The 113,638-nt window shown below is 35.9% G+C and overlaps 2 protein-coding genes across 2 annotated transcripts; both read right to left on the minus strand.

Moving 5' to 3' along the window:
• Positions 1 to 9,553: 9,553 nt before the first annotated feature.
• LOC140166636 (polyubiquitin-A-like) lies at positions 9,554 to 63,106 on the minus strand. The gene is made up of 25 exons (XM_072190136.1): positions 62,954 to 63,106; positions 61,857 to 62,084; positions 60,502 to 60,726; positions 58,051 to 58,284; positions 57,094 to 57,309; positions 54,795 to 55,037; positions 53,123 to 53,350; positions 48,449 to 48,670; positions 45,859 to 46,086; positions 42,674 to 42,859; positions 41,998 to 42,087; positions 41,568 to 41,858; positions 39,935 to 40,024; positions 39,487 to 39,786; positions 37,322 to 37,535; positions 36,619 to 36,663; positions 23,033 to 23,091; positions 22,508 to 22,582; positions 21,153 to 21,380; positions 19,521 to 19,730; positions 17,373 to 17,597; positions 16,891 to 17,115; positions 16,122 to 16,217; positions 12,205 to 12,510; positions 9,554 to 11,602 (listed from the first exon to the last, which is right to left on the minus strand). Exons 1-25 carry the CDS (start codon positions 63,063 to 63,065, stop codon positions 11,391 to 11,393), a joined length of 4,788 nt encoding a protein of 1,595 aa, XP_072046237.1. The 5' UTR covers positions 63,066 to 63,106; the 3' UTR covers positions 9,554 to 11,390.
• An 18,158-nt stretch (positions 63,107 to 81,264) lies between these two features.
• Positions 81,265 to 112,580, minus strand: LOC140165815 (very-long-chain 3-oxoacyl-CoA reductase-B-like). Its single transcript, XM_072189138.1, has 10 exons — positions 112,322 to 112,580; positions 93,701 to 93,747; positions 92,170 to 92,245; positions 90,643 to 90,818; positions 89,951 to 89,995; positions 89,311 to 89,345; positions 87,593 to 87,674; positions 84,672 to 84,737; positions 83,339 to 83,488; positions 81,265 to 82,597 (listed from the first exon to the last, which is right to left on the minus strand). Exons 1-10 carry the CDS (start codon positions 112,497 to 112,499, stop codon positions 82,484 to 82,486), a joined length of 969 nt encoding a protein of 322 aa, XP_072045239.1. The 5' UTR covers positions 112,500 to 112,580; the 3' UTR covers positions 81,265 to 82,483.
• Between the last annotated feature and the right edge of the window lie 1,058 nt (positions 112,581 to 113,638).

A 113,638-nucleotide genomic window follows, 5' to 3' on the forward strand; every position in this document is an offset into this window, starting at 1 on the left:
CAACTTAAAGGTACATGGTCCAATTGTAACAGGTTGTGTTTACTACCTCACATTGAGGCAATATTTGAGTTCAATTGTTGCTGCAGTGATTTGGATTCTTGCTGCAAAGCTGTATCCTAGTGGCTAACTTTCAGGGTGGTTACCACCAAACTGCCATATTGTTGTTGGGCGGGAAAACCTCCTATGTGTCATTGGCCCCTGAACATGTTTAAGCAAAACCTCCTATGTAACCTGCTGGCAGTTTCGTTTTAAACATGTTCAGGGGCCAAAAGCACATAGGAGGGTTTTCCTGCCCAATGACGATAATCGCCTGAACGAGATATATTCCAGGCTGAAAATGTCACAATCAGCTGATATCAAAATCTGTTTGAAGGGGGACGAGGCTGTCAATCTGATGAAACATGTTTAACTGTTTGTGGTGCCATCAAGTTGCTCATATATGACATGATCTGCTCCACGGGGGCCAAAGGAGGCATTTTTGAAAACAACAAAGGTCTAGCTTACTTGGTTCTAGAGTTCTCAAGTTTTGTGATGTGTATTTTCTTATGTATTTTATTGTTTTTTACTGTATATTTTTGCCTTTATCTTAATTTCAAATTTGCCGCCTTTGGCCCCCATGGACCAGATCGTATTACATATTATTATAATATTAGTTTTAAAACTTTAGCACATACACGCAAACACGGAAGTGGGTTTCTGATTAGCCTATTGAATCATGTCATGAGATATTGGCTGGGGGTATATAACGTGTGATCCTGGTGTGACCCCGTTCTTTTACGCAACTAACAGGGTGTGTGCGTTTTGTAGTGCTGAACTTTCCTGGTGGCAACTTAAATGTAAAGCTACCATCAAGATGTTAATTATTATCAATGTCAACATTTCACATGTGTGGCAGAACTTTTGTTAGAAGAGCACAGAAGCACATTTCTTATTGCATGAGAAAACATTTTTAGCAAAAATGTCAATGAAATAAGCTATTTCAAACTTTAAACAGCTTTATTCATACACATTTGTTCAACACTAGTAACTAGGATAACAATGAATTTAGCTGTAAAAAATTATCGGAAGACAATCTTTACAATCATTAAAGATTTGTTTTATAGGGGCAATAACAATTATGAGATGTAACCCTAAAGCTGAATGCATTGGGTGAGATTTCAGAAGTCTACCAAAAAATTGAAGAAATTGGATGTAGATAGTATCCATCATTCCCAATTTTGAACGAAAAGTAAATATTTTAATTGTATAGCATTGTTTTATTATTTGATCAACTGTGATTTGTTAACCATTCAATGCTTAATTTGCTGGACAGAAGTATTATATAGGGATCAGTTGCAAAATCCAGTAAGAAGCTGCCTCTTGTAGTTTTGCTCATATTTTATGTTTAGGCTACGGGCTGGGCTAGCTAAATGGACATCAATTTTGCCTTAAGCTATGAAAAAAAATCTGTTCTGCAGTTCTGAATGACCCAGATTTTTCATTTTAGCTGTATGTAAATAAAACCAGCCATTTTTTGGCCAAAGTAGATTGATTTTGAATATACAATTTTGAAAAAAAACATTCAAAAAATTGTCAAAATTTTTGCAAAAATTGTTCAGATTTTACAAACGCAAGCTTTCAGTAAGGTTCTTATGGTCGCTTTTTTTTTATAGTTTTGTCTAGAATTTTTTTTATATCCTCACTGACCGACCCTCCTTTGTAAGTCCATGTCCCCCTGTAGAACAAGTTGGGTTTTTTATCACCTTATAAATAAAGGTGAGAATCCTGTTGAGTATTTAATGCTTTACCACAAACCCCTAGTAGCCCACTAGATGCACTGAATAATTCACAGTCCACTGACATAAGCAAAACTTAGCTATGCAGAACATTTAATTCATCACAAAAATGAGCCAGAGATTACTCAAACTGTTAGCCATAATATCATTAACATTAACTAATTGAGTAATTAGTTGTTTTTGCTCATTGATGTTTAAGTGGACAAACTATAACGAGATACCATTGTCATCACTATAATTTGGGAGAGGCACAAGTTATGATGAATTAAGTATTAAAAGCTCATGTTTATTCCCCAAAATATGTACTGTACCTAAACTCTTCTAAGTTTTCTGTTTTGAACACATGCTTATTAAAACATTTTGTACAAGATACCAAATATTGCTAAATGTGAAAATCTTGCCAAAAGGTTAGGTGCTTTTGATAAATTGTAATGATATACTATACACATATAACTTTCAATTTGTAATCACCATATTATTATATAATTGGTAATATTAGCACCATTTAATGGTTATTAATATTATACATCTTTGCACATAGTTATGTCACAATAGTGAACCTATAGTCCTATAGTGTTTTCTGTCACAAAAATGAGCGAAGTTTTACAATTGTCTTCAGATGCTTGAAACTTAACTTTGATGGTAATCTCCAGGGTTACCACTACTACTATGTAGAATTTAGAAAAACATTGAGACTAATAGTAAACTTCTGTAGCTTACTGTATAAGACACAAGTTCTAGCAAATTTGAGGAATCATCAACATGCATGTACCTGTACAATGCTTCAGGAGCATGATCTTGCATATATCTGCTCATGGGAGTACATGTAGAAATATTCAAGCATCTTTGTATTTATTAAATCTTTCTTTAGGTACAATGTCAAGGTACTGTTTTCCAAGGAGGCCTTATGCCTGCCTTATTAAATATTGATTTTAGGCAATTTTAGGAACACGTACTGAATGTATTTTCAAACACAAGCATTTTGGATGGACAATTTGCTCTTGAGACAGGCAAAATTAATGCATGTGACATGCTAAATTCTAGCAAAAATGCTTCTAATAAGTTCTATGAACTCAAAACAAGACCAAATTCATAAATCAAACCTGAGAGCCATTTGAACTGACTGAACCTTCAGAAGGTGCCTAGATCTGGTTTATGCATGTTTTCAGGGTCAAAATTTGTGGAGGCAGTTTTGGAAAAAATGACAAGCACTTACCAAATCCTAGCCAAGACCCTGAATCAATGCATCAATTTACAGGATAACATTTCCCCCTGAAAAGAAGCGGGGTGAGAGAATGAAGAACATAGCTAAGACCCTGAACATCAATGCATCAATTTAGCCTACAGGTTAGTTTCCCCCTGAAAAGAAATGAGGGCGAGAGATGGCTTTGGCCCACATATCTTCCTTGTATCAATATGCTGGCGAAGTTATGTAATAATCAGATTAACTACCATAGCAATAGGTGAAAACAATTTTTGAATATACCGCGCTGCACTGGTACGTTTACACGGTACCTCTGCATTGAACCATATCATGCTGATCACTGGCACCTGTAGGATAAGTATCTTTAAAAGACCGGTATTGTATTCAATCTATGATTGCAGACATACACAGGTGATGAGTGCAACCTGCTTGTAGTGCAGCTTGATATATTCAAAATTGTTTTCACGGTCACCTATTGCTATGGTAGTTAATCCTATTTATTACGTCACTTAGCCAGCGTATGTTTTAATATTCTTTTGAACTAATCCAATACAGAGGTTGCCTACAATGTGGTGTTTTTGAGTGACCAAATCCCACTCATTGTCTCCTGCCAGTGATGCCAACGCCGCGCCTTAGGCGCACAATTGGGCTACTTGGCGATCACTTGCCGCTACTCAAAAAAGCATGCCGCTACTTGTCTAAAATTGGGCTACTTTTGCCAGTCTCAGGTCATGCACTAATTTGATGTATTTTCCTTTCAATTTAGCCGATTTATAAAGGTTTTGAGTCTTTGAAGCTCCAAATTGAAATTACAATGGGTTTTGTGACCATTTATTGATCGGTCAGTAACCTCCCAGGAAGTACCGGAAGTTTCAAAGTCAAGTGCTTGTCCGCCCAATTGGGTGTTTTGCGCTCTAAATTAGGGTAAATCCGCCCAAATATCCGGTAAGGGGCGCTTTTTTTTAAAGCTTAAAATTGGGCTACTTGAGATTCCTTTATCATGACCTGGCGAGTCAATGCGCGCGCCTTGACGCTGAAAAGTTTTGGCAACACTGTCTCCTGCTTCCAGTTGGAGGTTGACATTGATTGTACTGTTCTGTAGCTTCTTACCAACAAACAGTGTTCTCAATATCAAGCTGCAAGAGAAAGCGGAATGGGATTTGTCTATTCCAATTGGAGAGAGGGCAGTCTTGTCACAAAATTTGTCATTTTAGATATGTATACATACCATCTTTAATCGACTAATGCAAGTGGGCAATTTAGAATTGAATGGCCCTTGGCCAGATGGCTGAGCGCTTGTGTACAGCACCCAACATTTATGGAAGCTTGTCTGGGGAATAGGCTATGGGGTATCATCTCAAATGTTGGGTGCTGTACACAAGCGCTCAGCCATCTGGCCATGGGCCATTCAATTCTAAATTGCCCATAAGCATAAAATGTAGGGTTTTCAAATGTCTGCTGTGCTGTGATAACATAAGAGGGAGGGAGGAATAATCAGGGAGTAAAACCTCAAATATGGCATGGCATTATGTGATGCGATCAAGCAAAATCAGTCGGAACTCTGACATTTTGATTTTGATATATAGCCATATAAAGGAAATATTATTTTTTGTTTCCTATTGTTTTGGAAACTCTTTGCTCATATCTTTGGAAGTAGTTGATCGATTTCAATGGGGTTTTCTGCAAAATGCAGCTTTGTAAATGGTTTCTACTATCCTATAAGAAACTGAAAATTTAATATTTCCGAGTTCCGACTGATTTTGCTTGATCGCATCACACATGTGATGTCATAAAGCAAACAGTAATTACTGTTTACTTTATGACATCACATATGCCATAATGTTTATTTTAATACTATCCTGTTTTTTTGTTATTTTTATGATGAAATATCATCATCCAATTCCGGAAATGTAAACAAAAGTGTTTGATTTCTTTTGCATTAATTTGTATATATTTTAAATCATATTTTGTTATTATCATATTAAGAATGGAAAGTCCTATTTAATTTTGATGGGATTTCCAGCATGTTATAGCCCATGAGTACCTTTAACCTGTGACGTCACTTTATAAATATTGGTTAATCTGTGACATTCGGGGAAAAGGTCTTTTGCATAAAAAAATGAACATTGGATTTGCTTGTTAAATGACTCATTTTGTGATTTTGTGTAAATGTATCACAGGTTATAGTTACTTGTCGAGATATTCCAAAGGGTCATTAGTCCAAAAACCCAATAACTTTATTATAAACCTAACCCTTGCCCTAACCTTAAACTTCTTCTAACCTATAACCTAAGCCATTATTGTGACCCTAAACATAACTCTCTAACCCAAAGCCTAACCATAACCACAACACTAATCCTAACACTTACCCTAACCCTATCCATAACCTTATCCCTAACCCTAAAATAAAATGACCTAAACCCTAACCCTTTTTAGACTAATGACCTTTCAGACTAATGGGCTGTTCCCAAGTTATATAGAGGCTAGATATGCAAAGATTGTACATAAATACATATGTATATAAAACAAATTTTATTTAGGTATATGGTATGATATGTATGAAGTAGGCTAGAAATAATAGGTTAAATTATTGCTACATGAAGTATAAACCAAGAAAGTATTTGGGTATTGAAAAAATGACTACCGTAACCACTCGGGTATAAGCCCACCCCCTAGACGGCAGATTTCACTTCGAAAATGGGGGTGGGCTTATAACCGGGGAAGGGCTAGTGCTTGAATTTAAAAACAAGAACAATCACCCCCCATTTGTATATGTCGAATGTGCCAGTAATTTCTATCATCTATGTCAATTTCTTAAAATAATAAGTGTGGAATGTTAATTATCAACTGACACTTTTTTGTATTTGTTCTTAAGGGGCTGTGCAATAATTATGAGCCGGGGGTAAAATTTCCAAATGGCTCGCCAAAAATCGCCCCCCCCCTCTCGGCCCGCCAAAAATCGCTTGCCCCCTCTCGGCCCGCCAAAAATTCTTTGCCCCCCCCCTTGCACATGCCACATTTTTGAGATCCCAATTTCCAAATTTTAATGGTCTATACATGTTGCGAGCGCAGAGAGCAAGAAAATTTGCATATTTAAGCGTTTCTGTAGCGTTTTCCTAAGCCTTTTAGCATGTTTTATTTAAAAGCGCCCCATGAATGTGTGCCAAAATTGCTTGCCACCCCTCGGCTTGCCATAAATTGCTCCCCCCTTGACTTGCCAACAATTTCTTGCCCCCCCAATTTTACCCTCCCCAGGGCTCATAATTATTGCACAGCCCCTAAATATGAAAATATGAGAGCAAAGCATTGATTTGATTTAAGAACTTGGCCAAAATTTAGTACTGGGCTTTAATATACTTGAGTGCACCCTTGTTCCCAGAATGTTTTGAAAAATAGGGGGTGGGCTTAAAGCCGAAGGTTTGCTTATACCCGGGTGGTTACGGTAATTGGTGAAAGTGCAAGTACTGGCTATAATCTACACACATAATTCAAGCAATATTGTAAGGGAACAAACCAAAAGATCGATGACATCCTATAAACGAAACTAGTTTCGTTTAGGGGGGAGGGGGTAAAAATACTCGATTACGTTTGTACAAAAACATCGGTCTGAAGAATGTGTCATTATTATTATTACGTCAAAATTGTCAACATTTCATTATTACGTTTCTGGCAGGGAGGGAGGGGGTCGGCTGAGAAACGAAACTAGTTACGTTTATAGGACGTCATCGATCTTTTGGTTTGTTCCCTAAGATTACAGGGATCTCGATGCATAGATATAGGGTCCACAACTTCCCCCCTAAATACTCTTGGAAATAAATTGACAAATATTTGACGAAATGCAAACACATAAAAAGGTATGGGCAGCTTTATTAGTTTTACACATATGGACCAAATTATAGCGTCACACGTCATTGCATTTAGTCACAATGGTTCATTATGTAAAAACAAGAGACCGTTTTAAACAGTGTTAAAAGTTTCATCTGAGTCAACTCTCAAGCAATACAGTAGACCAGGTCTATTCATGTGTCTGTTAAAAAAACCCTGACTGCTATGGACTCTGGTGCAACTTTTAAAATGGCCTCTTTTACACAATTAATTATTGTGACAGAACGCAATGTGTGACGCTATAAATTGGTCACCATGTGTAAAATAAATAGGATATACATACCTGTTTACATTTTGTAAAATATTTTTCAACTTATTTTAAAAAGTTGTGGACCATATATAATACATGTGATGGGGTCATTCATGTTGGCGGAGTGTTTTGATGGAGATCAACCCTCACATATGCAGCAGGCAACGTCAAGGACAATAGTCATCCAAAATAGTACAATTATGAAGTTTATCATCCAAAATAGTGTTTTATTTTGCTTCTTTCACTGAACAGATTACATCATTTTGTAAGTTGTTTAAAATTACAATGTACATGTATCATTTGATAATCTTTCATGAGCTGTATAAGGATACCAGTAAATTATGCATTCTGTATGAATATCTGATATTTTACAAAACCAACACATTTCTGCTAATTAGTATACTTGGCTCAAGTTATTATCATGATAAAATAGGCATTTCATTTCGTTATGAATTCGGCAGATGGCAGAATCCGGAAATTCATGTTTGAGAACAAGGGATCAATGCTATACCTATCGAGGGCAGCATATTGATTTCTTAACGGTTACCGTTGGTTACCGTACTGCGATGCACCGTCAGCTAACCCTGTATGCCCCCTCTTTTATTTACTTATTGCTGTTATCTTATTATCTGGTTATCTATTATGTACAGCATTGATCCCTTGTTCTCTAATTCAAAAGTAATGCACACATTAAAGGAATTTACCAAAAGGCGAATCCGGATTCTGCAGTCTGCCGAATTCATAACAATTTGTTGTAAAAGTGGACATTTTTGCAAAAATTATTTTTTCATGTGCTTTTTGCACTCAACATAGCTGCCTTGAAAATAAAAATGTGTGACTATGTTCTTTATGCATAGTTCAATACGTATGAAAACTCAAATTCATGCATTTGAGAACAAGGGAAGTGGTCACAAGTCAACAGTGCACGAAATATTACATGCGCGCAGTGCAAAAATACCACTTTTACGGTAATGCTTTTTATTTCCCGCAATTCTATACCATATATCGTCGCTGTTTTGGCATAGTGTCGTATGATGATTTTCGGGCAAAATGAGTTAAAATCTATGAATGAAACTCTATATATTCACAAAGTTTTGAGACCTAAATGTAATTAGTTAATGAGATATGGCACTAATTAGTATGATACGACATGGTTTTTATGTAAACCCCACCCTAAATCTTCATTCTGTGTATTGGCATATATTCGTATCATAGTCGTATCATCATGCGTCGCCATAGGCCACCATGTAACTGCAGTTTCCTATTGTTTTGGCATACTGTCGTATCACATGGCGTATCATATATTTTTACATAGGTTGTCAAATTGTGCATATTTTGGCATACTGCCGTATGAGTTTGCAGATTAATTACTTCTAATTAGTGAATGAATAAAAAGTTTGTATTAAGTTGAGAACAAAGACAAATATATTATTGATTATATTCTTTGATAATAATAAACATATTTTACTTTGGTGCTCTCCAGTGGGTCTTCGAAAATTGGAAAAACTTTAAATGCGATTTTCTCAAAACAGCATTTTTCGTCATACGACAGTATGCCAAAACAGCGACGATATACTTAAAAGTTGCTAGCAAACCAGTAGAGTAAATTAATACATGTTATCATTTTATTTCTTAACAATTGCAAGTATTATTATTTGAATGAAATTTGTGTTTTAATTATGTTTTTTAATTATATAATGGGCATAAATTATTGGAAGAACAGATTCTTTGTGGTGTAATCATTTCTGATTCTTGGTGGTGTAATCATTTCTGTTTGTGGATGGTTGTCCGACACTGGGGAGTCAATCATTCAAATTTATGTTATCCATTCATCATACAACAAATCCAATATACAATGAGTTACAATGAAAATAGCAAATATAAATATATTTTTATGTACAATATACAATGAGAAAAGCAATTATTTTTTAGGTATGGGGTATGAACATTTTTACAGTATTTATTGTGGGACATTAGTGCACATCAGACATCAAATTGCATTCTGAATTCGAAGAATGTCCTTCTGATATCAAATAATTTAGATTTTTTGAAATTTGCAATGTAATACACATTTTATGGCAAATCATTAAAAATTGATATTTTTGATATTTAACAGTACTTGAAGTAAACTTTATAAATCTGATGATTTATACTTAAAGTGTATGTAGGTGGAATGAAAAGCAGACGATCAATTGAAAATTTTGACCTTTCAATTGAAGATATGGATTTTTTCCCAAAACACCCAAAAAAAAATAGGTCTTTTTGGTGAAAAAATCCATATCTTCAATAAGAAAGGTCAAAATTTTCAATTGATCGTCGGCTTTTCCTCCCAGCTACATACACTTTAAGAATATATCAAAAATGTGAAAAATATCAAATTTTAACAATTTGCCTAAAGTTAAACATTTACTACAGAGAACAAACAAAATAGTATATGCAAGTTATAAGAAAACCAAAATGAAATAAGCTTACACTAAAAATTGTGCACTCAGTGAACATGGATGCAATAGTGAAGAGCTAAAATGCTATGGCCAAAATGCTGTCCATGTCCACTGGGCATACAATGGGCTATTCCAGAAATTAACAGCACCCCCCTAAAGATGACATGGGATTCCCATTTTTTTTGGATAAAATTTTGGTCTGGGAATTCCCAAAAATTTATGGTACAAACTTTAATATGTGTCTTCTTTAGGGGGGGGGGGGAGGGGCATTAATTTCTGGAATAGCCCAATTACAGTGGAATGACACATGATAAGAAATAAAAAACACGTAACATAATATTTTGCAGTAAACCTTTGACGAGAATGTATTTTAAGCGAACATCGCATATTTACTGAGTTGAAACACACTTGTCTCTGATTAGTTGCTGTGGCGATCTGCTGTTGCTGAGTGAAAATTTATGAATGAACTTTGTGCCGTACGCGCTGTTAGCTCTGACTTTGCAACATCACAGTAGTACGCGCTCGTCAAAGGTTTACTCTAAAATATTATAGTATAATGTATCAGAAAAATTATGGTGTCAACATCAACAAGTGCTGACATTACAGCAAAATATGATGGAGACCATTAGTACCAATGAAACATGATGGAAATTACAAATCACTTGGCAGATATTTTCCAAGGAGTTGTTTTTTCATGTCGTCACTCTGCTACGATTTTACTCATTTCTTGTAGTTTTGAGAAAAAGTACAAAATATGGTTCAAGTATGCATATAAACATTTATTCACCAATCTTTGGATAAGAACAAATGATAATGAGACAAATTAAAAGGAATTATCAGAAATGATTAGGGTGATTACATAACTTATACATGTGACATTCAGTGACTTTTACCTGTGACTTCGGCAAAAATCAGAGCAAAATCTTCAGACAAAAATCTGAGATAGTAATTTTAACACCAGAATTAATGTCTAACTCACCATTTGTCACCTGTCAAATTTGCCTAACTCACCCCAAAATCTTCATGGTCAATATCTATGGCATTATTACAGCAGGTGCACATGCTAATAGAGACATTATTTAGGCAAAAATTTTGCTGAAAAGTGAGTTAGGCAATTACCATAGCAGGGTGATGATATTCAGTTTAAGGTGCTTCCTTTGGATATAGGATCACTAACTACACTTCTAAATTTAGGGTCTCTTGGAGTTTCTTGGTGAAATGGATTGAAAATATACACCAATCCAAGAAGCGTTTACTGTATTTGGCCCTCTATTGACGGAACCACATTGCAGGAGATTTATTTGTTCAATCAATTCATGATCGTGTATTGAAAATCACTGTTGTGTACAATTCTGTATAGCACACAAACAAGTAATCGGTGGAACCCCCGACCTTGGAGACTCAACGTTTCGAAATCTTCTTGTCTGGTTTCCTAATCATGAGTGATGACTTGATCCAGCAACACTGGTGGTGTTTCTAGAAGATGTAGTGTTTCTAGAATTGTTCTGGATCAAATGGTCATAACTGTGACTGATGTTGAATGCTGCGCCCCTTGGTTGTTCATTGCTTTGTCTCCCCTGCGAGATTCCCTTATCCATCTTGGATTAGGAAACCAGACAAGAAGGTTTCGAAGCGTCGAGTCTCCATAAAATGCGAGTACTTTGTACATGGATATGCTTTATAGAACTTAGCTACAAATTGAAGATTGAACTATCCAAATGAACCTCTTCCAGAGTACAATTAATGTTTAAGTGAGCATCTCCTGTGGAAATTACACTTCCCAGCAGTTTGGTCATGCTACAAAATAATAAGGCATATAAAGTCCTGATGCATGGCTATGTATTCTTATCATTGTTATGTTGGTTGTTCTGCTGGCGCTTGCTTAGAAACTGTCTCCAAAGTTCAGGCATCTGCCTTCCTAATTCATCAATAAACTCTGTACTTAGACCAACTCCAGGCATATATGCATTTCCTCTTGTTCCAGATGGGTTGTCTTGGTGAGTATAGTCTTCCCTGCTACCATCTGTCAATGGCAACAGCTTGTCCACTGCAAAAATGAATAAATAGGATTATTTTGTATTATGTTGAAGAAGTATTGTAGTACTGATGCTATAATGTATGATATTTTTAACTAATTTGGTTAATTTCTTTTAAACCTGATTTTTTTTGGGCATATGTGTAATGTTTACACATCAGTCAAAGTGAGTTTTGGCCCACCACTAACTGCAACAGTATTGTTTTCAGAGATGTCCCCTGAACAGTATACAAAAAGTATACTAAAATATACTTGGTGGAAAGGTAGTTTTTGACAGGAAAAGGTCATACAGGGGTCAAATTTTAAAATTGCTCCAGTCATTTTAAAAACAATACGGTACTAAATTATTCCTCTCAAATTGTACACAATAAATAGTGGGTTCACAATGGTGTACCAAATGTCTTCAATTGGGGCCTTCATTTCGCAAAACTTCTGAGGGGGCACATCCCCTTCAGACACCCCCTGCATTGCACAAGCGCGACATGATGGCCACTCCGTTGCCATATATTTCCACATTTCACAATCCTTTCATAGCTCGACAAGAAATTCTCACCCCCTGATTGCTGGAATTCTGTACATTCTGTGTATACATGCCTGAATGTTGTTTTACATACCTTTGAGTCTCAGCTCAATTCTTTTGAACTCTCTATACAAATCAATGTTGATCTTTTCCACAGCTTTCATGAAGGACCTGAAACATGTCCTATCTTTTCTTTGTAGCATCTCAATCAGCCTTCCAATTCTATCATCATTTCTAGGTTGATTCATCACATCTCTGACATCATCAGCACTGAGTACACCCATAAATCTCAGTTCTCTTAGGACATCAGTTGAATCAAGCCGTTTACACAGGAGTTCGCAAGATGCATCCAAAATGTCACTGTTTAGCTGAAGTTCTTCACTTACAGTTACACAGGGACCTGTTGATAAAAATTGAGATTTTGGTTTATGAATTTTATCATATCCAAGCGACAGATATCCTGTGAAATATGAATGCCACTTTCTATTATCCCCTTGTATATTTTCTACCAGTCCAGTGGCGTAGCATCATAGGCCCCCCCATCAATCTGAAATTTTTAAAAATCCCATAGGAAAATTGCTGAAAAACGGCTTGTGCCCCCAATCAGACCGGGTGCTCCCCCAATCATGGTCGGTACCCCCAATGTGATGCCCCACCAGGGCTCTCAACTCTCACGCATTGGGCGTGAGTCTCACATATTGGGTCACTTTCTCACGGTCTCACGGCAAGGTAGAATAATCTCATGCCTACAATCCCCGAAATATGTCTTGAAACGTTAAAGCGTCTTTAGGGGAAAATAAGTCCCCCCCCCCACTCCCCCGTGCAATGTTGAAGCGTGCAAATGTGTTCAGCGTGTCTCCAAAGTGTCGCAACATTGAATGATGGGGGGTGGGGAAGGAAAAAAGTGTTAATTGATGGCCCAGCTTTCTTCTAATTCCAAATATTGAACATTTTTATGCACATTAAAAATACACTTTTGATTTCATTCAAGATGCCTAAAGCGTTTCAAGGACATTTTTCGGGGATTGTCTGATGCAATCGCAAAAATTAACATCTGATTTTAATCTTTTGGCTATAACTTTAAAACTACTTGATAGAATCACTCCAAATTTTCAATGAATATTAGTTAGTGCATAAGCTATGATGTGGGTATAAAACAAAACACCTAATTGTATCAATTTTGACTATATCGCCCTGCACTACAAGCAGGTTGCACCCATCACCTGTGTATGTCTACAATCATAGATTGAATACAATAGTCAATAGGGCTCTACAGAATCACTCCAAATTTTCAATGAATATTAGTTAGTGCATAAGCTATGATGTGGGTATAAAACAAAACAACTACTTGTATTAATTTTGACTATATCGCCCTGCACTACAAGCAGGTTGCACCCATCACCTGTGTATGTCTACAATCATAGATTGAATTCAATAGCGCTCTACTGAATCACTCCAAATTTTCAATGAATATTAGTTAGTGCATAAGCTATGATGTGGGTATAAAATAAAACAACTTATTGTATCAATTTTGACTATATCGCCATGCACTAACAAGCAGGTTGCACACATCACCTGTGTATGTCTACAATCATAGATTGAATACAATAGCGCTCTTTTCAAACATACTAATCTTACAGATGTGAGTGATCAGCATGATATAGTTCAATGCATAGGTACCGCGTGAAAAATTTCCATGACTATTTATTAATAGATTGGCTATGATGTGGGCACAAAATAAAACAACTCATCTTTTATTTAGGTAGTGGTCAAATAATTCTTTTGTACTCCATCCATTTGCATATCTTCTGGAGCGTGCCTATAGACCACTTGACATGTGACGTCATTGCCCGGCACTTTCCATTGTTCTTTGCCCTGCAGTGTGCGTGCGCATCGTAGTTTGCTCAGGGCATGTGTATTTTAAATCTCCCACCACATTTCAGATAGCACAAAAAGCCATTGAACAGTGAAGCAGTTCGTTCGAGCATATCGAAAGACCAATCCCTCGCCTTTGTTGATAAACATTCATGTCAAGTGGTCTATAGAGGAGATGATTTGAACTAATTACCTTATGTGCAAGCACTCTATAAGTAAATACTTATGAAACGTATGAAACTTGAACGTGGGTGGGTGTGTGGGTGTGGTTATCTTACAATTGCTATAGTGCCCATATTCATGACCTTTAAAGATGTCCGGATCTATTTGTGTCTTTATTATTACAATTAAAAAACCAATCAATTATCATGTCATATATAGATAATTTAGGGTTTTAAAACTTATTTTCGTGTTTCACAATGTCAATTGTCATGAATACAGAAGAATAGTTTATCTTACAATCGCTATAGTGCCCATATTCATAACCTTTAAAGATGTCCGGATCTATTTGTGTCTTTATTACAATTTTTAAAAAAATCAATTATCATGCCATAGATAAATTAGGGTTTTAAAACTTATTTTTGTGTTTCACAATGTCAATTGTCATGAATACAGAAGAATAGTTTACTGGTTTGAATAAGTCACACACAAAAAAAAAAAAAAAGAAAAAAAGGGGAAACTGTTGGGGCTCGAACCACTAGCCTTTCGTTTCACAGTCTGAAGTATTGTCCATTACACCACGCTGTCATTTTGAAATAATTACGGGATTCCGTGATATATGGGTGCGCACTGCATTCTCGTGATTATGAAAATGGTAAATCTCGACAGACGATTTACATTGCTAAAATCAGTAAAATGTAAATAATGTTAGAGCTAACAAAACGTAAAATAGTAAAATTAGATGTAGTTTTTAACAAGCTTTCAAACAAAACACTTCACAAATAAAAGTTGACACCAAATTGGCCTAAATTATGAATTTTGTCAACGGTTTACCATTTCTAAATTAAAGAAACTCCTTGTATTAATATTCAGTATTAGACTATGGTAAACCGTCAAATCACGATGTGATTCAATGGGACGATTTACAATCGCACTTTACCATTTCACGCAAATAAAATGATCAATTTTAAAGATATCTCTGCATGAGTAGGCCTACTTCATGAGCGTACTAATGCGATTTTTTATTGGTTCGTTTTGTTTTGTTTTTTGCTTTGGGGAGGGCGTTGGTCTGAAAAAGGTGAAAAAGGTCGTTTTTTGACTATATTGCCCTGCACTGCAGCGTTCACACGATACCTCTGCATTGAACTATATCATGCTGATCACTCACATCTGTAAGATTAGTATGTTTGAAAAGAGCGCTATTGTATTCAATCTATGATTGTAGACATACACAGGTGATGGGTGCAACCTGCTTGTAGTGCAGGGCGATATAGTCAAAATTGATACAATTATTTGTTTTATTTTATATCCACATCATAGCTTATGCATTAACTAATATTCATTGAAAATTTGGAGTAATTCTATCAAGTAGTTTTAAAGTTACAGCCAAAAGTTTAAAATCAGATGTTAATTTTAGCGATTGCCTCAGACAATCCCGAAATATGTCTTGAAACGTTAAAAGCGTCTTTAGGGAAAATAAGTCCCCCCACTCCCCGTGCAATGTTGAAACGTGCAAATGTGTTCAGCGTGTCTCCAAAGTGTCGCAACATTGAATGATGGGGGTGGGGAAGGAAAAGTGTTAATTGATGGCCCAGCTTTCTTCTAATTCCAAATATTGAACATTTTTATGCACATTAAAAATACACTTTTGATTTCATTCAAGATGCCTAAAGCGTTTCAAGGACATTTTTCGGGGATTGTAGGTAGTAAATCTCACGCAAAAAGATGGAAAATGAGTAAAATCTCACGCATTCATTAAAATAATTTGTTGTCCATACATTTCAGATTCTCGCCGTGGCTCAAATAATCATGGTCAAAATGAACATTGTAGTTTAGTCGATAAATCCCAGTATGCCTCTCACGCCAAGCAATTCAAAAAGTTGACAGCACAGGTGACCCACGCTACGCCACTGTACCAGTCTGTATGAGATGTTAATTTTTTTCAAAGCAAATTATTATACATTGATGTGAACCTACCTGATCTAATACCCGATGCTGCCTCCATGATACACAGATCCTTGTGGGTTTCACTGCTTCTTTCAATTACAGCACAACTTGCTGATGGTGGTTCAGCTGTGTGGAAACAACATAATATTGACAAATAACAAAGTATATGAATATGATGAATAAAGGGCTGAAATTTTATTTGTTAGCCTGTGTGTGTGTGATGTGTGTGTTTTCTTGGCTAAAGGAACTTTTTTGTGTTTTTCACATACAAAGAGACACGTACCCTACGTGCAATCGAATCCAAACATGGATGCTGTTTATAGGACTATGCAAATGTGGGCGTCTGAATCCATACTCAATCGACATACCGAGGACGCTTCCCGCCACGAAATTCCACGAAGTAGGCATACCTTGAGGTCAATGGATAGGCCTCTGCTTTTCCATATGCTTGACATGCCCTGCACAGTTGTCCTTGCAATAGCCAGTCTTCTCTTAATTTCAGTTGTGCTGTCACCACTGTTGTTAATCATTGAACCCAGATATTCAAATTGCTTCACCTCCTCAATCTGCTGTCCATCTATCACAATCTCATCACTTTTCCGCTCTCTGTCTACAACCATTATTTTTGTCTTCTAATCTTTGTGTTCAGGAGAAGGTGTTTTTCTTCGCTGGCCTCTTTGATGTGCTTCAAAAGAACAGCTCTACTCTGCTGCTACAAATAGAGTGATATCATCGGCGTACCTCAGGTTAGTTTTTAGGATATTATTAAATTTATTATTGTCATTGTATATTATCTTACCATCCTTTGATCCTATGGTATTTTCGCTCGGTTTAAGTTCTAACTGTGAATTCTCTTGTAAACCATAATCAGACATAGTATACTGACCATCCAGCTCTTCATTGCCGTAAAACAAAGCATGTTGACTGTCTGATGGCAGGCCAACCTCATCCGCTGTAACTCTGTTCAAGACTGACTCAGCTGTTTCCATTTGGTGAGAATTTAATTGTATGGGAATGCCAAGATCTGTTTAAGTAAATACCATTTGCAAATTAGTTTTACTATAAAAATGCTTTTATATCCAATCAGATTAATTGCTAAAAGGTTTTATTCTTATTTTCTTAAAAGAAGATTTAATTGATACAAACTCACACTAAATTTTCCAAACACATACTTAACTGAAAAATATATAGTGAGCACTCCTGTGATTCACTGAAGTTGGATCCTTCAATTTATTTAAAATATATCTTAACATGCTTAACAAAAGTTTGTTATGATCATACCTTCTGATGTTTTTACACATATTGTTATCTGACTTGCTTTGAGTTCTAGTTGAGATCCTGCCTTAATGCCATAATAAGCAAGAGTGTACTGCTCATCCAGTTCTTGACAACCATAGTACAAAATTTGCTGAGTGTAATTACATGCTGAAAGTTGCTGAACTTTTTTCATTACCATTGCAACAGTTTCTTCTTTTGGGTCAGCAATTCCACAGACAAATATATCACCTAGAGCACAAAAAAGGGACAAAAATGGTCAAAATGGGCTAAAAAGTACAAAAAAAAGGCCTAACCATCTTGAATATCAGGGCAGCCAGTATATTCCACAGGGGGCAAGACTTCTCACAGGGAGGAAGCTTTGATCCCCCATTGCTCTCTCTCTTTGCAAGCCAGGGGGATAAAAATAAGAATTATGTGATGGAAAATAAATGTGAACAGAACTATAATCTGCAAAGCACCACAGAGTAAGCACCTAGCTAGCTTGGGAAGATTCAAAATGGAGCAATGGGGTTTTCCCATTTTGTTTTTCAATTTAGTTTGTATACACAGGGGTATACGCTAACCTTTTTTGACCCCCGGGTTTTGACCACTAGCCAGTCGGGCAGGTAACTCATAAAAGTTCCAGCCCGGCAGAAATGTTTCCAGACCAACATTTGCGCGAGTTAGAGTACTATTAAAAAAGCACAATTTAAACGAAAAAATATAACTTGCTCTGACCATATTGATACCATTTGATTTTCACATTGAAAACATATCAGTGATATACACATTGTTGTTTTCATTATGTGATCTCAGCTCACATCTCAGAGCTAGCTTGGGCGGTTCAGCTCAGGGTTGCCATATTACCAGTTCATCATCCTCAATTTCTTACCCGCCAGGTGGGCGGATACTTGTGAATATTTACCTTCCTGACAGCAAGGTCACCCGCCCCTGGTGTTCAGGTGAACTTCAGGCAATGTTAAAGTACATAGTCAAAAAATATTGTTTAGCCTTAGAAAAGGAAGATATATGAAACATAGCTAAATCCTAATACTTTGGCAATAATAGTCAAATTCTAATATTTGACCAATTTTTGAAAATAAGGGCCAAAAACATGCATTTTATAGTATTTTTGTAACTGTGACAATCAAGCCCAAAGACTTAATTTGGTATCAAGACTAAAATTTCAGGGTATGCATTTTAATTTTTGGAAAACATAGCTTTTAAACCAATTATCAAAATTAACAGCAAACTTATGAGCGAAATACTCAAAATTTTGAATGGTTAGACTTGTGCCAAGTCTGAATTTTGTGACTTCAATTGTAAGAAAATATGCACTCAAAATGGCATGTTTTGGCTCATTCCCCCTAAAATTGCAAAGAATATTACAATTTGACTTACTTTTATTACCAGTTGGAACCAACTTAACCCTAACCCCCTCAGGGCTTTTTCACGACGGGTAGGGAAAGAAGGAAGGAATAAAGAGAGAAAAGAAAGAAATAAGTTGTTTGCTCTGGGATTTGTACCAAAGACCCCTCACAGCCAAGCACTGGGTCGGTGACTCCTTGCCACGGGTCTTGGGCTTCACTGGCCAGCAAACCGCACCTATATATCACTTAGGGTGATTGCTTCATCACACCACGTGGGATGCACGCACGAGCAGCGCATATATCAACTTATTTGTAGTACTTGGTCCTGTTAGGGTTAATTGAGCCTATACTGAGTTTTGATAGTGGTAACCTAACCCTAACCCCCCTCAGGGCTTTTTCGCGACGGGAAGGGAAAGAAGGAAGGAATAAAGAGAGAAAAGAAAGAAAGTAGTTGTTTGCTCTGGGTGGGATTCAAACCTGAGACCCCTAGCATGCCAAGCACTGGGTCAGCGACACCTTGCCACGGGTCTTGGGCTTCGCTGGCCAGCGAAAATGTGCCTATATATCACTTAGGGCGATTGCGTCATCACACCACGTGGGATGCACGCACGAGCAGCGCATATATCAAGTAGTATTTTGTAGTACTTGGTCCTGTTAGGGTTAAGGATTAAGATTAAGTTATGTTTCATTTGGCAAAACAAGATATATCAATATATATAAAAATATCAGTCATACTTTTTTGGAATCGGAAGTAGAGTATATGCTCCATACATACATTTCAGAAGATTATTTGTGACTTCACCTTTAAGGTTTATGAAAATTCGACGGAGGAATATATGAATTGTATCCTCTTTCCCAATGTTATAATATGCAAGAGTTCTGCCATTTTCAAGCTGTTTACCAGCAAAGATAAGTCGCTGCTGATCTGGAGGAAAACCTTCTTTGTCCTGAATCTTGGCTTTCACATTTTCAATAGTGTCTGATGGTTCAACCTCAAGAGTAATTGTCTTTCCTGCAGAAAAAAGGAATTAAACAAAAAATTATTTTATTTGCAATAAGTGATTTAAAAAAAAAATTTTTTGTCTTTATGAAGTTAGAACAGCTTTTTTATTCCAAGAAAGAACCAGAATGGGAAGTTAAGAGGAGTCCAGCTATAATAATTCATCTTGGCCCAGAGGGGCCTAAATGTAAGGCCCGGTCCACACGAGTGTGTTTTTTCCCGTCGATTACGATCGTGTCATAATCGTATTATAATATTAGTACCGTGTGTCCGCTCAATGTCGTCGGCATACTACAATCGTGTCATCATTCGCGAATTATTAAAATTTCCATCATTGGGCCGGTTTCTAACATGATCGTGTCGTAATTAATGATGAAAATTACCCGTGTGTACGCATTTTGTCATTGTATTTATGTTTACTCAATGGGCTTCGTAATTACCGTAGCGTGAATTTATTACGACACGATGTCGAGATGCTGACCGTGTGGACGCTCACATCATTTATTTATCATAATCGTGTCATAATCGGGTGATTACGACACGATGACGAAAATATACTTGTGTGGACTGGGCCTAAATTAGGTCCAAACTATTTTCTGTGCTATTACAGGAAAAAGCAACAGTGTCTAGGTTTTTTCATTTTAGTATCATACAGGAATCAGCATTGGAGTAAACATAAAGCAAATAATTCTGCTTTGTTACCTCTTCAACCTTTTTAAAAAAATTTTGGGGATTGAAATGCAAAGCACTGAAATTAAATAAAAGAGTTGAGGCAGCAAAACTGCCTTTTAATGACAATTATTTTTCAAAGACAAGTCCCTACAACACCCACAATTACAAATTTGAAAAAATTTTGCAACAAAACTGAGTAGTATTCAATGAAAATTGAACGCCTAGAGTTCTGAGAGAATTTTCTTACCACACCAGTCCTTCATCCTCAAAAAGTTTGAAATGGCATCCTTGTAAGTACCAATATGAATAGCCTTAGACTTGCACATATTAATCTTACAAACAGACAACCTAGCAAAATTATTTAAGAAACTAGAGAGGTTCTGAAAAGAATTCAAATCACCTTGTAAAAAATAAGTAGTATCATCAGCTAAAAAGGCTGCCATTTTTCTCAAATGTTACCCTGAATGGGCTCAATGGCATAGGAGAGGCATAAAAGAAGCCATTTGGGAGTGCATTGAGCAACCATCACTGAACAAGAAAGGGAGACTCAATCCGCTATAACTTATCTCTTATGCATGGGACCTGGCCATTGCGACGATACCTAGCTGTTTATCACATGACCAGCCCACCAGGTCAGTTGCCTGACAAAGATCTTACTGATATTTCATGACTTCTAAGTCTATCCGAGTAAAAGTGTTTTTGTCACACCTTAAAGCACACACATGACACACACAGACATTTAAGAATATTTGAATACTTCACCTGTAGTTGTTTTTGCAAAAATGTGCATCCCACCACGGAGGCGCAGAACAAGATGAACTGTGCTCTCTTTCTGAATGTTGTAATCACTGAGGGTAGGACCATCTTTAAGCTGTTTACCAGCAAAGATAATTCGCTGCTGATCTGGAGGAACACCTTCCTTGTCTTGAATCTTCACTTTCACATTTCCAATAGTGTCTGATGGTTCAACCTCAAGGGTTATTGTCTTTCCTGCAGAAAATAGAATGAAATAAGAATTTGTAATATGATCTGATTCAACCATGTACAGGTAGTTATTGTTAATCACTTGCACAGCTATCAGTAATCCCCATTAAAAGGGCATTTCGTGATCCACAGCCTCATCCCCCCACTTTTCTCAAAAAAAGTTGAGATTTTTATATCACTGGAAACCTCTGGCTACATAATGTTTATATACACAAAATTTCTTGCAGATTAATTCGTTTAGCAAAGATATCGTGAAATTTGAATTTCGTTCTAGTATACCAGAACGAAATTACAACATAGGATTAAGGATCAGTGTAATACACATATTCATGAATAACTTGCAAACGCAAAATCTGAATCAACTGTAGCTTTTTATCATGGATATCTACTGAAAAATATCATAAAAAGAGGTCGCTAGGATCACGAAATACTCCTTTAAGAGGTAAAATTTCATTTTCTCTGGCCATATGGATCTGATTTTCTTTTATTTGGATAAATGATTACAGATTAGTGTTGACTGGAAATAATTTGGTAAAATATTACAGGTACAATGATAGGAGTAAACTAATAATAATACCAAAATAAGTTTTGAAAACGTCACAGCTTGGTATAAAAATTACTAAATCTGCACATGTTGTGTGGCGATACCGACACTTTTTGGTTGGAGGCAGGCAGTACCAGATACGTGTCACAACACAGCCCTCTCGACCCTTTTTTTAAACTTTTCTTTTTGGGTTGGCCCTTTTATTGTTTTATATTTACTTGTAATTTACAATCTACTGCTCCTATAGGTGGTATTTGTGCAATAAGCATTTCAGCACCTTTCTACTTCTTTGCTTCGAGAAGTCAAAAACAATTCATGGATCTACGGGTAATACTGATAATAATCCTATGGACCTGCACCTATTATAATGGATTCCCGGTCTCTATCTCCCTTTGCCCCTCTCTATCCTCTTTCCGTTCCTCTCCCTCACTCCTCTCTCTTATTTTCACTGCACTAGGAGGGCAGGGCCCAAATAGGCAATTTTTGCAAGGGGTCAATTTCCCCCAGCAGCTATGCCACTGCCCACACATGCAGCTGGCCACCCGCCTCACATTCACAGACATTTAAAACTTTATTTGGGTGACTTTACCTGTAAGGGTTTTGATGAAAATTTTCATCTTGGCTTCGAAGCTGATGAATGGTTCAACATCAAGAGTCGTATTTCCTGCAGAAAATGGAATAAAATGAAAATAAAATGTGTATTCTTAATTCACATATAATTTGAAACATACATATTGCTTTTTACAAGTGATAAGTGGAGATAAGTAACACTATAAAACATGATAATTTGGGTTTGTTTCCCATTCAAATCAAATACATAAAACAGTGTATTATCAGTAAATGTTACATCTGTTGGTGCATTTTTAAGCAAGAATGTGATTTACTTACATCTTAAGAAATGTAATACTCTGAACATTTTTGAAATATATCAAAGAGCTGGGTATTTTCATGTATAAGTACAAGAAGGGTTTACTTCCGTCATCATTTGATCATGTTTTTACTGAATTAGGAAGCTTTCATGGATATGATACTAGATACAAAACAAATTTCCGACATGAAATTCATAAAATTAAAACTGTTTTTAACACAGGACCAAAATTATGGAACAGTTTACCTGAATCAGTTAAGGATGCAATAACTTTGAATTCTTTTAAGAAAGCTATCTCTTCCTTCCTAAGTAATACAAATGATCAAATGAGTAGCAGATATTCCAGTCTTGTGAGTCGGTAAATTTCTGATAAATTATCACCATAATTGTTTTTCCCTGGAAACGTTGCAGTTTGGCTGGATTATGGTGGAGGGTGGGGTGAAAGCTTTTTTTGTCCTTGAATATGGTGAAATTTTGGTGAAGTGGTGAAGTGTTTCGGCTTGGGGTTATGTTATCATTGAGTTGTTGTTGTTTTTTTGTTACAAGATTATCCTATACTTTAAATTTACATTATGTTAGGGGTTCATTCATGTATTTTCATGGCTGGGCGGTTGTTTGTGCCCGAGGGCATAAACGGCCGTTTAGTCGTTTGGATATATGAAGGAACCCCGATCATACATACCTGAATATTTTATGATTCTTATATCATCAAAAACAATATAAAAAAAATTCATTACAAATACATTATTAAAAAACGTGATTTTCCTTACCCGACGATATCACGTCCGGGACGACCAATCACGCGCGCTGTTATATAGCGTGTATGTATGAACGTAAATTAATGCTTATTTACCGGTTGATTAACCGTCTTTTTTTTAATTTGCCGGTAAATTAACAACACTGACTTGTTTATTTTTGTTTATCCTTATTTGTTAGGCCTACGCACTTGTCTTGTTTAGTTGTTATGTGTGTTTAATTTTTTTGTAAGGTGGTGCAACACTTTTGCAGGCATTTGCCTTTTGTTGCATCTCCTCCATCTTGTGTTTTTTAATCATTTTGGTGTTAATTAAGTATTCTTTGTATTTTTGATGGAAATAAATTGAATTGAATTGAAAAAAAAAATATTCTATTATAATTTGTGACACAACCTGGGCCATGGGGGCCATAAGGCAGCAAATTTGAAACTGAGATAAAGGCAAAAAAATGAAGTAAAAAAACAATAAAATACATAAGAAAATACACATCACAAAACCTCATAACTTTAGAACCAAATATGCTAGAACTTTGGTGTTTTCAGTTTATGATAGCCTATTCATACACTCTAAGATAGCATGAACCAATAAGAGCAATCATTAGAAAAATCAAAACCATGCATTGATTGTGTATATTGTGCACACCGCGTACTACGCCCAGTGCTTGACACGCGTTCGCGTAGGCTTGATTCATTTTTGGGCGGGTTGTTGCACTTATATTTGGTTCTGTTTTCCAATATTTTTAGTGATAATTTTGTTTAAAAAAACAGCAAAAATCATGTGTTTTTTCTTCTCGTGTATGAAATAGGGGTTCGGGGCTCGTGCATTAGACGCATCAACATCCGCGCATGTGCATTATTTTGTCTAATTTATCTCCCAACAAGTAATACGCGTTCATTAACCTATAAATGTTACTACAAGGTAATAATTATAGTAACTCAATTGTCAAAAATGTCTCCTTTGGCCCCCATGGAGCAGATCGTGTCACATTTGTAAAGTGTCTTACTCCGGGGTCTTACTGGGATAATTCCTGATTATTTTTGTTCTAGATTCAGCTTTATACCCATTCTATTCATAGCTAATAATAGTACAAGAGGAAATTCTTTTAATTCACTTCTTGTTCCTCATTACAAGAGCAACTCAGTAGTGGTGATGTGGTGTATTGTGCCACGATACACCACTATGTTATACACTTTTTATGAAAAAAGTACATCACAGTGGCGTATCGTGGTACAATATGCCACTATGTGATGTGGTTTTTTTCTATTTACAAAAAGGTGCATCATATAGCGGCATATCGTACAATACGCCACTATGTGATACACTTTTTTCTACATTCTTTAACATTTTCTTACCATACACCCACACTGAAAACATTAATTCATCAAAAAAGTGGTCTAATTTAACAAATTAAAAGTTAGTCATTGTATGAAATATTTTGTCATTCAAGATTTAAAAAAATGTTGAAAATGTGCTTGGAATGTTGAGGAAACAATTTACAGCATTTTAAATTTTAAATTAATCATTATAAATATTTTCAAGACTTATAAATATTCATTTTTTAATGACGAATTAATGAATGATTTGTAAAATGACAAATTAATGAATGACAAATATGCAGTATGACAAATATTTTTAGTGCATGACAAATTAAATGACTAAGTAGCCATCATCAATTTGTCATTTATTAACCATTTTTAGTGCATGACAAATTGATGATGGATTGTGAATTAAAAATCATTTAATATTTGTCATAGAACATATTTGTCATTCATTAATTTGTCATTTTACAAATTATTCATTAATTCGTCATTAAAAAATGAATATGAGTCGTGAAAAGATTTACAATAATGATGAAAATTAATATAAAATGCTGTAAATTGTTTCGTCAACATCCCAAGCACATTTTCAACATTTTTATCTTGAATGACAAAATATTTCATACAATGACTAACTTTTAATTTGTCAAATTAGACCACTTTTTTGACGAATTAATGTTTTCAGTGCATTTAATAAATTAAATTCATTAATTTGTCATTTTACAAATTATTCATTAATTCGTCATTAAAAAATGAATATTTGGTCATGTGTCATATGGTGGGACCCCAAAATAGTGGGAGGTGTTATATTTTTCTTTCCTCTTCCAGATTTAACTGAGCTATTCTTTGTCCAATTGCATAAAGTTTGGGCTCATTATACAGCTTGATTATTCTACTCAAATATGTTGCCCAATTTGAAATTATCATTTGTTTAATTAGTGAAAAATATTAAAATGTTAACTAGGATAAACCTGGAGGATAAGCAGTAAAGGATAAGCGCTAGAGGAGTATGTGCAATCTCTATGAGAATTGCTGTAGAAACATGATATCTTTTTTAATTTTACGTATATTTTCACACCCTGTATCACCACTTTGGTCAATCATAACATAGCTAAAGTATATATTTTATATATACTTTTGCTAGTGTTACCTGCCACAACCTGATAGTGTTACCTGCCATAAAATTATATTACATTAGAGGTATTCCATATCAGTAGCAAATGCAATAAATTATCAATTTTCTAATAACATTTTTTTTTCATGATATCACCCTGTATATTTTCTTACACACCCTGTATACCAACATCAATTTTGCATTGTCATGATTGTTGGATTCCTTGGAACATAAGCTTTCCAAAAATATATAGTTTTGTTGGTGTGAGATGTATAGTTTTAGACATGTATCAATTTAAGTGAAAATGAGGACAAATGATCAAAATCAGTGCTTGTAACACAAATGTGCCCCACCATTATGACACATTACCATTTATGAGTCATGAAAATATTTACAATAATGATGAAAATTAATTTAAAATGCTGTAAATTGTTTCAACATCCCACGCACATTTTCAACATTTTTATCTTGAATTACAAAATATTTCATACAATGACTAGCTTTTAATTTGTCAAATTAGACCACTTTTTTGACGAATTAATGTTTTCAGTGCATTTAATTATTTTTTAAATTACTAATTAATTACCGGTACTTAATTTTCAGCTTTGGGACTTGTGGGGTGAATTCCCGAAATATCATCAGCAAATCAAAATTATTTATTGAGAGGACTCTTTAAATATTGAAAGGTAAAAGAAACTCCATACAATCTGCTAGTATACTTCACTATGGTACCTGCAGAAATAGCTGAACAGCAGTAGGCCTATTATATAAATACATCATGCTTTGGTTCCTTGTGTTTGTTGCCCGGGTTTGTTGCTGTACTGTTGATGTGTGTTAAAATACTAAATAATATAAGCTAATATATACAACAAAAATATATGAAATTGAATAAAGAGATTGTGTCCACAAAAAGGAAAAGTCATCAAATTGTTTAGTTTTTCATTATAGAATTAGATTTTTGAGTATTCCAAGCAGCATTTTCAGAGCTCAATATGTACCTGTCCTATTTGTACTATATGGAAATAGTATCTAAACTAATGCCATGCTGTTTACAAAGAGTCACACTCTATACTGTGTTTTAATTCACAGAGCCTTGTACATAATGTACATGTACATATGCTTTAACATGAAAAGATCAAAGTCAGTATTGACATTGTGTATTTGAACCTGACAGTGTATAAATTATACACAAAGCCAACACGCAACAGATACTGGTACTGGTGTACAGAATGCTGGAAATGACAGCTGAAATGAGGTTCCACATTTTCAATTAATAGTGGAGTTAATTAACACATGCATTTGTTTACATTTTCAATACCATACCTTAAAAAGAAACCAGTAAATAATAGGATACTATCAGCAAAAATCACAGAAGGATGTCACAAAATGGTGTTCTGTATGAGACTGGGAAAGCACCGTCTACAGCTGGGAAAGCCCCATATGGCCAAAAATTTAATTTGTTATGTTGCCCTCAAGTGGGAAAAATGGAAAACTTGGGTCCATCGGTTGATTATCTTTTTGTTAACCTTCAATTTTTAAAAATCCCCATTTATAAATAATGCTTCTTCCATTAGGGACATTTGTCAATTTTGACGACTGGATACTTATTAGATAATCAATTTAAGACTAGTCTTTAAATAAATATTAATTTGAAGTCAAAAACATTTTTTTAACATATCTGTAAAACCGTCATAAAAAAAATTGGGACCCTAATTTTTCAGGATTTAGGGTCGGTTGCTGAGGGCAACACAACAAAAATTTTGTGCCTTAATGTTGCACTATGTGCTATAGACCAGGGAAACCGAGATGAATTATGGGAATGAAAACTGAAACCATATCCTGGGTTAAGGGATCTGGAATGAGCATTTTGAGCATTTCAACAGTATTTTTTGTGGGACATGAGAGCACATCAGACATATCAAATTGCATTCTGAATACTGAAGAATGTCTTTCTGATATCAAATAATTTTCATTTTTGAAATTCACGATATAATACAAATTTTATGACAAATTATTAAAATTTGATATTTTCACATTTTTGATATAATAACAGTCCTCGAAGTAAATTTTATAAATCTAATGATATATTCTTAAAGTGTATGTAGCTGGGAGGAAAAGCCAACGATCAATTGAAAATGTTGTCCTTTCATATTGAAGATATGATTTTTTCCCCAAAAAGACCTAATTCTTTTTGGTGTTTTGGCAAAAAAATCCATATCTTCAATTTTTTCCCCAAAAAGACCTAATTCTTTTTTGGTGTTTTGGGAAAAAAATCCATATCTTCAATACAAAAGGTCAAAATTTTCAATTGATCGTCGGCTTTTCATCCCACCTACATACACTTTAATTATAAATCATCAGATTTATAAAGTTTACTTTGAGTACTGTTAAATATTAAAAATATCAATTTTCAATCATTTGCCATAAAATGTGTATTACATTGCGAATTTCAAAAAATCAAAATTATTTGACATCAGAAGGACATTCTTCGTATTCAGAATGCAATTCGATATGTCTGATGTGCTTTAATGTCCCACAATAAATACTGTCCAAACGTTCATACCCCATCCCTTAAAGGGGCATTTTGTGATCCACAGCCTCATCCCCCACTTTTCTCAAAAAAGTTGAGATTTTTATATCACTGGAAACCTCTGGCTACATAATGTTTATGTACAAAATATTTCTTGCAGATTAATTGCGTTTTGCACAGATATATCGTGAAATCTGAATTTCGTTCTGGTGCACCAGAACGAAATTACAACGCATTGTCTATGGAGCAGTGTAATACACATAATCATGCATTACTCGCAAACGCAAAATCGGAATCAACTGAAATTTTGGGAATAGGCTTTTTTCGTGGATATGTACTTAAAAATGTCATAAAAAGAGGATGCTAGGATCACAAAATCCTCCTTTAAGGGGGCGCAATACCAAATAAGTGTCTCATAGGATAATGTGAGATTTTGGCCTACTTCGAGCGCCATTCCTGGCGTCCCTGCAATACTTGGTAAAATAAATTTGGTATCAAATTAAAGCTCTGTTTCTGTAGATTCCAAAACTTTTGTCGGCATATATCGATGACCGTTGACTTTTTTCGCTATTTCACGATGCAAAAAATATGGCCTAAAAATATACTAAATTCACCACTCACATTTCAAAATCGGAAGTTGTCTTCATCTGCCACAGAGAATTGCTTTTGAGATAAAATGTCCGTTTTTTTCTGCATGTTATCATTGAAGACACTTGTCGAATTCATGAGCTGATATTGAGTGATTTAAAGAGTGAACATGTCGGTAGATATGGTCGCTACAATCTCATACTCACTATGGACTATATTAGCCGAATTTCGTTCTTACATAAAATGCGTAGTGATTTAGTGTTGCGCCCCTTAATTTGTTGGTACCTAATTGAATTTAATTTGGGCGGCGGGATATTGTAGACAAATTATTATTCTTTTGTTGATATACCTGATAAATTTGTTTTGTAGCTAGGGTGATGATCAATAATATCATAATTATACAGGGTGAGTAAAAAAATGCAATAAGGCAAAGATGACATATTATTTTGGAACCTTAAGTCCAATATTTCAGTTGCTGAAATTTTATAAAAATGTTATGTTCAATAGTCACTATCTGTAAAAAAATGAAGTGAATTGCATTTACCGTTTTATTTTTACTTTTTACTGCGACACCTACTTTCAATATTTGTCGTCCATGTGGCACCTGCATTCTGAATGAAAGACAGAAAGACTAGAAAGAGAAGAACATGAAAAAACATGAGAGAAGAGGGAGGGGGGTCTTTTTTTAAATGTCACATTAATATAGACCAGAGTGACATCAAATTTGAACAAGACTTACAAAAACTGGTAAGATAAAAATACCCCATGCACATGCACAACAAACACTGCAGATCCAACGTTAACACTGACTTAAAGTTATAATTAGATTATTATTAGATTATTATTTTCATCATATTCATATTCAAATAAGGTATCTCCAGAGAAGATGAATTTCTTCTCATCTTCTCTGGGTATCTCCCATTTCTTAAGTCCTTCATATATTAGGGAGCTGTCATTGTATTCAGAATGGGGGGGGGTCATGAATGTACTGGCAGGGTCATACATTTTTTATACCAAAAATAGGGGACAAAAACAGGGAGTTATATAATTATTAAGGGCTGGTGACTCTAAATTTTCACATGCAACCTACAATCTTTAGTTATAATGCAAAATTTTCCTGTGAGACCAAAAATAGGGTCTGGCAACTCTAAATTTTCGCACACATTCTTTTAATTTACATTAATGAATTGTGTCCACAATCTTTGGTTATAATGCAAAATCTGGGGGTTATTATTATTAAGGCCTGGCGAGTCTAAATTTTTGCACGCTATGTGCAAATTCTTTTAACTTACAATGAAAATGTGCTGTCCACAATCTTTAGTTCTTTATAAGCTTTTATACTTGCGATGCGATCAAAATTTTTGTGCACACCTCACTTACACTAAAAGTTTTCATTTAAGGAGGCTGTGTACTCTCAGACATGCATGTAGTAAAAGTGCAATAACTTTGTAATTATTCGCGCAAGACATATAACAGTATACATTTTTATGAAGGCAAGACATCAATAAATCTTAATATAAATACAGATTTGGGGTAAAAACAACAATTATGAAGAAAATCACAAAAAAGTGAGTTTTTGGCAATATTTGTTAGGTACATCAAAAAAAAAAAATACTCTTTCCAAAATATTTTATTTTGTTTTTAGCTCAATCTTGAGGCTCCATTCCAAAAACGGTTTTTTATTTTTTTGATATTGGCCTTATTTTTTGAGATGTTTACCATATAAGGCATCAAATTGACCTTTTAAAATTCACAAACGCCTATTTGCACAAAATGATGCCTAAAATCGGAAATAGACCAAAATATAAAAAAATGAGAAAACGTTTCTTGAGTCGATCATGCTTTTTACGATGATCATATTTGCTTACCTATAGATGCTGTATTTATTGAGTTATCGTGTACCTAAATCGTCATTTTACCGAGAAAATGAACATTGAAATAATGGCCGTTGAAGTTTAAAGTGGTCACATTTTGCACTTTCATCGAATCTCGCAGGAGAATGCGGCAGTTTTTATTTTTCTACCTTACATTACATAAACATCGGGTAAATCCATGGCCCCTTGAGAAGTTTGAGCGAAATCCATTCATAACTTGATATTTAAATCGAGGGAAAGAACTTGAAAAAACCCACATTTTATCAGCTAAAACGGAGCCATTTGATCACTAGGTTTTTGTGCTTCCGTGGTGTTTCCATAAGATGCGCCGCGCATGTAGATGAGCGTCGCGTATGCGTAGCATATTTGTGCGTTGTTGCGTGTGTGTACCCTGCTGGTACAACAAAGATTTTCTTTCCTTTTCAATTTCAAACACAAGTGGAATAGTGAAATAAAATCCTTAAAATATTGCAGTTGGAGTTTACAAATCTGGATTTTCATTCCTTGTATTTATAAAAAACATAACAAAGTATAAACATATCAAAAAACTCAATTTTGCAAAAGAAACAATGTCTAGAGTACACAGCTGCCTTTAAACATACCTATAATGACAATGTTAATGACTTATCCTTCACTTTTAAAGAATTTTATTTTTTTACAATTTTGCTGGGATCACTGAATGGGCCTTTAAAAAAAAAAAAATTGAATTTGAGTCTAAAGTCCAGATGTTAAAGGAAAATCTCTTCAATATAAAATGTAATGAAAAAAGAGAGTTACAATTTTCATGGCTAACAGGAAGATTTGGACCCCTTTCTCAGACCCTTAAATGGAGTCTCCGGCAATCATAGCATTATGCCTTATATATGTTAGAAAAATAATTATCAAGCATGAATCACATGGTTTTATTTAAAACAAACTCATATTGACCATAAAAACAAATAAAAACAGTTGGCTCTCAACACACGAAAACTATATTTTAACATTGTATCTAATTTAAGAGTACTGTTAATTTACTGCAAATTGTGAGCAACATAAAATATTAATTTTAATCCAAGGGGTGATGCAATAATTGTGTATATAAGGGTTGAGATTTGTTGCACAACTTGGAGGAACATTACACACATTTGTGGCCAGGTCAAAAAAGGGAGGGGGTAAGTAATTTCTGGCACAGATTTTTTGGACACCTCTATACAACTTTTATGATAATGGCACAGAAAAACAGGAAAACTTTTTTTAAATGGGGTCTTTGGGTGAGAGCCAAAAGAAGCCTCGAAAATTGAATTGCTAGTTCTAAATGGCTTTGTTATTTCAAAAGAAGTAACAAAAGGGCCAGGGATAGATGACCATGATGACTTTTTGCTGTTGAAATGGAAATGGAAGGGTCTTTAGGTGACAGATTGAAAAGGAAAATAAGGGGTCTTTGGGTGACACATGTGATCATAAAAAATATGGGGCCTTCAGGTGACAATAGTGCTGAAAAAGGGGGTCTTAACAGCCCTACATACGTACGCGTCATCTCCAAAGTGGGAGTGCTCCCTCCCCCCTCCGGGCATAGACCCTGTGTTCAGGGTCTATGATTTAGCGTAGTAATGTTTACACGCCTCCAGTCACATGACCACCTGATGGGAGGTTGAGTGACAGCAGATCATCATAGACGGCAGGCAAATGTGTTCAGGTAAAACATATTTGGCTCATAAAGCAATCAAATAGCTTTTTCTTAAACTTTTCTCATTTATAGAAATCAAATGTTCAACCCTAATGTACTCTACACATTTTAGAAAAACATTTGCTTAACTGTCTTGTTTGTGTGTGGAGAAGAGTTTTATTTAAATACACTCATGTTTCTGCTCCCTTGGCGCTAGGTTTGCACAACTTCAGCTTTTTATCATCTGACTAATCAGCACATAATTATAGTCACAACTACATAATGCTGGTCAAAATCTGAATAAATTGCCCAAATTGTAAAAAAATACACACAAAGAACTACCAATCATGTCCGCTACGTACTACAACTATAGTTGACTTAGTCATGCAATCCAAATTATGGCTGTAAACAGTTGAATTCAAACAGTTGATATGGTGTGCTGTGATAATTTTACTATACAATCTGAGACTAATATAGGTATGTTAGTCTCAGAAAAACTAATATAGGTATATTCACAGATATTGGAACAATATCTGTGGTATATTATACTAAAATGCAGTAAACCTTTGACGAGCGCGTATTGTAAGGATACATCGCGTATTTACTGTGTTGCACGCACTTGTCTCTGATTGGCTGCTAAGGCGATATGTTGTTGCTGAGTGGAAATTTATGAATGAACTGTGCGCCGTATGCGTTGTTAGCGCCGAATTTGCAACATCACGGTAGTCGCGCTCGTCAAATGTTTGCTGCATTTGAGTATAGTCTCAGATACAATCTACATGCTTTACTTCTTTTTTGTATATATAGTTTTGTAATTTTCACTGTTAAGTTATAAGCACAGGCATAGCTTTATGATATTGATTCAATTGGAATGAATTTAAAAAAACTTAAACTTTTAACATACAGTGTGGGCCAAAAACAACTTTACCCAAATTAAAAGGTTCATATCTCAAAATTGACAAGTCTGCTTCAAATTGTTTTCACATTTTCGTACAAAATATCTTCTTAAGGGGGTACTACACCCCTGCCCAATTTTGTGCCTATTTTTGTATTTTTCTCAAAAATTATAGCACATTGGTGACAAGTAAGATATGTATATTATAGGGCAAGGACTACAACTACTGCACTGGAAATTTTATTTCAGCACAGACAACAGTTGTGGAGTTACAGTCAAAAATGAGGAAAACCAATATTTGATCAATAAATCAATAACTACTTGCCTTGAGTTGCTGAATTTTCAGTGCAGTAGTTGTAGTCCTTGCCCCTATAATATAAATATCTTACTTGTGACCTATGCGCTATAATTTTTGAGAAAAATGCAAAAATAGGCACAAAATTGGCCAGGGGTGTAGTACCCCCTTAAAAGTATTTGGTGAAAAAACTATTCAAAAATGTATTAAAATAAAAATGTGACGCTAGTTTTAAATCAAAGGGTCAAAATTAACTTTGTCCACGCGAAGGCGTACTAGATGTCGCTTTGCATCACTCGCAATAACGCGTTCGATAGAGAATGAGAAAGACTCAGTATATGCACAAATTTGTTCAGCAATTTTATATAACACAATCGAATAAATCAAACATAAACAATTTAAATGTCAAGCTACGATATTTCGTCATGATATGCAGCTTTCACGCTGCAAAGATATAAAAACAATGCTCTTCAAATATGCACAAAGCAATTGTAACATCAGACCTCATTTTTTGTCATTACGAAATGTTATCTACAAGAAAGTTGGAAGTTATTGCACTTATTTCGTTCGTGGTATTTTCGGCAAATTGTTGCGTCGACAACATACTCTGGGGTTAGCTGCAAGTTCCCTTTGAACCGCTGCAATATTTGCAGCTGAACGGTCACTTCTTGGACGTCCGCTCCGTGCTTTGCATCTATTCATCACACTTCGAGGTTGTGAAAGTTGTTTGTAGTAGAGTTGTGGTAGGTTTCAGGCGGGACTCTTACGTTCGGAAACAAACCGAAATTGGCGCTGCAATTCCAAAAAGCTTTCTGTTCTTAAGTATACCTCTGCCATTTAAAAGTCCTCTGTTGTGTTGTATTGCCTTATCTTGACACATTGCAAACCTATTTAAAAATAAGCCACGCAGTCACAAAATGCACGAAGGCCTATTTAATATTCAAGGATTACGCCAGATGAAACCTTTATAATTGTGTAATTTTTATGCTTATTATTGGTCAATGACAGGAGTGAAGTTCGAGTACATGACAAGTAAATGGGGATTAAAATCGATTGTATTACTTTCATGCATGTAAAACAATCATCACTTTTCAAAGACAAGCCAAACGTGTTTACCAAGTACATGTATGCCTCACGCATATGTATGCCTATACTCTTAGCAAGCGAACACATCCCATTGAATTACGTGTGGACAAAGTCATTTTTGACCCTCGGACGTAAAATTAGCACCATTTTGTTAATTTGGCTTCTTTTGCTTTCATTTCTTCATCACATACATTTAGAAAGATATACATTTAGAATATGTAACAATATCATGAATAGCTCTTCTTCAATTCGAGCAACCGCCCTATGAAATTGGGTAAAGTTGTTTTTGGCCCACACTGTACTGTACTACATTGTACATACAAAAAATATTGAAATTAGTCAATCAATAATATGTCATCATCAAAGGAATATACAGTCATTTTGACAACAAAATAGATTTCAATTTTGCCATCCGTAAATGAAAACCAAACCTTACAGCTTTTCACAAAAGTTTTACAAGTTCAATTCAAGGAGAAAGGTGAGCAATACACACAAAATATCTTTAGAAATGTTGCCCATATTCTTTAATTAGACAAGAATTATTGCCTCACCCAAATCTGTTGATTTAAGGGATCTGGAATGAGCGTTTTGAGCGTTTCGACAGTATTTTTTGTGGGACATGAGAGCACATCAGACATATCGAATTTCATTCTGAATACGAAGAATGTCTTTCTGATATCAAATAATTTTCATTTTTTGAAATTCACGATGTAATACAAATTTTATGACAAATTATTAAAATTTTATATTTTTCACATTTTGATATATAACAGTCCTCAAGTAAATTTTATAAATCTAATGATATATTCTTAAAGTGTATGTAGCTGGGAGGAAAAGCCGACGATCAATTGAAAATTTTGACCTTTCATATTGAAGATATGGATTTTTTTCCCAAAAGACCTATTTTTTTTTCCTCCCACCTACATACACTTTAAGTTTACTTTGAGTACTGTTAAATATCAAAAATATCAATTTTTAATCATTTCAATTTGCCATAAAATGTGTATTACATTGCGAATTTCAAAAAATCAAAATGATTTGATATCAGAAGGACATTCTTCATATTCAGAATGCAATTCAATATGTCTGATGTGCTCTAATGTCCCATAATAAATAATGTCCAAACGTTCATACCCCATCCCTTAACAGTGACACAAACCATATCATGGTTCATATCAGGGGCATGGTTGGAAAAATGGAGTATTTTGTCTCCACCTGTTACCTATCAGAAATAACAATATCAACAATAGTATACAAATATTGAATGTTATGAGTACAATGGTAAGAATATTTCCATGAGGCTTTGCTGAGTTGAATGGAACAGTTCATATTTCACCGAATGAAAATATTCTTTCCATCGAACAAATAAAAACATTCAATTGTTTTATATAACTCATATATAAATTCTTTTTCTTCCACTTAATCTTATAAATCACCAGGAAAACAAAATAAATTAAAAAATATATAAACTATATAATATTTAAACTATATAAACTATGTTTATTTAAGCAGTGACACCCACACTTTTAATTGGCAAGTCGAACGAAGTGGTTACTACATTTGCTTTACGTATGTGTATGTCAGCATTGCCATGGTAGCTGCGCATTAGTGGAAAATTGACTATTGCACTCGCGCGGAGTGCAATAGTCTTTTTTTTTAAATAGCAAAAAACAATTGAAAAAACAATAGAAATTGACCAATCAAATGACAAGAATCTTTGTATATGATATATACTGAATGACCAGCACCTGTATATTCTGTCCTGGTATTTGTGGACAGCTATGAATGAAAATGATGTGTATGTTTTTTAACAGTCAACATAAAGCACTGTTATGATATAGGCTATACTCTATTATGATTTTACCCATTATATCCAAACAATTTACTAATTTATCTAACATTGTTACATATATTGCTAAATAAAAACAAGGTCCAGAGAATCTTGGAAGCATAAAATTTCCATGTATACATTCCTTCGCTTTTAAACACAATGTGACCATACCAATGTTAAAGAGACTGTCTCCTTTTATTATACATAGCATCTATTCAAATTGAATGCCCCATGGACAGACATATATACATTGATATGAGTCGCCACTAGTTCGGTAGTGACATAGTAGGTGCGTATTTCGATGGGCGCAGTATCAAATCGCTCACGTGAAGTTAATCACGCAGAGCATACATGCACATGTACAAGGGCATTTTGTTGACACGCTTGCAGCACAACTGCAATAAAGGCATTTACGTCACTACCAAACTTGAGTTGAACCAAGGAGGATCAGTAACTACACTTCTAAATTTGGGGTCTTTTGGTTTTGTGGATTGAAAATATGATACAATATTTAAGTTGGTACTTAATTGGCCCATTCCACATGCAGTACTATTGCAAGAATGCTACAATTGTACTGGTAAGGCAAATAAAGTCCCAAGACATGGCTATGTATGCTCCCCATTGTTATGTGGGTTGCTCTGTTGGTGCTTGTTTAGAAATTGTCTCCAAAGTTCAGGCATCTCCTTTCCTAATTGTTCAAAAAATTTGGTACATGAACTTAAATCAATTTCAGGCGTATCTGCATTTCCTGTTCCAGGTGGTTCTTCTTGATGAGTACATCCTTCTCTGCTGCCATCTGTTAATGGCAAAGGGTTGTCCACTACATAAAAAACAAAATAATAGGATTACTGCATTTTCATACACTCTCAAGATAGCGAGAACCAATCAGAGCAAACGTTGGAAAAATGTGAACCATGCATTGATTGTGTATAATGCACAGGCACGTACTACACGCAGTGCTTTCAGACGTGTTCATATTTCTTGCGGGTGGATGGAAAAATATTTCAAAAATAGCAAAAATCATGGACATTTTTTTTGTATATGTTGATGCGTCTAATGGACTCCTCCCTGTGGGGCCCATGCATTAGACGCATCAACATCTCAGTATGCATGCATTATTTTGTACATTTTTCCCCAACATTAAGTGCTATGCATTTATTAACCTAGTCAAAACAAGAAATATCAGAGTATTACCAGAATATTATTAAATTGCCTGTGACTTTTATAGTTGGCAAAATCGAAATGGTGTATGGGAGGTCAGCTAGCATCATGGTATTTTCCTGTGGTGGGGTAGCCAGGTTTTCGGAACAGGGGGGTGGTTAAACTTGAATATACCAACAACATGATATCACAGACAAGAGTTCTTGTCAAGCATGTCACATTTATAGTGAGACCCCACCCCATCCCTTCAGTTTAGCTTCCAGTGGAATACCAGCTAATATTTCAGAATGAGTTAACAGGGAGACAATGTGCTAAGTGCACTAACATTTGCAATATTAATACTTAAGGGAGGACAGCTTTTATGGTCTACTTAGCTCAGCAATGCTTTGCTGTCTTCAATAGCGCATTGTATCGACAGTGTTGCCAAAACTTTTCAGCGTCAAGGCGCGGCGCATTGACTCGCCAGGCCAATTAGCCCAATTTTTAAGCTTCCAAAAAAGCGCCCAATACCGGATATTTGGGCGGATTTACCCGAATTTAGAATGCAAAACACTTTGAAACTTCCGGTACTTACTGGGAAGTTACTGACCGATCAATAAATGGTCACAAAACCCATTGTAATTTCAATTTTGAGCTTCAAAGACTCAAAACCTTTATAAATCGGCTAAATTGAAAGGAAAATACATCAAATTAGTGCCGCGGCCTGAGACTGGCAAAAGTGGCCCAATTTTAGACAAGTAGCGGCATGCTTTTTTGAGTAGCGGCAAGTGATCGCCAAGTAGCCCAATTGTGCGCCTAAGGCGTTGGCATCACTGTGTATCGGAGAGGTACCTGGATTTTATCAAAGCCCAAACCCATAAAAGCCTGTAGCAAACTCTGTCAGGCTCCGCTCAATTGTACACTCTGCTCCGATACCATGCTTTGACTAAAATATCGATCAAATCAATTTTACGACCATGCTTGAATTAACAACCCCTTGAAACCTAATTACACATGCACTTTATGTAAACATAAACTTACACACATTATTGACTTTCTATTGACTGCAGACATTACCCCAGACATGCTTATTTAAGGACCACTTGAGTAGTTGATGAGTGGGTCGTTATGTACTTACTGAACACAAAGGAAATTAATTATGGTTTTACCTGCTGCTCTGCTGAACGCTCCGATAGATATCAGCAAATTAACTCGTATACTGTTCGCTTGTTCCTATCGAACGCTCTGGCGTACATGAACCATTATCGAAGACAGCAAAGCATTGCTGAGCTAAGTAGACCATAAAAGCTGTCCTCCCTAAATGGGCCAAAATGAGGCTAATTTTTTTTACTTTTTTTTACTGAAATCTGGCCAAAAGGAAGAAAGCAGTACATCACAGATATTAATGGTCAATTTGTTTAATATGGACAGTTGGTGCACACAGCCCCAGGACCATTGTGTACTAACAATCTGTGATGCACCAAAGGATCCTGATGACCAGGGGGCTACAGCCTCCTACCCCCTCCATGACACTGTTTTCCAGTAAACATGTTTCTCAATAGAAATTAACAGGCTAAGATTTAACAGAACATTTCTGAAAGGTCAAACAAAAACACTAATAGCATACAAACCTTTACATTTCAGCGTAATTCTTTTGACATCTCTATACAAATCCATGTTGATCTTTTCCAAAGCTTTCACGAAGAGCTTGAAACTTTTCCTATCTTTTCTTTGTATCATCTCAATCAGCCTTCCAATTCTATCATCATTTCTAGGTTGATCCATCACATCTCTGACATCATCAGCACTGAGTACACCCATCAATGTCAGTTCTCTGAGCATTTTAGCAACATCAAGTCGTTTGCACAGGATTTTGCAAGATGCATCCAATATATCACTGTTCGACTGAAGTTCTTCACTTATACTGTAACCTGTTGATAGTAATGGATGTATCAAATTAGAAATACACATGTACCTTGTCATCTCCAGGCCACACAAATCCTGTTAAATATGAAATCATCTCTTTCTATTCAGCATAAGTTGTTCAATGGAAATAATATACATTTGATGTGAACTTACCTGATCCAATACCAGATGTTGTCTCCATGAGACATAGATCCGTATCATTGCTTCTCTCAATGACAGCACAATGGCCAGAAGGTGGGTATGCTGTGTGGAAACAACATAATTGAAAAATAAATGAAATTTACAAATATGTTGAATAAAGCGATCCCAAATTAGAGCAGTAAATATTTGTTTTATATCCTTCATTAATATATTCTTTGTTCTTTGATTGGTTAAAATATTAGAAATGCAAGGCCTTTATCATAGACATAGGCCTATTATAGGTATAAATGTAGGCTAGGCTGCATTGAATGCATGTATGCCTACATGCACAAAGCACACACACAGTTCAGTGGCTAAAGCTTACCATGAAAATGTTGTAACCTCTACAATACCGCAGTGAAACAAGTAACCATACATGTTCTCTGTTATTTCACGTCAATATTAAGATACTGATCCTGATGTAACTCAGATTATGCTATCAAACCGACATATTTTAGCTGCACTTCTGTGCTACTTGTGTGCTTCGCAAGACAACATAACTTGCTACACATTAATCATGTAATACCCCGGAACGTGGCGAGTTGCACCGACCACTAGGAACTGCGACGCAGCTATGAGGTCATACGCACTCAGAGGGAGATAGTAAAACTATTTCCAGGGAAGACAGTACTTTGAATAGCACTCCTTTCCCTCATCAATTGGCTTTTTGACTGCTTTGCAAAATAGAAAAACTATTTTTGGTCACATTATACTCGTTTAACCAATAAATGATAGAAAATATATTAATGAAGGATATAATGTCCTATATGTCAATACTGAATAAACATAGGATGAGGAGGTAGGAAACAAATGTGGCATCCACTACTCCGCACCCTCGGCTCTCTGCTGGATCGCATATCATGCCCACCCTCCAATGTCAAATGCTGGCTGTGCATGGTCCAATTTCACACTACGAAATAATAAGGCCAGGCAGGCCAACAATCTATCGCTACGTTGGGACGGGCCAGGGGGGTTACTTCCTACTTCTGTCATGTCAGTTCAACAAAATAATAACAATTTTAATTCAAAATTGCGGAGGAAAACTTCAAAAATTCACTTTGTGAATATCTCATCAGTTTCCTTCGAGGGTCATTCTTCGTCATAAAATTGCTATAGTGCAATGTAACATTTTGTCATGCTTGGTCTGTGCAGTCTTGGAAGTGAGGGGATTCTGAGTTGAAAATGTATATACTGCCAAATTTCAACTGGGTTAATAATATACAATCAAGGCAAAGATTTTTGAGGGTCGTAATATTTTTGTACAACTTTACTGGAAAAAAAACACTACATGTTTTATGGAAGATATAAACTGAATTGCATTTTGAGCATGATTAATGACCCCATGGCCTTGTGGCGGATCCAGGCAAGGACACACAATGCATGTGCTTTCCTTACATGTTAAAACAAACTTTCACAAAAAAGATAATAGAAAAAAACTAGAATTTTGCGGTTCTCGACTTGCACGGTTCTCAACACAAAGTGTCGGCCACAATGCCTCCACCTTGACGTGCATCATTTTAACCCGTATAATTTCACTTGACCCCCATATGAGATTTAACAGAACATTTCTGGATGGTCAACAAAAATACTAATAGTGCATACAAACCTTTATGTGTTAGCGTAATTATTTTGAACAAATCGATGTTGATCTTTTCCACAGCTTTCATGAAGGACCTGAAACATGTCCTATCCCTCCTTTGTATCATCTCAATCAGCCTTCCAATTCTATCATCATTTCTAGGATGATCCATCACATCTCTGACATCATCAGCAGTAAGCACACCCATATATTTCAGTTCTCTTAGGACATCACCAGCATCAAGCCGTTTGCACAGGAGTTCGCAAGATGCATCCAATATGTCAGTGATCAAATTAAGTTCTTCACTTACACTGTAGCCTGCAAGTTGATAAAAATTGAGATTTTGGATTAGGAATTTTGTACCCGAGAGACAAACATCCTGTCAAATATGACAGCCATTTCTGCCAGTCTAAACCTGTATTTTGAAGGAAATATCATATACTTGATTTGAACTTACCTGATCCAATACCAGATGATATCTCCATGAGACATAGATCTGTATCATTGCTTCTTTCAATGACAACAGAATGGCCAGAAGGTGGTTCAGCTGTGAGGAAACAACAGAATTGAAAAATAACTACAAGGTGAAATTTACAAAAATGTTGACTAAGCACTAAATTGTGCTTGTTTGTGTGTGATATGTGTACATTCATGTGTGCAAGAGAGAGAGAGAGAAAGAGAGAGAGAGGGGGGGGGGGTGCATATTTGTGTTCTTTGAAATTGGTGGCATATGTGTTTAAGTGTGGGGTGGGTAGGTGCATACATGTTTGCCAGCAAACAAGGACACAAACATGACATTTCACATTGAAACTGTGGATCTCTGCAGCGGGGGAACCATCCTTGGTTCACGGTCTGCAAACATCCACAATTGTATAATGTATAACTCGCCAGATATGTCTTTTCTGTTTAAATATACCGTTGGCGTTGGTAGTTGCCAGGTAAAATTTCTTATTTATACACAACCCCACACAAAATTACGGGAAATGTCCTCCATACATTCACTGAGTACAGATTAAAGGAGTATTTTTGATTCTAGCATCCTCTTTTTATGACATATTTCAGTAGATATCCACGAAAAGCAAATTCCCAAACTTTCAGTTGATTCCGATTTTGCATTTTATATATATACTTACATACTACTAGCTGAAGAATTGAATGATGTTGAATGTCAAGTAAAAGCTTGTTATTGGCAAGTTCCATACCATCACACATGAGCTTGTGCTGGATACTTGAGTTTTCTTCTGCTTCCTCATCGATCATTAACTCTATGACATCGTTCACTGTGGCTAAACTTTGCACACCCACTTCGATTTTATTGCCTTCAAAAAATATGAAATACAATGAGATAAAGTCATATTGTAACTTTTGCCAAGGATCAATGTTTTTTCAAAATTCATTTTTTTACACAATTGTAATGGACTGAATAAATTTCTTTTGCACAAAACCAGAATTTTACTCATGATTAATGGTGTCATCTAATATAGTCAATAAACATCTTCAGAATGACAATGGTTGATCCTCACTCTGGTTTGCTGGATCCTCACTGTAGAGGTATACACCAGGCACAAAAAGAAACTCGTCAGTTATATTCATCCTTGCTGTTCAATAACTTGATAATTTTGGATTATTCTGAAATATACATTTTGTTAATTGGACTTTGCTTTCTCATTTGACACCCGTTAAGTGAAAAAGCGAACAAAAATTGACCAAGATATGCGCCTCCAAAGCCTCAAACCCCAAAATCAAAAGTTGCATTTTCAACGATTTTCACTGGGAACGCATCGTTGTATTGCACACAAGCACCACGGGCCAATCAATAAAGCACACAGTGTAACAGGCACAATTGAATCGTTAAGAGGCATTATTTTATGAGCTATACAAAGTTGGTATATTTTCATACTTTGAAAAATTGAAAAACACCCCTATTTCAAATAAATGGTATAACCCACCCTGACATCTGGTGATTATTTTTATACTTTCATTGCGGCATCTAAGGTTTGACCTATTCATACCTTATAAAGAAAAAAAATTTATATTGTGTACAGTGTTCACTCTCTCTAGAAATTGGGTGCGCCAAATGAAACATTTGCTTGACAAATTGGCCCAATTTTGGCTCAGTAATTCTCCAAATTGACTAATTGTAATACAGCACTGCAAATTTAAGTGCGCCAAAAATAATTATCACTGGGCCAAAATTGAGACATACGGCCTCTGAGTAAACACTGATTGTGTATATTAGTAACACTGGCTTCAAAACTTGACAATTTGACTGCTGAAAAATGCAAAAATTGTGAAAATAGGCCTAAAATTGAAATTTGCCTGTTACCATGGCAACGAGGGATATTTTTCGAAATTTATCCCATGTGTGTTAGTTTGAGGTCAAGGTCCATCAAATATGAAAGTATAAAGAAAATCTATTTTTGACCGTGGCAATTATATTCTCAAAAATAACAGATAGTTCCTCTTAAAATTGCAACTTTTCAATTTGGGGTTTGAGAGTTTGGAGGCGCATATCTTGGTCAATTCTTGCTCAATGTTCACGAACAGGGTGTCAAATGAGAAAGAAAAGTCCAATTAACAAAATGTATATTTCAGAATAATCCAAAATTATCAAGGTATTGAACAGCAAGGATGAATATAACTGACGAGTTCTTTTTGTGCCTGGTGTATTTCCAGTCATGGGGGATCATATATGTGACTTACAAAGTGTGCCCCTCGTCCCTATTCATGACGTTGGGTCCTCTTCTCCTGATTCAAATGGATTCTTTGATGTGTCTAGAGTTTGCATCACACTTATTACAAAGGATTTTTGCCTTGTTCCATTAATGACATAATTTTGTTGTACAGCGTGGTCTGCTATGGCCGACTTTAACTGTTCACTTGACGATTGTTTGCGAGTTTGACGAATAGAGGATCAACCATCCTCATTCTAAAGATGTCTATCAACTATGATAGACAAAATCCGTCAATTGTAACATTTTGGGTTTGTGTAAAAGAAATTTATTCAGTCTTTTAACCTACAAACCCGTACTAACATACACTGCAAAAATCTTCTTGCTGTATTTGTAACACAATTAGAGATTTTTTAATAAAACAATGTGTCCTGTTGTAATATTCATACAATCAAAATATTAGTGGAACGCATACGTGATGGGGCAGAGGGGGGGGGGGGCAGAGTGCAATTTTTCTTTCATTTTTTTTTTTGTCAGGGGGCACACTGCCCCCGACAAAAAAATGAAAGAAAGAGTGCCCTCTGACAAAAAATGAAAGAGAAAATCAGGAGGGCAAAGGAAAAGAAAAGGGCAAGGAGCCCTTTTCTAGCAAAATTCAGGGCCAAAATAGTGTAAAATACAAAATTTTTCAGCTATCGCATTACATTGTAACAATAAATCCTTTTTAGCCAGATAATGGGCGAAAATAGTGTAAAATACCATTTTTTTGGCGCTACGCGCGCACATCATCCCAATAAGGCCCTTTTTGGGAAGCTCAAAGACATACAGTCTTTATGTATTGTATGATGCAACTACAATTTTTTTCGTCTGTGCCCCCAAAATTTTATTTTGCCCTCCCTGACCAAGAAAGCTGGCTACGCCCCTGGCTGTGAATGTGGTCCAGGAAGTTGTTCCATATCAGTGCATTTTGCGGTTGTGTCAGTTGGCCAACTGATTGGTTACTGACATGTGTTTAGAGTAGAGTATTGAGGCAATCCTGTGTGTTATTTTAGTTAATTTTGATGGACAGGATTTTAAGATATGACCTTGTGAAAAATTATAAGTTTCTTTTTTGGCTTAGTGTATATCAACAAGACCAATCTCAATCATGATCAATGGAGTGACAAGCGTTGGCAAACCCTATATAGAATCAAATACCGATTTTCTTTGCTCAAAATTAAAAGAGGATATTTCTGAGAGTGAACTCTTGCAATCAGAAGTTATAATACTGGGAAATGAATAAATTATTGACATGAATATTAAATAAATAAAAAAAATAAATGTAGATATTTATATAGCGCTTTATGCCGTAAACAGCCTCAAAGCGCTTAACATTTATTCCGCCATCATTATAAAATATGACGGAACCACGTTTGTAGTCTACAAGTGGCGCAGGGTCCATCAGTACAACGACTGTGACTACCCCTAACAGCTTCCCATTACACCTGGGTGGTGTGAGGCAAGCGAGGCAAAGCGCCTTGCCCAAGGGTGCAACACGGTGGTGGGACGGGGAATCGAACCCACGCACGTCGAGCAAGCTCTCAGGTTATGAGTCCAAGGCCATAACCACTGAGCCACCGTGCCCTCTTAATATATTAATATCTTACCATCTGTTGTTTCAACAATTAAGATCTTTTCACATGGTTTGAGCTCTAACTGTACATTCTCCTGTAAGCCATAATCAGCAAGGGTAAACTGACCATCCAGCTGTTGATTACCATAAAACAAAGCATGTTGACAGTCTGATGGTAGGCAAACCTCATCCCGAACTTTGCTCATGACTGACTCAACCGTTTCCATTTGGTGAGCATTACAGTGTATGGGAATGCTAGCATCTGTTAAATAAAATATCATCTGTTAATATTTGTTTTATTATAACATAGACTATATGTATGCTGTGATACATTCAAATGAATTGCTAACATGATTTATGGAAATGCTAACATGATGGAAATCATGACATGACTTATGGAAATGCTAACATGATTTATGGAAATATTAACATGCTATAATTTTGTATGCCTTCCTTGAGTCAGTAATTAAGATATTATTTTTTGTTATATCTCTAAAAATAATTATGATAAGTACATAAAAGTATACATTTTCAGAAAGGAAATGATGCAGGGAATCCAACTAGCATAACAGATTCCTGCCAATACTGACTCGGGCAAGGCATACAGTCTTATGTTTTATTACTAAAATTGTTCACAGTTTTGTAACCTCCCGGCTTGATATGGGCAACTCCCTCTTGTTTGGACTTCCTCAAGATCAGATTGCACGTCTACAGCGTATTCAGAACACTGCTGCACGCTTGGTCACTTTAACTATAAAGTTAACTGCCGGTTGGTTACAGAATTGTGTACAAACTGTTGCTCATTGTTTTTGAAGCAGCGCCCCCGGGCGATGCTTCCCTATTTAATTTCACCGAAATGGCTTACATACGATTTTGGCTATGATCCCACAACACCATTGACAATGCACAGTGGCGAGCTTTTAGCACGACCTGGTACCTTATGCAGCGTAGGCGCATACCCACTCTCTATTTGTCATGGGTTTGTTTTACATGTCAGTAACTGACTGAGAAAGAGATTACATGAGAGTGAAACCCCCATAGTGCATTACGAGTCAAGCATACTAGTGACTATGCAACAGCTGTTACGTCATCATTTTAATTTTGGTCATCAGTTGATATAAACAGTCTTATCTCTCACAACACCCGTATTTTGCGTGTGAGTATAGCGGGGAGTAATCGGCCTGTTGTAGTTCACAGTATTCAGTGAAATAAACGAATTGGAGCCTGTTAGTGATTGAGCGCCAAATAAACTGTTCTGCATAAAATGTTGTCAAGTAGGCCTATAGGAAACGAATGCCTTGGTTATCGATTGGCAAAGCATATTCTTCAATCTTCGGATGATTGATGTATAGGGGTGCTCATGATAGATGGAGACGATGGGGTCAAAAACTAGGTTGAAAATGTTATTTTATCGTGCCGCCAGTCGATCATGTCATATGTCATGATTGTACTTTGATAGAGGACGCCGGGAGAGGACGGGAGTAAAAAAGTGTTATAAACACAAGGAAAAGCGAGGTTATTGGAAATATTCAATCATTCTCATGATCATACACGATACAAAATATACGTGGGGGAGTCTCCTGGTTCGAGGTATACGAGGATGTGCCACGGTTTTATGGTACCTTTTCAGCGATTTTGGTATATGGGTGGGTTTTGCATTGGACCAATATTTAAATGATAAATCCTTGGCGCTGCTTAACCCTTTTAAAGGTTTTTTTTTATTAAATCACTAAATGATCTTGCACCAGAATATATCAAATGTCTCCTCCAACCATATAACCCTCCTCCTATGCTCCGTTCCAGTGACAAATCGCTTCTCTGCAAACCCCGTTCAAAACATTCATGGGGGAGAGGGCTTTTTCAATTGCTTCAACACATCTCTGGAATACTCTGCCAACCCACATTAAACTAAGTACATCTTTAACTCAGTTTAAAAGTTCTTTAAAAACTCATTTAATGAAAGAAGCATTTCACTGATGTGCATCACCATATTTTGTTCACCTATTGATTGTTGTTCATGTGTAGATTAAGTTGTAATGTAAATTAATTTTTATTATGTAGTTTAAGTTAATCTCTGTATCGCGCCTTGAGCGCCATTGATTTGGTGGAGATGTGCGCATTAGAAATTCATATTATTATTATTATTATTTATTTATTTTTAACCCCAGGAACTGCTGGCCAAATTATCTTTTTCTATAAGAACTATTTTCATTGGTTACAAACAGGGCTATATTATGTATTGAGCCAATCAGAGATATGGTAAGAATAGTCAGTAGAGCTGAAGGGGATTATAACAAGGATTCTGGAGTATTAATACAGTATAAGATAAGCATCTTGTTTGCACAAATGAAGTCAGTCACATACTCAAGCGTGTGGATGTTATGTCTTGTGTAAGTAACCAATCAGGGGAACTGTAAGAAAGGATGTAGTGCCCATGGGGTTAAAGAAGCTTTAATTAATATAATCTCATGTTAAATTTTCCATTCTCATATAACTCATCTGAATTGCAATATTAGTGGCCACTCTTGTTATTCGCTGAAGTTGGATCCTTCTGATCCTTGAATTGTTTAGAAATGTTTATTGGAATCACTGAAAGTGAAAAGCTTTATGTTATATGATCATACCTTCAAAAGTTTTGACATATATTGTCATCTGACTTCTTCTGAGCTCTAGCTGAGATCCTGCCTTAATGCCATAATGAGCAAGAGTGCAATGCTCATTCAGTTCGTCACAACCATAGTACAAAGTTTGATGAGAGCTGCATGATGAATGGTCCTGAACTTTTCTCATTACCATTGCAACTGTTTCTTCTTCAGGGTCAGCAACTCTACATACAAATATGTCACCTGTGGGGGAAAAAAGCTACTTTTATTATTTTATTTTTGGTACACAGGGGGCAAGGAGGCAAGCAATATTTGGTACAACAATCATATTTATCAAGATATTTTACCCTCCCCCAACAGGGAGCCTATATAAGTATTGCACCATCCATTATTTTACAAACATATTTTACTTCCTTCTAATTACTAACACAACTACAGATTTATAAAGTGCAAAATGAAATAAGAGGAACAACATAAGGCAACACGATGGGTCTTCAGATTCTTTTGAAGATCTAGGAATACTGAGTGGAGGCACAGATAATGAGAGGCAGGCTATTCCATAAAAAGGAGTCTATGATGGAGAATGCCCAAGCCTGCATGTGAGACCTACTTAGATCAGTAAGAGAGATGCCCGCCATGGAAAACACAGAATAAATAGGTTGATGGGTGTGAAAAATTGAAATTCAAATGATGTGAACCTTGAATGTGTAAACAAGGGTGCAGAATTGGATTTGTTGAGGGAGAAATTAATCCTTTGGATGAGCGAGCATACTGCGGACGGCCCTCTACACGGTGTTTCCTGTTGTCCATAAAAGGAAACAATCTGATGTGATGAGTTGCCAGTCTTATGAAACCACTAGCGTAGTGGTGAAACATCACTAAAACCTTTAGTTCGAATTGTCCAAAACAAACAAAATTCACAGTTGATATCAACATTCCTAATGAACTTGTTCAAAGATTTGAAACTAAACCATTTAAAAATACACAATATAAAAGCAAGAAGCTACCAAATTTACTATTTGAATTTTTTAAATACAACAGAAATAATTTTAAAAATAGGGTCTATCTAATTATTTGAAAGGGACAATCAAGTAATTAAAAAGTGTCATTTTGGTTCACTTTTGTGGACAGATTTTTTTAAACAAGCATTTTTTAAATATTGAATATTTCTCCTAGTTTGCATTCACTTATTCACATCTCAAAGATACCTTCCTTCTGTTGACATGCTATTTGGGATCGCTGTCATAAAAAAATTTAAATTGGAAAAATAGGGACAGCGGTCCCAAATAGCATCACACAACTTTCATACACAAACACGACATGCTATATGTTGCATGCCTATTATGCTAACAAATCAATTTCAAAGCTCTACAACTTGAGTTTTGCGTATCTAGTCAAAGCTGTGCTTTTCTCATATGCTCCCGTTTTCTATGATGATGGTCAGTTTCCACACACATGTTTCAGACCATCAGAAGAGATGGAGGTTTTACTCCAGGTCAGAATCAGACACATAATTTCTGGTACTGTATAATATTTGTGTAATCTTAGTCCAAAGATAGGCGTAGTGAACATGAATATTACCATTTTCAAACCAAGAAAGACCCTTCATTTTTACCGTTCGCAGCTACGAACCCCCCCTTTTTTTTGGTATGCCGGAACATACCCACCAAATATTGATGATGTGCCCCCTGGGCCCGCCAAGTTGCCCACCCTGCCCACCCCTAGCTATGCTATTACTATACCTCATAAATATTTATTAGGTTATCCATACATCTTATTGGTTAATAACGCCAGCGTCCGAGTACGGTATTTTGACTACTTCCCGTGCCTGTGGGATTACGCGCACGCTGGGAAGTAGTAAAACTTCCGCACCTACTACCACACGGTGTCTCGACCCGCAGCGTCAACGTTCCTTCAGGCGTAGCATTATGCTACACAGCGGTGATTCTGCAGATGCGCTTATCGTGAAAATGGCGTCTGCTGCAGTTATTTTGCCGAGATTACCGATGGATAATAACACGCGAATTTGACGTTTTATGAAACAAAATGTTATTTATGGAATGTTAAAAAGAAAATTCAAATAATATAGGTCAAAATGTAGAGTGATCGAACAGAAATCCTCCAATAAAATCAGGTAAGCAAAATATTAAGCTTTTTAATACCATGCCGGCCAGCACGTTCACGTTGACTGGTGTGTAGCCTATTTTGACTTTTGTTTACGATTTTACCGTGATAGTGAAAATATTTATGAGGTATAGTAAAACAAATACAGCATGTTTATTTGGGAAAGTAGTCAAAACTACTGGTCCCTCGGTGTTGGATGATTTGACTACTTCCCTCCGCTGACGCGTCGGGAAGTAGTCAAATCATCCAACACCTCGGGACCAGTAGTTTTGACTACTTCCCCTCACAACATGTTGTATTTGTATACTACCCCCCCCCCCCAATCAATGTTTAGTTTAACTAGGATTGCATGACCAAATCAACAAACCTGCAACATTGAAGGGGACACATTTGAAATCCTATGTCAAAGTTTTCCAACAATGTTGTCTGGGATTGTAGATAAAAATTACACCAATCAAACAATTTTTTTTGCCTAAGTATACTCACAGCCCTGCACTTCTTAGATCGCCTTGATAAGAGTTCGAAGCCCTGTAGTCAACAGAGGGCAGTAAACTCGAGGTAAAGAATATCCCATATCGCGCTAATGAGCTGGGCAGTAACCGTAGAAATAGCTCGTTTCTGGCAAAAATTGACAAGTAACTTGCACAAATTTCTAGATAAAGTTACTATAAGGTCGTGCGATACATTCAAACCATTTGTTAACCATTTCTTTTTTAGGGAGCAATAATTATTTATCATGAATATTATTGTCATGTTGATGACATCATAGTTACTCGCATTTTGTTCATTTTTAAAATTTTGAAACATTTAACGCTCAAAAGTCACACAAAATCAATCACATATATTTTTCTTTATTTCACCAGAGTGTCCTTGCCAAGATTCTAGCATCAGACCACGTGCTTTCTCAAGATATAGCCTTCATAAGTGTTAGGTCACTTCTGTACAATTCTTATAATTTGTTTCATGCATACAAATAGCGATGCACGTTTTTGTTGTGTTTTTGATAGGTTTTCATGTCCGATTTTAATGATAAAACATTATTCCCTATAGAAAAACAATATGGCAAAAGATACAACAGTTTGTAACATTCTCCATGAACTTAACCATCTATGTTTGGATTGTGATGTAATTAATGTGTGTAATGAGATTTTCTCTTTCTGAATCTGACTTGTAAAATATTATTTTTCATCACAATTTCTCATCAAATTCATACATTTCTGGGTCAAAAGTCAGGTAAAACACTTGGTGGTTTTGAAATTTGGTTTAGAAATAACGCTAATAAAATCATTTGGGTTGATCAAGCAGTTGCTTTTTATGATTTTCAAGGCAATATGCATAAATGATGAATCTGCATGTACATAATTTTTCACTTCAGTAAGCTAAATCTTTTGACCAACGTTCATTATTGATCACGGGTTATATTGTATGCGATTGACATCAAAGAACCACATGTGTATGAGCTTGTGCATTGAATTGAATTACACAATGGTTATTCAGGTTATTGATCGCTAGATGGAAGCGAACATGATACATATTATGTAGGATTCCATGCCTGTGCGGGGATTTGAACCCTAGCGACCAGAACTATGAACACTTTGAAGTGTTAGCACTTTGCAGGGCCGTGTACTATAGTGACATCAACAACCCATCCAGAAGTACTTTTTAACCCTCTATCTGCTAGAAATTTTTTTTTGAAATGAGTATGATCACTTTCAGATCGTAATCGTACCAAATTGATCACACGAAACATGAAATATTGGAATCTGACGTAAATAATTTACTCTCACGGTCACCCCTTCACCTTCTGCAATATACCATACGAGTTTGCCCAATTTACATAATGCATTAAAAGTGCAAAGCTTGACATTAATTTTTGATTTCCTCCCAGGATACAAAAGTAATTCTAGGAAAGGGTCAGGGGATAACTTTAAATTTTGCCCCATGGAAATTGCGCTCGGTACACCTTTCATCTAACTTCGTCAAACATCAGAGCTGTTATTCTATCCTAATTTATGTAAATCATACAGTGTCAGATCAGCTGCTCTCCTGATGTATAAAAATCATCAATCTGCCCCGCCAGGGCTTTTGCCCCTGGAGCCCCACCAGGGGCCCTCTAAGGTGGAGCTAAATTGAGCCTGCGCTCTCAACATTATAAATACCAGCAATTTCTCTACACCCCCTGAGAAAACAGTCTAGCGATGGTATGCCTACTGACATCAAGGACATAGCCTGAGCCATTTTGGGGCAAAATTGGCCCAAAAATGTTATTTTGCCACTCAATGATACAAAATACAGCTTTTTAAAAGCCAAATTAGGTTTACGTGTGGACAAACATAATTGTAATCATTTGACTTAAAACTGGCACCATATTTGAAACATAAATTATTTTTTATTCATTTTTTCACCAAACACTCTTAGAAAGATCATCTTTAAGAATTTTAACAACTCTTAGAAACAACTTTGAGATATTAACCTTTGAAATTTGGGTAAAGTTGTTTTTGGACCACCCTTTACATTTGCCCAGCAACCCCTCTCCCCACACACACATATTAATGAAAATTTTGACTTTACCTCTGAGGGTTTTTATGAAAATCTCCATTCCATCACTGCTCTGCCGAATAAGATGGACTATGCTCTCTTGCCTTATGTTGTAATCACAGAGGGTATGATGATTTTCAAGCTGTTTATCAGCAAAGATAAGTCGCTGCTGATCCGTAGAAATACCTTCCTTGTCCTGAATCTTGGCTTTCACACTTTGAATTGTGTCTGTTGGTGCAACCTTAAGGGTAATTGTTTTACCTGCAGAAAATAGAATTTCAAATAAAATATTATTAAATGTGATCCAATTTGAAGGTGGCTAAAAAACAAAGAAAATACAGAATACAATAAATCATTGTAAAACATCACCAACTTTGCAACTTGCTATGCTAGGTAATACTAGTATGTAAAGATTACAGAAATAACATGCTTGGGTGCTGTGCAAGTTAATAATAATACCAACTCAATTGTCAAAATAACCTCCTTTGGCTTTAGTTTGATATCTAAATCTTTATAAAATAATAATAAAAAGCATTTACTATAGCACATTTCCAGAACCTGGTCAAAGCACTTTACAAAAAAAAAAAAAAAAAAAAACCCACAAAATATGATATACAAAACAGAATACTTGAAAAGGTGAAAGAACAAACAAAAAGGCCTAAAGATAGTAGCAATCAGTACAGGTGAGTTTTCAGGTTACTCTTGAAACTATGGGGGAAACTCTGATACTTGTAGCGATGTTGTTCCACAGTTTGGAACCCCAAAAGACCTATCACCAATTAATCTGCTGCTCCTGGGGACTACTAGACGAGTTACTCCTCACGCCGAGCGTTGGGATATATAGGTCTTCAAACAATCAGACAGGTAAATTGGTGACAGATCATTCAGTGACTTGTAGATGTATAAGAGGATTTTGAACAGGATACGTTTTTTTCGATGGGAAGTCAGTGGAGGCAGTCAAAAAGCTCGGATGACAAGTGGCAGCCAGGGACTTGAACAAAATTTGCAGGGAATTGAAATAAAACCACTTTTTACCAACTATCCTTCTAGTGAATAGATTCCTATGACAGCAAAGTCTTAAAATAAGGCCCAAAATCTGATCCATCCAATCCCATCAGTAAAATTATAAAGCTTAGCATTTGATAATTGGCCTGTCACATGCCTTCTGCTGTAATTTCTTTTCACAGGTTAAATGCAGGACTAACAATTTACTCTGTTACCACAGTAATCCACACAAGATGATCACATTTTTCATGCACACTGACTCGCAATGACAGATCATTTCGGATTGAGATCAATCGGTAAACAAACACACACATACATGTACACCCCATACTTGTGAATACCGGCAACTGCGGACATTGTGTATTGCTCTCAAACCGAGGACATCTGAATCAAAGTTTAATTAACATACCGAGGACCAAAATGGCAGATTTTTCGTGTGTATGTAGCTATGATATGCAGTATGAAAATACACTTAACAACCAATGTCGCTATATTTAATGCCCAATATTGGACATATCTAAAAAATGCATTTGTAATGCAATTGCTACCTAATGCAGACCTCCGCAAACCAAGGACGGTACTCATTTGCAGGTAGGTCAACCTGTGAGTGTGAAAAGTCTCATTTGTGTCCTCAGTTGCAAGTAAGCACAGATGCACACATGACCCCCATAGACATTTAAGAAAATTTTGAGTGACTCACCTGCAAAGGTATTGATATAAATTGACATTCCAGCAGGGACCAGGGCAGGGACGTACAGTAAAACAAGATAAATTGTGCTCTTTCCCCAAATGTGGTAATCATGAAGAGTTTTGCCATCTGCAAGCTGTCTATTAGCAAAGGTAAGTCGCTGCAGGCCTGTAGGAATACCTTCCTTGTTCTGAATCTTGGCTTTCACATTTTCAATAGTATCTGATGGCTCAACCTCAAGGGTAATTGTCTTTCCTGCAGAGGATTTAATTAAATACAAGATTATTTCCAAATATTCATCTTACTATAATTAGGTAATGTTGTTAGTGTGTGGATGTGCTGTGTTTGTGTGTGGATTTATTTATGTTTCTTGTCTGTTAGACTGTTTCTATTTTGATCTAAACATAACAAATCATACACAAGAAGAAAATTTGGGTAGTGTGTATTTACACTCAACTCAATTCGCAACTCACACTTAACATAAAAATTGCACACTGATAGCTGTAAGAAGAACAGCAATAGGTCACATAATGAGTCGGATGTCGGGAATATTGATTTTGAGATATAGCCAATAATATTACTCAACTTCCTTTGTATTTAACTGTTCTGAGCAACACTAAAATGGCCATATCTCTGGAACTGTATATCAAATTATGTTGGGGTTTTCAGCAAAATAAAGCTCTGAAAATGGCCCATGTAATAAAATTGAAAACTGAATTTTGACTTTGATCGACATCAGACTCATTTTGCTTGATCGCACATATTATGGTTTTAGTTTGATCTTTTCTTATTGAGGGTAATATCAGTTGATTAATACAAATTCATAAATTACATAGCTATAAACAGTGCCAAGTAAGTGAAAACATAGCACACTGAAACAGTTGTTTGTAAGTCATTGTGAAGGATATAAACATTATGCCTTTATAACCGGTTTTGTAGTTCCGAGTGATATTCCATGGTCTGAGGCAAATTGTTTAGATTATTTGCAATGCCTGAAATATAATTCATCACCATCTCATTTAAACTTCTCAATTTACAAAATAACTAGATTTTTTTCCCTGAAATTTGTACAAATTAAAGCCATAATGTACGATCTTATAATATGAAATTGGTTATTTTTTTTAAAACCTGATTTTTTTGCATATTTGTAATGTTTACACATGTCCCAACTTGCACCTAAATGGAATCTGCCAAATTTGTTGTCTTTGTAGGTCAACAGAACAAAGTTCAACAAATTATTATCATAATTTAAACAATTATGATAATATGTCCCCCATAGAACTGCATGTTAAATGGTCAAAATAACCAATGGGGTTTCTTTTACTTTACCTTGTTATTTCAACTTAAAATGGACAGCAACCCTTCCCGGCAGTTATTACTAATATTATTTCAACATTTTGAATAAAATAAAAAAATTGATATTCGATAGAAATCGTACATTAAGGCTTTAATTTTAATGATTTATCACAACTTGCAGTTTGCCCTTCACAAAATTGAACAGGCTGAAACAGTCTTACCGCTAACAATGAAATACAACAGCGAGAAATCACTCTACCATATTTGCTCTATTAAACGCTCTCCTTCTAATAAACATCTCAACAATTTTCACCAACCAAACTACTCCATAAATGCTGAAAATACCATCATTGACTCACCCATCATGCCCATTTTTTAAAACATGTGATCACCAGTTTGATGACTTGAAACTCAAAATCCATCCACAAATGATCCAGCAACTTGCAAAATTATAGTGGCAAAATGTTTTTGAGTGTTAAAAACTCATCATTTAACTTCAAAACAAACCATTTACCTAAAGTTTCATGAGTTTTCACATCAAAAACATTGATGTGGAAAGCCTTTTAGTGTGTTGACATTAATCTAATTTTCCCTGAAGTCAACTTTAATTTACTGTGAGTGTAAAACAAATTTGGCAAGAGTGAAAAATTAGAGTGCGCCAAAAGTCAGTGAAAATCACTGCAGACCTCTTGATACACATGACTTAGTCATCAAAAAAATAGAACTCAATGCCGACTTCAACATGCAATTAACCTTCCTTTCTATTAACATTATCTGTTGTTAATTTGCTAGTCTGAAGTTTCAGAGAAGTGTGATAAATGTAAACCAATGTATCTGATCATTTTTTTCCACACTCCTATAATTATGTGGATCTAAGGTTGCAAACGGTAGAACATGTTTTTGTCCATGTTTGGCCATGATTAACCAAACACATTTGTGCAGACACCCCACACCTGCATCCCACACACACACACCCACACATGTGATTATATAAGGATATATTAACTGACTTCACCTGTAAGGGTTTTGATATAAATTGGCATTCCATCACAAAGGTGAACCATGCTCCCTTTCCAAATATTGTAATCACAAAGTGTACAACCATCTTCAAGCTGTTTATCAGCAAAGATCAGTCGCTGCTGGTCTGCAGGAATACCTTCCTTGTGCTGAATCATGGCTTTCACCTTTTGAATGGTGTCTGATGGTTTAACCTCAAGAGTAATTGTCTTTCCTGCAGAAAATAAAATAAAATGAAAATGCAGCAGTTTGTAACTGTAAATACACAACCACAGGTAACTACTGAAGTAATGATTCATGTTTATAAAGTTACTTTTGAACATTTTAAACAAGCATATGCAAATAGATATTGAAACCAAGATGTCCCCTTTTAATTTTTACGTATCATCTCTCTTTATACGCAAAGATCCTTGAAAAGCAGTGATACCATTGAACAAGTTGACTGCATCTTTCTTGAATAATGACTCATGCACACACCCCCACATACAGAACAATTTGGAGCCATTTTGTAACATTTCCATAAAAAATAGATTAGTATTTCTTTTCCATAAAATATTAGCTTCTACTGTCAGATATGTCCCCTTTTAATTTTGAGCCGAACAAGTGAGATAAAGCATAGAAAATTGAATTTACTATCAGCAACGATGTCGCCAATGCATTCCAATCCGTCGGTTGTGCTACAGCACGATCCTTTGATGTCCCGCACACCATGTACGTACTGTATTAGGAACATTGCATGCCCATTCGACTAATATTTCCATCGTAATAATTAAACGATGGTTCCTGCGTTTTATTCAGAGAGCACCCAGAGTCTTGATTTTTGCAGGGTAGGCCTATGTTAGTTTAATTTAAGTACAATATAATTGTGTAAAAAACAGAATTTTCGAAAATATTGAGGACGTTCTCAGCAAATGTTACAATATGGCTTTAAGACTTTAAGAATTTCAGACTTTACCTGTACTGGTTTTGATAGAAATTGGCACAATCTCACCAAGGAGTTGTAGAGGAACAAGATAAATTGTGCTCTTTCTCTGAATGTTGTAATCATGAAGGGTTTTGTCATCTGCAAGCTGTCTATTAGCACAGCTAAGTCGCTGCCGGTCAGGAGGAATACCTTCCTTGTCCTGAATCTTGGCTTTCACATTTTCAATAGTATCTGATGGTTCAACCTCAAGGCTAATTGTCTTCCCTGCAGAGAATGGAATTAAATACAAGATTATTTCCAATTATTTATCAAAATTGTGATTTTGGTACCAGAAGAATTAAAGCTCATACTTTTCTCATTATCCCAACGAAATATTTTTCATTTAAATGGTGTGAACAAAAGCACAGTGATTTGTGATTTTCTCCTATCAAAACTGCAAAAATATAAGGCCAAAAATAAAGGTTTGTCTCAAAGCTTGGGCACGCATTTGTAAAATCGCACGATTTGAAAAACAAGAAATGTGGATGTTTTTTAAAAAAAAAAAAAAAATTTTTATAGTTTTTTCCAGAAAAATTCGGCGAAAGTCGGGAATAAAAGACAATTTTTTTTTGCCTAACAAAAAATTTGGAAACACATTGCATTGTTGTAATGGTATTAGCCTCAATCTAAGATAGAAAACAGAATGTGAAAATCAGACCGACTCTGTAATACATACTCCCCTTTTGGAAAATACAATGCCCCCAAGGTTTAAGAGAGCAAATACAGTATGTACAAATATGGTAATTGCGCTTGCATAAAATGTTCTGTCATATAAAATGTATTCACATGGAAGTCATTGTGCCATGTAATGTCACATGCGGAGGACAAGCCTGTAACTAGGGGTGGGTGAGGGGCAGACATTTCCCCCCCCATCACCAAAGGCCCAAAAAGTCCCATTTGAAAGCGTAGCGAACAAAAATATTATGCTTTTTTGGTCAAGAGGTCCAAACTCTGCCCCCAGTCCACTTTTTCAAAATCAGCCCCCCCCCCCCACCCCCAAATAAATCCTGGTTACGGGCCTGCCGGAGGACATTGTTGGATATCAATAACCTGCATTTGCTTCCGCACATTTCCAATTTATGAATTAAGATTGGATAAAACGCATCACATATATTCATGATATTATTGGAATTGATTACGACTTCCAAAGTTGCTCTCAAATGTTGTTTAGGATACGAGCTTATTTGTTTTCCATAAATGTCCAGTGAATACACCTTAAAGTTGACTTCAAATCTAATTTCCTTGAAGACAACTATACAAAGTGTAAAATTAATTGTATAAAAGTGCAAAAATAAGGCGAGTCAAAAGTCAGTGAAAATCACTGCGGATGTCGTATATGCTGCAGACACACAATAGGACTGTAAGGTGTTTCTTACCAAAGTCATAAAAAACCTCAATGCTGACTTCAACATCCACTACTTAGTTGACATAAACTGTTGTTAATTTGCAAGTCTGAAGTTTTAGAAAAGTTATAGTTATAGGTTAATAATAGCTAATAATTGCCTGTTACATGTACTTGTTGAAAGTGAAAATAGACCACATGTATTGAGATGTTAATGCGAGGGGCATTTATCAGACACATCAGCAATTCAGTACAAGGCTTCAAGTGCATTACTTTCTCCAATTTCTCGAGCAACAAGCAAAACACAGTTTTTAACCTATTTCACAGATGAGAAATGTTGTTATTTTCGTTGTTTGTTTACCTGGTTTGTAAGCAGTTACCATAGGGTATTAAATAAAAGGCACTAAATTTAATGCCCACGTGACCCATGGGCGCCGCCACACCAAGACCACCAAGTGATCAGTAGATGTGCTACAATGCTAAGCGATAGGAATTTTTCAGACAAATACCATCAAAATTGCTGAAAATTTAATAGGCAAAATAATTATACATGGGGGGATTCTGTTTTTTAGTATGTTTTCAAGAACTAAATTTTGAAAGTTTTGGTCGACGGAAAAAAAAAGTTATTGACGGAAACTCGTACAATAATACTACAAAGTTGCAAAAAAATGACAAATTTGATAGAAAATTTGGACATGCATCCCGCGTTTCCAATTGAAATACACAGGAAGACCACCCGCTGTGCCAAAGGTCAATTTTCCAGACATCCTGTCTAGACGCTGTAATATCAGCGCCCATCTGGTCACGTGGGCATTCAATTAAGTGCCTTTATTTAAATGCCCTAAGACGACTGGTAAGGGACATGTATACATGTACTTCAGTCCATAAAAAATCCATGGTTCAGACCTATGCATTGTAACGGATCATTTTTTATGCCTAAAATGTTATTCCACTCTCCTTTATAATGATGTGGATCAAAGGTTGCAAAAGCATGTTTTCATCCATGTTTAGCCATGATTAACTACACATGGGTGCAGACACCAACATCACCTTCACGTACCCCACAAAAATATATTTAAGAAAATTTTGATTGACTTCACCTGTAAAGGTTTTGATATAAATTGGCATCCCATCACGGAGGCAAAAAACAAGATGAACTATGCTGTCTTTCCTAATGTTGTAATCACTGAGGGTACGGTCATCTTCAAGCTGTTTATCAGCAAAGATAAGTCGCTGCTGATCCGCAGGAATACCTTTCTTGTCCTGAATCTTGGCTTTCACATTTTGAATAGTGTCTGATGGTTTAACCTCAAGGGTACTTGTTCCTGCAGAAAATAGAATTCAATAAAAATACAGCAGTTCATCAATGGAAATCCCTAGTCATTCTGTTGTACAAAAGTACAGAAAATACTGAACCAATGATTCATGTTTATTAAGTCTTTTAAACTTGGAAAACAATGTTGGGAAAAATTTAAAAAGCTTTTAAAAATACATATTGAACCAAGATTTCCCCTTTAATTAATTCTCTGCACTTTAACCTATAACCTGTGACATCCCCTTAAATATGTATCTTTCATTTCCTATCAGCTGTGTATCAACCTCCACGTTCTGTCTGGCCACATTGCTGTTGTGTGGAATAATACTTTACACCTGTGACCAACGCCACCCAGTAGAATACACGACAAGTTTATTACATCTACCTTGGTGCCGTAGAATTACATAGATTGAAAATCATCCAGAAACCCATCTCCATGTAGCCGCAACCAAAGCCCCAAAAAAGTAAAGGAGGCGAACTTGTATAAACAGTGAACGGAGTGCCCATCTCTCTTTCATTGGTGATTGGGCCAGACTCCTCCATGTAATGTTGCTGTAGGGGGATCGCTACACCTCCTCCACAGCAAGTCTGTTACCTTCCCAGCATTAAAGAATGCCGGTACCCATTTATACACCTGGCTAGAGAGGAGTAATCGAGATAAAGTACCTTACTCAAGGGCACAACATGTTGGCATCGCCGTGGGCTTGAACCTTCCGATTACGAGTTGGAGTCCGTTCTTTTTTGGCCACCGTGCTCCCATTAGATCCCGATGGTTTTACACAACGGCAAAGTAGCCTGTAGCAGTGCAGAATGTTGATCGGGATGTGACCCTTTTTCAGGATATTCTTGTTCACAAAATAATTTTGTCCGATCCATTCATATCTAATCAGAACTAGTTTGGGACAAATAGAAATTTAGATATCAATTGAGAGATGCGATCTCAACCAATCAAAATTGAGAGATCATGTGGGCTGAGATTTGCAAACCTGGGAGAGAGGAGAAAGCAAATTCATTCTCTTTTTTTAATTTAATTTTTCTTGAACAGTTCATTTAGAATTGACATTGGTGAACAAAAACACACATACCAGCACCACCCCCCCACACACACACATGATTTAAGAACAATTTAAGTGACATCACCTGTAAGAGTTTTGATAGAAATTGGCACAATCTCATCAAGCAGAGGAATAAGATCAATTGTGCTCTCTCTCCAAATATTGTAATCCCCAAGAGTTCTGCCATCTTCAAGCTGTTTACCGGCAAAGGTAAGTTGCTGTTGATCTGGAGGAACACCTTCCTTGTCCTGAATCTTGGCTTTCACATTTTGAATCGTGTCTGATGGTTTAACCTCAAGGGTAATTGTCTTTCCTGCAGCAAATGGAAAAAGTAACAGATTATTGCCAAATATGTTGCAATTAACCAAAATTGGACAAGGACAAAGTTACAATTTTATTTTGACTTATTTGCTATCAAACTCAATTCATTTGAATTGATGGTGTAAACAGGTAGTCGTTTGATTACGACTTTCAAAGTCGCTATCAAATTTAGTTGAATGTCAGTCAAATTGAAATTGCTTTTTGATCAGAAGAAAAGGAGGTAATGGAGTGAAGCTAAACCAATAGCCATAGACAGGAAGCACTGGAGTCGGAAACTTGCAACCATATGGGTCACAGGGCCTAAAGAGGATTGGGACGATGAGGAGTACAATTAATTACAGTTTGAAAGACTCCGTCATACATATGAGTGAGTGAATAATTTTCAATAGTGCTCATATAACAAGGCTTATAATATATTGTTTAAGGAAATGTTGAGGCTGAAATTCATATTCTAGCATGGGCTGCACACATGCTAAAATCACATCACATCTGATGCAGGTACACACCAGATTAACCAATCTACTCAATCACAGAAAATGACACACCCTGGGTGTGGGTACAACATTCAGCACCTCCAACCAAACTACCTCTGTGAGGTTAGAAATGTTAGAAATAAATTAAGATGGGCCAAAGTTTCAATGAATAATACTGCAGCCCCCCTGATATACTATCCTGCAGGTCCTACATTAATTTTTTTTAAACAAAAGCCATCAAAACAGTTACTGACTTCAACATGTACTCTTCCCTCTTATTTGCCAGTCAGAAATTTTAGAAAGTGTCACAAAAATGTGGACCAGTTTAACATAAAAATCAGAGCACACCCAAACCACATGTGTGAGGTTAGGGTTATCAATATCTCACCTGTTGTAAATTTGATGATTACATTCATAAGGGTTTTCTTGTTACAAATACAGTTATCAGCCTTTTTCATGACCACCTTGTCCATCCTGAATCTCTTCAGGATGTTGGCCATAGTTGCTCATAGTGTGTAATTGGTTCTAACTCAATGGAAAATGGTCTTCCTGTGGATAATAATAATACCATAATGGAAGTAAATAAGTAAATAATTCAAACATAAATAAATAAATAATACTCCTCAAGTCCATACTGTGATCTGGGATTGAGCATTGTGCTTGATATCATTATGCAAATTAAGATTTGAAATCTGTTATTTGTACAATGAGGATCGCAAATATGTGACACGATCTGGTCCATGGAGGCCAAAAGAGGCATTTTTGAAAATTGAGTTAATCAGGCTATCATATACTGAAAACACCAAAGGTCTAGCATACTTGTTTCTAAAGTTAAGTTTTTTTATGTATATTTTCTTTTGTATTTTATTGTTTTTACTCCATATTTTTGACTTTATCTTACAAGTTTACCACCTTTGGCCTCCATTTACTAGATTGTGTCACATTAGTGCAAGAAAGATGCATGAACCCTGTTTATAATAAAGTATGAATATTATTATCAATAATTGGAATGCTATTACTTAAAGTGACGGCATTCAAATATCATCACTGCCTAAAATACTTTTCGCACAATCTGTGCAAGAAAATAAAGTTTGAAAACCTTGCTCTACATACGGTATACCACTGCTATGATAGGGATGAGCTACAATAGTGGCAAAACAATTTTGAAAGTGGGAACCACTTTTGAAACCATTCAAGCAGGAGCAGCGCAGGCGGCGTAGTGGCATGATAGAGCCGGCAACTTGTGAAACCGCCCGGCCGTATGGCATTTTCCATATACTCGATTATTTTTGTGGGGTCCATTATCGAACCCCAACGGTTTTAGCTTGTATTTATATTATTTATTAACATAGGCCTATTTCTTTGTGATATTTCAAGCGTTTTAAAATTTCAAAATAATCCCATTCAATTACACGGTTGACGATGAAAATTTACTGAATTTAGTGGATGCACGGCGACCCCCACCTGGAGCAGCGGCAGGAAACGCCTCTCGCCGCATTTGTGTAACATAAGGGGTTTCCGAGGGAGGACTATCTTTACCATATTAAATGCCTTGTCTACTCGACCCCTCTGCCGTATTGTGCAAAGCATTTCATTGGGAGAGTCTTTCTGAAGTTTTGAGAAAGACCCATGCATCTGGGGACTGCCTCATTATTTCACCTTCAGCACAATATAGGTACATACACCAATCATTCCTGTATCTATAATCACTATGCCCCCTCCTTACAGATACAAATATTTTTATGAGAAAATGAGAAAAAGATTCTCTACTCCTATAAGTAGTAAATAAGTAAATAATTCAAACATAAATAAATAAATAATACTCCTCAAGTCCATACTGTGATCTGGGATTGAGCATTGTGCTTGATATCATTATGCAAATTAAGATTTGAAATCTGTTATTTGTACAATGAGGATCGCAAATATGTGACACGATCTGGTCCATGGAGGCCAAAAGAGGCATTTTGAAAATTGAGTTAATCAGGCTATCATATACTGAAAACACCAAAGGTCTAGCATACTTGTTTCTAAAGTTAAGTTTTTTTATGTATATTTTCTTTTGTATTTTATTGTTTTTACTCCATATTTTTGACTTTATCTTACAAGTTTACCACCTTTGGCCTCCATTTACTAGATTGTGTCACATTAGTGCAAGAAAGATGCATGAACCCTGTTTATAATAAAGTATGAATATTATTATCAATAATTGGAATGCTATTACTTAAAGTGACGGCATTCAAATATCATCACTGCCAAAATACTTTTCGCACAATCTGTGCAAGAAAATAAAGTTTGAAAACCTTGCTCTACATACGGTATACCACTGCTATGATAGGGATGAGCTACAATAGTGGCAAAACAATTTTGAAAGTGGGAACCACTTTTGAAACCATTCAAGCAGGAGCAGCGCAGGCGGCGAGTGGCATGATAGAGCCGGCAACTTGTGAAACCGCCCGGCCGTATGGCATTTTCCATATACTCGATTATTTTTGTGGGGTCCATTATCGAACCCCAACGGTTTTAGCTTGTATTTATATTATTTATTAACATAGGCCTATTTCTTTGTGATATTTCAAGCGTTTTAAAATTTCAAAATAATCCCATTCAATTACACGGTTGACGATGAAAATTTACTGAATTTAGTGGATGCACGGCGACCTCCACCTGGAGCAGCGGCAGGAAACGCCTCTCGCCGCATTTGTGTAACATAAGGGGTTTCCGAGGGAGGACTATCTTTACCATATTAAATGCCTTGTCTACTCGACCCCTCTGCCAGATTGTAAAGCATTTCATTGGGAGAGTCTTTCTGAAGTTTTGAGAAAGACCCATGCATCTGGGGACTGCCTCATTATTTCACCTTCAGCACAATATAGGTACATACACCAATCATTCCTGTATCTATAATCACTATGCCCCCTCCTTACAGATACAATATTTTTATGAGAAAATGAGAAAAAGATTCTCTACTCCTATAAGTAGTAAATAAGTAAATAATTCAAACATAAATAAATAAATAATACTCCTCAAGTCCATACTGTGATCTGGGATTGAGCATTGTGCTTGATATCATTATGCTAATTAAGATTTGAATTAAATTTTTTAAAGTTCCAACATCCAAAAATCTAGAGGTTTTCTATCTCTAACCCAAAATTGGTAACCATATTCTCAAATCCAAATTATACAAAAAGCTAAAAAAAGGTTCCCTAGTCCAATTTTTTTAAAAAGCTTAAGGACTGAATATGTTAGTACTAAAGTCAAGCAAAATAATAAGGGAAAGGTTCAGTTTTTATATATGACATCGGTTAATTACCATGGGGTTTCTGTAAAATTCAAACTATCTGGCTGGGGCACTCAAGAATTGCAGTGTACACATGTGTGTGTACTATTTAAGTGGTCTAACTAATTTATAAGCAAAATTAAGTCAATATAATTATTAAATCACTTACTAACAAACAGAATAGTTAACAGTAATAGCACATAGAAAGAAAGAAAAATGAAATAAAATAAAATAAAAATACATTTTGGATTTATAGGCCTATAGCTTTATTTTCCAGATCTTAGAGGATTCAAAGCACTGTAATTTCGCTGCACATGGTGAATCATCACAATCAGATTGCATCAACTAGGCCGCGGCAGATTGCAGCGCAAACCTATCCGCACTCAGATTGTAACATCTGGAAATCCCTGCCTCACTGCTTAGGTGCGATTCTGGGGGAGGGGGGGACAGGCCAGCAAACCCCAACCCAGCATAAAGGACCAAAATTCCATTGGGTGAAGGAAGTTTTTGATAACCAAACAACTAATCACAGATTTTTAACAGCAGGAGGAAACTGGAGATAGAAAAGAAGATAGAAAGAAAGAAAGAAAGAAAGAAAGAAAGAAAGAAAGAAAGAAAGAAAGAAAGAAAGAAAGGAAGATAGAAAGAAAGAAAGAAAGAAAGAAAGAAAGAAAGAAAGAAAGAAAGAAAGAAAGAAAGAAAGAAAGGAAGGAAGGAAGGAAGGAAGGAAGGAAGGAAGGAAGGAAGGAAGGAAGGAAGGAAAGAAAGAAAAAGAAAGAAAGAAAGAAAGAAAGAAAGAAAGAAAGAAAGAAAGAAATTGTCAAATTGTTCAGTTTTATATTACTGACAATTAGATTAGAATGTAGTCGACAGTGTTCCAAGCAGCAAAACTGAGATAAAGTCCTACATGTATTAAACATGTAGTGAATAATACATTTTAACAAAGAATTTTAACACTCAACTGTGTTTTTTACATTAATTCACAGATCTATTATTACATGCTTTTACTAGGCATGAAAAGGCCAAAGTATTAGAACTGCTACATGCTATTGACATTGCTTGTGTGTCTGAACATAGTACGACAGTGTAATACATATTTAAACAGCGAGTATAGTATTTAACAGAACAACAGAATATGCTAACAACAGGGTTCCATTTTTTCATATAGTGGAATTTCCACAATGTATTTTACATCAATATACCATACCTTAAAAAAATAAACCAGCTATAAATATGATATTCGTAAATATCAAAGTAGAATTATGCCAGGATCTGTTTTATTGTGAGTGGGAAAGTACCATCCACACTCAACAGCTACGTGCAGCTGGGGAAACCCCCATCTTGCACTGTATTGCATCAACTGTAGGGTATAAAAGTACATGTAGTCAGGAGACGGAGATACGTTATGGGAATGGAAACTGCATGAAATCATATGGATTAATTAAACTTGCATCATTGTAAATGATATGCAGTGGCAGCACAAGGATTTTTTCAGGGGGAAGGGATTTTTTGGGGGGCAAAATCAACCAATTTTGTACAAAATTGCTGCAAAAAGTGGGTTTTTTTTGTAATTTTGGTTAAAAGTAGGGAGAAGGGCAAGAAAAATATGTTATGTGAATGTTCTTAAAGATACTGAATATTATATTGCTAAGAGGAAAGGTAAATTATCTGTGCATTTTAAAAAATGGAGATTTGAATTGTAACTTTTCACTTGTACACTGTATAATGTTTTAGTTGTACCACCGTAATCTATTTTTGTATGCTGCTTTTTTTTTGCTTTTTACATGTGATTTCTATGTGATTTCTTTGTTTTGTTAATAAAAATACATGAAGATAAAAAAAAAAAAAAAAAAAAAATATGTTATGTGATAGTACTGAAATGTAAGCATATTTGTTGAAATAATGGAAGATAAAATATAAATTAGTTATCTACTTAAGAATGCTAATACATGCATGTATTTTGGGGGGTTTGGGGGCACGAGCCGTCGGTAAAAGCAGGCGGCAAAAACGAAGGAGCGGCGGGAGAAGGAGGGGGGGCAAAAAGAATTAGTAAGAAAAAAAAAAAAGGCGGGAAAAATTTGAAAAAGTATAAAAAATTGAAAAAATGGTACTATACATCAAAATGTGTTGCTTTTAGGGTGCTAGCGCCTATAATCCTTTTTTTTTTTAAATTTTTAAATTTTTTTTTTTGCTCTTCACTTTTTCAAACCATGGAAAAAAAAATTGGGTCAACCTTTTCGGGCCGTTGAGGAAGGGGCGGCAAAAGTGAATTTCCTTCAGCCCCTGGGTAGGAGTGGCCACGGTACGCCACTGTAATACTAATAGGCCTAATAATTATTGTACATTTGATAGAATTATTCAATCTAATAGGCCCTACACAGATCTACTCAGGGGCTGCATGTACAATTATTATCTGACCCCCACAGCCCCCTGCCACCCCCCTCTCCGGAGAGGGTACCCTTAGTAAAATGCTCTAAAAGGAAAACAAATTTCCTGCTTGCTATGCTGCATTATATTTCTAGACCATAACATGTTTGCAAATTGGGTTCCTAAAAATTTGACATGTGCAAAGGGGGGTAGAAGGGGAAGCACTTTTATTAAATTTAATGTTGACAAACTCCAGACTTTGTCTTTGATAAAATCAGGGATTTAATTTCATCCCTTCCCCGACCAATATTTAAGGTATATTAGCGAAGTGAATCACATCAGACAAAATGAAGGAAATGTTTTGTAACTTTATTCTCCCATCACTCCATGATGAGTGCCTCTCATTTACTAAGGCCTAAAAAGGGCAATTTTTCTGCTATCTTCAGTAGACAACAAGGGATTTTTCAAATGGTCTGATATTAAAAAAGGTGTAAAAATACCAATAAAATATTTCTCGATCATCCCCCATTCGAGAAACTGAAAGATATGCCCTTGCAATTGAATTTCTTTTTAGCTATCGTGAGTAGATAGCAAGCTTTTCCGAGTTTGATATAAAAAAAAGCTATAAAATGCCTAAAAAAACTTTCTTGGGTAACACACCACACATTCCACACACACACCCCCATTCTCCCTCACAACAAAAGACCATTTAATGGTTTCAATTCAAGACATTGGAGGAAACCATTTTATGCTTATTATCTTGTCTGCTATCTTCAGTAGACAGCCAAATCTTTGTTATCTGGGGTAGATAGCGACTTATATAAAAGGTATGAAAATACCAAAATCAACTTTATCTGGTCAGGACTTTATCTGTCAGGATGTCTGCGACCAACTCCAACTGAACAGCTTCCGGTTTTAGCAGGAATCCCTCCGCCGGACATCAGAAGGAAAGCAGCCTCCGTAGCTATAGCACTCCGGTCTGAAGAACCAGGACACCTCCTTCATGACACCCTGTCAAGAGCTAGGAACAGTGAGGGGGAAAGCAGGAGATTGGTATCCAGGAAGCTGTTTGCTCAGCAAGCAATAGTCCTGATGAAGACCACACAGCCTAACCAGACAGCCAAGGACTGGACAGCTAAGGCATGGATCTTTTTTCAATTCAAAAATTAAAAATGATCTTTACCCTTTTATATACAAGGGAACTTTATCCATTTTAGAACAGAACAAAGTTTAAAATAGCTTCATGTCATGCTGGAATAATGTGTTTTTTATTCTGGAAAGGAATAAAATCAGTACAAAATCGGCAGTTGTACCCTATACCTTTTCCTATACCAGAAAATATTGTAACACAGAGTAAATGCTATATTATTCACATAGATTTTTTTTCAAAGAAGCATTTTGTATAAAGGTAGCAGATAAGGTTACCTTTTATCCCTCCAAAAAAGGTATAAAAATAGCAATAAGACTCTTCTCCTTGGATCTTTTAGCAGGTTTTGTTCACTTTTGTCTTTTTTCCAAGAATTCCGGAATAAAGAGTAATTTTAAGGAATAAAGTTGGTACTATTAAATCAGCAGTAATCACAATCTCTTTTTTTCCTACACAAGAAATATTTTGTTCCCTATGATGAGAAATTTCAAAAAAACATTTTGTATTTAAAGGCAGGTGATAGGCCTACCTTTTACCCCCACTCCAAATAAGGTACAAAAATACCAAAATGATTCTATTCCCTGGATCTTTTAGCAGGTTCTGTTCATTCAAGTTCAAGTTTATTTCCATCTCTTGTTCCAAAACTTTTGCATCTATGACCCAAAAAATGGAAAGATGGGTACAATTTGGGTAGTATTTTCAAGCTCTTTCTAGGTTTAGATGCAGGTTGCACTATGGTTTGAGAATGGGTGCTTTTCAAAACTTCTCTCAAAAAATCTGCCAAAAAAGTGGTAGTTTTCATTGTTTTCAGCAAAATGTCAGAAAATTTAATTTTTGTCAGGCTATATCATATTTTTCTGCATTGAATATAAATTGAAAAGGACTATTATAAAGGTATATGTGACACAATCTGCACCATGGGGGCCAAAGGAGGCATTTTTGGAAAAAAAATGAGTTACAATATAATTATTACCTTACACAAACATTAGGCTATCACATCCTGAAAACACCAAAGGTCTAGCATACTTGGTTAAGGTTATTAAGTTTTGTGAGGACTATTTTCTTATGTATTTTATTGTTTTTACTCCATATTTTTGTCTTTATCTCAATTTCAAATTTGCCGCCTTTGGCCCCCATGGACCAGATCATGTCACATATATAAACGTTTGGTAATATTTTCACAAACCTGCAGTATATGTTCGTAGAGAGGGATAAGAAAAAAAACCCATGTAGGTTGGTCCTGTGGAGAAACGCATCCTTTTGATATGGATGCACACATGAAGGAATTTACAATTCAGCAGATAGCAATTCAGGAAAGACAGCCTTTTTTTCCCTGTTACACAACATTAATCAAACTGAAAATACTGGTACTCCACACTACACATAATACAATATTAACATCAGTAAACAATAACAAACTTGTCTGTTTAAAAACAAAATGAATTAAAAAAAATTTAAAAAAATAAAAAAACTGACTGGTACAAGTGAAACATTTACCAATAATTTATCTTATTTTATCATTAATACATACCTGGCTCAAAATACTGCAAAATAATGAGAATTCTCTGTAACAAATTCTTCCACGATATGATGCTCTCTGTATTTGATTTGGAAAGTCCTGTTGGTGGTATGATAAATATATATGTTAGAAGTAATAGTTGGGATACTGTTTACATAATAATTTGTTATCGTCTAAAGTTCAAATTTGCCATTATCCCACATTTATCACATTAAGTAAATACACCAAGTGGTTAGAAGGTTCATGTTATTCAATTAATTGAACTGAAAACAAAATGAATTAGAATACAATAAAAATGTGCTAGGATACGGGCTGGTGACAAGGGTATATAAAATTATAAATACCTGTATGGGCTTACCGACCTTTACCCTCAATTCGCAGTAGAAGTATTGATGCAACAGGATTAATTACCATAGCGATAGGTAAATACAATTTTTGAATGTATTGCCCTGCACTAGATGTACACTGTAACTCTGTATTGCACCATTGATTATCAAAGAATAGGCATAAAGACCTGGATCATATTCTATTCACATTATGCTGACATCACTCACACCTGTATGATTAATGTCTTTGAAAAGTATTGAATCTATGATTGCACACATACAGACATGACAAGTGATAAGAGTGGTAATTAATCCTGTTACATCACTACTTCTATGCAAAGTCATAAAAACAACCATCATTTAACCTTGATCTGCACCTACAAGCCCCCAGATGAGATGGTTCTGATACTGATAGGCTATTATTATTAAAGAAAAATATAATAATTATATTGTTTGGTTTCTCAGTGAACAAGTAACAATTAAATTTAAAATATAATGCTGTAGAAATTCCAATTGAATGAACACAGCATGACATGGCGTACACACACCACGCGATGTATGCCAGCGTGTTTGACTGTGTGTGAGTAACTGTGCGGAAGTGAACCCAACCATGCCAACGCACTCATGATTGGTTAGTATTGTATCCAAGGTCGGGCATTCGCATTGTAGTTTGAAATACACAATATACGATCGCGGTGGGATCGAGTACAACTGCAGAAAGCTGTGTTCATTCAATTGACGCGATTCCAAATACAGCGCGCCACCTACGATCACGCCTGGCTGATCTACTTCGCGCAGAGCATCATGGGTAAAGGTCGACATCCATGAGTCGTCGCGTCGACGATAAACCATCGACCCTGGAAACAGAAACGAGTGTTGCTATCGATTACTCAAATTTGCTTATTTACGTTCATGATGATCAGCTGTTGATTCAACCCTCCGACGGTTTTTTTTTCATTCCTGTCTCCTTTTTAAAGTTAATTTCGACAGTCATGGTTTAGGCCTATACCTCTGTTCAGAGTGTTATGCCTATTCCCACACAACCTTATTTTCAAACTTTTCCGAACTTTCCGAGGCGCTTGGGAAAATACTTTAGGCTCTCGTTTACAAGAAAAGAAAACACTTTCAGGTCTTTAAGTAAGTAGGCCTATAATAGACTTTATTAAAAAATATGATAGGGGATAGGCCCGGGGGATAGGCCTACTTCATGCATATATCCTTAAAAAAATTTAAACCTTGTTTGTTTTAAGTAAAGTAGGCCTAATTCTCAATATTTAGAATAACGAAATATTCAATACATATTTTAACAGCATGGACAGCGTAAAGCATTTATTTTTTAATACGATTAAAACGTTTTCGAATTTCAAATGTACTCTATGATTAACCATCTACGGTTAAAACTCGATGTCAAAAATGTTGATGTCTCTGATGCTGATCGACCATCTAGGCCTATAAACCCGATGTCAAAATGTCAATTTTCGAGTTTGGGTACATTGTAGGCCTATAATAGCAAATGCTTTTGATGCAAGACAATTTCAAACAGAAAATTTAATCTAAAACATAAATTGCGTGCCTTTTTATTTCTTGTTTGGATAACTTTTCCCATAATTATTACCATGCGTGATACATGATTAAGATAAAAGCTTTTGGTTTTCAAAAATGTTTTGAACGCTTGTCTTATTTGTATTTTTATTATTGTTTTTCCTAACCTAGGCCTATAGATGTTTTACATTTATAACCTTATAAAGCATTTTTTCGAGTGACGTTTGAAACACTCTTTATAGCATGATGTAGGCCTACTGTATGACCACGAAAGGTCGTAGATTTAGAAGCCATTTCCTTCGATATATAGCCCTATAAACAAAACACTTTGGCCCCAATGTATAATGTCGGGAGAAAATATATACTTGCACTAAACAAATAAACCTGTTAATTTTTAAAATAAACTCTCGTGGTGCAGTTCTGTCAACAAAATTACATAGGCTCAGCCCCTCAATAAATTTGGCGCTGGGGCTCGAATAGACCTACCCTTCTGTGTGAATAGGCACGCGTTTTCATTTTCATTTAGGCCTATAATGGCCTCCAAACTACATTGTTAATCATGTTAAGTTATCTTGTTTTTGTCAAAACACATCAACTGCAAATTGTCCGTTATTGTACAGTAGGCCTATATCCTTCGCCGTAAATCGGTGTGTGTGTGGGGGGGGGGTGTCCCGGTTCGCCCCTTCAGTTTCAAATGAAGCAGGCCTAAACAATGTGTTCACCCCTCCAATAAAGTCCATCCCCAGATTTGACCTCTTTACTATAGGTTGAGTCCTTGATCCATGGGCCTGATCCATTATTTAATATGCAAGAAATGTCGATCCTCCAATTTAAACCTTTCCAATTTGGCCAAAGTCAGTGCCGTAAAGGATGGGCTACACTACAGTTCAGTTCTTTTCATAGTGTTGACTTATAATTTCATGAGAAAGAAAAGGAAAATGGGAAAGATTTTAATCTTTTCCATTTTCTTTTTCTTTTTAAAAAAACATGTATAGGCCTAGGCCTAGGTGTTTAAAATTGTCCAATTGAATTAGTCGAAAAGGTTTTTGATTTTTCAATGTTGTGCCGACCGATAATATGACTAAAAAGAAACTCATTCCAACCAACGTGTGCTATTTGGGAGTAGGCCTAGGCCTACATTAAGAGTAAATTTCCTTGGGTTATGAATTACTAAAGGGGAAAGATGAAATAAAGATGGTATGACATGCAAGAAAGCGGAAGTAAAAATAAAATATGAAAAATTAAAAGAAACATGAATTAATATTAAAATCGGACATGACAATTGTCAAATTTAAACCTTAATTGTGACACGATCTGGTTCATGGGGGCCAAAGGAGGCATTTTTGAAAATTGTGTAACCATTACACGTACAATAGGCTATCATTTTAAACTGACAACACCAAAGGTCTATAATACTTGGTTCTAAAGTTATGAAGTTTTTGCATGCATATTTTCTTGATATAGGCCTACCTTAAAATAATGATCTTTTAAAATTCATGTACTCTTTTGCAGTTTGAAACTTTCTTCATCTTTATTATTATGCTAGAACTCTATGAGGTATTGTTGAAATGCATTAAAGTCTCGAATTGAAATATTAATAAAAAATAAATGTTATTTTTATGCGGTAGGCTATGCCTACAAAGTGTTTTTATTGCGATCGTAATTTTTTAAATGTTTGATAGTAATATAATTAAAAATACAAATTTAGGCTAAAAATAAAATAAAGACAAATCAAACAATTACAAATAACAAAAACGGCAAACCAATGTGATGCATGTTTATAAGTAATGAGTATTAAGAATCTTTTTAAAATTTACTTGAATTTCTTTGCTGTAGGCCTATCCCAGGGCAGCCGCTAAGCGCTTTCGTGCAAAAAAAAACCATCATTTTTAGAAAATGTAGGCCGATTACAAAAGCATAACACCTATAGTATGGATGTTCTTAAGTATGCGGTGTTATATTATTATCGTATTGAACAAACAATAAATTCAGAAAGAATTAAAACAATTTATTCTAATAACCAAAATTTCCATTAAAAAGGACAGGCCTAGGCCTATACTTCGTGATTGACTAGGCTCTCAAGGCGTGATCGGGCTGAAAAGCATCGTAAAGTTTAAAAACAAAAAAGGGCGGTTTTAGAAAATGGGATAACAAAAAGTTAACACCTAGTAGGCCTATCAACATCAAGTTTGCGGGTTTTAGAAAAAGATATGTGAATATCAAAGTGCAATATTTCACTTCAACACAGAAAGTCTCAAAAAATTTCAAAATGTACTACAAAACATTGTGTTTTTAGAGTAATAATCACAAACATGGTCAGCTATGGTTGATGAAAAAGGATGTCGACCCCAGACACGGGCAATGCCAATTTTCACTGCCGTCGTTGGTGGCGCGCTGTATTTGGAATCGCGAGAATTGGAATTCCTACTGTAATTTACCTACTCTGAAAACTAAAACGCAACAATATGTTCTATGTTTTATTGGCTTAAGACTCATGCAAGTTCATTATAAGTTTCCCGTCATCCGCCCGCATCACCTTTTCAATTTGACCAAATCTTTCATTATTTTCATAAAAAAGTCAATTATCTGAAAATTGAGATGGATATAATCCAAATTGAAACTCTCAAAATGTCTGACATCCCCTGCTGATCATAATCAACCGTTTCTTAGCTGTAGGGATAGAGGATGTAGTAAATAATGGAAATTTAAGGATTACCTCATCATGTTTCTAGTGATTACAAAAATTGCTAATTTCTTTTCATTTTAATAAAAACAAATTCAAATCTTTTCTCAATCGGCTGCAAAATGTCTGTAATGATGATCTAAGCATTAATACCTGTTTTGAGATGGTCTTTCATCAACAATATAGGAAATAGCCATATAAATGAAAGTTTTGACAATAATGAATTTTTCCAAAATAATGAATGTAATCATGACCTCATATTTCACTGAAAGAAAATGTGACGGAAAACTTATCATTTCATTTCATTAGCCTAGAAAATAGTTCATATACCTCATTAACATACAATTACTTTGGGTACAGAGTTCAAACTCTAAAAAAAGACATATTGACAGCATGCAACTTCTGAGAAAGAGCCAGTGCTTGCTACATCATGGCTGTTAATGAACTTTGATCAATTTAAAATAGAACAGTATGTCATGCTCCTGACAAACAAAGACCTAGTCTCCCGGAGGGAACCACTTGTATTTTAAATTGTATATCAGCTGCGTACACAAGCTTTTAAAGGTACTCTAATTCCTTTAATAAAATCACACTCTAGATGTAATATGAAAATAATTAATCTAAACTTCAACACTACTTGTTTATTTCCCTTACCGGGAGTGCTTTCGAGGAACTTCCTCGTCATCAGCCGATGTTGTTAGCTCTGATGTTTTCTTGGAAACGGTTGGAGACCAACCAGATCAGGTGACATCACACTTGATGATGTCACCAAAGTTTTTTCCCAAGAAAACATCAGAGCTAACAATATCGGCTGATGACGAGGAAGTTCCTCGAAAGTGCTCCCGGTAAGCGAAATAAACAAGTAGTGTTGAAGTTTAGATTAATTATTTTCATTGTTATTACCACTACATATGGATCTGCAATTCTATATAAAGATTGCACAAAAAGTAACGCAGCTGTTATAAATATGCCTATAGCATCAGAACTAATAATTGTGTTCACAATATTTCAACATAGAAAGAAAGATGATTTATTTACGTGCATTTTGATACCCCATTTGTCCAAAAATGCTCAAATTTAACAGTTGTAGCTATTTGTATTGATGCAAAGATAATGGGGGGTTTTACGTGCCACAATGCTTGCATAATAACCATTGATTGCTGTAAACTGCAACTTTTAAATTTGGGTATTTTTCTTTAAAAGCACTACTGTGTTGTTAATATCGAACATTATTTGACAAATGGGGTATCAAAATGTGCTTACATAAATCATCCTTCTTTCTATGTAGAAATATTGTGGAAACATTTATTAGTTCTGAAGCTATAGGCATATTTATAACAGCTGCGATACTCTTCGTGCAGACTTTAGATGTAATATGTTATAAGTAGGGTTCCAAGTAAAGTGTCGGATATGTGCCGAATGACCATAAGGCCAAAACCCCGAACATGGCCAAGGCATGAACATGACAAAGGTCCAAGTTGATTCAGCAAAAACATGTAAATCCAGCGATGCTGATCGAGGTCTTCAGTATATACTCGGAGACTTGTTTTGACTTTAAAATATTTGAAAACTAAACAAGTATAATATGCATGTGCTTGTTTAAATACCATGTAATTGCCATATTAAGCAATTTAAATATCTTGCCTTTGTTCTTGCCTTCGGGAGGACTGGTTAGTGTAGTGGTCTTCTCACTCGATTCTCATCATTGCGACCCGGGTTCAATTCCCCACGTTGCCACATGTGAGTTTGGTTGCCAATCCAGGCTCGTCCTCGCAGGTTTTTGTCTGGGTGCTCTTGTTTTCCTCCTGCATCTAAAATCAGACCTCAGCCCATATTGTCCCATCATATTCGGTTGGCACCCAATTTAGTAACCTCTGAGCAAACTCACAACATTTCCCTATTTATAGTAAGACAGACTTACAAATGGGAACTCATAACATCATGGACTGATATAGAATTGTGGCACAGAGTTGGGTGCAGAACTTAGCTGTGCTTTGCGTAATACATGACTGGTGCATGCTATACCGTATGTGAATTACACAAGCATAAGTTGGAACTTATTCCATGTTATTTTTTTTTAATGTGTGCCCCGTATAAAACCACGCCGTGTGATTGCTTTCTCCTTTTTTGTATTGTGCTACAAACCGATCAAAGAAATAATTCACCATTTATCACAACAAAATGCAGTATTGATTAAATTTTAGAAGATTGTTTTTGGTAAACATTTTGGAGAATCTTGCATGACAACAAACTATTTTGTTATATTATCAATATCTTGATTGCGGAATGGGTTGCAGAGGATCTGGGAAGATGATATAGCAAAGTATAAATGTTGGGTTGACATCCCAGCAAACATAAAAAGGTTTTTAAAATGTTAAAAACACATTGTGGTTTTAGTCAAAATGCTCTAACAACATTTAAATGTCCAGTGTAGAGATCATGAAAACATTTTTAAAACGTTTTATATGAAAAAAAAACCATTTCCAAAATAAGTTATTGCAAAATATTTTTGACAAACATTATTAAAATGTTTTATACCCTTTATAAAACATAAATGCATGTCGGGTTATATTATAAATAATCCGACATGCATTTTGTTGGCCGTATCACATAGTGACATATTTGCAAAATACTCATTTTGAGAAAATAGAATTTGAAAATTTAGCGATTTTCATTTGTTGCATACTCTTGATTAAAACATTATTGAAGATTAAACCCTGGTTAAAAGTAATGCAAATATACCATATTTTCAATGTAATTCACTTATCACTATCGGAGCATAACTTATTTGGCAAAAAATCAATAATTAAATATAATACATCACTATGTGAAATGTGAAAAGGACAAATGACAATTTTGCCATTCAAATGACAAATACCTTGTGCAAATACATCACTATGTGAAACAGTTGCGCAAATACGTCAATATGTGAAAAGGACAAAGCAGCACAAATACGTCACTATGTGACACAGCAAATTCTTCACATTGATTTGTTTTCACTTGACTGTGAGTCGCATCATCAACCGGAAGTGACGTGGCACCGACCCATAGAATATTTGTAGTTGTGCTGTGCACACATGTTTTGTGCCACCAGTTCCACTGGTTGCCAACTGGTATGAAGTTAGATTGATTTCACTATAAATTTTCCTGAATTGTAAAAAGATTTGGTGAGATAATGTGTATGTATATCTGTCATAAACACCAACCATTTTCAGTGCCTTACCTCCTGCTCAATACCATAGATGTCAATACTGCCAGAAATGCACTACATACATTTGAAAACCTGAGTGGAAGAAGGGCCCAACTCCATTTTTTTACGAAAATGAGTTAGACCCAGCATTTTATTGCCAGCAGACTGTTTTTCCTTGTGTGTGAAAGATGAGCCAAAATAAACTCTCGAAATAGTCTTCCACTTACACTTAATCATGGTTTTCATGGAAGAAAGGCCCAACTCCATGGAGTTGGGCCCTTCTTCCACAAATATTGGGTTAAAGATGAATTTTGTTCATCCATGAATTCTGCTTTTCACTACAATAAACTTTCTTGCTAACATACTACATGCTTCTATTTGTGCAATTAATGGATAATTACCAAATTTCTGTAGCTATTTATAACACATCTGCTTACGGAATTGGCACTTGCAGTATATTAGTGGAAGAAGGGCCCAACTCCAGCTCGCATTAAGACCTGTACCGTAACCATGGAAACATCATATATAATTTTGAATGTATGTAATATTGTATGTTTATGTATTAAAGGTCCCCTGAAGATGAAAACATTCTGTCTATAAAATTTGTCCAAATATTAAGTTTTTTCTTAATATCTCGAAAACAGTTTTGATGGAGTTGGGCCCTTCTTCCACTCAGGTATTCATTTGTCCCTCAATATTGCATTCTCTACATACCACTTGGAAAGTCCCGTTAGTGTTATGATCTGATAAATATATCATTTTGGAACTAAAATTTCAGACTTTTATTTACTTTGGTGATACCTATCACCATTAACATACAATACAACCATATCGGGTACAGAGTTCAAAATGAAAAAAAAACTCTTGGTACTCATTCCCTACTGCAACCACGTTCACAACCTTCACTCATATATGCTATCAATGTTTGCAAAGTTTTTTTTATGTAATTTAATCTAACAAGCCAGGCAAAGTTTCTCAAATGCCAATACATTATATTTCTACCAAGACAGGCAAAGTCCACAAATTTTATTTCAACATTCAAAGATTTTCCAGATTGACAGCCTCATCCCCCCACACACACTTTAACATGCAGATTTTGGTATCGGATGAAAGATCATATTTTTCTCTTTGAACAAGTCCAGAAATTTACTTGCGTTTTAGACGTTTCATCTTCTGTACAGACGATTTAATTAGATATTAGATTTAAGATCACATTTTTCTCATAACCCCAGTGAAACTTCAGGCCTGAATGTTTTCAGTCATGAGAATGGCTTTTTTGAAAACTGCCTGAAAAAGCATGTGAATTTGGCCTTAAAAGGCCCAAAACAGGCTGAAAAAAATTAAAATGCATATATTTGGAAGACAAAATAGCCTGGTACTTTTCTATGTAGGGGTGCAGACAGCTTTCTTTGTGGGGGGGAATCACAAAATTAGCAACTAGCATTTGGGGTGAAGAAGAAAATAAGATTATTATTCAAAGTTTAAATTTGCTCACCTGAGAGTTTTTGGAATGTAGCACTATTCCTTGTTCACTTTGACTGTCGGACCATGATGTACGTCACGTGGCAGACTATAGCAAGGAGTTCTAGAATTTCTTTCATGGGCATCGTGGAGGCATTTCATGCCAAATTCATGTTTAATACTTTTGATAGCTGCTTTGGTGAAGTCACAATGAAGAAAATTATTAAACTATTACTCAAAGCGGACATTTGCTCACCTGAGAGCTTGCGGAATGTAGCACAATTCCTTAATCACTAAGTTGATGGACTGGTGAAAGATAGTGTGTAGTATCTTGAATATAGAATAAGGGTTAGTGTTAGGGTTTAGGTTTAAGGTTTATGGTTAGGGTTAGGGTTTAGGGTCAGGGAGCCTTATTCTATATTCGGACTAGAGAACCCGATATTCGGACTAGCGAACCTTTTTTAGAATTCGAACTAGCGAATGTAAATTATGTGTTCGGACCAGCGTACCTTCGGACTAAGGAGCCTTCGGACTAGGGAACCTTCGGACTAGAGAGTTGTCATCGCATTTTCTAGCTTGTCTTTTTATCATTCTCCTCCACTTTCCTTTTGATTAGTATTTTTCCATGTTTCTTGCTCTCCCTGATATTTTTGTAGAAACGAATTCTCTCATCTTTCAATTTGCCTATATAATATGCTGCGCTTTCAAACATCTGATTTTGTTTTGATTGATATTTTTGCATTTCTTGATTTGTTACCATTATTAACTACGTGTTACAGCACCATGAGCATCTTTTTAAGGTGGATATCGGCCATTTATAAGTTTCATTATTACTTTTTTATTGTTATATTGTTATATAATAAACAAACTTGACAAAAATTGTAGTTGCCATTTTTGGTTCATTTCTTTCATTCTTCCAAATGAATAAAGTAACAGTACAGTAAAACATAAAAGAATGAATAAAAACACAAGTTTGCTGTATATAATCAGGAGAATAATTAACTCAAGCTACTGGCCACTTCATAGGTTTCATTCAGGTTGTATTCATTATGAATCCAATTCATTTTGTTGACTGCATCACATATGCAAATGTTCCCTGGGCATCATGAAAGAACAGAGGATTACTTGTATTACCCCGAGTAACCCGGGTTTAAAAGAAGAAATAAAAACAAATAAACAATGCTTAGTCCTTGGTAGGTTATACCCCGTTTCTTGATCAAGATTTTATTTTTACTTGGTCCTTAAATGAAAATTTAACAATTTGGAATCATATTCAGTATTAGAGATATGGGTAAAAGTTGCACTTTTACATGGATTTCCTGTTGTGTTATTAAAACTAAGACTGCACAAGTCTTGATTACAAAACAATACAAAGACAAACATTTATTGCATAATTACTTTCAGATCATTGGACAGTTCCTTTCCTGAAGTTCCTTTGCAAGAATTGTCTTTTGTACTAATTAATGATTTCATGATCTTTTCAAAAAGATGGATTTCTACTAATTTATATATAAGAAAACTTTAAGTTAGATCTATCAAAATGGGATTGTTATAGAGTATCCATTCTTTATAATAATTGCTCACTTGAAGAAGAAAAATTTATGTAACCTTTTGGATATGATGATTTCTCCAGAGCTGCTTGCAGAACATCATTTTGCAATTTCACCAACCAGGTTGAAGAGTATGTTATTGCAATTTTTTAGCCAATTCAGTCATCATTGAGACATCATATATTAGCCACATCATTGTAGTATATAGAAATAAATAGTAGTATATCAATGTTTATGCACAAATGTAGACAAGTTCTCCAACCATTTTATCAATGATAACACCCAAACTGTCTGAATAGTTAACCCCATGGGCACTACTTCATGCTAATATATTGGCCTCTGAGAACTTTTGTGATTGGTTAAAATGAGGGCTATACCATCTGTTGAGCCAATCAGAGACATGGTAAGAATGGTCAGTAGGGCTGATGGAGATTAAGCTTAAAATTATTGAGAGATCTAAAAGCTATATTTTGATTGGTTACGCAGATGCTTTTGTCGAGTAAATTAACCAATCAGGGGAACTGTAAGAAAAGTAGTAGTGTCCATGGGGTTAACGTGTATGTATTTCACATGTTTGAAATCAATTGAATACCAGGTTACCTTCGCTGCAAATGTTCAAGTCTCATGTCGCTAAAATAATTCACACTTCATCAAAATTTCCAATTGTTTGATGTAGATTTGATCATTTATATGTTGTTAGTCATTTCCTTGTTAGATATGTGTATAAAAGTGCAAAAAGAAGTAAAATTATTTAAATTCTTCATCTAATCACATTAGTCAAAACATTTAAATTAATCACACAGCTGCAATGATTACAGAAACACGTTTCATAGGATACAAATCACACATGTTGAAGTCACTTGGCTTTCTTCTGCTCTAGTTTCTTGAGATTCCTACGTCGTAGATCTTTATGCATATGCACCTGGACAGCGTTGACGAGCCATTCTGGAGCTGCATCTGCAACCCAACCCTGTAATAGGAAACAAATACAATAAACATGTTGATGTTTGAGATACAATATGGTTCAAAAAGATGTTGCTGAACTTGCGAATTTGTAAAAATGGTTTTCAATATCAGTACCAGGATTTTTATGTGCAAACAGCACCTCATGTATTAACCCTGTCCTTCAGTTTGTTCGTTCGTTCATTCGTAACAAACCTTGCTTCATACTTTCATGCAAATTGCACATTTAAAAGTGGGTAACCTGATTGACAGTCTCATCCCCCCACTTTAACCCCATCAAAATGCAGATTTTGGTATCAGGTGAAAGTTCATATTTTTCTCATTAACATATTGAAATTAGGCGTTTCCAAATCAATATTTCTGCAGAAATCATCAAAAAACTATCAAAATTAGTCTTGATTGTGGTATACCATGTTTGAGACTAACAGTTTTTTGATAATATCTTCGGAAATACAGATTTGGAACTCCTAATTTCAATATCTTAATAAGAAAAAAAAATAGGATCTCTCATTTGATATCAATTTGTTACATGATGGTTATCACTATAAATAAAAACACTGTAGACTATCAGTATCATGCTGTATAATAATGCAATAATTCCATAAGGAACATTTACAAGGAACATTTACATGTTCTTTTTGCATCAATGTTTGAAAGGGACGGCATTTTATGTTATATATGTAACTTTTAAAGAATTTGATTTTCCAAATATATCAGGTCACCTTCCGATTATAAGGAATGTGCTTACCTGTATAGAATGCATAAGACACCCATTGGTGCGGGTTTCACTGCCTAGCGCTCCCAATGCACTGCTTACATATGATGATGGAGTAGGAACAGTCAGAGAGGCACGGCGGATCTTGCTTAGCTTGGTCGACACAAAGAATGGTAGTACAGACTGCAGTGAACAGTAGACAAATATCAAAGGCAAAGAATTTTAATGAAAACTGGCATTTCTGATCTTTGTAAGGATAATTAGCATCTTTAAGCTTGAGCATTACCATGCTCAGCACTAAACATACGATCTTAGCACAATGCATTAGATGCAGAACGCAGAACAAAAACAAATAATCAAAGTTTACCAAGCACATGGTGAAATAATCTATTTTGCCCACCATGAGAAACATGTAAACATAAGGTATATTGCCGATACCAATTGTTAGGCAAACATGATGCATGCTTAGAATGAAAAGGGCTCAAAGGTTATCAAATACATCACCCGCATTGGTAAATTTGAGCCCTTTTTACTCCTAGCATGCATCAATTCTGCCTATCGATCGCTATCAGCAATATACCTTATGGCAGTGGTGGTACTCTATAGTTGTTTGATAGTCCTCTTCCAACCAACCCTGATCTGGAAAATCTGAACAAAAGGGTTTTTTTACTGCACAAATGGATACCGACCCTAATTTTGGAAATTCCAGAAAAAGTTGGGTTTTTTTTCAATATTTTTGACATCCTGAAAAGTTCTTTTTACAGTTTCTAAACACTTCTAAACTATATTGAAAAGATGAATGAAGTGGTATATAGTAGAGAAATATCCCAATTCAATTATTTGGGCTCTTTATTAAGTTAATTAAAGGCATTCAGTCATGTTTTCGCTTATGACCTTTAAAAAAAAAAAAATATTTAAATATCCGGACCGACCGACCCAAATCTGAAAAATTTGTGGAGGACAAGCAAACTATCTTTTTTTGGGCCTTATGAGAATACATTTCAGGATAGTGCCACAATTTTTAATTTGCTACAGCAAAACAAAGAGTAATGGATATGATTTCCACCCTCTTAAAAGCATCCGCTTTCCCAATAAGTTCAAATAATAAGCAAGCTTGTAGGATGTACACAAACAAACCAATAAACTTCTTATACAACTCTTCCTTTCACTTTGGAAGTGACATCTGCGCATTTACGCAGTTGCACAGCAAGCATCCTGACGAAACACCCTTTGCATGCGTGCATACACTCTGCCCGATAATGTTAGCATGCGTAGTGATTTCGATACTGCAACTAGCCAAATACACACCTATGTCACTACCAAGCTCAAAGTGAGACAACGCATATTGCATCAAACTAGGATTTACCTGGAAGATAATTCCTTTGGAACCATATTCAATCTCAAGCCCTCTTGAGAAGAAGTCCATGTAGGCCTGCAAGATATGAAAGATGATGAGAAATATTCAAACAATGGTGTTGTTCAGCTGGTCTTAAAATGCAAAAGCATTGATACATACATTACTTATAAGTAAGGTTAAAAGCACTGGGGCAAGAACATTAACTCTGATTCAAGAGTTTTGGTGAGAACTGCCTAATCGATTCTCACACCTGCCTAATCGATTCTCACAAAGATTTTCTTTAACAAATTTGTATGAATCAAAGCTGTTTCTCGTCAATTTTCAAATCTATACAGAAGATCATATGTGAGAATCAAATGATTTGCACAAAATTAAAATGCAAGAATCAATATTAATTCTAATATAAAGACCGATTCTAATATCGAGACTGATTCCCATATATATTCTTGTTAACAGATAATCATGAATCAAAGTTGATACTTGCAAAATTGAAATAAAACCATGTTTACACATTATTATGTTAAGATGCCAACTTGTCTGAAACGGAAGGTTTTCAACCAATGTGTACTACCAGCCATGACCTATGGAGCTGAAACATGGTCACTTACTAAGAGGATGGAGCAAAAACTGAAAACTGCACAGCATAGCATGGAAAGATGCATGCTGGGCTTCACCAAAAGGGATAGGAAAATAGTGGCATGGATCAGGAGCCAAACAGAAGTTACAGACATAATCCACACAATAAAGATGAAGAAGTGGCATTAGGCTGGCCATCTTGCAAGATCAACAGATAATAGATGGACAAAGAATGTCACAGAATGGAGGCCTTGGCTGGGCTCAAGACACCAAGGCAGACAGAAAGTCAGATGGAGGGATGAGATAGCAAGTTTCATAGGGATCAGGTGGATGGCAAAAGCAAATGACAGGAATCTTTGGTACCAACTTGGGGAGGCTTTCGCCCTGCAGTGGGCTGAATACGGCTGATGATGATGATGATGTTTTGATGAATCCAAGTGTGTGAAAATATTGGATCCAACACATAATAATGATAAAATATTTGGATGCTTTACACCCAATATTTATTGGTCTCACTATGAGTTTTAAAATATTGGACGAGACGTAAATTTTAAAACTCATAGCTCGACCAATAAATATGGGCTTAATCGATCCAATTTTATATCAAAGAGAAGTCAACTTTAATTGCAACAATGAATTCAGATTACAACTAAGGATTAGAATTTATTATTTTTGAACAGGTTCTCCTGAGAACAGCATGTTCTCCTGGCCAAATATGGTAGTCAACTTCAAAACTAAAGTGAATTTTGAGTTTTATGCTCTCAATTGCTCATTCTTCAATATTCATTATTAATCCACTCCTAATGGTGGGTTTGTTTACACTGCAAAATTGTGATTTGCAGTCCAGTTTGAATTTTAAAAAAGTTGATATGTGTCGACTTCAGAAACAGAGTTCAAAACACGACAACCCTTTTACACACAAATGAAGTCGAGTTCAAATTTGACTGAAGTCAACTTCAGGCTCTGTGTGAACAGGATCTAATATCCCGTTTACATTGGGCGAAATTTGTAATCGAATTCACTTAAGTCGTAATCAACTTAATTCGTATCATACGTGTAAACAGGTACAGTTGTAATTAATCGCAATTCAAAAGTCGTAATTCCAATGATGACTTGTATTATCATTCATTTCAAGTGAATTCAAATAGGTCGTCATTAATTATGACTTTTCGCTAATGCAGGGGTGTGATTGGTGCTTTAAGAAAAAACCCCAAAGGCAATGAAATTGCGAAGCGGAGCGAGTGAAGCGAGTGGAGCTCTCGCCTGTTGTGGCCGGGGGTCCAGGGGCCCGCTTAAGGGCCCCTGGTTGGGGTCCAGGGGGCGAAGCAGAGGGGTTTTACACACTTGAGCACCACTGGAGATGCAATTTCATGGGGTAAAATGCAAAAATGAGAAACTGTTATAGTATAAAAACATTTATTATCTGTGAATACATACTTCCACCATCCTCATATTCCAGCATACAGTCACACCACTGGCATTTACAGTAGCCGCGTTTGTTGACTTTCTTAAAATAATCCCTGAAATAAGCTTTCTTGGTGTTCCCGGCACCGACCAAGTCAGCAATGTCTTGCTCTTCCTCCAGCCAACTAAATTTCCAAGCATTTTTGAGACCTTCATCCACAGAGAGATCCCCGTCTCTGTCAATATATTGATCCATTATTTGCATGCAATTCTTTCACATGGGCGATCTCAATCAAACATATTCGCGATCGCGGAAATACGCACTACAAAGACAGGCATTATAACACAGGATTATGAACTTCGCACGTGCAAACAGAGATGATATCGTGACACATAGCCTCGTTACCAAGTTTGACTAGCCAAAGGACATGCTGCGATCATGCACCACAGTAACGGCGCACCGCGGAACATACGGCCGGCAAAAGCTGCAAATGAGATTATTTTGCGAGCATAAACTAACAAGAAATTCTTTAAAAAGATCGTCGCGGCAGATTATTTTTTTGATTTTCCGGGGGAATTTTGGGAATTTTCTAAATTCCCAAAATTCCTGAAATGTTCATTTCTTTACAAAAAATCCGGAAATCCGGAAAAACCACACCCCTGCTAAAGTAAATGAACATGTTGTTGAATTCGTATTAACCTGCCGTAACCATTGTAACTAACGAATTCGATATTCGGGAAGGCAAATTTGGAATCGAATTAAGCCGATGTAGTGTAAACACCCACCAAACGAATTAATCTGCTGTCGTAATTCAAAATACAGCTTAAGACGATTACGACTTTTGCTCAATGTAAACGGGGTATTAGTTTACACAGCAACAAATTCTCAGGTATGCATGTTTCTCCCATACACATTTTTATATATTTTGAGCAGTGTTGCATAATCTCACCTTAGTTGAAGAATACACAGTTAGTAGAGGACTGGGGTTCATTCCTGAAGCAGACGATACATTGATGATGATTCCTTTTTTCCTACAGACATGACAAATAGTAATTATTTCATCAAAAAATTTACAAGAATATGGTGTGATTGTTCATTTGAATGTTTTCAATTGTATTAGAGATGAATCACAATTAAAACTGCTAAAACCCTTCCGTATGCACAAAACAAGTTAGACCAGATCTAACTTAAGACCTTGTTCTAACTTTAGAGGTTAGAATTAGGGAGAGATCCCTTTTCTTTTCCTCCTTTACTCCTAGTTAAGTCTACAAATTAAACTGCAGCTATCCAATTTTAAGCTACATGTATTTGCCCTTCACAGGATCTAAAATAATATAGAACTTATCTCCATAGTTAGACCAGGTCTAAAGTTAGGCCTGGGGTCCATTTCACTCAACTTTACGAAGTTTCGTAAGTCTCGAAATCGTTTGTAACGAAAGTTCTATTTCACTGAACTTACTTACGAACGGTACCCTTTGTAAGTAATAGGGTTTTATTACAGGGACCCTTTGTAAAGTTACGTCTAGTATTGGGTATTTGTAGCTTTACGAACGGTTACTTAGGTTACGAAGTAGTGAAATGGATCCCTGGTCTAACTTGTTTTGTGCATACTACGGATCTTGTTTATTTGTTTGCTAGCACATGGTTAAACAATCTGCTCATACTATGATCAAAATTATTTGAATTTGTGCAAGAACTATCTGGTTCTACTACTGATACTACAGTTTTCTATTGTTTTAGTTAGTGTCTTGAATCTTAATTACTCTGCATGGAAAGTGTCTAGTTTGACTTTCTTAACTTGGTCATAATAAGTAATGTTAGTAATGAAAGGGTCTATACCATCACTAACACTGTGCCTCTTATCAACTCTGTCAGATCACGACAACTACGATTCCTGGGACATATCCTGAGGATGCAGGAAGATGAACCATGCAGAAGATATGTCTCTACACCCCATTACATGGTAAAAGAAGACCTGGAAGGCAAAGAACATCCTACTTGTCTTATGTGCAAAAACTGTTGGGGGATTTTGACAACTTTCTACTGCCAGATGCCAATGCCACTTTGTCTTCAGATCGTAGTACATGGAGAAACTTTGTAGTCGCCTGCTTCGCAGCCGAATGAAATGAATGAATGAATGAATGAATGAATAAGTCACCCCATAAGCCTTACGTAACCACCCAAGCATCCTGCTCTATGGTTCAGAAACATGGACAGTGACAACCAAGATCCGCATACTGTTGGATGGCTGTTACACCAGGCTACTTAGATCAGCTCATGATATAAGGTGTAGGACACATACCACAAATAAAGAACTGTATGGAGAACTCCCAAAGGTAACTGAGAAAATCAGGAAAAGAAGACTACAATTTGCTGGTCACTGTTTAAGAAGTACAGGGTAGGTGGTGTCAGGTCTAGTGTTGTGGAAACCCAGTCACAGCAAAAGAAGTGTGGGGCAGGCTCAGCCAAGAAAGACCTATGTAGATCTTCTGTGTGAGGACACTGGACAGGAAGCATACAAAATCAGGAACTGCATGCAGGACACATGTATCTGGAGAGCCATCGTAGGAGTACGATAGAAGTCGTCCGAGTGAGTGAATGAGCACCACCCAAAATACTTTGAAGTTAAATATGACAGTATTCTCCCACATCAGTGTCAAATCTTACCTTTCAATCATACCAGGTAATACTAGATAGGTCATCTGAAATACAACAAGAAATACTTAGTGTTATAGGCTGAAAGTGAAATCCATATTATCAATCGGTAAAACAGACTTGTTGGATCCATTTTACTTCCTCTACCCATGCAAAACCATTGAATGTCAAAATGCAGCTGACATGAATCTAGGAACCAGACAAGGCTAACCATCTGAATGCTTTGTATTTCTTGTTTTAAAGTGAGGATATCTGGGACTTCACCCTTGTTAAGGGCCCCATAATCCAACAGAACTGAATCAGTTCTAAGTTAGAATTACAATATTATATATAACTGCCCATTGCAAATGAGCAGTATTTCTAGTAAAGTTAAAATGCCCATAATGCTTATCTTTTAGAGAAGTACAGAATTGCCCCTTTGCATGGATCTGTCATGTTGTTACCAAAACAAGATTCTCCCATCAAACAATTATGTGCTGGAATGATTTTATACAGGTGTATGTACTCATCAAATCATGTCACAAAAACAGCACACACTTTGTAAGAAAAACCTTATTTTGAGATGACTGTGCAGGAGATTAATAAAAAATAAAAACAAACAAACAAGCAGATCAGAACGACAAGGGAATAAATGAATTTGTTTGATCCTTACCATAGTAACTGCTAAACAGTTGCAGTTGATCATATTTGGAATAAGCTGAAATGAACAATAAATATCAAGCATTGCCTTTGTAAAAACGTTTCCTTTGTGTGCTTTCCACAGCAATTCCTGACTATCAGTATCATAACACATATTTCCAACAACTTTAAAGGTGAGTGACCCAATTAACAGCCTCATCCCTCGCTTTATTCCATCAAAATTGAAATTATTGTATCCGGAAAAAGCTTGTATTTTTCTTGTAACTACATTGTACTGAACTTGAACCTGAGGGGAACTAATAGTCTTTACCTTGTTTCACATTGAGTTTGATCCCCCGTATCAAATAGCACACATTACCCAAATTCCAAAAGAGTATACACACACTAACAAGGGCATTTTGTCATCATGCTTGCAGCGCAATCGCCTAAAGTCATAGACATCTCAACTAAACTCAAAGTGACACAAGGTCCACTCACACATCTTAACCCTCTAGATACTACTGGTCATCTTACAGCATTTCTGATTGGTTGATATCTTGAAATGCACATTTCAATTGCCAATTATGACTAGGCTTTAAACTATTTTTTTTGTGGTCAAACTTGCATTTGCATATGATCTTATTAATACCCTCTGTGATTGGTTCAAAATTGGACAGAATATTCATTTTGGCCAATCGGCAGGTAGTTCTCATGGGATTAACATACCTTTTCAATGTTTTCCACCTCTAGGAAGTACTGTGGAAAGCTGTAAGACATGCCTACATTGTTGACGAGAACTCCTATCTTCAAGCCTTCCAATTCTCTGGCTATTGCATTGTATATGTCAGCACCACCTGTGAAATCCACTGGCACTGTCTTGGTTTGAACTTTGTACTGAGTTTCTGTAAAATGATTGATAAAATGTTAAAATGCTAACAAACATTCATGTTTTAAAGTTTGTTCAGCTTATAATTGGCAAAAAAAATTTTGGTTTTTGTTACAGTGCATATCAATTTACATAAACATGGATGATGCACCAGTCCTGCATTACGCAATGCGCAACTAGAGTAGGTGCTGCGCCCTACTGCATGCATGCACGCCATTCTATATCAATACACAATGTAAACTGAGCTCAAAAAGAAACTTATAATTTTTCACAAGGTCATATCTTGAAATCCTGTCCATCAAATTGTACCAAAATTACACACAGATTTACTTCAATACTCTACTCTTAACACATGTCAGTAACCAAGCAGTTATCCAACTGACACAACAGCAAAATGCACTGACATGGGACAGCTTCCTGGACCACATTCACAGCCCAGCCCTGTTTCATGAAAAAGTGTATGAAAAGCAGAAAGCAGCACCGTTTTATCATCTGTGCAAGGATCTTGTGTGCATTCTCACAGATTTTTTGTCCTGGGTGCCAAATGTTGGGCTGTGAAAGTGAAGGAAGTCCAGGAAGCTGTCCCATGACAGTGCATTTTGCTGTTGTGTCAGTTGGACAACTGCTTGGTTACTGACATGTGTTTTGAGTAGAGTATTAAGGTAATCCTGTGTGTAATTTTGGTTCATTTTGATTGACAGTATTTTAAGATATGACCTTGTGATTCAGTTTATAAGTCTCATTTTATTTCGCCAATTATGAGCCAAACAAATGGTGCATCCTTCGTGTAAGAGAAACCAAACAAATCCCAACCCTAACCCTAACCTTTACCATAACCCTAACCCTAACCCTAACTCTAATCCTATTGGTATTTCGTGCTCTCTTACACTAAGGATAAACCAAACAAACTACTGGCTTTGTTCTGTTAATGCTGAAAATATCTTGCTTTTTCAGACAATTTCATCCACAAATGCACAACTAGAGTAGGTGCTTCTCCCATGAAACTTACCTTGCTAATTTTAGCAGTGGGTCAAGGATGCCGCAAGTTTTGTGGGAGAAGCAGTGGACCACATCAAACAAGCAATTAGCCAACATGGCAAAAGCTCTGATTCGTGAATGATATCTTATTGGATTTATCTAACAAAAAGTATCCAGTTGGGCAGGCATGAGAATGATCATCCATGAAAAAGCCCGAGTGTTTGAAAAAAGCCTAAAAAGTGTGTGAAATTGGGCTAAAAAGGCCAAAAACAGGCTGAAATTAAAAGAAAGTGCAGGAATTTTTACAACAAAATTCTTTCTAATATCTAATTTCATATACAAAATATTAAAATAAAACAAACACAACACAAACAAACAGTGTAACCCACCAATTTCTGCAGCCACATTTCCTAGCTTTTCAGGTGTCCTGCTGATAAGAACTATGTTAAGACCTTTTTGTGCCAACTGAAGAAGAGAAAAAGCAGGGTGAACTTTATGTATGACATTTTGAGTAAAACAGAGCTCTGATAGCCTTAACATTGCATAAAAAATATCAAAAACATGGGAAAAGGTCGGTGACTTTTCACATCCAATGACATGTTTTTAAGCAATAATAAGTGATTTGCATAAAGAATAGATTCCTATTTAAATGTTTGTTTTCACTGATCATATTGTCCCCTTTTAATATCAAGCCAAACAAATGAGGTAAACAAAAAAAATTGCTATTTCATTTTGACAATGTGTGTATAAGCTCGTCGATCGTATTACATGTATTATTCAGCGGAGCTTCATGCAATATCAAATATTCACACAGTTTATATGTCACTGATTCAATGATACTACATACATGTACACATGAACTGGCATGCACAAGACGTGTTAGCTATCATTCGATCGTTGAACACGGAATAAAACCAGCGATCTCCGGATTCAATATAAAAACCTTTTACTGTAATTAATGCACTTCAGGCTTAGTCTTTCACATGGTATTTTAGTACACCAGTGGGCATTACAATCATACAAAAAGTAGAAAATTGAGGGTGTCGGCCTGGGGCAAATCACATATTATGACTTATAATGCTTCTGTATATGCCTCTAGATTAAATCATCAATATTTTTGCCACATAATTTGTTTATTTTTCAGCGCTACAATTATTTTTGCACTTTCCACGTTTCAAGCTGCTAACACGAAAATAACACACAAATATATTCCTTTCGTGTATACCGTATTGTTTGTAATAAACGCCGGGGGCGTTGCATTTTTCCAAAAGGGGGGCGTTTATTAGAAGTGAATTGTCAGTGAAAAAAGCTTAAAAATCGTGTTCAATTTCCCGATGGTGCTCCTATTAAAAGGAGGGATTTACACTATACATGATGGCGGCGCCCACGGAAAATGATATTTTCGTGGGAAATACAACAAAATTACACCTGTAAGTGCATGAATTAGTGAAATTCTACCATAATTAGGCAATGAAATGGATGGGAGTTGAGTCATAATAGGTTTTTGTCCATTCAATTTAGCCATCGTGACTGATGACTGATGCAAGTTTTAAGCTTACCTACACAATATGTCATGGAAATGTTTTGTCAATTTTTCACAGAAAAATTGGAGGGGGGCGTTTATTAGAGGGGGAGCGTTTATTACAAACAATACGGTAGGTCAATAAGAGGAAACTTAGAATAGCAGATTGAAAAACAAGGAAAACAGTTCATAATCGGCAAAGCACAAAAAAATGTCCACTTTTACTGTAAATTAATTCAGTTTTGAAATCTTTTACATAACAAAAGTGTGTGTGGGTTTTTTGGTTTGGGTTTTTTTTTGGTCGTATAAACTGCATGGTATGTGCGACCAAACTCTGAATTTCTTTACATGAAAAGTTGATGTGTGAACAAAAAACATTTTTATATCTAAATACATACCTCCTGTGCATAAGCTTTTCCAATGCCATCGGTTGCACCAGTAACAACTGCAATAGAAGAAATATAATAAAGAATTGCATTAACTATATTATATCCATTATTGTTATGATTATCCAGGACTCAGAGCCAGAACTAGCCATGTCCAAAATTCATGTCTTTGAGCTCAATGAAAATCAGAAACTCCAGCACCAGGGTGCTATAATTTGCAACCATATTGGAGTACGTAAGAAATATTCATAAATTTGAAACCATTGGAATACGTAAGAAATATTCATGAATGCAATGCTGCAATTTCTATGTTTGTACCGGGCATTTTCCGACACGGAGACTTCTACAAATTCGCCCAAAGGTAACCAAAGCAGTGTTGGAACTATCACTAAAAGTTTCGTTGTGGTCCACTATTAAGTACGGTAGGCCATTTCGGGGGGCTGTATTTGGTGTACAATTGTACATGTCACATTTTGAACAATTGAGTGAAAAGTGATCATATTTCGCTTAATAAAAAACAATAGGTTTGCTGTAGTACACAGCCATTCCAGAAGAATGGCTGTGTAGTTAAAAGAGCATTTCGTGATCCACAGCCTCAACCCCCCCACTTTTTTCAAAAAAGTTGAGATTTTTATACCACTGGAAACCTCTGGCTACATAATGTTTATGTACCGGTACCATACCAAAAATTCCTTGCAGATTAATTTGTATAGCAAAAATATAATGAAATTTGAATTTCGTTTCTGAACTAAATTACAACAGTGGCCTATGGAGCAGTGTACATTTTGTAATACACATAATCATGCATAACTCAGAAACGCAAGATCATAAGCAACTCAAATTTTGGGAATAAGCTTTTTTCATGGATATCTACTGAAAAATGTCATCAAAAGAGGATGCTAGGATCACGAAATCCTCCTTAAGTTTAAGTAGACATACCGTACCTCTGCTGGCCTGGCTACATTATAATATCATACCTGCCAACATTGAAAACCTAGAAAACAGAGTACATGGCGAACGTAGGGGAGCGAAGTGCCCGTAGTATCGCCTCTGACAGCGGGGGGTCAAGGGGCCCGCTTAAGGGCCCTTGGTGGGGTCCAGGGCAAAGCCCCTGGGAAGTTGAGGGGCGAAGCCCCAAAGCTAGAGGGTTTCTACACTGTAAAAAGACCCTTCACATTAGACACATTTTATAGAAAAACAACAAGGTGAAAATGAAGCCCTAGGGCTATTATACAATTTGAAAAGGGATTTATACTCCATATCTAGCAACAATTTCAACACATATTTGATGACTACAACCTTTGCAAAAAAATGCGAAAAAACATTCTGGGACCTGTTTTTATAAGTTTGAAAAATATGCTTCCTTCACACAGAAAATGTGCTTTTAAAAATGCAGTTTCCTATACTTTTGTACATAACGATCATTCGTTGAAGCTTAATTTTGGCTTTATAACAGGGCCTACGTGACTGATAGTACACTGATAAGATGCACAAAACAAAGTTAAAAATGCAGAAAAAAAACCATTTAACAAAAAACATGTTAACGTTTTTGTTGACTTTGGAGAAACACTAGACGTATTCTGAAGTGCTAGGATCATTCACAGATGATTTGAAAAAAAAAATTGGAAAACATTACAAAAAAATTACAGTTTGTTATCTTTAATATGGAAACCACTAACTAATGTTTACCTCTTCATCTATCACAATATTACACATGCATTGGTTTTCCATGCATTTTATAATATGTGCTAGATGAAGAGGTAAACATTAGTTAGTGGTTTGCATATTAAGGATAACAAACTGTAATTTTTTTGTAATTTTTTACCAATTGTTTTCAAATTAACTGTGAATGATCCTAGCACTTCAGAATAGGTCCAGTGGTTCTCCAAAGTCGCCGAAAAACTTTGGAAAAGAAATTAAAAAAAAAAAATGGAGTAGTTGGCAGGTATGTAATATATCAAATCAAATGTTTGTATTATAAAAAAATTTCTTGCAACACAGTGCACATGGTCGATGGACATGATGAAGCAGTGTAAATTAAACAAAATCGGGTCAATCCTCAGTTTTAGGTGGTCTAAATTATTTGGCCTGTTTTAGGGTTAGGGTTTAGCCTTAGGGGTTATGGTTTAGTTAGCTTAGAGTTAGGGTTTAGGGTTAGAGCAAAGGTTGGAATTAGGGCAATCTTTTCTTTTAGACCACCAGAGCTATAGAAGGTTTAAATTTACGGATTTATCAAATTAAGGCGAGACAGCCCCTGATAAATTTTGTGACTAATTTTGCATTTTTCTCACAAAATAACTACACACTGGTAAGAAAAGTTATGTACAGTAACAGTCCAACCTCTTTGATCCGGCCATCATGGGACCAAGCATTGTCCGGATAAGTGAAAAATCCGGATAAGTGAATAGATGTAATTCTGCATTGAAAGTTCCAAGGACTGAAATTGTGACAACAAAAGATTGTTTTAAGGATGCACACAGGATCACTGAAGTGTTACATGGCCAAAATTGAGTTTTCATCACTAATGTCATCTTCAAACCGCTTTTTATCTTGTCATTAATAGATTTTAAAGAAATCTTAAAATTTGAACCATAAGAAAAGCTATTTTAAAGACCCCTTTTCATTAAAAATTCTAGCTTAGAAGGTAAAATATACAATATGACAAGCTAGAGGGTTTCTACACTGTAAAAAGACCCTTCACATTAGACACATTTTATAGAAAAACAACAAGGTGAAAATGAAGCCCTAGGCTTTTATACACTTTGAGGAGGGATTTATACTCCATATCTAGCAACAATTTCAACACATATTTGATGACTACAACCTTTGCAAAAAATGCGAAAAAACATTCTGGGACCTGTTTTTATAAGTTTGAAAAATATGCTTCCTTCACACAGAAAATGTGCTTTTAAAAATGCAGTTTCCTATACTTTTGTACATAACGATCATTCGTTGAAGCGAATTTTTGGCTTTATAACAGGGCCTACGTGACTGATAGGACACTGATAAGATGCACAATACAAAGTTAAAAATTCAGAAAAAAAAACCATTTAACAAAAAACATGTCAAAGCTTTTGTTGACTTTGGAGAAACACTAGCGTATTTGAGTGCTAGGATCATTCACAGATGATTTGAAAAAAAAAAAAAAATTGAAAACATTACAAAAAATTACAGTTTGTTATCTTTAATATGAAACCACTAACTAATGTTTACCTCTTCATCTATCACAATATTACACATGCATTGGTTTTCCATGCATTTTATAATATGTGCTAGATGAAGAGGTAAACATTAGTTAGTGGTTTGCATATTAAGGATAACAAACTGTAATTTTTTTGTAATTTTTTCCAATTGTTTTCAAATTAACTGTGAATGATCCTAGCACTTCAGAATAGGTCCAGTGGTTCTCCAAAGTCGCCGTAAACTTTGGAAAAGAAATTTAAAAAAAAAAATGGGAGTAGTTGGCAGGTATGTAATATATCAAATCAAATGTTTGTATTATAAAAAAATTTCTTGCAACACAGTGCACATGGTCGATGGACATGATGAAGCAGTGTAAATTAAACAAAATCGGGTCAATCCTCAGTTTTAGGTGGTCTAAATTATTTGGCCTGTTTTAGGGTTAGGGTTTAGCCTTAGGGGTTATGGTTTAGTTAGCTTAGAGTTAGGGTTTAGGGTTAGAGCAAAGGTTGGAATTAGGGCAATCTTTTCTTTTAGACCACCAGAGCTATACAAGGTTTAAATTTACGGATTTATCAAATTAAGGCAAGACAGCCCCTTATACATTTTGTGACTAATTTTGCATTTTTCTCACAAAATAACTACACACTGGTAAGAAAAGTTATGTACAGTAACAGTCCAACCTCTTTGATCCGGCCATCATGGGACCAAGCATTGTCCGGATAAGTGAAAAATCCGGATAAGTGAATAGATGTAATTCTGCATTGAAAGTTCCAAGGACTGAAATTGTGACAACAAAAGATTGTTTTAAGGATGCACACAGGATCACTGAAGTGTTACATGGCCAAAATTGAGTTTTCATCACTAATGTCATCTTCAAACCGCTTTTTATCTTGTCATTAATAGATTTTAAAGAAATCTTAAAATTTGAACCATAAGAAAAGCTATTTTAAAGACCCTGTTTCATTAAAAATTCGCCAAAATGCAAAAAAGCAAATAAATCATTGTTTTCCCGCAATATATCGCGTTCTCGTAACGTGTACTGCGGCGTACAGCTAGCAAAGACACGCACACATGGTAAACAGGATGGGCGAGGTGATTGCTGATTGAGGCGCTGGAGTCGCCAATCGCGATCACTACCGTATTTTATCGTATTGATCTCTTCCAAGGTAGGTAAAGCTTGCACCATTGCATTGCGAAACTGCGGGCCGACAGACCACCACCGTCCCCGTCCCAGAATCAGTAGGCCTACTCGATAAATTTCGCCAAAAAAGTGCTGGTATAAATTTTAGGTTTTTTTTAATATGAACATAGGCCCTATTATGAATTTTTTGTTTGTTTTTGTTTTGTTTTTCAAGTTTCATTCTGAACTTGAAAAGATTAAATTTATCTGTAATAGTTACCCGTAAGAAGCCCTGTAATGATGACGCAATCTGGTAGATACGATAGAAAACGTAGGCCCTAAATATTTTGCTAGTAGGCTAGACTTAGCCCGTATAGTACATCATTAGGCTTATTATTTTATGTTTAAAAATTTGTTTTATTTCATTCATTCATTCATTCATTCATTCATTCATTTCATTGTTATTATTTGATTTACCAAGTTGGTGTAGTTGGACAAGAATATAGGCCTATTATATTAGCTTATATTTTATGCAGTCCCAGCCTTGGTTCTGGGGGCCTCTGCGGTCGCTCAGTCTCGCTCTTAATTTTGAAGACCATAAAATAGGCAAGAAGTTACTACCGGTAGGCCTATATTAGATACCTAAGGCCCTGAATAATGTTTCAAAGTGTTTATTAAAACACGGATTTAAGATTCGCTTTTCAAACGTTCTCTACTCCTGATTGACCATTAACGCAATGTCAAAAACGTTGACATTTCAATACATCATATCGACCATCTAGGCATAGGCCTACAACTCTATGTCAAAAATGTCGATATTTGAAATCGGCATAGCGAGCACGCGTTCATGAATGTTTTAATGCTAAATAATAATTTCAAACGAGAAATATAATCGAAAAACGCAAATTGCGTGCTTTTTTCATAACCCATTTTAACTACATTTCCATTAGTAGGCCTATTAGGTCTACCATATGCCATGATTGCGATAAAAGCTTTTGGTTTTACAACACTTTTTGCGTAATGTTTTGGCCATTTAATGCCTTTTTATTTGCAATGTTTGTCTGGCTTTCAACTTTCACGTTTATAATGTTTTCTGCATACTTTAAAAGGTAAACTGCTTTAAAGCATTTTTCGTGAATGTTTTCATGCAGTGTTTTAAAATGCTCTTTAGCATGATGCCTATATACGGTAGGCCTACTGCATAAACCACAATCTAATTTAAAGCCATAAGTGTTCCGTTTTCTACTTTTGAAATTCGGTTTTGTTTGGCGATGTCAATTTCCGTGTTTTTCAGTTTTCTTGTGACCTCTCCATGTTTTGCCCGTTTAACATATATATAGGCCTACTTTTTGTCCGTTTTTGTAAGTTTATTCAAAACATATTACAACTTTTACCCCACTTTTTACACGTTTATTTGATTGAAAACAACAACAGACACACTTTTTAAAATTTTTGTTGTTGTATTTTATTTACTTTTTATGCGGTACAAAATATTTTACAACTTTATTGTGGCTTTAGGCCTATAATAGGCCTGTGACTTTTGTACGTGTTTGATATTCCGTAAAAAGTTAAAAATAAAATATGATAACAACAAACAATTACAATAACAAAAAACGGAATATTGAGTAATGCGACACATCAGAATCTTTTAAAATTTTACTTGGGATTCCTGTGGTGTAGGCCTAGCTATACTAACGGGCGTTAAAATGCCTATCTTTGGCACGGACGGGTCGCTGTGGTGCCTCTCAAGCACCAACTAAAAAGAAAAAGCAACGAGTAGTAACAACATCATGTTTGCGGTTCAGAAAAGGACAATGAACATAAAAATTCAATATTTGTCAACACCAAAAAAAAGAAAAGAAAGAAAGAAAATCACCAAAAACGATAAATTAAAAACATTGCATTTTTAAAGCAAAATTATGAAAATTAGGACAAAACAGAAATCGCAATTATCATGATTATGTCTCAATTTATTCTTCATTTCATAAAACTTCCTGATTATCTGCTAAAATAATTGCTTGTCAGTTATTTTATGCTACTTTTAATGTTCTGATGTCCGCAAATCTTAATACAGAGCATGATCTTTTTTTATACGGAACAGGACAAAATTGTGCTTAAATATTAGGCCTAATCATGGTTTCGTTCGCGGCAACACGACCATGCACTGTGCAACTTATTCGCGTAACCTGTCTGTCCGCGCGCCCTGTCGCTCTTCAAACGCCGACGCGACGCCGCGGCCTTGCCGGAAGCTCTGCTGCACCATGGAAACAAGACTGCAGTAAATAAAATGGCTACACCATGTGGATAAACATTTGCCGAATGTGCACGGATAATTTTGTCATATTGTATATTTTACCTTCTAAATCACCAAAAAATGCCAATCTGCTGCAGTTGGACGCCTTCTCATTTTCTAACTTGACCAAACGTCACAAGTCACCGGATTATATATAATAGGAATAATCTTCAAAATGGACCTAAAATCCGCTGTATTTTTCTAAATCGCGATTTTCGCAAGTTCACTTTTGACCACTTTTAACCATTTTTGGTCCGCCATAGCGTCTAAATGAAGCATCACTGAGGTAAGTTTTTAAGTCAAACGTTTAGATGTGGCCAAAATCTAGATAGTGTTTTTAATTTTTTTAAATTAGGGCCTAGAACTTTTTTTATCACCCATGATTCAAAAATTTGAACACGGGTCACATCGCTTTTTACTGATTTTTTGCCTATATTTTAAAAAAAAAATAAGCAAAATTTGAAAAAATAAAAAACACTTTCTAGATTTATTTGTCTAAATCAATAAAATTCATGTTTTACAGTTTTTGATTTTCAAATAATTTTTTTATGGCGGACCAAAAATTTTTGGTCAAAAAAGCCGTTTTGGGGGGTTTTCTCGAAAATTGTACTTTTTGACCCAAAACGGACATTATAAATGGATTTATGAGCTAAAAAACGAAAAAAAAATGTATACTTTTATATACTTTACACAAATAGTTTTCGAGTTATGAGGTGAATAATAATGGATAATTAGTGATCCTGTGTGCCTCCTTAACATGGGCTAATAGCACTAAAAGATGGATTTATAGTGCTTTATGCAATAGATATGTCATTTTAAGGTTACACTAAACTTTGTAATTATCGATCCACAATTAGACTGCATGTAGCCCGCTTTAAAATTATCTATTTCTGGAAATAAATATCATAGAGAGAAAACGCAAACTACGTCTAAAAGCTGAAAGTGTAAGGGTCATTATTATGCTTGAATTTTCCACTTGGCTCAAAAAGAAATGTACTTTTTAAATATTTCAATTTTTTTCAATATCCGGCGCATCAAGGTTTTTGGGAACAAGGCCATAATTTCTCAGTGGAAGTGGCGATTTTGTTGGGAACTACGACGCACATTACAAACAAGTCAATAAAAGAATGTGCATATTCATTCTTGATATTGGTTGTCTCGATTTTTTATGTAAGCTTAAAATGTTGGCCGAATTTGAAGTAAAATGGCCTCCACTTGTATGTCGCTTTTGTAACCAGTAATAATAATTCTGTGCAAGATTTCATAGACAAAATTCTGACCTACATTATTTCTATAAACCCTCTTCTACATGCAGGTGCTATTTAAATTTTTTATTTCGATAGCAGAAAATTGAGATATTTGCTATTTTTCCACTCGCTGCTGCCAAATTGTCTAGTTTCGCGATAAAAAGATACAGCGAAATCAATTTTTTTAGAACCATTTCACCTCGTTTGCTTGTGCTTTGAAGTACAAACTTCAAAATTGATATAGTGATTCTATATTTCAAGCTGCGCCATACTGTGTTTTTCTTACCTCTGATTGTCGCTGCTCAAGGCCAAAATTCAAATTTTTGGACAGAAGTGACACTCTCATTTTTTTTTTTAAACACGTTGTTTACGCATCGACATGTTACGACAGGCTCTATTTGCCCGATTCCTTTCATCACAAAGTGGTGTTGCCGAGTTTGGATTTTAAAATATTTAGGTATTTTCTAGCTTAAAATCTAGCGCCAATGAACCTGGTGCATGGGAGGGGAAAATGTTGGGGGGGGGGGGAAGGTAGGGCGCGAAAAAAAATGTGCAAATTTTCATGCTTTCTGCGCTTGCAACAGGTAGATATTTAGAAATCCATGTAAGGTATGGGTATGGGTATGGAAATTGGGGATCCCAAAAAATTGGCATATATGCCTATATATAGGCCTAGGCTATATGCAAAGGGGGTGGGGCATTTTTGGCAGGCCAAGGGGGAGGGGGCCACAAAAATTTGGCAGTCCAGGGGGTGCGGATGTTTATTTTTGGCTGGTCGAGACGGGAGGCAAGCGATTTTTAGCGAGTCGCTTGGAAATTTTGGCTTATAATTAGTAGGCTAATACCGGTACTGATTGCACAGAATTTTGAGAAAGCAATTTTTTGGCGAGCCGGGGCGGGGGGAGGGAATAAATTTTGGCAGGTCGAAAGGGAGGAAGAATGACTTTACCTAGCACACATTAAAGGGGCATTTCGTGATCCACAGCCTCATACAACCCCATAGGCCTACGTCCTCTCTCACAAGTTAAGATTTTTATACCAGTCATCCCGCTCTGGCCACATGTTTAGGCATTTTCACGAGATCAATTAGTTAAGCAATGGAAAATATTGCCAAATTTGAATTTCTTTTTAAAAGCCTACTCCCCATTAAAAAAAACCACTAATTTTGGGGGATTAAAAAAGTTCTGTAAAATGAAACAAAAGGCTGCCTCAATCCTAATTATTCATTTAATAGGCCAGGCCTTCATTTCTGAAAATAGCGGAGCTCAGTTAGTCACTCTCCTATGTGTAGGCCTACTGAGGAGCTTGACAAGGAGCTCAATTATATAATATCAATATTAAACCATAGGATTTTCAAGAAGTGAGCAGCTCAATAAACGCTATTGGTAAAATTATTAGGCCTACGATATTTTATTTGACTGTGATCCGTTTTTCTATAGGCTATATACATGCCTACACTGTATATACCTTTAAAATTTCTAAAATTGGCGGAATTGAACAAGCTCTGAATTTCTCATACGTCCAGCATAACCAAGGGCAACTGGGGGTGGGAACGCCTTCTAGCTATGGCCATACCCGTAGTGGCCGTAGTTTCAGCAGGGCATGGGGGGAAGTGAATTTGAGACGGGGGCACTTGGAAATCATTGCACTAAATTGCCGCAAAAAGTGGAAAATTACATAACTGTGGGGATTTTGCCTAAAAACTGAATGGGAAAGAAAAATATTGGGGGAAATACTGCTCCCCCCCCCTAGCGGCGCCACTGCATATCCATCCATGATGCTAGAATGACGGAAGTTCTGGCGCTTGAAATTCAATTTCAATATCACGAAGTTTTTATCAGGGATTTTACCAAGGGAAGGCGATAGGTGTAGGATTTTGCTGATATACCAGGCAACCCGAGAAAGGAACTGAGGTGTGGCTAAATAAGGCAGTGTTCATTATAAATATTTTTTCATTATCATACTTTTGACGCCGAGAGCATAATTATTTGAAGCGTACATCGTGTCAGTCACATGGTCACATTATTTTCTGTTGAAAGAGAAACGCACATGTCTCTGATTAGCTCGGGATTAGCTACTGCGCTGCATGCTGGTCTGTTGTTGTCGAGTGGAAATGGGAAATTTATGAATAAACTTCCGCAACTTTGCAACATCATCACGCAGCGGGCGTAGCTGGGATTTTTTTCCAGGAGGGGCAAGACTGTAGGCCCTCTGGGGCGGGGCCCAAATCCACCAAATTTCCCACTGGGGCGGGGCCCAAATAGACAATTTTGCCAGGCTTATCATAATCGATATGGTAGGCCTATTGAGCTGTATTGCATATCGTGTGGATTTCCCATCTCTCTGCCCCTCCTCTCACCCTCTCCTTTCTTTTTTCCTCTTTCTCCCCCCCTTTCCCTCTTCTTTTCCTTGCACTGGGGGGCAGGGGCCCAAATAGGCAATTTTGCAATGCCCCCCCCAAGCAGCTACGCTTACTGTCATCACGGTAGACATACGCGGTAGGCCTACAAGCAGGGCTGTCAACTCTCACGCATTGGCCGTGAGTCTCACGCATTGGGTCACTTTCTCACGGTCTCACGCCAAGGTAGTATAATCTCACGCCAAGGTAATAAATCTCACGCAAAAAGCTGGAAAATGAGCAAAATCTCACGCATCGTCATGAATAATTTGTTGCCCCTCCCCCCCCCCCCCCCCCGCTTTTCACATTCCCGAGCGCCGTGGCTCAAATATTAATGGTTAAAATGAACATTGAGTCAGCAAATCCTGCACGCCTAGCTCTTTATACAGACAAATATAGTAGGCCTATCAAAATGTTATATTTTTATATTTTCTGGTGGACTCATGGAGAATATCATGTCATGGAGGTCCCGGCGCTGGGTTGGGGGGGGTCTCAAGGCATTTTGGTAGGCCTACCCATGCTTGATTATGGAGGTTTTTAGCAGGCCCGACCATTTTTTTTTATAATAACACCTCGGGGCGGGTCTCAGTTCAAAACATTTGTACCGCGGGGATCAAAGTCACCCAAATTTGGCCTAATTTGACGCTTTTTTAAGGGCACTTTTGCCAAAATGCGCCCAAAAGTTGGTCTTCGCTGTAAACCCACCCATCATAGTCGTTGAAACGGTAGGCCTACCCCAAAACTGTGGCACATCCACGAACCCGAGGGAGAGACCTCCGCGGGTAAAAACACACCTCTAGCGGGACCAGATTTATAATAAATAGGCCTACATTTTGGAAGCCAGTCATCACGACAAAACGAGCCACGGTAGTGTTAATGGTATTAACACTTTGATTTTAGGCTTAAATAACGAGTGTAGGCCTATAAATTGCAAATTTGCACACACCCCGGGGGAACCTTCTCAAGTTGGTTTGGGTAAGGATGTGAGGATGTGACTCCGAAAAACTACGGTACGATTTTAAACCAAATTTGAAGAAAACAGACCCAAAATTGTATCAACTTTTGGACTGAAAGTTTTTGCAAATTTTTACTTTTTCGAGAAAATTATTGAAAAATACCCTTCTTGAACCTAATTTTCATAACACTGAGGGTCAATAAAATCATGGCTAAAAATACAACAGAGTCTAAACTAAATGGCTGAAAATGCACCCCAAATCTGCCACACATCCCCACGACACATTTGACCTTATAGATTTTGAAAATTGTCGCAATAAAATAGGCCCGAACTTATCCCAAATTATCCCCCGAAAAAATATTTTTTGCAGGTGAGGTTGGAGTCTTATTATTTTTATTCTCAGAGAGGATAGGGGTTGATATTTTTAGCAGGGTACAATTTGTCTTGTTTTTGTTTTGTTTTTTGACGTTGAAGTTCCAGATTCTTTTTTTTTATATATTATTATTCATTTATTTATTTATACCCCGGGATTTATACCCTGTACGTGGGGAAAAGTACACACGACAGCTACAGAGAAGCCACTTAAAAAACTCCTGTGAAGTGCATGAAAATGCCCCGAAAATGTGCCAACCGAAACACCCGAACAGGAAGATAAAATAAAAAAACAAAACCAAAAACCCAGGAAATTTCCCGAAATAAGTTCCAATTATTTCTTTGTCCCCCACTAAAATATATTATGAACACTCCCTTATGAAGTCTGCCCTCTAACAGCTATTCTGGTAGTAGGCGTTGACAATTACCTTCATATTTTTGAAGCATGTTTGAACCCGATTTGTTCTCTATTCACATTTTTAACGTTGCAAGTAACATTTCAAGACCTCTATTTGTGACAGGTATTTAATTATTTTGCTAGAGATGTGCCTAAAGTTGAAATTCAATATTTCGGATCGCAAAGATCGAGAGATATAAAGTTGCTGAATGTCAGTTTAACACCATGGATCATATGGGCGTCTTATATGAACGATTACGATAGCTAAGCAAAATGGCTGGGATACAGGTTGTATAAATACTACATGAATATTCATGAACTATACAGATTCCATTCTTCTCTAATAATAAAGATGTCAATCACTCTCCTAGACGACAGTTGCTTGGCGCTTGTAAACAAATCGAATAATAGTGCTTGATAACAGGTAAAAAAAAAGGCTAAAAACACATTTTCACACATTTTTTCCGGATTTTTTATTTCACATGATAAGTAGACATATTTGCTTACGTATAAGGTAATAATATATTTTTTCTGGAGGTAAAGCCCTTCAACACTTTGTTTAACCTTAAGTCATCAGAGCATGGAATTAAGATGTTAAATCATCAAAAACATGTTTTCCTATGAAGATTTCACAGCCATATAAAAGAGGTCCGGATAAGAGAGGTTGGACTGTACATGAATTTCAGTGATTCAAGACAAGTGGTTCATTATAGGCCTACATTTGTATATGTTAAGAAATGAGCTACGAATGTAGGTACATTCTAGTGGTACCTCTTTTCTTATCATAGATAATGTACCGCTTGTATTGAGTCTCTGAAATTCCAGTGTAGTAAACTGGATTCCTTGCCCCTATAATACGTAACTTTCGTTCATTATTATTTATTTTTTGAGAAAAATGCAAAAATAGTCACAAATTTATCAAGGGGTGTAGTACCACCTTAAACTTTCGCATCAAGGTTAAACACGTTTTTAGCTATAAAACATACCTTTATACCTTTTATTTTGTCGAACAAGCTTTTTGTTCCAAAATCCACATTTTTATCGCAATTTTTGACGTAAAAGAGCTTAATGCAAAACTGGTGATGCAAACTCCAAAACTTAAATTGTCATTTTGTGTAGTTCGAGCGCTTGATGTACGCTTGTTTCGACGGTGATTTACGATCACGTATCAAGCATTTTCAAGGGTGTTTGACAGTTTTTTACTGCATGATGCAATTCTGCATTTATTCAAGATGGCGAATTTCTCGAAAAAACATGATATATTTTTCTTTAAAAATTCTCTCATTTCACAAATTCTTTGCCACTTTCCACTCATCTGATCATCTTTGTATGTGACAGAAGTGATGCTGATTTTATGAAGGTATGTTTTTTGCTTTTCCGTTAATTTTTTAATTGTTTTTCGAGACAAAAACTTTCTAGCAGAATATAGCCATTTTCACTTGTTTTAAAAAGTTGTTTTAATCTTGACTTGCTTTTACCCCATAATTTCTCTCATTCATCGAAGCCCTGCCCTTCCAATACATTAAAACTTGACTTCAAGGAATTTGTCAAGTTCTGTAATAACCTTGATGCAAATAATCTTGATGCAAAAGTAATTATTATTTAGTATCGAGGGTCAGACATCATAGGCCTTAACAGGTACATATTTCGAGGAGCATTCAAACACCAAATTGGTGTCGTATGACCTTTGACATGCATGCATTCTTTTGTTGAAAGTGACATGGTCTTTCAATTAAAATTCGTGCCAAGTGTCCTTGGCAGACTTGACTATGCTTCAGTGGTCATGAAAGGATTCAATAGATAACCTCTGCCCCACTAATGCTAATCCCAAGCTATTGTCTGAAATTGCTCCTTGGAAGATGTATCATAGAACTCAGTCCTCAAATGATAGTCATATACCTCCATCACGCTCCATGATATAACTACCAAAAGATTAATGACATGGATGACTATCATTGTCGAGGACCGAGTTCCACAGTCTAATCGAGGGTGGTCTAAAGGAAAAGATCGCAGGAATTAGGGTTAGAGCTAAGTTTTTGGGTTAGGATTAGGGTCGGGGTTAGCGTCTGGGCCAAATAAGTGTGGTACCGAGGAGTGCCACAATCGGAATCAACTAGTGGGGATTATGCACTTTCAGTTTCCCACGCGTTTAAACGGGAATTGGATTGCGTACTTTTTCGACGTCTAGTGAGCAAATTTCTTCAATATTTTGAGAAAATGATGTCAAATTTTCTATTCTATATTGTTTGGTAATAAATGTCTTTTGCCAATAGTATAAATTGTAATTTTGTGTTAAATTTGATCGCAAAGATCGGATATTTTCGTTCCCGATTCGAATTATGAACCCTTCGCAAGGGTGCCGATCTCGGCAGAACTTTGACGATAATTTTGCCTTTTTGGACACTAAAATGCATTCGATCCTTAATTTTGTTTCAACCGAGTCTTAAATTAACAAGCACAATAAGGTTGGTACCACTTTTATATACATTGATGACATTTTAAATTTTTTTTTCAAGTTTCTAACCAGCGCAAATCGTTAAGGATGCACACAGGATCACTGAAGTGTTGCATGGCCAAAATTGAGTTTTCATCACTAATGTCATCTTCAAACCGTATTTTATCTTGTCATTAATAGATTTTAAAGAAATCTTAAAATTTGAACCATAAGAAAAGCTATTTTAAAGACCCTTTTTCATTAAAAATTGGCCAAAATGCAAAAGCAAATAAATCATTGTTTTCCCGCAATATATCGCGTTCTCAAACGCCAGACTGCGGCGCATACAGCTAGCAAAGACACGCATTACATGATAAACTGGATGGGCGAGGTGATTGCTGATTGAGGCGCTGGAGTCGCCAATCGCTATCACTACCGTATTTTATCGTATTGATCTCTTCCAAGGTATAGGTAAAGCTTGCACCATTGCATTGCGTAAACTGCGGGCCGACAGACCAACACCGCCCCCATCCTAGAATCAGTAGGCCTACTCGATAAATTTCGCCAAAAAAAGTGCTGATATAGTGGTATAAATTATAGGTTTTTTATATGAACATAATTTAGTGAATTTTTTGTTTGTTTTTATTTTGTTTTTCAAGTTTCATTCTGAACTTGAAAAGATGAAATTTATCTGTAAGAAGTAGTTACCAGTAAGAAGCCCTGTAATGATGACGCAATCTGGTAGATACGATAGAAAACGAGGCCCTAAATATTTTGCTAGTAGGCTAGACTTAGCCCTGACATCATTAGGCTTATTGTTTTATGTTTAAAAATCAGTCTCGTCTTAATTTTGAAGACCATAAAAAATAGGCAAGCAGTTACTACCGGTAGGCCTACATGTATATTAGATAGGCCTACCTAAGGCCCTGAATAATGTTTCAAAGTGTTATTAAAACACAGATTTAAGATTCGTTTTCAAACGTTCTCTACTCCTGATTGATTATGATTGCAATAAAAGCTTTTGGTTTTACAACACTTTTTGCGAATGTTTTGGCCGAATGCCTTTTTATTTGCAATGTTTGCCTGGTTTTCAACTTTCACGTTTATAATGTTTTCTGCATACTTTAAAAGGTAAACTGCTTTAAAGCATTTTTCGTGAATGTTTTCATGCAGTGTTTTAAAACGCTCTTTATAGCATGATGCCTATACGGTAGGCCTACGGCATAAACCACAATCTAATTTAAAGCCACAAGTGTTCCGTTTTCTACTTTTGAAATTCGGTTTTGTTAGGCTATGTCAATTTCCGTGTTTTTCAGTTTTCTTGTGACCTCTCCGTGTTTTGCCCGTTTAACATAATATATAGGCCTACTTTTTGTCCGTTTTAAAAGAAGTTTATTCAAGACATATTACAACTTTTACCCCAATTTTTACACGTTTATTTGATTGAAAACAACAACAGACACTTTTTTTTTTTTTTTTGTTGTTGTATTTTATTCACTTTTTATGCGGTACAAAATATTTTACAACTTTATTGTAGCTTTAGGCCTATAATAGGCTATGACCTTTGTACGTGTTTGATATTCCGTAAAAAGTTAAAAATAAAATATGATAACAACAAACAATTACAATAACAAAAACGGAATATTGAGTAATGCGACACATCAGAATCTTTTCAAATTTTACTTGGGATTCCTGTGGTGTAGGCCTAGCTATAACGGGCGTTAAAATCTCATTGGCGCAGACGGGCCGTTGTAGGTGCCTCTCAAGCACTAACTAAAAAGAAAAAAGCAACGAGTAGTAACAACATCATGTTTGCGGTTCAGAAAAGGACAATGAACATAAAATGCAATATTTGTCAACACAAAAAAAAAGGAAAGAAAATCACCAAAAACGATAAATTAAAAACATTGCATTTTTAAAGCAAAATTAAGAAAATTAGGACAAAACAGAAATCACAATTATAATATGTCTCAATTTATTCTTCATTTCATAAAACTTCCTGATTATCTGCTAAAATAATTGCTTGTCAGTTATTCTATGCTACTTTTAATGTTCTGATGTCCGCAAATTTTAATACAGAGCATGATCTTTTTTTGTACGGAACAGGACAAAATTGTGCTTAAATAATCATGGTTTCGTTCTAGCCTGAATCCTTCTGGCCTCTAATATTAATGGCGGCGCCTTTTTTACCCACAATCCTTCACGTTGCCTTATTCGATACAGCACAGTGGAGCGGCCGTGCGTGAGTATTAGAGGACTGGAGGATCGAGTCTAGTTTCGTTCGCGGCAACACTACCATGCACTGTGCAACTTATTCGCGTAACCTGTCTGTCTGTCCGCGCCCTGTCGCTCCTCAACGCTGACGCGACGCCGCTGACGCGGCCTTGCCTTGCCGGAAGCTCTGCTGCACCATGGAAACAAGACTGCAGTAAATAAAATGATTACACCATGTGGATAAATATCTGCCGAATGTGCACGGATAATTTAGTAAAATTGTATATTTTACCTTCTAATTCACCAAAAAAAATGCCAATCTGCTGCAGTTGGACGCCCCTTCTCATTTTCTAACTTGACCAAACGTTACAAGTCACCGGATTATATATTTATGGAATAATCTTCAAAAATGGACCTAAAATCCGCTGTATTTTTCTAAATCGCGATTTTCGTCAAGTTCCTTTGACCACTTTTAACCATTTTGGTCCGCCATAGCGTCTAAATGAAGCATCACTGAGGTAAGTTTTTAAGTCAAACGTTTAGATATGGCCAAAATCTAGATAGTGTTTTTTCATTTTTTTAAATTAGGGCCTAGAACTTTTTTTATCACCCATGATTCAAAAATTTGAACACGGGTCATACGTTTTTACTGATTTTTTGCCTGTATTTAAAAAACGAAGCAAAATTTCGAAAAAATAAATAAACACTTTCTAGATTTATTTGTCTAAATTAAAAAATTCATGTTTTACAGTTTTTGATTTTCAAATAAATTTTTTTATGGCGGACCAAAATTTTTGGTCAAAAAGCCGCTTTTTGGGATTTTCTCGAAAATTGTACTTTTTGACCCAAAACTGATATTTTAAATGGATTGATGAGCTCAATTCCGTTCAAAAAATGTATACTTTTATATACTTTACATAAATAGTTTTCGAGTTAGGAGGTGAATAATAATGGATAATTAGTGATCCTGTGTGCCTCCTTAAGTGTGTATTTCCCATTGACATCCAAAATGGCATAAGCCAGTCCTTAATATACATAGGTATGGCATGACATAGGACTGGCAAGCGAGTCTAGAATCAACTGACAATGTCAATGACAATGTCAATGACAATGTAGGTATGCTAGGTGAATTCAAATTTGCCATCTGCATCATTTTATATATCAAATTAAAGCCCTTGAGTAAACAAAGCCAAAAATGAAAACCTTTTTTTCATAGCACTTTCCGTAGCAAAGTTACATCTTGTTAAAGATTGACTTTCATCAAACAATGTCAAAAAGATTCAGCTAGCAAAATTCCCCAAAACGGCATTTCGGGGGTGTTTCTAGATCTTAGTTTCATGATGATAGCAGCTTTTTTTAATGGAACTGCTATCAGAATCCCTCTAAAATTCCATGTGCGAGTGACTTATCACCATATAAAAAATCATATATGTGACTCCTCGCCACAACTGAGCCCGGATGTCGCCAGTGCCACTATTGAGATATGCTCCATCGAACTTAACAATAAACAATAGGAAAGAAAGGATTTATTGACTGTTTTATTGATTTTTCACTACTTAAATGTCAAGTACTATAGACATGATATACATCATTTTAAAGCTAATTTCAAGCAGCATATTTTGGTTGAATATCTCAAAAATGATGATTGGCGACATCCGGGCTCAGTTGTGGCGAGGAGTCACATATTTGGGTCAAGTGAAGTATAGAAAACATATTTATGTAGGTTTCTTTTCTTCGCCAGTTGTTTTAAATTTCTATGTAAAAATGCATTGACATTGTCGGCGAATTTGGCTGACTAGCAAATGTGTTTGCCTGGCATATATACCTAGACAATGTCATGACTGAAATTTTGGGAATGGGAATAAGCTTTTTTTGTGGATATCTACTGAAAAATGTTACATAAAGAGGATGCTAGGATCGCGAAATACTCCTTTAAAATGACTGCAGTTTAGTGAAAATTCATGAGTTGTCAACTTGAATTATATTTTCAGCTTTTTTAGAAATTAAAGTTTAAGCTTACCAGCCCAATCCCCGTAACGTTTCACGTCAGTGCTCAAACCAAGTGGTTTAGCTAAAACAAAGGTTTTCAAGCCTCGGATAACTGAGCGCAACAATCGGACGGTATAATAGAATGTAACCAATGCACCGATTGATGCAAATACCGCATTGTACTGTCCAAAAGGAGCTGTTTGAGGCATGATTTCAGAGTGTCAAGTTCGCTGAATTCGGAAACTCGAAAACTCCCACCGTGTGATGGATGTGTAGATGTACACATGTGCAAAACTGCAAAACCGTACCGTTCATGTGCACGCACAACCTTTGACCCGTGTATGCAGGTGATGGAGCATGTACATGGGGAGTTACTCCGATTTCGGAGTTCTGCCAAGGATTCTCGAGTACAATACTAGTATACTACTGTCTGTTCAATTAGCTTAGATTCTTGAATTTTTAAGATATTTGAAAAAAATAAAAAATTGTGGCCAAAGTCATCAAAGAAAAGTGTTAGCACAGCCTTAGACCTAACGTGATTTATACTTTTCAAATTCCAAAGTTCAATTTAAAACCCCATTTCTTTTCAATTTTGCCTCATTTTAGGCAGTTACTTGGGTCCACCAAAAGGGTTCGCGACCTTTTTACAAATCGAGTGGGACGGTCCATTCTCAACATAGGGCATAGACCCTATCCAACTTAGCAAAACAATCTGTCCACCAATTTGTCCTGCCATTTGTTATTCCGTTCCGGTTATTGGATAGGTTCTATAGGTGATGATGGTCCACCGATTTTTGTTACACAAAATTATATGGCGCGATTACGTTTTATGCATAACATTATTCTGAGCATTATTTTTTTCCTAAACAATGACATTAAAATTATGAATTTCGTTCTTATTTCAACTGGTTTACAATGTAAATTGAGTTTTGATTGATACCATCATTCCTTCCCAAGAATATCGGCATTCGCTTGACATTTTCAGATACAGAGACTTTACAAGAATTGTTTTCTGTGTAACCTGATTGTTTTAAATAATATTTTCTTGTACAAAAGTTCTTTTGTTTCCCAATGTCCTTCTCATAGTTCGTATTCAAGAAACAAAACGAAATAACAAATTGAAAATAAATGTGTAGTTTTATAATAGGCCTAGCGCCTATAGGCCTACATCTAAGTAAATAAATAAATAAATAAATAAATAAATAAATGAATGAATGAATGAATGAATGAATGAATGAATGAATGAATGAATGAATGAATAAATAAATAAATAAATAAATAAATAAATAAATAAATAAATAAATAAATAAATAAATAAATAAATAAATAAATAAATAAATAAATAAAT

This window comes from Amphiura filiformis, chromosome 12 (genome assembly GCF_039555335.1).
Source record: "Amphiura filiformis chromosome 12, Afil_fr2py, whole genome shotgun sequence".
In the NCBI taxonomy this organism is placed as follows: domain Eukaryota; kingdom Metazoa; phylum Echinodermata; class Ophiuroidea; order Amphilepidida; family Amphiuridae; genus Amphiura; species Amphiura filiformis.

Coding starts and splice junctions, on each gene's coding strand:
- LOC140166636 (XM_072190136.1), bottom strand. CDS start 63,065: ATGGCCAACATCCTGAAGAGATTCAGGATGGACAAGGTGGTCATGAAA. Junction 12,511..16,121: donor AGCATCGGGTATTAGATCAG/GTAGGTTCACAT, acceptor TTTTATCAACAG/GTCCCTGTGTAACTGTAAGT. Junction 11,603..12,204: donor AATTGAGCTGAGACTCAAAG/GTATGTAAAACA, acceptor TCATTTTTGCAG/TGGACAAGCTGTTGCCATTG.
- LOC140165815 (XM_072189138.1), bottom strand. CDS start 112,499: ATGCCTCAAACAGCTCCTTTTGGACAGTACAATGCGGTATTTGCATCA. Junction 90,819..92,169: donor AAATGTGGCTGCAGAAATTG/GTGGGTTACACT, acceptor ATCATTTTACAG/AAACTCAGTACAAAGTTCAA. Junction 84,738..87,592: donor CTGTGTATTCTTCAACTAAG/GTGAGATTATGC, acceptor CATATCTTGCAG/GCCTACATGGACTTCTTCTC.